Source organism: Brassica napus, chromosome C1, assembly GCF_020379485.1.
Source record: "Brassica napus cultivar Da-Ae chromosome C1, Da-Ae, whole genome shotgun sequence".
In the NCBI taxonomy this organism is placed as follows: Eukaryota; Viridiplantae; Streptophyta; class Magnoliopsida; order Brassicales; family Brassicaceae; genus Brassica; species Brassica napus.
This window is the reverse complement of record NC_063444.1, coordinates 32,601,424-32,745,602: the sequence shown is the minus strand read 5'-3', so window position 1 is coordinate 32,745,602 and position 144,179 is coordinate 32,601,424. Positions and strand designations below refer to the sequence as shown.

Here is a 144,179-nt window from a genome sequence, read left to right as displayed (position 1 = left end):
GGTAATAGAGGTTCAGAAAATGTTTAGTTCAATTGAATATACAAAGTGCCATTTTTGGTGAAGTTGGTATGCTAGCCTATCAAACACACTTAGGCAAAAATGACAATTCGGTAAGCCAGCAAATTGTATAAAGTGACATAAGGCTTGTTGTAATCCAAGGGTGTAGGAGATGGATTACATCCCTCCACAAGGCCCATCGAATAACAGGCCCTAGCCCGGCAAGCTTGACTAGTTTAGTCGGCTAAAGCGGCTAAAGGTGTCAGCTCGATCCCAGAGCACTTTTAGCCGATCAGCTAAGCCGACTAAATACGCTCGGCTTATAGAGAACAGTACCAAGGCCCGCATACTCGGCCTTTAACGACAGGGCCCAAAGGACGACACGATTAGGGCATCACGGACGGTTACACTATAAGAGAGGATGAGGAGACAACGAAGGGAAGGACTTTTGGACAACACACACAGAGGCGGCTAGATCTAGGGTTTTCCAATCATCTCTTTGATCCTGTTGCTTAAACCTTTGATCTTGTCTCCTTATTTCCCGTCAATCTTGTAACCTCTTGTTTGATTCTAAAAAAAGCGTCTTTAGTCACCCCATTCCTACGTTCATTATTCTAATCAACCGAATCCTGTACAAACAATTGGCGCCCACCGTGGGGCCGACTAAAGTAACGTTCTAGATCTCCATGGTTCAAAACGACGCCACCTTCGGCGCTCCAGGCGGCGAACCAACCCCCACGCCAGAAGCCGCGCCTCCCATAACCACAGATTTCATGAGCTCTATCACGGCTCGACTTGCTCAACAAGACGAAGTCCAAAAGACGACCAACGACCAGTTAGCTGCTCTGGTCGCGGCCCTCACAGCTCCCGACGGCCAAACAAGCCGTCCACAGCAGATACGCCGTCGCCTCTTTAACACAAACCCGACGGCGACCGGAGGCGAACATCTCTCAGACGACTCCGAGCCTAACGAAACCCTTCTCGCCGACCAGCCCCCGGTAGGTCCTGATCTGGCAACCATACGCGAGCTCGCTGAGCTCAAACTCCAGATGACGACGGATTTGGTCCTGATTGGAGAACTGAGTTTATCGACTACCTCTCGAAGGGAGAACTCCCAAACGACAAATGGGAAGCTCGCCGACTAAAAACACGCATCGCCCATTACGTCGTTCTTGACGATGAACTACACCGCTGGACCGCGAGTAAAGTACTCCTAAAATGCATTCATGGCGACGAGACAGCAAGGGTTATGGCAGAGACGCACGAAGGCGCTGGCGGAAATCATTCGGGCGGACGTGCATTAGCAATCAAAGTAAGGAGCTTGGGCTTCTTCTGGCCAACAATGAACGCAGATTGTGAGTCTTACGCGAGAAGCTGCGACAAGTGCCAACGGCACGCACCTAGTATCCATTGTCCAACCGAAATGTTGCGAACAACCACCGCTCCATACCCGTTCATGCGATGGGCAATGGACATCATTGGACCACTTCCCTGTTCCCGCCAAAGACGCTTCATCCTCGTCCTCACCGACTACTTTACCAAATGGATCAAAGCTGAAGCATATGCTCAAGTCACGGACAAAGAAGTCCGCCGTTTCGTCTGGAAAAATATTATCTGCCGCCACGGTTTACCTTATGAGATCGTTACCGATAACGGATCGCAGTTCATGTCAGGCAACTTCAAGGAGTTCTGCGGCAAATGGAACATTCGACTAAGCCCCTCCACTCCTCGTTACCCGCAAGGTAATGGCCAGGCAGAATCCTCCAATAAACTCATCATCGATGGCATTAAAAAGCGCCTGGATCTGAAAAAGGGTCACTGGGCCGACGAGCTCGATGGGGTCCTATGGAGCCATCGCACAACGCCGCGAGGATCAACTAAATCGACACCTTTCTCCCTCGCCTACGGTGTAGAAGCCATGTCTCCCGCTGAAGTCAACGTTTCAAGCCTCCGACGCTCCAAGATGCCTCAATACGTCGAACTCAACAAGGAAATGCTACTCGACGCCCTTGATGAGATAGAAGAACGACGAGATCAAGCTCTGCTGCGCATCCAGAACTATCAACACCAGATCAAGAGTTACTACAACAAAAAGGTCCGTGCCCGACCTCTGGAACTCGGTGACCTCGTCATGCGCAAGGTGTTTGAAAACACTAAGGAGCTAAACGCCGGTAAACTCGGCACCAGGTGGGAGGGACCTTATAAAATCATCAAAGTCGTCAAACCCGGAGTATACCGACTCCAAACCTCACGTGGCGAAGAAGTTCCCCGATCATGGAACTCGATGCACCTAAGACGTTTCTACTCGTAGGTGTATAAAAAAAAAAAACCAAGTAGATGCACCCCATGGTCACTTTTACTCGACCGAGTAAATGCACCACTCACGGCCACTTTTACTCGGGAAAAACGAACCACGAATGGCTTGATCCTCAACCGAGGTACGTAGGCAGCCTTAAACAGGTCCAGCTGTAACAAAATCAAAGTCAAAATCTTGTTCTTTGTCTCAACTTCTACTGAGTGGATGCCTGTTATCAAACCCAACGGCTCCCGTGTCTCCAGCAGGAGACACGCGGACACTATCGTTCAATTTCCTGGCTATGTCCTGATCAGACACTTAGCCTGAGGACCCAACAGTCGCTAGTCACCTATGCCCAAGGAGCATTGACCGACTAAACGGAGTGAATCTTTAACCTTTCCTCGACTAAACGCGTAATGGACTAGATACCCAATTACTCGATTGTCATTGAGGAAACGGACAAAAGAACCTTCCACTCTTAGACCCAGTCCCTTGTCCTCGATATAGAACGATGCGCCTAAACGTCGTCTCGATCGAAATGCGACAAGAGCTGAACATATCCCCTAGCGGTTCGTTTCCTTATCTATTTGCAAAAGCCAAAGGTCGGGAATCTATTGTTTCTAAGCGAACACATCGCGAGACACTAAAGATTCTGACATTTACTTTAACAAAGTTTGCAAGTACAGGTGAGAAACACAACCCACAAATTTAAAGATCGCTTAAAACAGCGACTTGCCAAAAAAAAAATATATATGTCTAATCATACAACAACAGGGTCTATCAAGACCACAACAGATAAGAACATAAGTGACACGTCAAAGAACAGAATCTTGATCGTCAGGACCCTTGGTAGCGGCAGCAGTTGGGTCCTCCGCCCGAGTAGGAATAGAAGCAAGAGAGTCTACAACGGGACGTGGAGGAACATCTGTATCCCCAGCTTCGTAGATCGTCTCCTCCTCAGCAGGACGTGGCAGCGACGCCTCCTCGATCCCATCGTTATCCTCCTCCCCATCCTCTCGTCCTTCGGAGGAAGAATCCGAGACGAGCACAGGATCCTCGACACCCACGTTCTTGGTCTCTCCCTCTCGAACCAGAGTGTCGCCTATCTCGAGGCCGTCCTTTCCAGGAAATCCCTTCAAATTCTCGTCCTCTGGGTGCTCATCAAAACCGCTTTCCACCGGGGACTTGACAAGCTCGGTGGGGACAGACGTGACATCAACAAGTGGCTCCTGTGACGGCTCCTCAACAACTTCGAGCGAGGTAACGAGCCGAGAAGCCGTCTCTGGCCCGATCAAATTTACGTTCGACCCATAGGGATCGAATGACGTTCTGAACCTGTCCTCGGCGAAACGAGAAGGAAGGACCAACGGAGAAAGAGTAAGGCACTGTCGGACAGCGGCTCTACTCGGAGTTTCATAACCTCCGCCTCGTAAAGTTTCTCCTGCTCAGCGAAGGCATCGATCATTTCTTGGGGGATCTCCGTCCCACTCGCCTTTATAACCTCGAGGCACTTCTTCGTTCCCGAAGCTTGACCATACAGGTTCTTCGCCTTCTCAAAAGCCTCCAGACGAGTAAAATGGTTGCGCACGCGATCAAAACGGCGACTTGCCTTCTCAGCCATAGCAGCCTCGACTCTTTCCCTCTCACGAGTAACCTCCAAACCCCGGGAGTCCCTCAGGCGTTGCCTCTCTCTCTGATTAGTTTGTCTACCGCGGCATCTCTCTCTTCGACTAGCTCGGTCTTCTCCTTCTCCAGGTTCGCAGCCGTTTGCTCCAAATGACTTTTCTCTCGAACGAGCTCTTTCCTCGCCGCGCTGGAAGACTTAAGCTTGCCCTCCAGTTCTTCGAACTTTACTCGAAGAATCTCTTTCTCCTCTGCGGCCTTCTCGTTGGCCTTCTTATGCTCCGCCCTTACTCTCTCAATGACCTTCAACCGCGTCTGGGCGAGCTTCTCCGAAGATCCCAACTGGATCATCTTCTGTTTCAAAGCACTGTCGTATTTCTCAACGAGAAAGTTCATACTCCCGTCACTCTGCAAAAACGACAAACACAGACCACGTGAGACGAGTAAACCCGACGAATCGAATAAAGAGATAAAGTATGAAGGGTAGCGCAGTTACCCGAGCTCTCGAAGAAGCAGCGTCTATGTATTCATTCCTAAAGTAAAGGTCGTCCAACTGTGGCATCTCCTTCGTCCCACCACGAATTTGGTGCGTCAGCTCCGCGCACCTAAGAGGATTAAGGATTAGGGGGGTCATCTCGTTGTAGGAAAACTTGACCCGATCGGGGAACTCGATCTTCTTCCTCCTCGCAGTAGAACCCTCTGAACGAGACCCTTTCCTCGCAGACGGATCGGGAATAGATCTCTCACCCGTAACAGGATCACTGCCCCGCTCTGAGACCTCTCTCTCCTCGGGAGGGGTTTCAAGAGAAACGTCTTCTCCCGCGACAACTTCGATGAGGCCCGTCTCCGCATCAGAAGGACGCGGCTCTGCCTCAACGGACTTCTTTTTCTTCTTCTTTCTGGGACGATCTTCAGGCGCCGCTTCGGAACGGTCAGACTCGACAGAACCCCTTGTAACGCCTTCTCGTCCTACAGCCGGCGCATCGCCGCGATCAATGGAGGAAGTAGCCCCCTCGTAAAGTCTCTTCCTTCCTCTCTCTCCCTTCCTTGCTTCCAAACCCTCGGAGGTTTCGTCGAGGGAAGCGATCTCTTCAAGAGGAAGCTCTTCGGTTGCTTTCCTCCTGGCTTTCTTGCTCTTCTTCTTCTTTTTAGGAGTTGAGGCAGGAGGCTCCGCCCCAACGTCTTTGTCGACTAAACCAGGAGTTCCTTCCTTGGAAGCTCGGCCTGCGTCAGAACTGGTCGCCCCTTGCACATCGGCAGTAATCGACTTCTTCGAAAGCAATTGCAGTTTCCCCTTCAACAGTGCACTCAAATCCGGTACCCCGTCCATCTTCCTAGCTTCGTCCAGAATTTTCTGCTGTTTCCGAGTAAAAAGAGACAGACGCGACTTACGGGGTCCGAGCACGACAGGAAGCCTTGATTCCCAATCAGCTGTAAAAAAAAAAAAAAGAGAAGAGAGACTTAGTTGTTGATAGAACTTCTCGGAGAAAGACCGATGAACTCACCTCTAGCAATCCTAGCTTCTTGGCATCTTATCCACTCTCGACTAAGATCAGGCCAACGAAGATGACTATGAGCCGCGATCGCCTGAGCACTCTCAAAGAATTTCTCAGGGTATGCGATCGTATTCGGGTGACGAACTGCAACAACAAGAAACACGCCGTTAGGATACTCGAAAAAAGCACGATGGCAACAAACACTATCTACCAAGCGTTTTATTCCACAGAACGCGGTAGTCGTCCCCAGGTGGCTCTGCGAAGGCATGCTCGTCAGATTTGACGTAAAAATATGAGCGCTGCCAGTCCTTCGTCTTGTTCGGGTGCCCTGACAAGACGTTGTAGCTCGAGCGCATCTTCACTGAGAATATCCCATGTGGCTCCGCCTTCGTAAAAGTCAAATCTTCGAATACTCTCACACTCATCGAAACGTCTATCTCCGCTGCCATCACCATTAGCATAACCGCGATGCGCAGCGACCCGTTAAGCAACTGACAAATGGCGATGTCCCGACGAAATGCGTACGACGTGATCAGTCGGGGAATTGGAAACCAGAGCTTCGTATGGTCTCCAAAATAAGACTCATAGACGCACTGATAGCCAATCGGAGGCGACCAAGGACGCTGTCCCCTGGAAGGAATGATGTATGTAACGCCGGCACCTCCACTTCGCCTCAATAAATCCTTCACCGTCTTGTGGGAGGAGCAAGAATCGAAGACATTCCCCCACGACTGAGCCCGCGGGTCATGAAGCAATTCGGACGGGAGTGGTCCGAGTTCTTCGAAGATCCCACCAGGATGGTAGATCGTGGGTCGGCAGTCTATCTGGTCGAAAGGAATCTCCCGACTAGCTCGTCTCAAAGACCTTGAGGCTTGGCTAGACGCTTCAAAGCCGCTACCGCCCACGTCACTGCTCCCGACTTCAACGCGATCCCCGCGTTCGTCACGGATCATCTTATGAGCATCAGAGACCAAAAGGCGTTGAGATAGGGTCATATTGTCTAAATCCCGAAGAGCGTCCCGATGAATCAAGTCGAAATCATCCAGCGGGCTGTCAGCTACCCGCTCATCTCTGGTCGGACTCGGAGAATCTGCGACGCCCTTCCTTTTTTCTTCTCGCGACAAACGACCTCTCAGAGGCATGATCCTGGATTTAGGGGACGACTACAATCGCCAGACGATACCGACAAGCCTGTGTGAGGAGAAACGTACCTAGAGAGAGAATGTAAAAGTAGAGAGAAGGGAGAGAAAGCGGAATACCTGAGCTTGCAGAGAAGAATGACGAAAGCGAAAGGGAGGAACCTATTTATAGCAAAAACATGGGCACATCCTCCGAAGCGCAATCATTAGGTCTACAGAAACCTAAATGGGCCTCAAAGGCTGCCTAAATACCCAAAGGCTTACTCGCGACGGTTCGGTTTCTCGTTCAAACCGATCTCTAATCAAGATGCCAGACCGAAATTAATCCCCGATTTCGGTCTAAACCGGTCCTCTAACGTAAACCGATGAGATAAGCTTGAGCCCTTATATCGGAGTAATTCGCCTACCGAGTAAAACGTGCCTCCGTGACAAAAACCTGGGCGAGCAAAGCAGATCGTGAAGAAGTACTACTCTAAGCGACTAGAAACGTCAATAAAGCGGCATGCGACTAAACACGCTAGGACCTGATATACGAACGAACCTAACCCACAAATTCACTGAGACCGCTACGCCGCTCACAAGTGAACTGGGGGGGGAGGGCGACTTATTGTAGGAGATGGATTACATCCTTCCACAAGGCCCATCGAATAACAGGCCCTAGCCCGGCAAGCTTGACTAGTTTAGTCGGCTTAAGCGGCTAAAGGTGTCGGCTCGATCCAAGAGCACTTTTAGCCGATCAGCTAAGCCGACTAAATACGCTCGGCTTATAGAGAACAGTACCAAGGCTCGCATACTCGGCCTTTAACGACAGGGCCCAAAGAACGACACGATTAGGGAATCACGGACGGTTACACTATAAGAGAGGATGAGGAGACAACGAAGGGAAGGACTTTTGGACAACACACACAGAGGCGGCTAGATCTAGGGTTTTCCAATCATCTCTTTGATCCTGTTGCTTAAACCTTTGATCTTGTCTCCTTATTTCCGGTCAATCTTGTAACCTCTTGTTTGATTCTAATAAAAGCGTCTTTAGTCACCCCATTCCTACGTTCATTATTCTAATCAACCGAATCCTGTACAAACAAAGGGTCAAAATTAACCTCTTCACTCGCAGGTTTGCCGTTATACGTTGTATGCCTTGTGTATTGCCGTTATACGTTGTATGCCTTGTGTATTGTCATATAATGTGATCATGACTGTGGTCAACTCTCCACCTGCAGAATTATGAAATTAATGATGTTCTGGACAGAGTCGTGGTGGTTGAATGAGATATGTGAAGGATCAAAACACAAAGAAACAGACCAGGGAGGTGAGTGTTGGTTTAGCCAAAGCTAATAGTTGGTCATTGTTCTAGAACCTAAACATATCTTCTGGTATTTGATTGACGGAATCGTATAACAGAACAAACGCTCTAAGATCGTTGATTCGGATGGCGAGGGGGGGGGGGGGGGGCCTTAACGGGCTTTTCTCTTTGGAAAAGCTCTGCATGAAGAGCAACCGTCAAATAAGTACGGTATGGTAAGGTTATCAGTTGAAATCGGAAAACAAAGACAGTGTACACTCCCCGGAGTTACCATTGCATCGATGAAGAACATGACGACGCCCATGAGGTATCCTCCTTTCTTTACATTAGGCCCAAAAACAGGAGCTGTCGAACCTCCACGGGATTTGCACAACGGCCGGCTTTCAAGTCAGTGAGAAGAAGGCGTGTGGTGGCCATCGAAGATATATGGGCTTCAAAAAATAGTTTCAAGTGAATTTATAGGATCTGTGGTTTTCATCAGAGCATACGCCGGTATTTATAGGTGTAGCTTTAGTACGTTACCATGGAAGAGAGGAAGGTCATCAATGCGAAGGAGTGGAGGTAGCGCCAGTAAATGTGATCATTATAGGGTTGATTGAATGAAACGGTGTTTTGATTGTAAGCCTAATATAGAGGAACAGTCGCGGTGGCCGTGGCTACAATATTCCGACCATCGAGCTGCGTTTGGCCGTTTAAGAAAGATATAGTTTAATATTTCGACTGATTGGCTTATCTCTTGCAATCTCAACGAAGGGGGCCAAGTATACTGTCAGCTTATTTTAATTTATTGTGTTTAGTCTCAGAATAATTGAGCAGCCTACTCGAAACAAAATTATAAACAATCCATAAAACTTAAATAGAATGGTGCCACGTGTTGTATTTTCCCGCTGCTTTGATGCTGAGGTGGATGATTGTGGAGATACTATTGTCTACTTTATTATTATAGAAAAATAAAACTAGATCTTTTTTACCAAAACCATAAAAATAGAACTTTTTCACCTAGACAAATTTCCACCAAAAATGAGTCGATCAATCTTACTAGACTAATACAATATACGAATAGGAAGTAGAATGAAAGAAACGGTACACCAAAAAATTAACAAGTTTTCTCGCCAAAAAAATATTTCATATCAAAACTGTAGTATCTTATTTCACAGGAAACCACAAAATTGAATCTTTGCACAAAACCGCAAAATGATACTTTTCGGCAAAACCACAACATATATATTTTCTTCCAAAATCACAAAATCTTGTTTCCACTATACCATAAAATCATGTTTTCTTGTCAATATCGTAAAAGCATTTTTTTCCGTTAAAACAAGTTTTTTCCGCCAAAAGCCATAGGATAATATTTTCCAGCCAGAATCTAAAAGGCGCCAAAACCACAATATTGAAAATACAAAAAGATATTGAGATTCTATGTTTCACGTGAATTATTTAAAATATATGAAATGGTAACTTGGATACCCGCAAACAAGTAAACCACAATTTTGAAAATAAAAAAAGATATTGAGATTCTAAGTTTCACGTGGTGTATTGTTTTAGGGTTTTTTTGCAAATTGAACTTACAATAGGCTGGATTTTTTGTGGACTATGATGGTAATTTTACTGTATGTATATTAACAATTTCGTTGGAAAGAGGACCTAGTCTCCATAAAATGATTGGCGATAGCGACGGCGACTCTGGTTCTAAGGAAATCGCGAAAGAGAAAGGAGATGGGGGGCTATTGGAGATTACAGATCTCGGTGTTTCTCAGAGGAAAGAGGTGGGAAGAGGAGGATCTCCTGTTCGGAGAAGTGAAGCGGTTGATATCGGACTCAAAAAGGTCGCGTACTCTGCTGCGCTGGTGGACGGGAATTTAGGGTTGGATCTACAACCCGATTTTGTTGTTAAGGAGGGAGTCGCAGAGGTTTCGATTCCGGAGGAGGTGTTTGCAGATGTTGAGCCTTTTTAAAGGTGTTTTGTCGCTGGATACTTTATGAATGATGCTCCACATATTAGATCGATCCACGCAACAGTAAACATGATTTGGAACCTTCCTGGGAAGAAATCTAAAATTGATGTCCAGTTCATCGGGAAGATGACAGTACTCTTCAGAATTGAGGATGCGGCGGTAAGAAACAGAATCCTTAACAGGAAGTTCTGGCATATCTCTGAAGTTCCATTGATGCTGGGTGAGTGGACTCCGGAAACGACTCAGTCTCCTCCTGATCTCTCTGCTATGCCTCTATGGGTTGATTTACTGAATGTTCCTGGATACCTATATTCGAAGGAAGGCCTCAAGTTTCTTGCCAGAACCTCTGGTAAATTCATTAAGCTTCACCCAAACACTGAGCGCTGCATTCGCATGGATGTCGCTAGAGTTTTGGTGGAAGTTGACCTAACCAAGCCGTTACCAAACAAGATCAGTTTCCAGAATAGGGATGGCCTCCCTGTCTTGGTACCGATCAGCTACCCGTGGGTTCCCCCTCGGTGTCTTACTTGTTAGAAATGGGGTCATTCTGCTACGGACTGTAAAGTGCAGAGGCCACTTCCTCATGTTCAGCCTCCGACCGAAGACGCGACTACATGCTGTGAAACTGACATAGTAGAACTGGAAGGTTTTTCTTCTAAAGATAATGTGGAGAGGTCTAGTTCTGCGATTGTAACTAAGCTTCTCACAGAACTGGAGTCACTTTCAGGAAGGGAGAACTTGTCTAGTAAGCCCCCCCCCCCCCCGGTAGAGGATGTGGATCAGTTGAGCAGTGAACAGCAGGTATAGGAAATTAAGGAGAAGGAATGGGATTTAGTGACACTGAAGAATGGGGGCATGGCGTCACCTGGGAAGGTTGTCAAGGCGGTTGAGGGTTACACCTCATCGAATGGGTTCCAAATACTGCAGGACCTGAGAGAGGAAAGTGAGATTAATGAGGATGATGTTGACGACGAGGCTGATGATGAGGTTGAGGGTGGAGTTGGTGCTGTTGTTGAAGCGGAGGATGCTGGTGCTCGGGGAATAGTAGATCAGGTTGTTGGCAACACTACTGTCACCGCATCTCTAACTGAGGTAGTGGAGACAAAAGACTTGATAATCCCTCCGAAGCATTCTTCTTCTACCAGAGGTCGAGGCAGAGGATCAAAGCGTCTGATAGTGAGCTCAAGGGGCTTGGTACATGCTGTGGTACATCAACAGAAGGTGCAGAACTCAAGCAAAAAAGCTTCCTCGAGGAAGCACTGATGTCGTCGTTCTTTGCTTGGAACATGCATGGGTTCAATAAACCACACAAACAAAGGGCAGTTAGGTATTGGGTTAAAGCTGCTAAATTATCTATTGGATGTTTGACTGAGACTAAAGTGAAGGAAGAAAATTTTCAAAAGGTGTTTGATGCGACGTTCCCGGGATGGAGTTGCGTGCATAACTACCCAAATCATAGACTGGGACGTATTTGGGTATGCTGGTCGGATGAGGTTGAGGTGTGTCATGTGTCCACTAGTATGCAGATGATCACAGTGTGAGTGAAGTATAAGGCTTCGGGAGATACTTTTCTCTGCTCATTTGTATATGCTTCTAATTATGCAAATGAGAGAAGGGAACTATGGAGGGAAATGGAGGTGATAGGCTCATCAGTGGGAAATAATCCTTGGATTATACAAGGGGATTTCAACGTTGCTTTATCAACACAAGAACACTCCTGTGCCACAGCTTCTAGAATGGATATGAATGCGATCAGGGAGTTCCAAGATGTGGTGGAGAAGTGTGACATGATGGATTTAGCGCAAGTGGGGCCTCTTTTACTTGGTCAAATTGTCAGGACGACAATCCTATTAGTAAAAATCTTGATCGGGTGATGATAAACAGTGTATGGATAAATGAATTTTCCCATTCTTTCGTTACTTTTGAGTATGGGGGATTTTCTGACCACATGCGGATGCACACACAGCTGCGAGATGTTCCCCCGGTTAATATGAAGCCTTTTAAGTTTTTTAATCATCTCATTGGCCATCCTAAGTTTCTTGAGGTGGTCGAACGGGCCTGGAATGAATCACCACCTCTTTTCCACTCCCCGTCGGCGCTTGGTATGTTTCAGGAGAAGTTGAAGGCCCTGAAATTTGATATGAGAGGACTAAACAAAGATCTCTATGGGGACTTACCAGGACGTGTGAAGCTGGTATATGAATTGCTTTGTGCTAGACAAACTGAAGCTATGCAGAATCCGTAAACATCAACTTTTGAAGCTGCTTCTGACGCTTGGGAACACTGGCATCACATATCTGGGATTGAGGAGCAGTTTTTCTATCAAAAGTCGCGAGTGCAGTGGCTTGGACTCGGGGACAGGAACTCCATATTTTTCTACAAGGTCACACAAAATCGAAATGTCAGAAACACGATAAGGAGGATTGTCACTGGGGATGGTCTGATCCTCACTGCTCCAGCAGATATCAAGATGGGGGCCGCAGCTCATTTTGAGTCCTTCCTAAATGGCTCTACTCCTCCAGGGCAGCATGTTTCTCAAGAAGAAATCAGTGAGCTTATTGATTATCGCTGCCCAGTAGAGATGGTGGCGATGTTGCAAGCTCCGGTCCAGGCTGCGGAAATAAAAGAGATCCTCTTCTCAATGCCAGCGAACAAGGCTCCTAGGCCAGACGGTTATCCTATGGAGTTTTATAAGGCAGCTTGGTCAGTTGTAGGAAGAGATTTTGTTACGGCTGTGCAATCATTTTTCATCTTCGGTTTCATGCCTCGTAGCATTAATGCAACTCTGCTCTCTTTGGTCCCCAAGACTACTGATGCAGAGAAAATGACTGATTTCAGGCCTATTGCGTGTTGCAATGTCATTTACAAAGTGGTTTCAAATTTAATTGCTAGGCGACTCAAGGCTACACTCCCTGAGTCTATTGAATTAAATCAGTGTGCTTTTGTTGAGGGCAGGTTTCTCCTGGAAAATATCCTACTAGCCACTGAGCTTGTCAAAGACTACCACAAGAGCTCGGTACCTCCAGATCAGCCATCAAATTGGACATCTCAAAGGCATTTGACACTATCAGTTGGGAGTTTATTGAGAAGACTTTGAGAGCAATGGGCTATCCAGATCTGTTTATTACTTGGATTATGAGATGTATTGATACTGCAGCGTTTTTGGTCTCTCTCAATGGGGAGTTAACAGGGTTTTTCTCCAGTAGCAGAGGTATACGGCAAGGGTGCTCGCTGTCTCCGTATATCTATGTTATTGTCAGCAACGTTCTCTCAAAGCTCCTAAACAAAGCGACCACGGATGGTCTTATTGGCCCTCATCCTCACTGCAAAGAGATTAACCTGTCGCACCTGAGTTTTACGGATGATATAGTTGTCTTTACCAATGGATCCCTGGAGTTTCTCAAGAACACACTCGAGGTGTTTGATAAGTTTGCAAGTATGTCGGGGCTTGCTATCAATGTAGCAAAGTCAACTGTGTTTGCTGCGGGTTGAGGGAAACAAGCACTTGAAGCTGCAGCGGGGGTCTCCGGTCTCTCCATCTCTGCGCTACCCATCAAGTATCTTGGATTTCCCCTCACCACGAAGCTTATGAATAAAACTGACTATGAGCCCCTGATCACAAAAATCAGGAAGAGGTTCCTATCTTGGACGAGTAAGGCTCTTTCTTACGCAGGTTGCAGCTCATAAAATCAGTAACCGCGAGCATCACTAACTTCTGGTGCGCCGCTTTCTGTCTCCCTCAAGCTTGTATGGATGAGATAGAAAGTATGTGCTCTGCTTTCTTATGGAGCGGCTCCCCGAACAACACGTCCATGGCGAAGGTTGCGTGGGCTGAAGTTTGCTGTCCTTTTAAAAAAGGTGGTCTGGGGCTGCGCCGTGTTCAGGAAGTAGGTACCGTTTTTGTTTTGAAACTTATATGGAGGCTCTCTGCTCACTCCTATTCGCTCTGGGGAACGTGGGTGAGACAATATCTGCTGCGAGGTGAGACTTTATGGGATGTGAAGGACACAGGTTTGGGTTCTTGGGTCTGGCGTAAAATCCTCAAGTTCCGTACTCTCGCGAAGCAGTTCCTGTGTATGGACATCAAGAATAGCCAAACAGCGAAGTTCTGGACTGATGTGTGGCTCCCTGCAGGGAGACTGATTGACCTTGCTGGTGAGATTGGAACCCAAAAGTTAGGCATTCCGAGAAATGCGAGAATTTGTGATGTTTTGGATGGGGAGGTTTGGAATCTAAGGGCATCTCGCGATCAGCACATACAGCAGCTGATGCAGGTAATTCGCCAGTTTCCTTTATCGCTGACTGTAAATGTCCCTGATGGAGTCATGTGGAGGAACGGCCCTGGCGACTATGGGGATAGTTCATCGCTTCTAGTACTTGGCAACAGATCAGACAGAGTAGAGATGAAGTTCAGTGGAGCATGATTGTCTGGTTCTCCCAAGGGGTACCTCGTTTCTCTTTCATCACTTGGCTAGCTCTCCGTGATAGGCTCTCAACACGCCATCGAATGCGCAGATGGGGTCAATCGCACGTTTGTATATTATGTGGTGAGCCAGATGAGACGAGAGATCATCTATATTTTTCTTGTCTGTATACTTACACACTGTGGTTGCAAGTTGTGGGGAATCTCTTCGGTGCTGAGCCTGATCCGTACTGGGGCATCACTATATCGCGGCTGATCACAGGAACATATGATCGTCTTACTTTCATATTGTTGAAACTTGTTTTGCAAGTAACCATATACTACATCTAGAGGGAAAGAAATTATAGGAGACACAGCAACTCTGTTAAGACTGTGGACCAGCTTGGCTGTATCATAGACAAGACAATGAATAGCCGGATAATGTTGACCAAATATTATCAGAAACCAAAGCTGCAGGGTCTGATGTGCCGCTGATTTGAAGCTCACATGCCTTAATTCTTTACAGATTAATACACTAGTTTGAAGTCTTGAGTCTTATTCTTTGTACATATACATTCTTTTGCTCTGATCAATAAATTAAACATTTCATCAAAAAAAATTTTTTTACTGTATGTTAACTCTATTAGTAAGCAACAAAATTTCGTTACATATTTTATTTGTTCATTGATATTAGAGAAATTGCACTAGATAACGTAAAGAACTTAGTTTATTAAGGATATGGAAAAGAGCTACAAAATCACTGTGCATTTTTCTAAATCCCGAACTTAGCCCTTTAGCTAAACCTGGGTTTACAAAGAACACGACAAATATTTCATTTGCCTTCGCTCGGCCGTCCTATTTCAGTAAGCAATCAGCCTCCACCGCCGTCGTCAGTTGTAAGCATTCGTCTCCACCGCCGTGTTCATGCCTTTACTTTCGTGTTGCTGCCCCCACCTCCACTATCGTGTTCTTGTAAGCCTTTGCCTCCGCTGCGTCATCACCGTGTCCCCATAAGTCTCCACTTCCACCACAGTGTTCTTGAAAATCATATCAAGTGATGGCTATTTTACTATAAGACAGACATGGAATCGAATTTCTCGAGTCATATTTTTCCCCCAAAGGTGATTTCGGATTCACTTACAAAATTATTAACTTCTCCGACCGTTTTCTCCGGATCAAGATAATGAGTTTGCATGTGGATTCTATATCTAATGGAGAAGGTTGGACTAGTATTGCCGATTGGCTCGTCATTTCAAGAAGACAAGAGGAGAAAATGAAGCTCTCGGACAAAAGAGAAGTCCCTCTAACCTAGTGATAAGAATTTTGGTTTTGTGTGCTTCAAGATCTATGGTTTTAGAGTTTTGAACCTGGGTGTTCAACTCCTAAACTTTCACAAAAATTATTTTCGGTAAGTATTATTTTCATTTAGAAGTTCCATTGATCTAGACTGTACATTTATATATGAAATCTCTATAAGATTGTTACTCCGACACAAGAATCAACAAATTGGATAGAAAAGTAATTACACACCCTTCACACTATTAAATTTGCAAATATTTTCAAATTCTGCATAGATAGCTAATTACCTATGTTTCTATGTATATAGAGCTAAATTGCTGTTGATATTATTAGAAAAGGACTTTAGAAGTCTAATTATTATTTTATGAGGCCTGGAAAATTATTATTTGATATATTTTTATTTAAACTTCAAATTTTCTGGAGCTTAGAAAATAAATCTTAAATAGAATACAATTTTTTGGTTAAAATTCTATGTTTATTTTGGTTCAAATATGATTCAAATTTCGATTAAAAAGACTAAAAATGACTAAGGTTTAAAGTAGTATTATGGTTTAGTATTATACAAAAATATATTATGTTATATCTGGTTAATGAGTAATATAAAATTTATTAATGGTTTCTTTTGTCAACCTATTTCGTTTTAGTTTTCTTCTTTTTTTTCCTCCCAGCTCGAGATTTCACTAGCTTCTTTGAAGGCGTTGATAAAAAAAAAAAAAAACAACTTGGTCCAAATATGTATAGTTGCTACAATGGGCCAATGAACCATGAAGCCCATTAAAAGATCCATAGTCTGTCTTCATCTCCTCCATTCCTCTCAAGCTCGACAGTCTATTACGACGGGGGAAAATGGCGTTGCGACATTTGAGCCGACCGAGAGACATCGTAAAGAGATCGACGAAGAAGTACCTCGAGGAACCTCTATACCACCGTCTCTTCAAGAACGGTGGATCAGAGGTGAGTGTCCGTCAGCAGCTGAATCAATTCCTAAAGGGCACTAAGCACGTCTTCAAATGGGAAGTCGGAGATACCATCAAGAAGCTCCGAAGCCGCGGCCTCTATTACCCAGCTCTCAAGGTATCGCATTTTCGAACAAGTTTAGGTTTAGGGTTTAAGTGTTCATTACGAACAAGTTAGTCACTGGTACTGAAGCGGATAAAGATTCTCTTGAACTAGGTGATTTTTTATTGTGAGATTCAAATGTAGAGTCTTTTTGGGTTTTTGCAGCTATCTGAAGTTATGGAACATAGAGGTTTGAACAAGACGGTGAGTGATCAAGCAATCCATCTCGATCTCGTCGCCAAAGCTCGTGGAATCGCTGCTGGGGAGACTTACTTCGTCAATCTTCCGGAAACATCTAAAACCGAGCTCACCTATGCGTCTCTTTTGAACTGCTACTGCAAGGAGTTGATGACTGAGAAAGCAGAAGGTCTTCTCAACAAGATGAAAGAGCTCAACATTACTGTTAGCTCCATGTCCTATAACAGCCTCATGACTCTTTACACAAAGACAGGACAGGCCGAGAGGGTTCCGGGGATGGTTCAAGAAATGAAGGCTGAGAATGTCATGCCTGATTCTTACACGCACAATGTCTGGATGAGGGCACTGGCTGCTACTGATGATGTTTCTGGTGTCGAGAGAGTCATTGAGGAGTTGAACAGAGATGGTAGAGTTGCTCCAGATTGGACTACATACAGCAATATGGCGTCTATATACGTTGATGCGAGACTGTCTGAGAAGGCTGAGAAGGCACTTCAAGAACTTGAGATGAAAAACACGGACAGGGATTTTAAGGCGTATCAGTTTCTTATTACATTGTATGGACGACTTGGGAAACTGACTGAGGTTTATAGGATTTGGCGTTCGTTGAGGCTGGCTATGCCGAAAACCTCAAATGTAGCTTATTTGAACATGATACAAGTGCTGGTGAACTTGAAAGATGTAACTGGTGCGGAGACACTGTTCAAGGAATGGCAAGCTAACTGTACTACTTATGACATCAGGGTTGTGAATGTGATGATTGGAGCTTATGCAAAAGAAGTTCTCATTGAAAAAGCAAAAGAGCTCAAGGAGAAAGCTCCGAGAAGAGGAGGAAAGCCGAATGCTAAAACGTGGGAGATCTTCATGGATTACTATGTTAAGAGTTGTGATACGGCTCACGCACTTGAGTGTATATCTAAGGCAGTTTCCATAGGCAAAGGAGATGGTGGTAAGTGGTTACCATCACAGGAAGCAATCAGTAGTTTAATGATCCAGTTCGAGGAAAAGAAAGATGTTAATGGAGCTGAGAATTTGTTGGAGATTTTAAAGAAGGGAACTGATGATAGTATAGGTGCAGAGATCTTTGAATCATTGGTAAGAACGTATGCAGCAGCAGGAAAGAGTCATCCTGCTATGCGCCAGCGTCTGAAGATGGAAAAGGTTGAGGTTAATGAAGCGACGCAGAAGCTTCTTGATGAATTATGTCACGAAGAGTGAGTAAAGGTCTCTGTTCATCTCTCTTCTCCTTCATATTTTTCCCTTCAGGGAGGGTACTTGCATTCTGACAGCTCTGTTTCTTTAATAAGAATAGGCTCTTTTTATATGATAGCGAATACGCAAATCAATCTTATGGGTCTGTTTTACATTCACATACGACCGTTTGTTTCATGTGTTTTCTGTGAATTGTTTCGAGCCTAGCTTCCATTTACAGTTAGAGACAACAAAACTCTCTCTCTTTCTCTCTTTTCTATCCTAAAGTTAGTAATAAGATATAAAGTTTAGTTCTTTAAACTTAATAATTAACATTATCTCTACACATGGCACTTAAAATTTTGAAATGGTGACATGTTTGAAATATATCATAGGTAATAAGATAAACTAGAGTTGACCGGCTTTGCACGCACGGGTATTTATTTTTAAGTTTTTGTACATTTATATTCATTTTTCATCATTAGTGTTATATATTTTAGATTTGTCACCATATAACTAATTGTATTCAAAAGACCTAGACTGTATCGGGTAATAAAATTATTTTTGGTACAAATATCCGAACCCGTTTCAAATACATTAGTTATTTAGATATTTAGATATTTTTATGTTCCTACACATTAGAATAAAAATCATTCAGACCCGGATGACCCAACTCGAACCCCACACATAAATTTATAATATACAAGCGGAGCCTATTTTCAAAACCCAAAAAAAATGATCCCGAAAGAAACAACTTGTACCTGAATGAATACTTGAATGTCCATATCGAACGGATTCTGTAAATAAATTAAAAAAAAACTCTTTCTATATATTTGGCTAAAATAAAGGAAATAAAAAGATTTTTTTTATTTAGTAAAATAGTTATACAAAGTAAAACATTAAGTGACAAGAAATGTAATACGTTTTAATTATTTTGATTTAAATTATTATTTTGTTCACATAAACTATGACTTTGAATTATGTGTTTCGTTACGTAACTTTTCACCGACTGGAACTAACATAAATTTTTTTTAGTAAAACAGATTAAATCAAACTATTAACCATATGCAAAATCTGGTTATTTTACATTTTTGATTTTTATAATTTGCACAAATTTAGGGTATGAATAGTGATCAATGAGCTAGATATGATTTTTATAATTTGCACAAATCATAAAACAAACCATAACCAAAACTATTACACATGGAGCTAGATATCATTTCTCAACATAGATAAGATTGAAATCCATTTGACATCATCTATTTGTACCACTTTGGGCAGAAGACTTTCTGAAGACTTCGTGGGAAGTCGTTAGCATAAAATAAATTAGAAGACTTTCCATTAAGTCTTCCGAGAGTCTTCTGAGAGTATTCCTAGAAGTCTTCTAAAGTCTGATTCAGATCTGAAAAATCTGCATATTCAAAAACATTCAAATGGCTTCAAAACAGAGAAAACTTAAAAAAATATTTTTTTATGCTTAAATAATAAACAAAACAATCACGTTTGGTTGAACCTATAACTTTTTAGAATGTAATATATAAAACACAAAAAATATATATCAAAAAATTGTACCACTTTGGACGGAAGACTTCCCGAAGACTTCGTGGAAAGTCTTCTATTATAAAATGCATTAGAAAACTTTCCAAGAAATCTTCCGAGAAGTCTTCTGAGAAGTCTTTCAAAGTCTGTCTAGATCTGAAAAACCTGCAAATTCAAAAACATTCAAATAGCTTCAAAATACAGACAAACTTCAAAAATATAATTTTTATGTTTAAATAATAAACAAAACAGTAACATTAGGTTGAATCTATAGCTTTTTAGAATCTAATATGTAAAACACACAAAAATACATATCCAAAATTTATAGATCTAGTTTGAATGAGTGAAAGATGAGAACCATATAATGAAAAACCTACAAAAAGAAGATAAATTAATGAGAAGACATAAGAAAAAAAATGAAAAATAGATTTAAAGTTTGGTTTTTTGATGTTTAAAGAGATTAGAGAGAGGTTGGAGAGTTTTAGAGTAAGAAACATTACATTTTTCTTTGCAGCCATTTGAGAGGAAGAAAGAGAATGTATAAATTTTCTTTATATATGGAAACAAAAATTCCAATTAAGTTAAATATTTTCGATACATAAGACTTTTTGGAAAGTCTTCTAAGAGCCTAAAATCAAATAACTAACTAAATAGCAAAAAAAAAAACACTTCATTAAACTTAAAATCAAAATTTAAAATGTTTAATATACACAAAACTAAACACATATATGCCAAATTTAATTGTTTTCTTTTAAGTTAAGATTTTCAAATCTAACCGTAAGAAAATTAACAATACTATAACATATGTTATCAAACCCTAAACCAAAAACTATCATGACTCAATCTACATTCACTCATATATGTTAAAAATAATCCAATTTTAGTAAAATTAAATTTATACCATTTAGAAATGTTTATATTTACATGATTTAGATTTTTCTTCCTATCAAAATATATTTTATAAATTACTTTTAATATCTAATACATGAAAAGACTTCTGGAAAACTTTGTTTTTGACGGAAAACATAAATTCTATTAAATTTTATATGGAAAACCTACATTCTACAAAAATTCAGGTGGGAATATGTTAGAAGACTTCTTGGGAAGTCTTGTAGAAATCTTTCACATCCAACCCTAATCAAATAACTAACTAAATAGCAAATTCATTAAACTTAAAATCATCTTATAAAAAGTGTTTCATATACACAAAACTAAACACATGTAAGTAAAACATTTTGAGTTAAGATTCCAAAATCTAACCCTAAATACAAACAATACTATAATATATACAATACTTTAACATATCTTACCAAACCCTAAACCAAAGTCTTCTGGGAGTCCTCCACACCCTATAATCAAATAGGTAAACAAAAAACATTTCCTTAAACTTAAAAGAAATTTAGAAAATGCTTAAACCAAATTATTAGATAGTCACTAAACACGTATATGTCAAATTAAAAAAAAAATCAAAAGATAATATTTCAAATCTAACCATAAAAGCACAACAATACTATAACATATGTTACCAAATCATAAACCAAAGGCTATCATGATTTGATCTTCATTCACTCATCTATGTTAAAAATAATTCAATTTTAGGAAAATTAAATTTTCATAATTTAGAAATGTTTATTAATACATAATTTTGATTTTTTTCCTTTTCAAAATATTTTTTATAAAATTTATTAATTACTTTTAAGATCTAATACATGAGAAAACTTCTCCCAGAAGACTTCTAGAAGACTTCGATTTAGGCGAAAAACCTAAATAATTCTAAAATTTTGGCGGAAACTCTAAATTCTACTAAAATTTAGACAAGATATGTCCGAAGCAAAAAACACTTCTTTAAACTTAAAAGATACTTAGAAAATGTTTAAATCTAGTTATTAGTCACTAAACACGTAGATGTCAAATTAAAAAAAAAGATAAGATTTCAAAATCTAACCCTAAAAATACTAACAATACTACAACATTTGTTACCAAACCCTAAACCAAAGACTATCATGACTCAACATTCACTCAACTATGTTGAAAATAATTCAATTTTAGTAAAACTAAATTTACATCATTTAAAAATGTTTATTATTACATGATATCATTTTTTTCCCCATCAAAATATTTTTTTTAAAAAAAATTTAAATTATATTTAAGATCTACCGAACAAGAAGAGAAGACTTACAAAGAATAATGGTAAAACTCAATACATGTTATTCTCACGCAGAGGGTTATAATGGTAAAACTCAATACATGTTATTTGTTTGGTCTTAAAGATGTTGTTGTAATTTCACAAGCCTTTTGAATTATTTTTGAATTTGATTGAATTTGAGGTGTTTTTTTGTATTCAAAATCAATTTTGAGTCATTTTTGACAATTTTTCTAAAAAATCTGTGCAACGGCACTGTTCCATATTTAGTGAGAATATAATTAACATAGATCTAAAGATTTCAAGCAATAATTACAAATTTTGTTCACTTTTGAACTTTATTTTAGTTTGGTATATATATAAATTTTATGTATAAGATTTTTGTTGTTCAATATAAATATATAATACAATGTCTAATATTTTTATTTAAAATATATAAGTAAGTGATTCATCCGCCGCGCTGTCGCACCTATCTAAACAAATTCCACATTTATCTGAACAAATGAATTTGTACAATATAATTGAATTATGAAAGTTAGGTTAATATTTTCTTTTCATCTCTTTATTATACTTATAAATTTGGGGTTTATTATTTACATTTATTAAATTTACACAGTAAGAGTTTAAGTTGATTATTGTATTATGTTAATTAGGATTTTGATTTGGATTTAACGCTTCAGATGGACTATATATTACTCGTGTTTCCGTTACACAGGATTGTTCATCATTCCTTTTTGTTTTCTATAGTTAGAAATCATATTTACCATTTCCATTAATTTACTCACTTAATATAGCAATTATTGACATTTACTTTGGTAAATCCGGTCATATGTCCGTCTAAATTCGGTCTGTTTCTTTTTCAGTGTCTTCTGTTCACTTTAGTTATATTATGTTTTTTTTTAATATGTCTTATGTTAATTTCACATTTTCAAGGAAAATCAATGGAGTTATCGCAAGTACCTTTCTAAAGTCTGCATTAAGCCTGAGCATTTTAACAAAATCTGAAAACCGAACTGAATGCAAAAAAAAAAAAAAACGAAACCAAATCAGAATCGTTATAAAGATACCTGTATGGAGACTAAGAGCTAGGTATATTAAGGTTTGGGTACAATTCTTGAACCAAAATTGGTATTAAGATACGAAAACATCCGAATTAGTTTAGTCTATGAATTTTTACATATATTAAGGTAATTTAGAAATTTTGTATTTTTTTGTTATTTTGAATACTTTTTTGTTAGTTTAAATATATTAACTATTTTAATTAGATTTTTGAATAGTTTATATATTTTGAGTATTTTTCAGTTTCGTTAGTTTTAAAAGATTTTTAGGAGTTCAAACATAGTTTATAACCCGATCTGAATTGAACCCGGAAGGAAGCGGACAAATCTGATCTAAAAATTAGTAAAACTCGAATGAGACTTATGAGCATACTACCAAAAATTAGAATCAACCAAACCGAACCCAAACGGGACACCGAATACCTACGCCTTGTCTGCACTCATGTGTCCATCTTATATTGTATTGTGCTTCTGTCTCTTTTTCAATTTCGGTGTAGATACCTTTGTACATGCTTTCATCCGAGTAACATGGCAGGCATACTTCTGGGGGCAGTAGTCCAGCTGGAAATTTCTTCCAAGTGAGCGGAAAGATAAGTGGTAGCAAACTTTCATTGTAAGTCTTTCCTTTCCCTTTCCTTTTCATTTTCTAAGTAATGAAATAATCATCATAACTAACTACTAATGTATTTTCTTATTTGACTTATAAGCATACTACCGAAAAACCAAATTTGAAGGCTCCTATATATGCCCAAGAAGAGATATAGTTTGATAGGTAGACCTTTGCCAAAAACAAAGTTCAAATCTCTGCACGCTGCACATAGAGCTTGAAGTGATCGACGGATAATCGGCTGAAACTAGTGCTGGTCATAGCTCAAATCATAATCTATCTATTAACCCCTTAAGCATATACTGTATACAATGATGTCTATTTAAAATATGCTGGAAACTATCATCGAACATTTCAATCGCTCATATATGCCCTATCAAAATAATCTATGGTATAAATCCGAATTTGTTTAATTTGCATGCAATATTTCCTTTAATTTTGGTTATTTACCTAAACCCTATTTACCTAGGATAGGCCATCATTCTCTTGTTATAAGTACAAAACGTTTGTGTCTCAAAATAAATAATAGATAATTTTTTATTAATAATAGATAAATAATAGATAAAACCTTGATAAATAGGTTCTTCTAACTAAATTATCATTATTTGGCAAGTCTAAGTTTGAGTTTTTGTCCAAATGGTTTACACGATAGATCGTAACTGATGATCGATTCACATTCTAGCATTAATCGGAAGGTACTCCAAACTCGGGTCAAACAGTGTGGTAGCCAGTCCACTTTATAGCACTAAATGTGTTTTTCCTGAAACCAACCGGATCAGCTGATATGGTTTATCAAAAAAACAAAAGGTTCTTCTAAACCTGAAATGACCCTAACAAAAAAGAGTTTTTGAGACCATAAAGCAAGAATTCATTTTGGGTATCTAGTTATATAAAGAAGAACTTGAATCCCTCCTAGACTATACACGTTGACAGCAACGTCATTAATTCGCACGCCGACAAGCCGACACGTGTCCCAGTTAAGTGAAACCTAGCACTTCATTAAACTATTTGTTACATGGGTTTTTATTTGACATGGACCTTCTTTTTGTTCGATTATGCCAATCCATCAAGGTGTTTTTCCAATTGGAAAGGCGGCGTTGAACGTCTTAGGGTTTCTTTTTGCTTCGTCTCCCCCATTCGAGAATGAGACAGAAACAAAATTCTAAGAGATATTTCAGCTTCTTATTGTTAATTTATACCAGTTACAGATTCTCCATCTTAAATTCCTTCTTAAATCATCACTCACGATCAACCTTGAATGCGAGCTTCTTCATGCAAGGCGGTGGGATCTCGATTATAAAAAGGTAAGTTTTTTCTATGAAAACCATCTTCTCATTCCCTCTAAACAAGACAATAGACTTATATCCAGAAAATGGCTAACCAGCGATCTTTCTTGGTTGCAAGTTGTGAGCTTTCAAGTGTTGGATAATTCCAATTAACTTGAGGAGCAAGTTAACTCATTAAAGTGAAGTTTGATGGGTTAAGGAAAAAGGAAAACATATCGAGCTTAGGAATGTTTCCATATTATTATTAGGAAAAGATGTAGCTTCGCCCTTAGGAAAAGATGTAGCTTCTTCCTATATAAACAGTTCTCATGGAGAGATGTTCCATCAAGAGAAACACATTGAAAGGTTTAGTTTTGAGAGAGTTTCTAAATCTAATAGGAAGAGAAGTTCTTATAATCTTTGTGTTTGTGCAACTTTTAATTGGTATCAGAGCTCCAGGTTTCGAAGGTCGTTTACAAGAGGAGTTGTAACTTCGATCAAAACATGGGAGACGATTCTCAAGCACGTGATAAAGGTCTTGAGATGAAGAAGGACATACGATGTCCGATGCTAACATCGACCAACTACACCGTATGGTCGATGCGAATGAAAGTGATGCTTCGTTTATACGAAGTTTGGGATACGATTGATCCAGGGAGTAACGATGCAAAGAAAAACAATATGGCGATTGCTCTAATCTTTCAATCAGTCCCGAAGGCGCTAATACTTCAGATTAGAGAACATGATACATCGAAGAAGATTTGGGAAGCTATCAAATCCCGTAACCTAGGTGCTGATCGCGTGAGAGAAGCAAGGTTACAAACTTTGATGTCTGAGTTCGACAAACTGAAGATGACAGACACAGACACGGTGGATGACTACGCAGGAAAACTTTCAGGCTTAGCATCGAGAGCAGCCGCATTAGGAGAGATAATGGAAGCATCAAAGCTGGTAAAGAAGTTTCTGAAGGGACTTCCAAGAACGAAGTTCATTCACATCCTAGCTTCGTTAGAACAAGTGTTGGATCTAAATTCAACAGGATTCGAAGACATTGTTGGGAGATTGAAGGCTTTCGAAGAACGCATCAAAGAAGAAACCCAAGATGAAGATCAATCGAAGCTAATGTTTGTAAAGAATGATGCACAAGGTCGTGGAAGCCATAGCAACTCGCGAGGAAGAGGCAGAGGTAGAGGTTATGGTGGAAGAGGAAGAGGACGAGGAAGGTCTAATGGTTCTGATGGTCATAACAAAGGAGGAGAAGCTTCGGACAAGACCAAGAAGGACTACTCTAAGGTTAGATGTTGGCGATGCGACAAGATGGGGCACTTCGTGTCACATTGTCCTACACGACCAAGAGAAGAAGCTAACCTAACGGAAACACAAGAAGCAGATGCATTATATATGCATGAAGTAGTATTCCTCAACGAAGAGAGAGTGTTTCCTAAGAGGTTTGATGAATGCGATGGAAATACGAGTATATGGTACCTTGACAATGGTGCAAGTAACCATATGACAGGCAAGAGAGAGTTCTTCTCAAACCTAGATGAGAGCATCAAAGGCAAAGTCAAATTCGGTGATGGATCAAACGTCGAGATTGTTGGGAAAGGTTCGATCACGTTCATCGGAAAAACAGGGGAGAGAAGAGCACTCAAAGATATCTACTACATCCCAAGTCTTAAACACAATATCATAAGTCTTGGACAAGCAACCGAGATGGGTTGTGAGGTTAATATGAAAGAAGACTTACTGATGCTGAAAGATCCCCGTGGAAAGCTATTAGTACAAGTCGCAAGGCAACCAAACCGATTGTACAAGACGCCAATGGAGGTTGAATATCCGAAGTGTCTTCAAATACAAGAAACTGATGTTACATGGACGTGGCATGCACGGCTAGGACATGTGAACTTTGGAGTCATGAAGAATATGGTAGACAAAGAGATGGTAGTAGGGATGCCTCAGGTGATACACGAGAAAGATGTGTGCAGCGCCTGCTTAGTTGGGAAGCAAACTCGGAAGTCTTTCCCGCCTAAAGCAAAGTATCGAGCATCACACGCATTGGAGTTGGTACATGGTGACTTGTGCGGTCCGATATCACCATCAACACCAGCAAACAATAGATATGTATTTGTCTTAATTGATGATTACTCAAGATATATGTGGACGATGCTGCTAAGAGAGAAGAGTGAAGCGTTCGATCGGTTCAAAAAGTTCAAGGAGTACATGGAGAATCAAACGAAGCTACAACTCAAGACTTTTCGCACCGATAGAGGAGGAGAGTTCACATCTTCTGAGTTCATTCGTTTTTGTGAAGAAAACGGTGTAACTAGACATCTCACCGCACCGTATACACCGCAACAAAAGGGTGTGGTTGAGAGAAGAAATAGAACACTAATGGAGATGACTAGAAGTTTGATGAAAGCTATGAAGATACCTAATCAGCTATGGGGAGAAGCAGTACGTCATTCAACGTATCTCATAAACCGCATTGCTACAAAGGATTTGGAAGACAAGACTCCATACGAAAGCTTGTATGTTAAGAAACCGTACATTGAGCATCTAAGGGTTTTTGGATGTGTAGCTTTTTCAAAAATCAACAGTCCTCATCTCAAGAAGCTGGATGATCGATCAAGGATGGTGATCAACCTAGGCACAGAGCCCGGCTCAAAAGCTTACAGACTCTATGATCCGGTCGCGAAGAAGATAGTTGTTAGTAGAGATGTAATCTTTGACGAGAAGAAAAGTTGGGATTGGTCCACACTATCAACAAACGTAGACGAAGAACCAGGATCATTCAAGCTTCCTCATATTGATGTTACAGAAGAAGGAGATGGTGATGAGCATCAAGATCACCAACACCACGAAGAGCAAAACAATAATGAAGAAGAAGAAGCTGTAGACGCAGATGAACAAGAGCAAGTAGTAGAGAACAACGATGCAAACCAAGACCTGCATGTAACATCAAGATATGGTCGTAACATCAAAAAACCAAAGCGGTTCGATGATTACATCCTACTCGCTGAAGTTGAAAGTGGCAGACTCTTGCTCACCATCGATGGTGAACAAGAAATTTACATCGAAGCTGCAGTAATACAAGCTTGGATCGATGCAATGAAGGCAGAGATCGAATCTATCATCAAAAACAAAACCTGGAAGCTCGTCAAGAAGCCGGCAGGTGTGAAACCGATAGGTTTGAAGTGGATCTATAAGACCAAGAGGAATGCAGATGGAACGGTGATCAAATACAAAGCAAGGCTAGTTGCAAAAGGTTATGTGCAACAACAAGGCATAGACTTCGACGAAGTATTTGCACCAGTTGCTCGGATAGAAACCATACGACTACTCTTGGCGTTAGCAGCAACTAATGGATGGGAGATCCATCACTTAGATGTGAAAACTGCGTTCCTGAATGGAGACTTAAATGAGGATGTATACGTTACTCAACAAGAAGGCTTTGTGGAGAAAGGAAAGGAGGATCATGTGTACAAACTTAGAAAAGCACTATACGGTTTGCGTCAAGCTCCGAGAGCTTGGAACATCAAACTCGATCGTGTTCTCAAGGAGATGGAGTTCACGAAGTGCACCAAGGAACCTGCGGTATATCAAAAGAAACAGAAGGGGGAGCTTCTGATCATAGCTATATACGTTGATGACTTGTTTGTAACAGGGACTTCACTCAACGTTATCAAGCAATTCAAAGATGATATGTCAAGAAGATTTGAGATGTCAGACCTCGGGAAGCTTACATACTATCTTGGTATAGAAGTAACGCAAGGAGCTGATGGCATTCACATCAAACAAGAAGGATACTCGCAAGGTATACTTGTCAAGACGAAGATGGAGTCATGTAACTATACTCATGTTCCGATGCACACGAGTTTGAAAGTATCAAAGGCAGAGGAGGAGCCTGAGATTGATGCAACATCGTATCGAAGCATCATAGGATGCTTAAGGTATCTTCTTCATACACGACCGGACTTGGCGTTTTCGGTTGGTGTATTAAGCAGATATATGCAGAGTCCAAGTGAGAGTCATGGAGAAGCAGTGAAGCATCTAATACGATACATAAAGGGCACTACAGAGTATGGTCTCTTCTTCAAACGGGATGGAACAACGGAGATTACAGGTTACAGTGACAGCAGCCATAACATAGACGTTGATGATGGAAGAAGCACTACAGGGTTTATGTTCTACCTAGGAACATCTCCGATCACGTGGACATCGTGCAAGCAACCCACAGTGGCACTCTCTTCATGTGAGGCGGAGTTCATGGCAGCTACGGAAGCTGCAAAACAAGCAATTTGGTTAAAGGAGTTGATGGTCGAGATCATGAACAAAGAAGACAAGAAGGTCGTGTTGAAGATTGACAACAAGTCAGCGATAGCCCTCACCAAGAACCCGGTGTTTCACGGTAGAAGCAAACACATACTCTCGAAGTACCATTTCATTCGAGAATGTGTGGAGTTCGACTTTATCGAAGTGAAGCACGTACCTGGAGTGGAGCAGAAGGCAGACATACTCACTAAGCCATTGGCAAGGATCAAGTTCGAAGCAATGCGCAAGTTCATCGGAGTTCAGAAGATCAACATACCTAAGATTCAAGTTGGAATTTAGGGGGAGAATGTTGGATAATTCCAATTAACTTGAGGAGCAAGTTAACTCATTAAAGTGAAGTTTGATGGGTTAAGGAAAAAGGAAAACATATCGAGCTTAGGAATGTTTCCATATTATTATTAGGAAAAGATGTAGCTTCGCCCTTAGGAAAAGATGTAGCTTCTTCCTATATAAACAGTTCTCATGGAGAGATGTTCTATCAAGAGAAACACATTGAAAGGTTTAGTTTTGAGAGAGTTTCTAAATCTAATAGGAAGAGAAGTTCTTATAATCTTTGTGTTTGTGCAACTTTATCAAGTATCTTGTGGATTGACTTTTTCCTTTACGTGGGATTTGTGAACATTAGCTACTGAGGATCTTGGTAAGTTGGATAGGAAGATTAAGTTGACTGAATCCATTCTCGAAAGCATACCCTGCACATTCATATTGTTTATTGATATTCATGTGAACATGCGACTGATTGTTTTTTTTTTTTTTTTGAACAAAAGCTTTGCAAGAAAGTTTAAAGCTTTGTCTGTGACCTTGCCACACTTATGTAAGCTGTATAACTGATTTCTTTAACTCCGATGTTATTTTATACTTTTCTTCTCTTCGTTTTTGTTCTCTGTTTCTTTTTGTGTGAATCTAATTGATAAAAATGTTCCTCTTGGACATGTAGATTGGTTTTCTGACTGGTGCTTGAAGCCTTGAAGATTTACCTCTGGTATATTGATTTCTCTTTATGAAAAAATTAATCTTCTAAAAGGATGAGAGCAGGTAGCTAAATTCTTTAGCTTTTGAATATTTTTAGATGTTGAATCTTTTACTGGTTTCTGCTTTGTAGCTCTCAAGCTGTTTTGATGGTCGTTACATGTTTTTGGATCTTGCAGTTGTCAATTTTCAGAAAATGATCATGCTGTTGGAAGCTCGATAGAGAGCTGGAAGATGCAGAGCAAAAGGTCACAAAATTAGGAAGAACGATAACAACGTGTGTGAGTGAGTTGTCTATGATACAAGAACCGGCAACTAATGGGGGAAATAAGCTATGAGTTGATAACATCAATGCTGACAGAGGTTTTCCTGAGACAGATTATCCTGGTAACGATATTCCTGGAGCTGGAGCTGTGACAACAAAGCTCTCTTAAGGTGTGACCAGGGACATTTTGTATACCAAGCTTATACGGAGAATCACATCATCCATGGCACTACCAATAGGTCCATAAATACAAAGCACCCGGTTGTGGTCAGTGGTTCAGACACGGAAGAGACTTCTAGGTTATTTAATTTTTGTGAGATGATCTACCCGGGAAGACATCATGCCGTATCATTTTATTAGAACAACACAAATTTTCTTTTGCTGCCTTTTTGTTTGAATTCGCTTTTGACCATTACCTTATGTGCATGTTCTCCCAACATATCAACGATATTTTTTAATTGTATAGAGATCTTTACTTTTGTGGTATTATCAAATTCTTTTGTTAGTTGCCAAACAACCTCTTCTTCTTTTTTTATTCGAACTGAAATTGACTTAGAAGGTAATCTACTCGGTCTCTAATGGAAGCCATTTATAAACATCAAAACCTTTTTTTATAAAGAAAACAGAAACAACTCCAATGGCTTTGGATAAGGGTTTAATAAACACCAATTTTTTTTTAAAAAAAATTGATAAACACCAATTTCATATACTAAGAAGATAAAATAAGTTAGAAACCTTTTTGTATTCAAGAAAAAAAAGAAGGAATAAACCTATTTAATATCAGATTAAGTTACTGCTTGACGAATTTAATAAAAAAACATATGCATTTTGTTTTTGAAATGATGAAAGCTTTGAGAGCTACTGCCTCCCCTAAATCACTATGAAGATATTTCTCTATCCAAGATAATCATGTTTTGAGATGGACGCACATTCTGAGATCAACTATAAAATCCATTCACAAATATAACACCCACAATGAGATAGCTACAATTATCTTTTATTCGTCAAAAACAAAATATGCCACCCGACAAAAAAAGAAAAATATCTTACCAAAAGAGAAAATATTTAAATACATTTTACATTTGATAAAAATAATTTTCACATATATATATATATATATATTTCATCCATGAATAATCCTGTTAGGTTCAGTATAAAATGGACTTTTAAAAAATCAGTCCAATATAAAATCTATTACCGAATAATATGACTGGTAGAACTAGAAACGACTTCCAAATTCTTCTATGCACGAATATTTCTTTCTAAAGTCTCTGAGTCACCTAGAGAGACTTTTTTTTTGACACATCTTACACTTCAAAATCTGATCGTACGAATTTGAGATTTTTTGCAAAAAAAATCAAGAATCAAAAATAAAATAAAAAGAAAGATTTGTACTTGGAAAAAAAAAGACAATCTTTTAAAGTCGGCACATGCTGAGTCTCCAATGTCTGTGAATAATACTGAAAGATAATTTAAGACGGTAACAGACGATCGGTTCACCCCCTGGCATTAGTCGGAAGGTATTCCAAACTCTAGATCATGCAGTGTAGTAGCCAGTCCAGTCTGTAGCACTAAGTGTGTTCCTCCCGAGACCGACCGGATCACCCGATAGGATTTATCAAAAAAAAAAGTATAAGAAACAAAAAAAATTAGATTTACATTAAGGTTACAACTTACAACAACTATTGGTTGAATGTTTCTTTGCTAAAAATAATCGAGATGACAAGTCATTAGAAGTTAAATTTGAACGAAATTTAAAACAATAAATTTTAATAATTAATTACGTTTTTGATTTCTTAATTAAATAGTCAAATAGACAAATTATCATGTTAAAAATATAAAAATTAATTTTATATTTAGTTCAAAATGAATTATATATTTTAACTTTTTGTATATTTGTTTACCCGCCGTAGGACGGGTTTTGCCCTAGTTGATAATAAAAGAGGAATGGGTTACTTATCTATGAATTCCAGAAGAAATAAGTGAATCAAAGTGCAGATTATTTGGTTTTTTTAAGATAGACTTGATTATAGAATTAATGGATGATCAGCTAGATGGTAACAAGAGGTGTAAAGGAAATTTTTAGTTAAGATATAGCATTAGCACTTACAACATATGACATGTATAGTTTTCTATTATCTTTGGAGATTTGTGAAAAGTTAACTAGTGGCATTACACGTTTCTCGTGGAACTCAAATCCAAGGCGAAGTGGAAGAAACTTTGTAGTCCAAAAGATGAAGGCAGCAATGGATTCAGATTAATTCATGAATTTAATCTAGCTTTACTAGAAAATCAATTGTCGAGATTGATACAATTTCCATATTCTTTTCCTGCAAGAGTTCTCCGTGGAAAGTATCATTGACTATGCTTGCCTTTGCGGACAGCATAACATGAATCTCTTTTCTATGTCTGGACGAGTTTGATGGCATGAAAAACACAATTGTCTCTAGGCATTATACAGAAGCTGCATTCGGGTTACCATGTACGAGTTTGGGAAGATCTATGGATCCCTACGATATCTGTTAGGCCAACTCGACCAGCGGTACCTATGGTTCATCCAAGAATGAATTTGTTCATGGTTCACTAAAAGAGTGGAATGTCGACATGTTAGAAAACTTGGTGGCTCACGAAGATATACCACTTATTCGGAGTTTGTCCATTAGTCAATCCAATAGAGATAACAAATATAGTTGGAGTTATACCAAAAATGGTATGTACACAGTTAAATCAGGGTATTGGATCACACAAAATATTCTTTGTTAGACACTTGATTTAATGGTAATCAATGCTCCATAAAAAATGTGTCATCTAATTTGACAGATGGTATCATGATATTTATTCGTTACAAGGAATTTAATATGCCGTCATATGTGATATGATAATCATTACTTGAGATGTGGAGAACCTGACGAATCGGTTAACATGCGATCTTTGAATGCCCACCATCCATACAAACTTGGCCCTCGGTATCCGAACATTTTTCCAATATCAAGTGTCTACTCAAATTTGGATTATTTGTTCCGGAGGAAGACTCAAATAGTATATATGGGGTTAGACAAAGACCCATATTTTTGGATTATTTGGTATTTCTAGAAAGCCCAAAATAATAAAATGTTCAGAGGAATAAAAGGTGATCCGCTGGAGCTAATTAGATATGCCCAACGTAAATGTTATGCATGGTTTGATGGTAACTCAGGGGCTTCAGAAAATGCACAGCAACTACACCAGATACATAATGCACAAGTTTATATGCTTGCAGAGTACTTATTTAGTAGATGGATTATGGAATTTAGAATCAAAATATAGTGAGTATGATTGGATATGGCTAGAAGAATTTGGAAAACAACAACTCCTTAAGGTTCTGAAACAAAGAGAGACGATTATCACCTAAGTTGCATGCAGAAATTATATTCTCTTATTGGTACATGGAGAATATGCTTTAACATTAAAATTTGTTCATCGGATTTTAATCCTAATGTTTGTTCCTTATGTCTTTTCCCACTTTTTTGCGGCTTAAGTAACCTGTAACAACTATCATTTTCATTAATGAATACTTATTACATTTTAGCAGAAAAAAAGAAAGAATATGCTTTAACACACATCATGCCAGCACTATAGAACATACCGCAAGGATATCATTTCAATAATTCAAGATCTATCGTTTTGGCCAAGATTTTTAACAGAACTAGTAGAGTTATCACTAATTCGAGAAAGATTCTAGGACTTCAAGATCATGCACGTACCAAAAGCATATAACCAGATATCAGACATGTTAGCTAATATTGCTTGAGCTTTTTATAGGAATCTAATTTTTATCAATTATTATATTATGGTCAGGACTCTCGTACCACTTCAAGCTGGAATAATCGAATAACCTTTTGATGTCACAAAAGGAAAACCTCGAGTGACCCTAACTTTTCTTTTTTAACACATTCTAAACCTCTATCAGTTATCGTTAAAACAACTTAATTCATATACTGATCTTTGATCATTTTTCACTCACATCATTGCCAGGTCTGATTATTGCACTTTAAATATCCCACTGGAGAATTCTAATCAATGTTTGGAATGAAAATCATTTGATAAGTGGAATTACCTTATCAAGTAGTCTTATATAGATGTATAACAAATGTTTTTTATTCCAACTTATGTGCTTGTTTAATTTTTTTCGAGGTCTAAATTTTTTACATTCCAAAACTATAAGCAGAACCTCTATAAATGTGGAAGCACTGTGGCCTAGTGGTCAAGGTTTAAAGGCTTCTACACCCAGGTCTGAGGTTCAAACCTCAGACAACGCAATTTCTACAGGAAGCGGTCAGAGTTTCAATTCCCGGAAAAAGTGAATTTTGCAGAAAAATTAGAGAAAATGCTTACAAGAGATCTTCAGCATGGCGCAAGGAGTACCGTCAGGAATGAATCTCATAGAGCTACTCAGGGTGATGCAGTCAGACGTGAATCCTCATAAGACAGGTAAAATTGTCGGCTGTAATATCGTCTATGTAATGTTTCTCATAATTTGTAATAGCATAATTAACCAGACAAAAAAAAACCTCTATAAATTAATACTCGATAAATTAATAATCTCTATAAATTAATAAATTTTTTTGGTCCCAACTTGGCCCGGTTAAAAATTTGATACAAATCGATAAAATAATAAGATAATATTTTTTTTAAAAAATTATATGTAAATATATGGTCCCATTAAAATCATAAATTAATAATTTATATATATACATATTTTATATAAGTAAGAACCTATTACTATATTTTTTGTTTTATATTCTCAATGGAATTATTTTTATATTTTCTTAACCTTTAATACATTTTTGATGAGATTTAGTAATATTATATCTAAAACCACATTTAAGTTCTATGCAATATATATTGTATACACCAAATAATATAATAAAATTAATATAACTGTCAAATTTTATAAAATAACAATTAATATCTATACACTAAAATCAAATATATATATTTTATTTTATAATAAATATATCTTTAAATAAAAAATCTAAACAAGTAAACTTTTGTAAATTAATATCTCTATAAATTAATAAAATTTCAAAGTCTCAATATTATTAATTTATAGAGATTCTTATGTAAAAAGAGGCTGAAAATCAAAAGAAGAATGCTGATACAGAAATCATCATGACATCAGATTTTGGAATATAGTTTTTGTTAAAATTTTATAATTTATATTCTCTTAAAATCCATAAACTTTAGAAACGAAATAATACAATTCAGTGTACAATTGAAAATCCTAAAGAGACTCCAATTTGTGTTTGTCCTCTTTGCTTTTTACTAGCAAAACATTGAAACCAAGGTAGAAATAGCGTGGTGGCGACCACTGCTTTATCTTTCATTACATGCTGGTCAATTTTCGACGATTTTGTAATTTATTACTGATGCAGTGACGCTCGAATTTCTAACAGATTTTGTAACATATTGCTGAAAATTCATCGATAGTTTTTGTTTTATACTCATTTTAAGTTATTTTCGATGGATTGGCTGTCTTGACCGACTCACACGATGAGATAAGACATACAACCGTTTTAGAAACCAACAAGTATCTTTCCCATTTAAATAACTAAACTAGATTCTAATTCGTACGTACATGTAAGGTTTTTTATTTAATTTATAATATAGTTTTATAAAAATATATATGAATTGCTGATACTGTTTAAACTTTATTGTTATACGTTGTTGACAAACTTATTTTTTTCATGAGTTTTAAACGGCTAGATGTTATATTTAATTTAATTTTATGGTTATAATATGTTTTGTTAAAAAAGTTTTAAATTATTTTAACAAAATTCTAGAATAAAAGTATTAAGTTATAATTTCATTTTATTTTTATTTATTACATTTAATTTTTCAACGAAGATTAAGTTTTTTATTTTATTTTTCCATAGTTTGATTTTTAACTATTTTTTGTTTACTATTTCATAAATCATTCACTGTACTTGTACAGTTTCACCCAATGTTCTAAAAATCGTTAGCTGGTGGTTAGGCGCCTCATAGAGAATTATTCTTTAGGCGAACGTCTGGGCCAATTTTTTGAACGCCTAAATCAATTTTATAATAAATTAGTTTGAAAAAATTGTTTCGTTCAAACCCGATTCACGTTCGCCTAGACCTATTTTTAGAACATTGGTTTCACCTAACTTTGTTTAGATTTTGCTAATTATATGTATATTTAAACGCTAATTCATAATGTCATTTAATTTTTAATTTTATTGTAACCGACTTTTCAAAACATAAATGACAAAAATAAAAAATTGTAAAAATGCCTGAAATATACCAAAGCTAGTATAAATAAAGTGAAGTTGTTATTTTTATAGTTTCAGTATTATTTATTAAATTTCAGTTAATAATTGATAAATAATATTGACTATGCATGTCGTTGATTGGTTTTTGGTTTTAGATTTTATATGCTATGTATCATGCTTATAGAGTTTACTCTTATTTAGTTTCAATATTTATATTTGTATCAAACATTCTTCATATTTTATCGATTTTACTAAGTTAGAATTTTATTTTTGATATGAAATATTTAGTTTCAATAAGAAAATGTTATTTTATTATCGTATGTTTTTTATTAAATATATGTTTATCATATGAATTTTACTTTTTCGACAAAAACTTGAACCAATTTGCGAAATGTTAGATTGATCCTCCAACTAAATTGTGTGAGTAAAACTTTAAATGATTTCTCACATGTCCTTGTAAACCAATGAAAATAAATATTAAGATGTACTAACTGCTTTTTTACTTTCCAAACTTTTTTTCTCAAAACCGATTTATTTTCTTTTCTTTAGTTTTTACAAAAAATAATTATTGCAACAATTAAGTTGTCCTATAGAGAGGTGAAGTGGTAAATAAAGTTAAAGATTCCTTTAGTTGAAGCAGTTTTTGGGAATTGTCTTAATTTCATGTATTTTCTATAAATATATTAATATTTTCATATTAGTTAAACAATTTGAAATTTAAATTTAAATAAATATATATACTCATATTAGTTAGATTTAAAAATTGTATGGAATGAAAAGCAGGATCAATTTTAGTTAGACCGTTATAACTTTTTCAATAATCCAAAAATCAGTCGATAAATTTTTTTATTTTAATAGAATATAGATTCTAAACTAATTATGAAACAATAATAACCTTTGACCTATCATTAATAAATCAACTATAAAAACATCATGAAAACATGATTTTATATAATGTAATGATACAAATATGTCTTGTATTCCCCCAAAATCATGCATTTATATATAATAACACATTGCAATTCTTTTAGAATTGTTAGTATATGTGTTATGTACAAAGTAAGAAGCAAAAAAACTGTGGGATAATATATAAGCATATTATATATAATCGTTCATAGAAAGTTTCTAAAGATTGTATATAACTAAACAATATTAAACATAACTTCATATAAGCCATGAATATTTTAATTAGTTGAACGTTGAAAATGGGTCAAAATGTAATATGCTTAAATGGACTAATTTTTACATAACCAAATTATAAGGGTACATATAGGGCTGGGTAAAAAAAACGAATCCGAAGAACATACACTACAAGAAAATTGAGATATTGTGACTAAATTTTGATACTAATAATATGAGTAGCAAATCTGTGACATTGGTGATACGATATTGCAACTAAAACTTTATGTCACAAATTAGTAGATGTTTTGTCACAATATTGTGACTGTTTAAATTGTAACCAACTTTTGTCACAATTAGTTACAGTGTTGTGACAAAAAAAACAGTTGCAACAAACTGTGACAATATTGAGACATAATATATCGTCACATAATTGTTACGATTTTTTGATGAATGGAATAGTCTCAATTTATGAAATATTATGACTAAATTTATTAATTCTATTTTTAAGTTTATTAACATATATATATACATATATTATATTTTCCTTACAAAAAAACAGAACACGTTTTGTTAACATTTTTCATAATTAATTATATCGATTGTATATTTTTAATGTATCAATAACTAAACTAATTAAAATGTATGTCAAAAAGAAAAATTGATATACTAACTATTTTTGTTTATTTGTAAAATGAATATCACATAAATAAATTTATAAATAAATCAAGAGACTTAGTAAATTTATGGCTGTAGAAAAAAATTATACTTTAATCTTTAAAGCCCAATTAAAATCCATTATCCCATAAACCCTAAAACGAGAGGCACGTGTGTATATATTTGCGTATGCACTTTCATTCACACTAAAAAAAAGGAGAAAAGGCTGCAGCCGTTTACGAGAGAAAAAAAAAAGAGAAAGTGCATGTCGTTGGGGTTAAAGAGAAAGAGGGAGTTGATCCCCACTGATACATCATCTGCTACGTTGTGGTGGTGTGTTTTCCTCGCAGACGGGACCTAAGGAGAGAAACGGAGAATCTTTGTCGAAGGAGAGAAAAGATAAAATTTTGACTTGAGCAATAAGATGAAGGTTAATTAACAGAGAGCACGACGGACCTGGTGATGAAGGAAAAAAGAAGACACTTTGAATATAAGTTTGTTTTAAGAGATTCTGGTCAGATCTGAGAAATTTTTTACCATATTTTTGCGCAATAATTATCAGAAGATCATCAGAAGCTGGAAGCTGAATGCACTTTTGATATACCCCACGGCATCAACAATGTTTATCTTTACCTTAATTTATTTTTATTTTTTCATTTTTTGTATATTTTAGTTACACCCAAAAATAATAATTAATGAATAGCTAGATGAGTGGTTGTAAAAACATATATGTTTGTAACGATATATAGTTTGATAATATATTAGTGAAAGATTGTGACAACTTTGAAATGGCAAATCTTAACTAATAAAAATTGATTATTTAGTGATAGTGCAATGAAAATTTGTTACTACAAAATAGTCTTATATGAGACAGATTTGTGATGGTTTTTTAGTCTTTATTTGTGACAGTGTAAGACTAAACATTTGTTGTAATAAGCCACCGAATTAAGACGTTATGAGAGTCACATAATATGACAATTTTGTGACATACTTTTTAGTTGGTAACTGTAACAGATTTGTTACATTTGTATAACGTTGCTATTTGTGACTTAAGGCCTGACTGGTTCAAACGCAGCGGTTGCGGTTGTGGTTACGGAAATTTGCGGATGCGGGTGGTTGCGGTTTCTAGCGGTTTTAAGAGATTTGTATGACTGGTTCTGCGGTTAGAAATTGGTGCATTTGCGGGATACTTATGACTGGTTAACTACCAAATACAGAAGCGGTTAAATAATAAATTAACAATATTTACATTTTATATAATTAATTATAAAAATATCAAAAATCATAATATTATAATAAATGTGAAAATCATATTTAGAAAGTTATAGTTTTAAATTTTAAAAAATTATAGAAAATAATTTAATTTTAAAATTTTATAAAATTAATTAAAATATAATAGATATATTTTAGTATTTTTATAATTCCAATTTAAATTTTTTATTGAATATTTTTATTTCTGTATTTATATGGTTTTTGAAAAAAAGAAAAAAAATTATCTTCCCGCAACCGCCCGCAACCGCAAACGCTAGCTGGAACTAGCTTTTGATTTTAAGAGGTTCGGATCAGTTTGAAGCGATTTGTAGCGGTTTGTATGATTGTTTCGAAACGCTGTCAACCGCTATCAACCGCAAAAGCTGCGTTTGCGGGTGGTAGCGGGAAAACCAGTCATGCCCTTAATGGTTACCAATAAATATGTCACAAACACGGTGACATTTTTGTTACTAAAATTCATTTGTGACGTGCCTATTGTAACCGTTCTCAAATCATCACAATTAAGTCACAATGTTAATATTGTTACAGAATATCTTCTATTGTGACTAAAATTTTGGTCTGAATTTAGCAATTTTCTGGTAGTGATAACCGAACCCGTTCCGAAAAAATAGAACTGAATCCGAATGGGTTCAAAATTTTGGTATCCAGAGAACCGAAACCGAACTCGACCTGAACCGAAATAATTCGGGTACCCGAATGTATCTGAAATAGATTTATATGTCTAAATATATTAATTATTTTAGATTTAAAGTATATTAAAAACATCAAAAATATATAAGATACTTTTAAGTTGTCTAAAATACTTAAAAATATATACAAATAGTCAAAAGTAAATGTCAAAAATAGCTAAAATATACTCAAAACACCAAAAATACTTGAAATATCTATTGATTCTCTATTAAAATATTCAAACCAAACCAATTTATATATTAAGTTTATGTATTTTAACATATGCTATTCAAATTTATATGTAATATAATATTTTATTTATAGATTTTGAGAAATTTAAAGTATATAATGAATTTTAAAATTTTAAAAATCATTTAAAGGAGTTATCCGAACCCGAACCTAAATTTAGAAATACCCGAATGGGGCTGAAATCTTTAAACCCGAAAACCCGAAACCCGAAACCCGAATAGACCCGAACCGAACCCGAATGGATACCCGAACGTCCACCCCTAGGTATGTACATGTATCAATAATGAAATATAAATTAAGTTCAAAAAGTGAAATTAAAGCGTTTGGTTGTTAAAGCTCCCTTGGTTCAGTGGTTTAACTAAGGGTTCATTAATGATTCTATACTAGGAGGTTTGGGTTTTGATCCCCAGAAAAGGGCGGAAATATGCAAATTAAATGAAAAATGATTTCTAGACCCAGAAACAAATCCTACGAAACTTTGCATCTGAGTACGCAACTAATCCATCAATATGGCAAGGGTAAGTGGCCAAAGAGAATCAAACCTTGGGCGAAAGCTTCAGCCGGAAACTTTTTACCACTAGGCCAAGACCACTTGGTTTAAATTATGAATTTTTTTTTTGTTTAACCTGGGAGTATCCCGGATCTATGGAAGAGCTCAGACTAATTCTTAAGTGGAGATGTAGCCTATAAATAAACTCTATCTCCGAGTATTCAAATGGACAATAAGTAATGGATCTATATCTGCATGATCATATATGGAACTAATAATTTCGCACCAAAGGAAAATCGATTCCTAGCATGTCAACTCTTCTTCTAATGGAAACCTTTAGACCATCGCAATGTAATATATATATCTTACAATGATCATGTGCACAAATATTGAAAATTTAATTCTGGACAATGTATACAATATCAAAAGTAACACTTCTCGTTATTCCAATAGTAAATTAAGGTCCAACAATTATGTAAATCAATAATTGTAACATATTTATATTCTTTATTAATTTCTTTTACAGACTATTCAAACAAGCGAAAAAGTACTTAGCAGTATTTTTATAAACAAATTAATTTAAATTTAAAATTTTCATTAAGAGTCATAAAATATTAAATCCTTTTATAAAACAGTCATTTCTTTAATTATTATAATGCTAGGTCATGTGATTTTTATTTTTATTTTTTTTGAGAAAAAGTCCATCACTACAAAAAAACATAAGTTTTACGAGGACGGTTTTCCTCGTGAGTTCGTCGTAAAAGAGGATTTACGAGGAATTAGCAAGGAAACACGTTTTGTCGTTACTCGTTCGTCGTAACACATATTTCCTCGCCAATTCGTCGTAAATTAGCGAGAAAAATATTTCGTCGTAAAGACGAAGTAATCATTTCGTCGTAAAGACCACGTAAATATTCCACGTAAGGAGGTCGCTAGATTTCCTCGTAAATACCTCTTAACATGTTCCTCGTAAACTACACGTAAATATCTCGAAAGATTTTCCTCGTAAAGTACACGTAACAACCATGAGAGTATTTCCTCGTAAAGTACTCGTTTATCTTTCCTCGTAGTATCCCCGAAAATGTTTCCTCGTAAAATACTCGTTTACTTTTTCTCGTCATTTTCTAGTAAAGTTTTCACGCAAATAGGTCGTAAAATAGCTACGAATTTACTTCGTTATTTTATTTTACAGAATTTAAAAATATAATTAGGATTATTTAATTTATTAATAAAATTAAAATTTTACAAAAAAAATCAATACCAAAATATTTTATATATAAATAAGTTTTGAATTTATAATTCAACAACCGAAAAAAAAAACTAAGAGTCGTTCATCGCCCGGTAGAATTCATCACTCCTCCTCTCTGCATCCGCCTCGGGATGTGTGTCGGATGATGACTCGCCTGGAATGGGATTTTGTCGCCGCAAGTTCCTCAACAAGGACTCCCATTCCGGATTTGTGGCCGCTACAACGTCCAAGAATCCCTCGAGTCCACCCATACGAGCTGTGAACGCAGATCGCGTCGAGTCCATCTCATTACGCATCCGAGCGGACTCTCTACGCAGCTGCTCAGACTCTCTACACAGCGCAGTGACTTCGTCTTGCCGTGTCTGAGCATCAGACGATGTCGCTCTCGGAACATCATTGACGGAACCAATCCCCAACGTACGTCCCTTTTTCTTAGGGACTACCTTAAAAACAAAAAAAATAAATATTGTTAGTAAAAATTTAAAGTTAAATGAAATGAATAATAAAAAAAATTAAAATTTTTAAAAATTTACCTCCTCGTAAATCTTATCCACTTCATGTGTGGATAAGGCGACGGGTAATCCGTCGGTGGACTGCTAGGTCAGCTGGGTCTGGCGGTCGTCAACCTGAGCAACCAAGTCGTTGAAGATTTGCTCAGACTTGCCATCTAGAAATTGGCCCGCCTTATTGTTGTGGGTCCTTTCGTAAAGTTGCATAAGAGACGGGAGTTGTCCCGTCTCTTTGGCCTAAAAATATTTAAGAAAGTTAGAATATACATATATATATATATATTAAAAATTTAATTAAATAAAATATTTAATTACCATTTCCAAACGGACACCGGCGTGAGGTTTTTTGCCCGTAGAGTGAAGCATCGACCCGTGGCCGTGCTCAGCTACCGTGTTACGGGAGGCAGAGCAAGACTGGGCGATTCTGATGGACTCAGGATCCCACCAATAACGGATGAGGCCATCCCACACATCCGTGGTGAGCTCAGCGGGTTTTCCACGCACATATCCCTTCACGATCCAGTCACCCTTCCAGTTGAAAACCGTGTCCAACAAGCGAACTTTCGCCTTCGCGTAAAACTGTTTCCTCACCCTCTCAGTGACCCCCATGGACCAATGATATTTTTGCTGCAAAAAAAAATTAAATTAATAATTAGTTTAAAAATATATATATAAATCATGAAAAAATAAAAGTACATGTAATTAATTAAAAGTAACTTACAACGTAAATTTTGAACCACGTCTTTCTGACGTAGATCGGCGTCTTTCTCCAGTTCGGATGTGGCATGGAGAAGTAACCTTTAATCGTGTCCGTTACGTCTGATGCAAGACAATTGTCAACCCCAAACCTGAAAAAAAACAAATTTAAAGTATAAATTATTTATTAATGTTATAAACGAATTGAAAAAGAATTGAAAAAAAAATTAAAATACCACAGAGTTCCGTCCGGTCGGTCGGGGTCTATGACTGGTAAACCTTCTCTGCCTGGCTGACGGAGAAGGTCCTCAACAGTGTACTGCGAGTAAGGAGCACTCGGAGGCACCATCAAATCGATATGAATCACGGCGGGCATCGGAGGAGCCATCGGAGGAGGCACAGGAGGAGGCATCGTCGGAGGAGGCATCGTCGGAGGAGCCATCGGAAGAGGCACATGAGGTTCACTAGAAGAAGGCGACCGAGAGACTCTCTGAGAAGACTAAGTCTCGGGGACAGTCTCCGGACACGAAGAACCGGAAGCTGAAGAAGAACCGGGAGCTGAAGAAGATGGGTCTAAACGACTACCAGGATCACCGAACATCTCTCTGTAATGGGGAGTAAGTCTGTTCTTTCGAATCGCCTGGAAAAAAAAACTTTAATTTTTAAAATTAACATCAACAGTAATTAACAAATTCTATAAACCTATCTAAATTCTCTACACTAACCACCTAATCAACACTAATTAACATAAAATTCGTAAACCTATCTAAATTCCAACACTAACCACCTAATCTATCCTAAACTAATCAAATTAGAGAGGAATTAGAGAGACTTACCATTGCTACGAAATATAGAGGAAGTGAGAGGAATTTGAGACGAAATAAAGAGTGAGCGCTCGGGAGTATATATAAGAGACTACATGTCCTCGTAATTTCCTCGTAAAGTTACAAGGAATTACAAAGGCCCACGTTTTACAATACGAGGAAATTGCGAGGCTCGCGTTTTACTATTCGAGGAAATAGTGAGACCCGCGTTTTCAGATTACTAGGTCTTTACGACGATTCTGCATTACGTGGAATTAACGAGTCTTCCCTTTACGAGGAATTAGAGAGGCCCACTTTTCTATAAATACCCACAAGTTTCCTTCTCAAATCACACACAAACTCACAAATCACACACAAACTCACAAATCACACACTATCACAAATCACACCCTATCTCAAATTAGAAAGATTTGAAAAAAAAAAAGAGAGGAGAAGAAAGATATTGGAACACATGTGGGCTAGACTTACGTAGGTCTCGCCACATGTGATTCCAATATCCTTCTTCTCTTCTTTTTTTTTCTAGTTTTTATTCTACGAGGAATTAGCAAGGCCCGCGTTTTCCGATTATGAGGTATTTACGACGATTTCCTCTTACGTGAAATTACCGAGCACCGCGTTCTTTATTTTTTTATTTCGTCGTTATTTCCTCGTTAATATACGAGTTGTTTACGACGATTTCTGCTTACGTGGAATTAACGAGTCCCGCGTTCTTTATTTTTAGGATTCGTCGTAAGTTCCTCGTTAGCATACGAGGAAATAACGAGGATTATGTTTAAATCCCTAAAATCCGAAACTCAAAACCCCAAACCCCATCTTCCTTATCTTCTACTTCATATATTCCAAACCCCAAACCCATCTTCCCTTTAACCTCAATCTATTCTTTAACCTCAATCTATTCTTTCCATTCCAAACCCCAAATTCTAAAAACACAATTCCTTAACTTATAATCTCAATATATCTAATTTCTAAAACAAACACCCATTACCGTACAGAAAATCAAATACATCAATCGGATACATCGACATTCTCGTCATCACTAGAAACATCATCATTTTCATTAAACTCGTCTTCAACAGCTTCGTTTGTGGCATCGTCGGTAAGATCTTCATACTCGTGATTATACGGATCAATGAGAAGGATGTCATCAATTTCTTGTTCAGGTTCATCGACTTCATTTATCTATTCTTCTTGCAATGGTGGTTCTTCTCCACTGATGATTCGTCCTCGAGGTGTAACTTTGATCACGGCTAACCAATTTACACCCGAATCTCTCATCCGAGGGTATGGAAGGAAGCTAACTTGGTCTGCTTGTGAAGCTAAGATGAAAGGCTCGAATTTGTTGTACTTTCATCCACCGTTGACATCAACTACACCGAATTTGTTAAACCGACACCTCTGTTGACGACGGGGTCGAACCATTCACATTTGAAGAGGGCGCATTTCAGCTTCAATATCCCTGGGAATTCGACTTCAATAATCTCCGTCAAGATCCCGTAGAAATCTGTTTCCCCTTTCACACATATTCCATAGTTACTGGTTGCCCGCTGTCTACCATACTCATATGTGTGAAAAATATAGCCTCGTGTGAAATACATCTGTGATGTGGTGACCTTTACAAGTGGAGATTGAATTACTTCGTGTAACCACTTAGGATAATTTGTATCGTCGTCATAATCAACCTGCAAAAATAAAGAGAACGTTGAAATACAGATCATGTATGAAAAAGAGTTTGAGTTAATACATGATTCTACAACCACTTAATAAAGTGTTGATCTTTCTTTTTGTCTACGTCACTTGTGGATATACCTGGAAATGTTTCTTCGACTTTAGAAACAAAGAGGCTGTAAAATCACATTTTATATTAATTAATCTTTCGCAATTATATACTTATATGTGTTTAGAAGTGTCCATATATGTTACCTTTCAAAATAACGCATCAATGGATCCTCGCAATTGAGTAGAATATAGGTGTGTGCACTATGAGTGTCTTGTTCACTCGACCACCAAACCTCTTTTGATTTCCCACCGAGTCGCCCAATCTGGCTAAAGATGTCTGGAACACCAGCAACTGCATATGTTGGCGCAACACCACCATCATCATATCTTCTTGGAGTTCTTCTCCGGGTACGTACTTTTGACGCAAAGTAGTACGATGTGAAATGAGAAACTTCTTCCGTCAAACTTTCAGCAATTATAGAACCTTTAACTTTAGCGAGGTTCTTTGCTTTTCCCTTCAAATATTTCATGGCTTGCTCATACTGATACATCCATCCGTAATGTACAGGTCCACGAAGCAATGCCTCATATGGGAGGTGGACAGCTAGATACTCCATGACGTCAAAAAATCCTGAAGGAAATATCTTCTCCAAGTTGCACAATAAGATGAGAATGTTCTCCTGAAGCTGTTCTACAACTTCTTCTTTAAGAGTGCGTGTGCTCAGATCCCTGAAAAATGCTCCAATGCCTATTTTATATTCCAAAAATAATTAAACACATTATTAGTCATATATTATTGCAAACTAAACCATTATAAAATTACTGCGTTATAATATACTACCTGCAAGTGCTTCATGTACGTTTGTTGGAAGTAGCTCCGCAAATGCAAAGGGCAATAATCGTTGCATAAAGACATGACAATCATGACTCTTCATCCCGGAGAACTTTTGACCCTTTTCAACACATCTAGAGAGATTTGAAACATACCCATCGGGGAACTTCACTTCTGATGCCACCCACTTGAACAACACTGACTTTTTTCTGAAGACAATCTGAATATCGGAACGGGAACTTGTCCATTGCTTTTTATATGTAACTCACTTCTTGAGCAAATATCCGGCAAGTCCAACCTCGATTTTATGTTGTCTTTTGTCTTCCCTGGGACATTCAATATTATATTCATGATGTTCTCAAAGAAATTCTTCTCTATATGCATCACATCGAGGTTGTGGCGCAGAAGAAGATCCTTCAAATATGGCAACTCCCAAAATATACTCTTCTTGTGCCAGTTGTGATGAACACCGTAAGAATCAGACATATTACGAGGGACATGCCAATTACCACCACTACGAACTATTTCGTTAGCTCCGTAGTAGTCGATTTGCGCTTCAATTTGTTCTCCAGTTAGATATGGAGGAGGAGTGTCTCTCACAACCCTTTTGTGCCTAAACAAATTTTTGTTTCTTCGGTATGGATGGCCAATGGGAAGAAATCGACGGTGACAATCGAACCAACTTGTCTTCCTACCATTCTTCAGTTGAAGCGCATATGTCGTTCCATTACAATATGGACAAGCTAATCTCCTATGTGTAGTCCATCCAGACAACATCCCATAGGCAGGAAAGTCACTTATGGTCCACAAAAGCATCGCTCGCATCTTAAAATTCGTCTTTGTTGAGCAGTCATACGTCCTCACCCCTGTTGACCACAAATCCTTCAACTCTTTTATCAGTGGTTGTAGGAAAACATCCAGAGACCTTTTTGGATGGTTCGGACCAGGTATTAATATGGTCAAGAATAGCAACTCCTGTTGCATGCACAGCTCCAGTGGCAGGTTGTATGGCGTAAGAAAGACTGGACACAATGAATATTGTCTCTCTGACATTTCGATTGGACTAAATCCATCTGTGCATAATCCGAGATACACATTCCGACTATTGCTAGCAAAATCTGGATGTACTTTGTTAAAATATTTCCAGGCTCTTACATCTGATGGATGAGTCATCTCACCATCCGTCTGAGTATGCTCAACATGCTATCTCATCTTTCCAGCAGTCTGCTCTGATTGGTACAATCTTTTCAATCTGTCTGTAATTGGTAGGTACCACATCCTTTGGTACGGTACCTTATTACGTCCCCGTCCTTGCGGCTTGAATCGTGGCTTCTTGCAGAATCGACATTCTTATAACTTTTCATCATCTCCCCAGTAGATCATGCAGTTGTAGATGCAAACATCTATCATCTTCGAAGGCAACCGAAGACTATAAACCAGTTTCTGAATCACATAATAAGAATCAGCAGACACATTGTCTTCCGACAAATACTCTTTAAACAAGTCTGCCCATTCATTCATGCAACTTTCAGGTAGATTGTGATCAGTTTTAATATTCATCATTCTAGCAGCCAACGACAATTTAGAGAGACCTTCTCTACAACCACTGTAAAGTGGCTGATTCGCCGCGTTTAACATTTCATAAAACTTTTTTGCATCTATATTAGGTTCTTCATCTTCATCATGAGCTACGAATGCATCAGCTACCATATCATGAACCCTATCATAATCTACCATCTCAATGGTAACTATGTTCATTATGCAAATGATGATCAACCGGTTCTTCCTGGAAATTGCTATTACTACTACTAGCTTCATTCTGATCATAATTATAACCTTCCCCATGTTGAAACCAAATATAGTAATTTGGCGTGAAACCTCTATTTATTAAATGGTTCCAAACATTTTCACGGTTTGCCAATTTCGAATTGTTGCATTTCCGACAAAGATAGAACATCTTACCACTTTCTTGGGCGAGCGGTGTCGAATCTGCTTGATGCATAAATGTCTCCAGTCCCGCAAGGTATTCTTTCGTCACTCTCCCGTTAGCATCTCTATGCATATACATCCACTTCCGCAACTCGAAAATATTCCCGGAGCCCGCCATTTTTTTTCTTTCAAGTTTTTGTTTTTTGGTGTGTTTAAAATGATGTTAAAACGTCCATATTTATAGGAAACTTTCGAATCTGGTAAGTGTAATTTTCTTAGGAATTTACGACGAAAATTAGTTAGGTGGCCGAAAAAAAAATGTGTTACAACAATAATTTCCTCGCTAAGTACACGTAATTATTTCCTCGTAAAGAACACGCTAATTTTACGTCTAATTTACGAGGAAAGCGTATTTCCTCGTAAAAGCCACGTCACTTTACACCGACTTTACGACGAAACGGTTTCGTCGTTAATTTACGAGGAAATAACGTTGATTTTACTTTTCCACGTAATTTCCTCGTAAACTCGACGTAATTTTACGAGGATTACTTTTCCTCGTTAATTTTCGTCGTTAAGCTTGTGTTTTTTTGGTAGTGCGTGTGATTATTTTTGACCACTATTGTCATTATTTATGTATTTAAATGCTAATCAGAGTTTAGAAAGCACAACTTTTGATAATGGGAGTCACCTTATCTAGTTATCTTTAGATGTATATTTTCAAAAGTATATTTATTATATTGTCAATGATTATTCCAACTAGTGTGTTTAATATAGTTTTCTTGGAGAGGTCCGTAATTTAAAATTATAAAAAGATGTTGGAAAATCAAACGGTGAGTACTGATATGAAATCATCAATGACGTCAAAATATATAAATTTTTATTCCTTTTATCAAATAAATAACAACTAAGAAAATAAAACAAACAAAATGTACAGTTCAAAAAACCTAATAAGACTTTTCTTTGACTAATAATTAAGAAACTCCGAAACACACTTAACCAGCCCATAGCAATGCCACACCCACTCCACGTACAGTCTCCACTCCTATAAATACCACTTTAATCTGCTTCTGAATCCACCAAAACATTTTTCTTCAAATCTTTTCCTCTTTGATTACACAATGGCTGAAGCTTGCGGAGTACGGAGGATGAAACTCGGGAGCCAAGGCCTTGAGGTTTCAGCTCAGGGACTTGGCTGCATGGGTCTCTCTGCCTTCTACGGCGCTCCAACACCTGAGACTAACGCCGTCGCTCTTCTCCGACATGCCATTAAAGCCGGCGTCACATTCCTAGACACTTCAGACATATACGGCCCTGAGACTAACGAGCTGCTCCTGGGCAAGGTAAACAAAACTCTTCGTTTTGTACTTGGTATTAGGTTTTGAAGCTATGAGTTAGGGATTATGGTTCGTGCCAATCATTAAGGTATATACACTTTTTTCAGGCTTTGAAAGATGGGTTGAGGGAGAAAGTGGAACTGGCAACAAAGTTTGGTATCATTGCTTCTGAAGATGGAAAATTTGGTTTTAGGGCAGATCCAGAGTACGTGAGGTCTGCTTGCGAGGCAAGCTTAAGGCGTCTTGGTGTTACATCCATTGATCTTTATTACCAGCATAGGATTGATACCACTGTGCCCATCGAAGTCACGGTAGCAACGGCTTCTTGGTTTCAATTTTATTCCAAACTTGTGTTCAAAGTTATAGCTTATTCATGGAGAAAAAAGGGCTCTTTTTCTCTTTGTGATATTGGTTTAACTAATGGTTTGATGAAACTATTTGACAAAGATGGGAGAGTTAAAGAAGCTAGTGGAAGAAGGTAAAATAAAATACATCGGTTTGTCTGAAGCCTCTGCCTCAACTATCAGAAGAGCACATGCGGTTCACCCGATAACTGCTGTGCAGATAGAATGGTCCCTATGGTCAAGAGACGTGGAAGAAGATATCATTCCTACCTGCAGGTGTGTGAGGAATCAGAATCAGAATCAAACATAACTCTTTCTCTTTGTTTACATGTTTTTTCTTTATTCATATCTCAACTCTTGTAGGGAACTTGGGATTGGAATTGTAGCTTATAGCCCTTTAGGAAGAGGCTTCTTGGCAGCAGGACCTAAGCTTGCTGAGAATTTGGAGGACGATGATTATCGAAAGGCAAGTAACAATAAGGATTCAGTTCTCTGTTCCATCTCGTTTTAGCATATTTGAAGATTTAGAGTCATCTTAGTATGTTCTGTCTGTTGCTATTTTTTAATTTGCTCACAGGGTCTACCGAGATTCCAAGAGGAGAATCTAAACCACAACAAGATTCTTTATGAGAAGGTTCAGGCGATGGCGACAAAGAAAGGCTGCACTCCTGCACAACTTGCTCTTGCATGGGTTCACCACCAGGGAGATGATGTCTGTCCCATTCCAGGAACCTCCAAGATTGAAAACTTGAACCAGAACATAGGAGCTTTATCTGTGAAGCTTACTCCTGAAGAGATGGCTGAGCTGGAAGCCATCGCCCGACCGGATTTTGTGAAAGGAGAACGATACGACAGCAACATGGCTACTTACAAGGACTCGGAGACTCCACTACTGTCTTCTTGGAAAGCAGCATAAACCGCATCTTTGGACTGCAGTTTATGATCGGTTTGAGGGGTAAATGGGATGAAGGCGTTGGACGAATGCCGTTTTATTGTGCTTTTGGTTGTGTGTGTGTGTGTGTTTGAATAAGTTTAGTTTAATGGATGGGTCTGCGAGTTTGCAATAAGAAAAATTCAATGCCTAAGAAAGAACAAGTTTATGTAATGTTTGAGGTTTCCTGTCTTGCAATTTAATAATTTGATCAAGAATATTTTGGTCGTTGACCAATGTCACTGTTTTTCTTTTTCTTTTTTTTTATCGCCCAATGTCACTGTTTTTCATCTTATACATCTCATTAAAATTAATTATATATATATATATATTTTTTTTTTTTTTTTTGGCTCAAAAATATATTTGGGTTTTCGGTTACCCAAACATTAATTTATGACTTCAAATGAACACTTGATTTCATGAACTTTGTGAATTTAAGCAGTTTGCACTATTAAAGATTTGCACAAAAATGGTAATTAAGAGGATGCTAACATAAACAACTTAAAATTATGAAATATTCACTAACTATTGAGATTTTTGTTATTAGTTTCATTTTTTAATTATTTTTTATTAAAATATATCAAAATAAAGAATTTTCTATTTTAAATATTTATTTAAAAATAATAAGGGTATCATTATACCAAGATACTTTCTTGAATTTCTGAGTTGATACTTTTTCTGGCACAAATATAAATCAATAATTTTTCCAAAATATTGGATTTAAATATTAAAAAATATATTTTAGTAACTATAACACTAATAAATAATTCAAACAAAGATATATTTTTTTTCATTTTCTGAAAGTAAGAATTCTATAATTTTCATTTATATTCTAAAATATTTAGTTAACATATCATTAACTGAGTATTAAGTATTTATTTAATATTCTCAAACTAACTATTTTAGAATATAAATGAAAATGATATAAATATTATTTTGAAGAAAATAAAGAAAAAAATATTTTAAATTATTTAATACGTATTTATAAAGTGTTATAGTTACTAAATAAATTATTTTAAAAGTTAGCATCTAATATTTTGTTAGAAACTAATGCCGATTCATATTTTTGTCAAAAAAAAATCAATTTTATAGCTATTTCATGTGGATATGACTAAAAGAATATGGTCAACAAACATTTATGATTAAAATAGTTTATCAACAAAAATTGAATGTCTTTTTGTTTTTTCTGATAAAGTTATATAATGGTTTATTCGAATCAAATCTAAAATTGATAATTTAAATGACATTTTTTCCAGATGAACAAATGAAAGTTTCTTCTTACATTGATAGTGTTTCCTTTAGTCAAACGGTTACCGAAGTTTAAGTGGCATGTTTACATATAAAAACTGATATTATGTGGCAATACAGTTTGTTAATCTCGTGGAGTTGGGTTATTACACGTGGCACATTATGTAATCATGATCTGGAAGACAAACTAAACATCAAGTATAAAAGAACCATCAATGTTTACACGTGGCACATGATGTAATCATGATCTGGAAGACAAACTAAACATCAAGTATAAAAGCACCATTAATACAGATGCTTGATTTGAGTGCTTGTTGGTGGAGCCCACCATAAAAGAAGAAAATGGAGTGTTAAAAACATGAGATTTGGCATCGATGCTTGAGCTGTTTCGCGGACCTCACTGACACGTAGTAGTCCGCGATTAGTTCGTTTTTAATTTTTTTTTTTAAATAAAAAAAAAGACTAAAAAAGAAAAAAAAAAAAATTAAGCACCCTCCTTGGGGTTGGTAGGGTTAATGGTTCTCTACCACGTGAGCATTCTCGAAAAGTCTTAAAGACTACAGTTTTGCTTTTTCTTTATACAGTCAGATGTACAAAACTGAAAAGTCTTGAAAGCCTACACTTTTGTTTTGTCCTCTTTGCTTTTTAACTTCGAACCTACAGTCTGGCGCCTATCCACTTCTATAAAATTCCATTGGCTTCTCCTTATGCTAAAAAAAAAAAAAATCCTTTTTTGTGTTGAAACACATTTTCATTGAATCATTTTGCTTAGTCCTCGAAAGGTTCATTCATCAATGGCGGAAGAAGCTTACAAAGTTCCTAGGATGAAGCTGGGGAGCCAAGGCCTTGAGGTTTCAGCTCAGGGACTTGGTGTCATGGGTCTCTCTGCTTTCTACGGTGCTCCAACACCTAAAACAAAGGCCGTCGCTCTTCTTCGCCACACCATTAACTCTGGAATCACATTCTTAGACACCTCCGACTTCTATGGCCCCGAGATAAACGAGCTGCTCCTGGGAAAGGTAAAGAAACAAGTGATTTGATTTAGAGTTTAGGGTTTAAGCTTCACTACAGGAAAACAGTAAGGATACAAGGGAAAAAATCGTCGGAATTTCGTCGGACTAACGTTATTCCGACGACATACCAACGAAACAAGTCCTCAAAAATAATTCCTCGGAATTTCTTCTTTCCTCGGAAATCCCTCGGAATTTTCCGACGGAATTCCGAGGAAACAAATTTCCGAGGAAATTTCGAGGATCACTAGTTTGTCGGAAATCTCCTCGGAATATACTGAGGGAGAACTTCGTCGGGATATTTCTTCGGAAGCTCATCGATCGATGCGTTTTTGGACATATATCCATCGATCGATCGGAATATACCGAGGGAAATCTTCCTCGGTATATTCTGAGGAACCGGTCCCTCGGTATATTCCGAGGAAAGGTGTCCCTCGGTATATTCCGAGGAAGATGTCCCTCGGTATATTCTGAACGTTTTTTTATAAACAGATCGATCGATGGATTTATGTCCAAAAACGCATCGATCGATCGAGTAAAAAATATAATTAATTTCCTCGGAATGTAAAAAATATTAATTTTTTTAAAAAAATAAAATTTTTGAAATTTAAATTCGAAAATATAAAATTAAAATTAAAATTGAAATCATATTAATTAATATTCAAAGTTTCGCAAATAAAAATAAAACATTCCGAGTTTTTGGAAAAAAAAAAAACTACTGGTCTGGCACGTCCGGGAACACCTCGTTCGAGTACATCCTCTGCATCATCTTCATCATTTGCTGGTTCAGCCTCCTCTGCGCCTCATAGCCCGCCTGTTGAGCCGCCATCTGGGTCTCCAACAAAGATATGCGATCATCCTTGTCCTTCAACTGAGCCGTAAGTACTTCTGGATCAACAAAGGGCGGTGGTGCATAAGAAGGAGGAACCGACCGGGTGCGACGACCCAAACCGACCAAACGTCCCTTCTTCTTTGGAACCGACTGAATAGAAAATAGCCAAATTTACAAATTTAAACCAAGAAATAAATGAATTGAACTTTAAAAAAAAAAAGAACTTACGGATTCAACGATTTCGTTGATTCGAAACCGGGACAAGTTGGTCGAAGCCGTCGAAGCGTCATCCTCGGTTTGAAGCTGAGACACTTCGTCTACCACCTGAGTTTGGACCAGGTCGACCACGTCCCTCACAAGACCATCATCAATCTGGCCGGTCTTCTTGTTGGTATATGCCCTCCTCGTTAGGGCGAGATCATCAACCGGCTCGCCATCATTTTCTTCCGCCTTGAAAAAAACATAAATTAAAAAAACATTTGAAATTAGAAGAAATGCACAATAAATTAAAATTCTGAAACTCAAATAATTGAAGAAAAAGCGGTTGAACTTACCATGCGATCTCCCAGAGTGGCAATAGATTGAGCACCCAAGTTATGCTTGTAGATGCCCTTCCCTTTACGGTCGCTCCTGCGGTTGGTGGAGTTGATGGAAGAAGTTTCTTTCGTCTCTTCCTTATCCCAATGCGCACACAACTCCTTCCAGACCGTGACGTTCATCGACTTTGGGACCTTTTAATAAAAAAAAAAGAAAATAGTTTAATAAATTAAAAAATAGTTTAATAAATTAAAAAAATTGTTTAATAAATTAAATCGAACCTTATTGATTTCCCACTTCTTCTTCCACTCGTGGATCTGCTTCCCATAGTTGTCCATAACTTTATGGACGAAGTGGTGATAGATAAAGAGCGTCTCATCGGAATTCCAGTTGAACTCTTGCTGAAAAAAAAACACAATTAGTAGAAAATTTATATTAAAGATTAAAAATATAAGTAAAAAATTAAAATACTTACCGCAAACTGACGAAACCACAGAACCTGCTTGTCGGTAGGGAAGTGAGTGAAAGTCGGATGTCCCCTGTCGAGGGCCGAGTATATCATACGGTTGATCCATGCGCTGATCCCGTTCCCGGATCGGTTGAACCTAATAAAAAGAACAAACGGTTAATAATGAATCCAAATTTAAAGAAAAAAAATGTTTAATTACCATGTTTGACCCCGTCCATGTGGATACGGAGTGAGATACGGAAGATGGTCACGATCGGGCTGTTGAACCAACTCCGCAACACTCATCACTCCCGGAGGACCCGGAGGAGCAGGAGCGGATGCAGCAGCGGGAGCGAGAGGAGCAGGAGCGGATGCAGCAGAGGGAGATGTATGGTTGGAGCTGTGGGGCGAAGGGGAATCCTGAAAATGGCTGGAATCCCGAGACTGGCTCCACGTACCACCACGACCACGACGCTGTCGAGGCCGGGTCTGATCATCATGAGACCTGTAAATTAAAAAAATATATTTAATAAATACAGAAATATATAAATTAATTTTTTTCAAAAAAAAAATCCCAAATAATTTAATCACAAAAAAAGATTTATAGATATTAAATATATTTAATAAATATATAAAAATAGTTCTAATAAACAAAAAGTATTTTTAATAAATAAAAAATAGTTTAATAATTACAAAAAATAGTTTTAATAATATATATATATATATTAAAAATATTTTTAAATCCCAAATAATAGTTTTTAATCACAAAAAAGTTTTATAGATATTAAAAATGTTTTGTAAAGTCCAAAAAATCGAATTTATATACAAAAAAGATTTTGTAAAAAAATCGAATTTATATAGAAAAATCGTTTTGTAAAATACAAAAATCGATTTTATATACAAAAATCGATTATATAAATACAAAAAAAATAAAAAAATTATAAAAAAATTCTAAATCAATTCAACAAAACAAATTATTCAACCAAATCGCAATTCTAAACCTATTATACAACCAAATCACAATCCTAACCAATCACCCTAACAAAAATCTATCAAAACTACACAAAAACCTAATAAATAGAGCATAAGAGAGTGGGATAGGGTCCTTACATGATTTGTGTAAGAGAAAGAGGAGATCGCCGGAGATATCGTCGGATTTCTGGGGGAAATCGCCGGAGAGAAGAGAGGAGTCGCGCAGAGAAAGAAGAGAGAAATGGGGAAGAAGAAGGGGCTCGTGGTTATAAAACCTAGGGTCCGACGGACATTATCCGTCGGAATTCCGTCGGAATTCTAATTTCAATTTTCGCGAAATATTTGCCCGGTAAAATGAAAGTATTCCGAGGAAATTCCGACGGATAGTAAAATATCCGTCGGAATTTCCTCGAAATATTCCGAGGAAATACTGAGGAACTAGTGTTTGGGGTTTCAAAACATCAATTTTTTTTGCCGTATTTCATTTTTTATACAATTGTAATGCATACAATTGAGGATTGTTTGTATAAATGAGCATAAACCATGAAATAACAAATTTCAAAACTAATTGAAAGTATTCCCTTTACCGTTCATTAAAAGGTATAACTGTTTCTCTTATGTTGTGGGATTTCGTTCATACAATCGGAAAAATGTTAATTATACGGTAAGGAACAAATTTTTGACTTCATAATGAACGTAAGACACTTAATAAGGGTTATATAGGTGTTATTCAAACCGCAAAACGTTGTTTTCGGTTTAAAAACCCTATTTCCTCGGAATTTCCTCCGAGGGAATTCTGAGGAAACCCTCTTCTTCCTCGGAATTCCGTCGGAATATTCCGAGGAAATTCCGAGGAACTAGTGTTTGGGGTTTCAATACGTCAATTTTTTTTATAAACGGATCGATCGATGTATATATATCCAAAAATGCATCGATCGATCACTAAGATGGACCAAAGCGTAACAATGTGATCGATCGATTAGATTATCCCATCGATCGATCGAGAATCTCAAGCGTTCCTCGGAATGTCCTCAGAAAATCTCGTACGTTTTTTTATAAACGGATCGATCGATGTATATATATCTAAAAACGCATCGATCGATCACTAAGATGGACCAAAGCGTAACAATGTGATCAATCGATTTGACTATCCCATCGATCGATCGAGAATCTCAAACTTTCCTCGGAATGTCCTTGGAAAATCTCGTACGTTTTTTTATAAACGGATCGATCGATGTATATATATCCAAAAATGCATCGATCGATCACTAAGATGGACCAAAGCGTAACAATGTGATCGATCGATTTGACTATCCCATCGACCGTCTGGAAATTCCACATCGTTTGAAATCCAATCAAAGAACGCATCTTTTCCCTCTGCATCAAGTCGGTATATGGGAAAAGGAGCCCTACCATTCTCATCAACATGAAGTTCTGAACGAGCACATATATCGACTAAATCCAGTCTTGACTTCAAATTATCCTTTGTTTTACCTTGAACATTAAGGATCGTGTTCATGAGATTGTCAAAAAAGTTCTTCTCAATATGCATGACATCTAAATTATGCCTTAGCAGATGATCCTCCCAGTATGGCAGATCCCAGAAAATATTTTTTTTGTGCCAGTTATGTAGTTCTCCAACAGCATCTACTGGAAAACGCTCATGTCCACAGACGTCTGGCGTCCTTTCTGCACCAAAATCTCTTAGTTGTATCTTCAAATCTTTCCCACAAATTTTCGGAGGTGGACTGTCAAACACCCTCTTGTTCTTCGTAAACAAATTCCTACTCCTACGATATGGATGATCAGGTGGTAGGAATCTCCTGTGACAGTCAAACCAACACGTTTTCCTTCCGTGTTTTAGTTGGAAAACATCAGTGTTATCTTGACAATATGGACATGATAGCCTTCCATGCGTTGTCCATCCAGACAACATACCATATGCTGGAAAATCACTTATTGTCCACATTAGTACTGCCCGCATTTGAAAGTTTTCTTTACACGAAACATCGTATGTTTCAGCACCTTGAGCCCATAGTTCTTGCAACTCATATATTAGTGGCTGAAGAAACACATCAAGTGATCTCTTAGGGTGCTCTAGTCCGGGAACGAGAATCGAGAGAAACAAAAACTCTCGTCGCAAGCACAAGTTTGGGGGTAGGTTGTATGGTGTAAGAATGACGGGCCATAGAGAATACTGTCTTCCACTCTTGCCAAACGGACTGATACCATCAGTACATAATCCAAGGTAGACATTTCTTCTCTCATACGCAAAGTCGGGATACTTTGATTGGAAATGCTTCCACGCTTTTGCATCTGAAGGATGTCTGATCTCACCATCTGTTGAGTGCTCCGCATGCCATCTCATTGGTTGCGCTGTACGTTCAGACAGATACAACCTCTGCAACCTTTCCGTCAAAGGTAAATACCACATCCTTTTATATGGCACTGGAACTCTTCCACTCGTATCTTTATAACGAGGCTTTCCACAAAATTTGCATGTAACCCGCTGTTCATCCGCCCTCCAATAAATCATGCAGTTGTCGCTGCATACATCTATTACCTGATACGATAAACCAAGACCAGGTACGAGTTTCTGAACCTCGTAGTATGAACCAGGAGCTACATTATCCTCGGGTAGAATACCTTTTACAAAATCAGCAATCGCATCCACACAGTCTTCAGCCAAATTATAATCTGTTTTAATGCCCATCAATCTTGTAGCAGATGATAAAGCTGAATGACCATCTCTGCAACTTTCGTACAATGGTTGCTTTCCAGCATCCAACATATCATAAAATCTCCTAGCTTGTGCATTGGGTAAATCTTCCCCTCTAAAATGATCATTTACCATCTGCTCAGTACCTACACCATAATCTACATCTATTCTAATTGGTTCTTCTAATCTAACCGCTGGCTGAGGTTCGCTAGTACTACCATGTTCATAATCAGTTTCCCCATGATGATACCAAATTTTATAACTTCGTGTAAACCCACTCAAATATAGATGAGTCCAAACATCCCACTCTTTAATAACCTTTCTATTTTTACAATTAGAGCAAGGACATCTTAACATACCTGTTTTTGCTTCCGGTTGTCGGTGAACTAACCCCATGAATTCGGTTATACCTCGTTGGTATTCTTCCGTAAGCAATCTCGTGTTCGGATCCAAATGAGGTCGATCGATCCAAGAACGAAAATAATTTGAAGAAGACATATTTTTTATGAATCAAATTCGTGTGTAAATAGAGTAAGAGGGAGGATGAAGATATGGAGTGAATGAAGAGGAAGAGGAGTGCTTGTATTTATAGTTTAAATCCTGCTGACAGACCGAGGAAATTCCGACGGAATTCCGACGGAAAAGGCTAGTTCGTTGGAATTTCCTCGGAATTTTGTAAAATCCCCCAACGGCTATAATATTTCCTCAGAATTCATCGGTTTTTTCCGAGGAACACATTTTTCCTCGGAGTTTCCTCGGAATATTCCGACGGATTGATATTTCCTCGGAATTCCGTCGGTATATTCCGAGGAAATTCCGAGGAAACCCAATTTTGTGTTTCCTCGGAATTCCTCGGGATATTCCGAGGATTTCATTTTCCGTCGGAATGTCCGTCAGAATACCGTTGTTTTCTTGTAGTGCTTCATGCCAATCATCAGAGCTGTTTGTATTTTTTTTCCCTTGATAGGCTTTGAAAGATGGGTTGAGGGAGAAAGTGGAATTAGCGACAAAGTTTGGGCTCGTTACTTCTGAAGATGGAAAGTTAGGTTTTAGGGGAGATCCAAACTATGTGAGGTCTGCTTGTGAGGCAAGTTTAAGGCGTCTTGGTGTTACCTGCATTGATCTTTATTACCAGCATCGGATTGATACCACTGTCCCCATCGAAGTCACGGTAATTACTTCTTGGTTTCAGTTTTTTTCCAAACTTGTGTCTTAAGTTACTGATAAATCTCATAGAATGTGATGAGTAATAAGTATTAAGGGCAAAACTTGGAGTCTGAGACATGCTTGTGATGATTGTACCGTGTACATGAGGAAACTAATATTCTGTTTCTTGTGCTGATTTTTGTTGCACTTCTTTATATACATATTTTTGTTGCTCTTTTATTTGTTGAACTTATGATTTATATGTACTTTTAAAGATGGGAGAACTGAAGAAGCTAGTGGAAGAAGGTAAAATAAAATACATCGGTTTGTCTGAAGCCTCTGCCTCAACTATCAGAAGAGCACATGCAGTACACCCGATAACCGCTCTGCAAATAGAATGGTCCTTATCGTCAAGAGACGTTGAAGAATATATCATTCCCACCTGCAGGTGTGTGAGGAACCAGAAGCAGCTATAGCAGTCGTCTTTGTTTACATGTTGAAGTCATATCTCATCTCTTTTATGTCTAGGGAACTTGGGATTGGAATTGTAGCTTATAGTCCTCTAGGAAGGGGTTTCTTGGCATCAGGAACCAAACTTGTTGAGAATCTTGAGCAAGGTGATCCTCGAAAGGCAAGTACACGATTGATTCACTACTCTGTTCCATCTTGTTTCAATATTTGACTTAGTATGTTCTGTTTGTTGATATTTGCTGTGTTGACAGAGTCTACCGAGATTCAAAGAGGAGAATCTAGAGCACAATAAGATCTTCTCCTTGGTGGTGAACCCACGCAAGAGCTAGTCTGTCCCATTCCAGGAACCACCAAAATCGAAAACCTCAATCAGAACATTGGAGCTTTATCCGTGAAACTCACTCCTGGTGACATGGCTGAGCTTGAGGCCATTGCTAGACCGGATTTCGTGAAAGGGGAACGATATTGGGACATAATAACTACTTACGACCACGCTGAAACTCCACCATTGTCTTCTTGGAAACAAGTATAATTGCTGAACCACAGAGAAAGTCCCCAGCTTTGAGACCCAAAAGTAGTTTTTATATCACATGTAATTAGGGTTACTCATAGGTATATAGGGTTTTCAAGGATCCGACCATGTTCCAATGGGTTTTGCATGTTACGGGTGTTGGATGTGGACTTTTTTGTTTACTTCAAGCACAAGAAAGTTTTCCCTCTCTAAAACTTTTTTTTTTTTACTTTAGTGAGATCCTTGAGTTATCAGATGAACAGCTAATAATTTTCAGTGTCAAACAAGGTTTAGGTATTTAAAAGTGATGATAAAAGCCAAGGAATTACATATGAAATCGAGAATCAACGAAAGAAGATAAGTTCGCAACTTTTAAGCCAAAAGGCATTGTCAATGGCCAGAACCAAAGCATGATCAACCCCTTACATGTAGGCAGCGCAAGATATCCACCCAGTTCGTAGATTCATCTGCGTTGCAACCACCCATTACATATATTTTCCCATCCAAAATATCCACCATGGGATTTTCTCGAGCCACCTTCATGCTAGGGGCTTTTCTCCAGGTGTGAGTGCCCTCCTCACGGATCAATATGGGGGATGACGTAGGTGGAATATTGTAATGTCTGACTGCGTAGTGTTTGGAGCCAACCATACCTATTTTTAGTTTTGGTACATACGACGAAGAGGGTATACCTACCAACAAAGTGTTTCCTGTGGACTTGTTGTAACTGTATTCTTCCATGTCATTGGTTAGTACCTGATCAGATCCAAAGGCTGAACCAGGAGGGAAGACGACAACCGGGCAACTATAAGCAGACCTAAACGACGTGTTCACGTGTTTTCAAGTGAGATCGCGCACGGGAGAGCCCATTGGAGACGATGAGAGCGTGGAATCTCTTGGAGACTAGGGAGAGTTTCGGGTAGTACGATTTCGACATTAGGGCTAAGCAGCTCAAGATGATGTCATCTGGAAGCAACGAAAACGACGCTTGTTCCTCCACATCGGAGTTTAATGTGGTCATCATTAGAGTAGAGATGGTTTGTAAACTAGGGTGGGTGGCAAAATCTAGCAAATTTCTAAGAGACTATGTTGTTTCTATTGATATAACTAATGGGTATATATATTATGTAAATAGGAAATTATAATCTTTTTCTTTTCCTTGTTCTTCTGTTTTTTTTTTTTTTTTTTTTTTGCGAAAATTTCATAAAATACTCTAAAGAAGGTGTATTGAACTAAGTATTTTAGAGAGTTTTGGGATTTTCTCAAAATCCCATGTTATTGAACTGATGATTTTATATTTTTTTTTCAAATCAAGTGTTATTGAATGTGGAGTTTATGTGAAATTATTTAAAATCACTTGTAATCTCATGATTCAATTAACAAGTTGTAAAACTTAAATCAAATCTAATGTTATTCAAAGTTGAACAATATTTAAAAAGAGAAACTTGAAAATGGATTTTAAGATCCTTTGTATCACTTTTTAGTTAAAAATTGTCTCCATAGAATACCACGTCTATAGGTGGTATTTGCAAAAACCTAATAAATTTTTTTGAGAAACAAACATACATAAACATTTTCATTGGCTTTTTCAATAGAATTACCACTTCAAATTAACTAAAGTTTCATTGATTTCTTGAGGTTCCAATGATTAATTGACATGGAGAATATTGTAATTGAGTTTCCATCAATGATGGTGTGAGAAAAAACAGAAATAAAAATTACAGTGCTTCAAAGATTTATAATCGTCATCCTTATGTCAATGAGCTTTACAATCAAGTAAGAGATGTAAAAGTCTCAGGGTCAACTCTGAGGGATATGATCAACCTATGAATTTGGTTATCATGAAAATAATATCACAATTCAAAATTGTTACGGATATGCTGAAAATCTGGGCATAAATGACTAAGAGAAACATATCCGTGTCTCATCCTATAAAAACTTAAGGAATAAATTATTGGAGATATTTTTGGACGTCATGAGAACATTAACAGAGATGTTGCAACAGCTGTTTCTTTTACTGCAACCATCGAGGGAAAGATGTGTGCTGTGTTAGACGATTTTTCATCATCACTATTGGATTTAGGATTAGTTTAATAGATTAGCTTGCTGTTAGTGGTTATTGGATCTTAAGACTTGATTCATTTTATGTGGGATGGGCTTTAACATGTAAATTTGTTCTGTTATCTTTTATTAAGACAGTGGTTATCTTACAAGAAAATGATCTTCAAGCTAGATACAAGTCAAGCAATCTCTAGCATAAACACATTATTCATGCCTCTCATGATCACAATCACAGCTTTAGAACAAGTACAGTCCACTTTGGGATGGGAATTTTATAGAGCTTACTCTGAACACAAGACTTCAATGTTTTGGTGGCGTTGCAAATGACAAGTTTTTGGACATTTGACAGAATAGATAGTAAGATACTTGCTGACTTTGGTTACATCAACGAAATATTGCAATTGAATGTATAATAGTTTTGTAAGAAGATGAAGAGTAGAGAAAAAAAAAACTTGGAGAGCCTTTTTCTTCAAAAGTTACGATGTCGAAAGCAAAATATCGGAGTTACAAAAATGATGAACTTAAAGGGAATCAATTATCTTGTTGTATATACATATGTCAAATCACCTAAATCACTCCGATATTTAGAAATACATTCTACTAGAACCATCAGTATTTACGTTTCTTTCTGTTGAATTTCATTAAAATCACCCACACTTCCTCCAAACCCATTTAAATATAAAATCATCCCAAGTCTTCTAAAATACTCGGTCCAATACAGCCCCTAACTAAATTTTGTTGATAATCTTAATATGAGAAATTACTTAAAAATACTTTACTTGTTTTTCTAAATTTGAAGAGTACATTTTAATTTTATTTTATTGAAATCTAACTCTTTTTTTATGTGATAAACCAAAGTTGTCCTGATTTTTATATGTGATAAAACAATTTTGTCCAGATTTAAATTTTATATTATATTTTAATAAATAAAATTCAATCTATATTAGTAAAACTGAAGTACATTTTGGTACTATTTGAAAATATGTATAAAAGTATAAATAAGAATTGTTTGGAAACATAGATAACAATATAAAAGAAGTATAAAAGAAGTATAGTGTAGTTTTACTAATTTCATTAATATAATTATATTAATTGTCTTTCTACATTTTACCCAGTTTAACAATTTCATTAATTATACCTTTAACAATACATCACATCATAAATTATATTACCTTAATAATAATAGTGCAGATATTTATTAGTTAATCAACATTAACTATGTGCCTATTATAAAATCAGAAATGTAAAATAATTGGGTTTTGCATATGGTTAAACGTTCGGTTTAGTTTGTTTTACTAAAGAAAAATTTTAGTTTTAGTTTCAATCGGTGGAAAATTACGTAGCCAAAAACATAATTCAAAAACATGTTTTGTGAATAATATAATAACTGAAATCAAAACAATAAAAATGTATTACATTTATTGTCAATTAATTTTTAACTCCATATAATTATTTTACTATATATAAAACTCTTTCTATTGCACTTAATTTAGCCAAACACACAGAAATTGTCATTTTTATTAGTTTATAAAATCAGTTAGGCATGAACATTGGCTAACCATTTAGGTACGGTTGTTCTTTTCGGGTATCGTTATTTTTTTTTGTTTTGGAATTAGGCATGCTTTAATATTATAAATTTATGTGTGGATTTTTAACAGTTTTTTATTAGTTTATAATTTTTATATATGTTATATTGTGAATTTTAAAAACAAAAATAAATTACTAAAACTGTTAAAAATCTCACATTGAAAATTTTGTAAGTAATGACTTAATTGTTTTTGTTATAGCAAAATACAAATGTTCAGAAATCTGTATGAGTAGAGAGTTTTATTTTATATATATTCATATTAAAATATATCTATGTAACATGTATATATATTCAGTTTTAAGATTTTAGAAACACTAGAGCTTATTACGCGCTACGCGCGAATTGTCTGCTTATATTTTTATGCTATATATAGTTTTGATCGGTAAACTATTTTATTATATTATTGTATTTACTCTCCAAGTATAATTTGTCAAAACCTTTTTTAAAAATTATCTCTCTAAATTGTCATCCAGCGTTATAAAATATTACAAAATATTTTAAAAAGTGAAGAAAAAAATAAACAAAACTTCAGTAGGTTTCATATGCGATAACTTTCTTAGTCAATATATCAACACAAATATTAATTTACCTTTACTTATGAAAAAAATTGAACCAAAGTGAAAATAGTTTTCCAACGTGAAATAGTATATCATCATAAGTATTTGTTGGGTTGGATTATGATATATACACACACACATATATATATATATATATATATATTAAAAAATATTTTTTTCTTTATATATATGAAGAAAATTTAATTAAAATGCATATTATGATGTCAAATTAAACCATTTAACTAAATAAATTATAATATATCATAGTTTTTAAAAACAATAATATATCTTGCTTTTTCTTGTATATTATTTTTCACAGAAATGACCATTAGGTAGATGTAACAATTAGAAGTCGGATTTGCTTTAACTTTCATATTTGCAAAGAGAATATGATACAATGGTTTTGAGCTTCCGCATGTGTAAATGATCTTACAAAGATTTATGTATTAAAGATACTTTATTTTACTTTTTAATACTGACATATAGTTAAACAGATTCATTGTGGGAACCGAAATTCGCACTGTCGATTTACGTTTAAATTAGGAAACTAGGAAAACCCTAATTTCCCAGAGGTCCCGGATCTCTGCGAGAGCCAACGGCAAGTGACCAAATATATGCGGAAATCGTGAAAAGATAACAAACGAATTTAGAGAAAACGGTAGATCTTATTTCGAGTCCGCGTAAGAGCGTTGCGATCTTTACAAGAGATCATAAAAGCTTTGGCCGCAAAGGCTGTCAGCGAGTAACCTAGTTCTAGTGGCCTAAAAGCTCAAACCTAGTTGAGTCGCAGCTCGATAACAAAAGACGAAAAAAATACAGAAAAAGCTTTTGATTGATTTCGGACTGAACCATATGAAAGGCTGCCTACGTACCCCTTTCGAGGATCAAGCCGAACGTAGTTCAAGAGTGAACCAAGAGATCGAACTGCTTGTGCGCATTCGTCTAGTAATCGGGTGCCAGTCATGGAAACAGAGCATGTCGAGAATAATGCCTCAGAGTTTCTAAGTGCCGAGAGTTCTCCGTCTAAAAAGTCTCTCTCATGCCTCTCGCCTAGGACTACTTATATACTCGCTCCTAGGTCGGTTTACGCTTTTCCCCTTCTGCCCTTAAGCCGTCATAGCCTAAAAATGGAGATATTCCGTTTTCCCGATCTTTCTAATTATCTTCGAATACTTCATATTTATCCGCGGAAACTTGACATTTATCTTTTCTTGCGAACCAAGCATAAACCGTCCTACGGTTTATGGGCTTTTGGTTAAGACATTGTAAGTGGGTTTCGAGTCACGTCCTAGGTCTCTTTGGGCCGTTGTTTGACTTGAAACGTTTATTACGGCTTCTTTTGATAAAAACGAACTTTCCGCGGTTTTTATCGTAAAGTTCGATTGATGACTTCAAATGACGAGAAACATGAAATGGGTTGGCTACGGTCTTCGGGAGATCGCATTAAGAAAGCACGGTCGCTACATAGCGGCCGAGTCGTGTGTGTGCTCGGTCGTTACGTACCGACCAAGCCGTGTACGTGCTCGGTCGCTACGTAGCGACCGAGCACGCTACGTAGCGACCGAACATGCTACGTTGCAACTGAGCATGCAACGTAGCGATCGAACACGCTACGTAGCGACCGAGCACGCTACGTAGGGACCGAGCACTCTTCGTAGCGACCGAGCACGCTACGTAGCGACCGAGCACGCTACGTAGCGACCGAGCACGCTACGTAGCGACCGAGCACGCTACGTAGCGACCGAGCACGCTACGTAGCGACCGAGCACGCTACGTAGCGACCGAGCACGCTACGTAGCGACCGAGCACGCTACGTAGCGACCGAGCACGCTACGTAGCGACCGAGCTTTGGTGAGAGCTCGGTCGCTACGTAGCGACCAGCTTTTGCGCTGGTTGCTACGCGGCAACCTTGTTCGCGTCTTTCTCCGATTTTTCGTGAATGTGTTTTCTCCGCAAGATTCTTCATAAAAATAGATCTTTTTCTAAGATTTATTTTTCGTAAAAACGTTCATGCTGATCTTTACGGACTTTCAGACATTGATTCCGTCGTGACCGATTTTGACCCCAACATTCATAATCTGAAATTTCTCTATTATATTATTAATATTGAGGGTAGTTGAAACTATATATTATATTTAGTTTAATATTTTTTATTTCAAACGAATAATAGTATACTTCTCACTAACTTGAATTAGTCAACGATTATGATTAAAATCAAGAAATATTTTTGGTAGATGTTGGAAGCAAACGTGATGGTCCAAAAGCGGCCAGCAAAGGAGTTGGCAACAAAGGATCTGAGGAGAGAGGAGTGAGGAGTGAGAGTCGAAGTGAACTATTAGTTAGAGAGCTATAAGTTCAAAACGAACTGATACCGAGGATGAACGGCATAGTAATCAAATCCTCCCTTTGGCCGACTTCGTTTCCCATGAAGCCGTTTCTGTTCTTCACTGATCATGCTCTCTACACCTTAAGTTGTCGAATATTTGAGCAAAGCAAAGCTCATTTTTGACTTCCTTGAAAAAATGGTGACATCAAGCTTCCACGTGGCAGGATAGTGTCCGTCCGGAACCCCTTCAGTAGCCTGCAAGAAATATGGAATATGTATTACAAATTAATAAAGCCAGGAAATGGAGAATCCCAATATATGAAGACGGATGAGGGCCATGAGGCTACCTCTAAATATTTGATGAGTTTTTTTGAGTGATGCCCCAGACTTCCAGCATATATAACTTACCCTCCTTGTTTCATCAACAGAAGTTGCATACTTGCATTAATACAAAGATGATTTGTCAAATGTATTCTAGTTTCGGGACTCAAAAGTAGAGTATTCCATGGGAAAACCTCATCAACGGATTTGAAAATGTGATGCCCTAAGAATAACAATGGCAGCAGCCCTTGCATACCAGATGTAGGCTCGTCCATGAAGATTAAAGAAAGGGCTACTAATTCAACTGAAATAGTAAGCCTTTTCCTCTGTTCTGGCAAACGACCATTAACTCGAGGGAATGCCAAGTATAGAGTTTTTAAGAGGTTTAAGCTCCACTAACTCCATTACTTTTTCAACAAACATCTATCATTCACATAAAATGGCAAAAGAGGTTACAACTTTTATAACATCTCGCGAGTAGTTATGAGAACAAAATTAATTTTTCAGCTTAGTAATAGTACTTACCTCTCGTTTTTGGCATCTATATCAACATCTTTGCCACCTGTTATAATGGCATTCAAGGAACAACTCACAATAAGGAAATTCGCTCTGGTCTTGATCAGCTTCGGGATCAAGATTAAATTCGGTTTCTTCACCAGCCATCTTCATCACAACAAAGTCCCCTCTCTCTATCACTCCCCATAAGCCAGTCTGCTATATTAAACCCTTGAATCAGATTCTCCTCTCAAGCTATTCTTCATATTTCCCTAGCCATTGCTTTAGCCTCCACTTCTTTTCATGGACGACAATATCTCCTCCCTTACCCATGCTGCATACGGCAATAGCTGCCTCTTCTTCTTGACCTTATACTCCTCATGAAAGGCTTTGTCAGCTTCCATGGCAAAAGCATGGAAAGTTTTATTCTGCTTTCGGTACTCTTTTTTGTACCAACATCATGTATATGTATCTTTAGAGGCTCCTATTTAATCAGAGGCTCAACATCCCGGATCAAGTTTCTTTTGTAACATGGGATCCAAGACTTGCCACTGGAATCAACACAATAATTCTTGGGGACCTTCAACCTCCAAAGTACCTCTGAATTAAAAATTATCTCATATGAGGCATCGACGAATCAAAACCATCTTTATCACACATATTCACCAATCTGCAAGAATTAAAAAAAAAATCAAGAATGAACTGAACTGTATGTAATATCGGTAGTAGATGAAAGGTTGAGTGGAAATACAGAGTAACAGAATTTTCGAGACCAAAAGCCAGATCATGATAATCATTTGAGCATATGAAATGGAAAATGGAGAATGAAAAAACTGGTTCTAGTTACTGAACTCTCAAAGGATCAAAATCTCCACAGTAAATGAAATATGTAAGTCGAATTAAGCCATGTAATCTTGTGCATGCCCAATTTTTTGTTCAACTAATTTGGTATGCATAAATTTAACTATGTGAAGACTTGCCGTGAACTTATGCGTTTACGTAGACATTAAACTTGGTAATGACGTAACTATACTCATCACAATTAATAGGAGAAGAGAAAGTGGTTTCTCTGAAAATAAAAATAATCAGAAAAATAGTTAAAGAGAAGAACATTGCATATGTATATATTCAAACCAGAACCATTGTGCTAAATATGGGGCTATTTCTCACATTAACGTTTGGTTCTGTTCATTGAGATACTTCCTTGCACCTGTGACTTTCCATATCCCAGGTCCAGTAGTCACATATAGTGGATCTGTTTTGAACAATTCAAAATTCACAACCAGACATAAAACATATTTCATATAAAGCACTACTAAAATGATAAGCAATACCTTTGGCTTGACAACATTCTCAAACTGTCGAGCACGTAACCATTGGGTGTTATGGCCAAAATCTCAACATTAAACGAAGAAAACTATAGCGGTGGATACGACGGAGGGAGTCGTGTCTTGGATCAAATATGCAAGCACACAGAAGTCTCTCAGATTAAGGATATGTACCCTTAGTGGCAGACGACGTCACCGGATCCAAGATGTGAGCTTCTCCGTCACGTCAGTGTAACGATGGAGAACCGGAGGCAAGGATTTTGTCCAGTGGTAGAAGCTGGAAAGATCTACAGACTCGAATGAGTTTATATCGGAGGAGAAACAAATGTAATTGAAACGATCTCTCGTAAAAACATAATTAAATGAAAAGTGGGGGTCGACATTAATACATCTTAGAAGCAAATTGCAGAGAAATGAATTTTCCGATGGGAGTGCAAGAGGCGTCGTTGAACGATCTATGGTTGGAGTGAGAGACGTGGCATATTGGAGCCTTCTAATTGGTTGATTTAATTTGGTGAGGTGGATAGGCTGAGAGGGCTTCATATTCCCCTTTTAGTATTGTAAGATGTATCATATTTAAATTGATAAAAACTAAAATAGTTTTATAATTTTAATTTGATCAATAATTAAAATACCTTTTACTTATTATTTAGAAAAATCCAAAAAGAAAATTATTTAACAAATATTTTATAAAATTTCTCACTTTTTGTAAGGAGCATATTATTACATAATGTTAATGTTTTAAGAATCATCTTACCCTGCTTGTGAATAAAATAATAAAAATGTATTACATTTATTGTCACTTAATTTTTCACTCCATATAATTATTCTACTAAATAAAAAACTCTTTCTATTTCACTTAATTTAGCCAAACACATAGAAATAATCATTTTTATTAGTTTATAAAATCAGTTAGGCATGAACATTGGCTATCCATTTAGGTACGGATTGTTCCTCTCGGGTATCGTTTTATTTTTGTTTTGAAATTAGGCCCCTTTGAATATTATAAATTTATGTGTAGGTTTTGAATTGGATCTTTCTCGGTCTGGATGAGTTCGTTTCTGATGTATAGGAACCTAAGAATATCTAAGTAACAAATGTATCTGAAACGGGTTCAGATATTTGTACCAAAAATAACCTTATTATCCTATTCGGTCCAAGTCCTTTGAATACATTTAGTTATATTACGATACATCGAAAATATATAGTACTAATTATGGAAAACAAATACCAATGTATAAGAATGTAAGAACCAATATCCGTGCGGATGCGCGGATCAATCTCTAGTGACTATTATTTTGACAAAATTTTAAAGCTTTATTCATAAAAAAACCTACGGTTCACTAAATCTTTTCAAACCAATCGATATAACCAACAATTAGGTAATAATCTTCGCTTTGCGCGGAATGTGATTATTAGTTTCGTTCTTTTTTAATAAGGAGACATTAATCTGTTTAATCTGGATATCGGTTCGGTTTTTAATCTCCAAAAATATAACTATCATTTTAAATCAATATTTATTTGGTTTGTTCGGTTAAAATGTTTGATGTTTTTAGTTTTTTTTTTCCTGTGATAATCAAAAATTATTATTATTTGTTTGTTTTCATGTTATGAATCTTAGATAGTCGTGATGTCGAACCAATGGTTTCATATTATAGTTTCTAAACGGATAATAGTTAAAACACTACAAGAAAACGTGTCCATAACAACGAAGATTTACGACGAAAATATTTCGTCGTAAATTTACATGGTGTTTACAACTCAGTTATGAGGAATCCAACTTTCGTCGTAAACGCCATGTAAATTTACGACGAATAATTTTCGTCGTAAAATCCATGTAAGTTTACGACGAAAGTACGTGGAATGAGAAATACGTCATAATCATTACATCGACATTACAACGAAACATGTTACCGTTATATTTAGGTGAAAACGTGTATTCAATGTGCTTTAACTTACCTAATTTAGTCGTAAAGTCGTTGTAAATATTATGTTAAATCCATGTAAAATCCATGTAAAACATTCATTGTAAAATCGTTGTTATATTTCAACTACCCAACTCGAAAATTTCTCTATATATATGTCATTTCCCACAACTTTCTTCCTCACAACACACAAACGGAAAAAAAAATCCGAAAAAAAATCCAAAAAAAAAAGATTTCAAAAAAAAATCTAAGAAAAAAATGGCCGGTGGCGGTAGTATTTACGAGATACGGAGTTGGATGTATTTGCAAAAAGATTCCTACGGGAGGGTGACGAACACATTTCTGAGCGGGCTAGAGACATTCATACACCAGGCGGGCTGCACACCGATCATGCAGGAAAGCGGTAAGATGTTCTGCCCCTGTCGGAAATGCAAGAATTCAAAATTTGCACGTAGTGAAACTGTATGGAAGCATTTAGTAACAGAGGATTTACACCACAATCCTACATTTGGTATCAACATGGAGAGGGTTATGGGGGAAATGAAGCTAGTAGTAGTAATAATAATTTTGAGGATGGTCATCATAGTGAAGAACCGAATCATTTGCATAATGAATATAATTATCATCAAGATCAGGAGCAGATGGTAGATCATGATAGGGTTCAAGATATGATTAGTGATGCATTTTTAGAAACAACTACAACAATAGCTGATGGAACTGGAAATGTAGAAGAACCTAATTTGGATGCAAAAAGGTTTTATGAAATGCTAGATGCTGCAAATCAACCAATCTACACTGGTTGTAGAGAAGTTCTCTCTAAATTGTCTCTAGCAGCTAGGATGATAAATATTAAAACGGATCATAATTTACCTGAGAATTGCATGGATGCATGGACGGATTTGTTTAAAGAGTATTTGCCAGAAGACAACGTGTCTGCTGAATCTTATTATGAGATTCAGAAATTGGTTTATAGTCTTGGGTTGCCTTCGGAGATGATTGATGTTTGCATCGACAACTGCATGATCTACTGGAAAGAAGATGACAAGTTAGAAGAGTGTCGATTCTGCAAAAAACCACGATTCAAACCGCAAGGCCGTGGGAGGAATAAGGTACCGTACCAAAGGATGTGGTACCTACCAATTACAGACAGATTGAAAAGATTATATCAATCTGAGAGGACTGCTGCGCCGATGAGGTGGCATGCGGAACATGTCCAGAGAGATGGTGAGGTTGCACATCCATCAGACGCAAGAGTGTGAAAACATTTCAACAAGGTACACGAAGATTTTGCTACAAATATTCGGAATGTCTATCTTGGGTTTTGCACCGATGGATTTAGTCCATTTGGAATGTCTGGTAGACAATATTCTTTGTGGCCAGTCATTCTTACGCCGTACAATTTACCGCCGGATATGTGCATGGAACAAGAATTTCTATTTTTGACCATATTAATCCATGGGCCGAAGCATCCAAAACAGTCTCTTGATGTTTTTCTTGAACCGTTGATAGAAGAGCTAAAGCAATTGTGGTCAGAAGGAGTGAGGACGTACGATTGTTCTTTGAAAAAACAATTTTACGATGCGAGCAGTTCTGCTGTGGACGATAAGTGATTTCCCTGCGTATGGGATGTTGTCTGGCTGGACAACACATGGAAGATTATCTTGTCCATATTGTCTTGGATCGACAGATGCTTTTCAACTGAAGAATGGTAGGAAGAGTTGTTGGTTTGATTGTCATCGTCGATTTCTTCCACTTGCCCATCCGTACAGAAGAAATAAGACATTGTTTCGGCACAAAAAAATTGCCAGAGACGGTCCTCCTCCATATCTCACCGGCCAGCAAATCGAATACGGAGCTCAGGAAACAGTTAAAGTTGGAGGAAATTGGCATGTTCCTGGAAATATGCCTGATGGGTACGGTGTCTCTCACAATTGGCATAAGAAGAGTATATTTTGGGAGCTACCCTATTGGAAGGATCTTCTCTTACGCCACAATCTGGATGTCATGCATATTGAGAAGAACCTTTTTGAGAACATCATGAATACATTACTTAACGTCCCTGGGAAGAAAAAAGATAACAAAAAGTCAAGGATGGACTTACCTGATATTTCCTCAAGAAGTGAGTTACATATCAAGAGCAATGGAAATGTTCCTGTTCCCATCTTCCGGTTGTCATCAGAAGCCAAAACAACCTTGTTTGACTGGGTTGCATTAGAAGTTAAGTTTCCCGATGGTTATGTTTCAAATCTGTCAAGATGTGTTGAACGAGGTCAAAAGTTCTCCAGAATGAAGAGTCATGATTGTCATGTGTTTATGCAACGACTACTTCCATTTGCTTTTGCCGAGCTCCTTCCAGCAAATGTCCATGAAGCACTTGCAGGTAATTATAATTTTATAATATATATACATATGTTATGAAATGTTATTAATTTGATTACTTTTGCAATATACAGCCATCGGCACATTTTTCAGAGATCTTAGCACACGTACATTCAAGGAAAAAGTTATCGAACAACTTCATCATAACATTCCGATCATATTGTGCAACCTGGAGAAGATATTTCCTCCTTCATTTTTTGACGTCATGGAGCTTCTAGTTGTCCACCTACCGTATGAAGCATTGCTTCGTGGACCTGTTCACAACGGATGGATGTATCCGTATGAGCGACAGATGAAACATTTGAAGGGGAAAGCAAGAAATCTTGCAGAGGTGGAAGGTTCAATAGTTACGGGGAGTTTGACAGCTGAAACATTTAACTTCACATCATACTACTTTGCTCCAACTGTTCGTACGAGAAAAAGAGTTCCTAGAAGATATGATGATGGTGGAGTACCGACATCATATCCAATTGATGGTGTTCCAGACATTTTCTGCGAAATTGCACGGTTTGGTGGTAAAACGAAAGAAGTATGGTGGTCATGTGAAGAGGATAAACATAGTGCCCACACTTATATTCTGCTCAACTGCGAGGATGCAGTGACCCGCTACTTTGAAAGGTAAATATTTTTGTGAATGTTAATTATATGAATTGAAGTTAATTATGTATGACTTGATTATTTGTTTAATTTCCAGCATGTTTGTATCTCAAGTTGAAGAAGCAATACCAGGAATATCTGCAACTGATGTGGACACACGTAAAGATAAGCACTTTGTCAAGTGGTTAAAATCACAGGTACGTAATATATCTCATACATTGATTAATCAAGTAAGTGTTTTGATACTTCAATATTAATTAAGAATATTTGCTTTTTGTAGGTTGATTATGACGATCCTTATTATCCCGTATGGTTTCACGAATTGATTCAAGGTCCAGTTGCAAAGGTCACCACATCACCTATGTATTTCACATGAGGATTTACCTTTCACACATACGAGTATGGGAGACATCGGGCAACGAGTAACTACGGAATATGTGTGAAAGGTGAAACGGACTTTTACGGGATCTTGCAGGAGATTATTGAAGTGGAGTTTCCGGGGTTATTGAAGCTAAAATGCGTCCTCTTCAAATGTGAATGGTTCGATCCTGTTGTGAACCGAGAGATTCGGTATAACAAATTTGGTGTTGTGGATGTCAATTTTGGGAGAAGATACAACAAATTTGAGCCTTTCATTTTAGCTTCACAAACCGAGCAATTTAGCTTCCTTCCTTATCCTCGGCTTCGAACTTCCGGGATAAACTGGTTAGCTGCTATCAAAATTACACCTCGTGGACGCATTGTCGCTGGAGAAGAACCGCCCTTGCAAGAAGCTGACGCTATCAATGAAGTTGAGGTACCAGAACAACCAACTGATGAAATCCTTTTGATCGACCCGCAAAACTTTCAATATGAAGACATTCCCGAAGATGCCACAGATGAAGCACGTGAAGACGAGTTCGAGAGAAGCGACGATGATGATTGTAATGATAGTGATGAGAACGAAAACGATTTAGAGTGATGTAATATTGATGAGAACGAAAACGATTTAGAGTGATGTAATATATGTAACAAATGTTGTATTTCTCTATTGTAATGTATGTTTAAAGAAATATTGTTTTTTAACCATCTTAATGTATGTGTAACAAATGTTGTTTTATATAATATGTATTTCTTTAGTTTTTAAAAAATTATTTGGAGTTTTAGGGTTTTAGAGTTTAAGTTGGAGAAAGAGCAAGAAGTAGTAGAGAAGAGATATGATGTTAGATGATATGTGACTTTGGGGTTTAGGGATTTCATTCTCAGTGTTTAGGGTTAAGCGTTGTAAAATCGTCGTAAATGGTTATCTATCCCACGTAATTTCATCGTAAATGGAAAAACGTGGGCCTGGTAACTTCGTCGTAAACGCGGGCCTGGTAAATTCGTCGTAAACCGACGTTTCGACGTAATTTCATTGTAAATCAAAAAACGCGGGCCTGGTAACTTCGTCGTAAATGAAAAAACGCGGGCCTGGTAACTTCGTCGTAATATTACGTCGCGTTTACGACGAATCCTTTTCTATATATTGAGACGCCGAGACGAGGCTTCCTCGTTCATTCCTCCCAAACTCCTCTCCTCTCCCTCTAAGGTACACTCTCTTTCCTCCTTTTTTTTCTAAGTTAGTTTAGGTTATTAATTAGTTAGGTAATTAGTTTAGGTGATTAGTTAGATAATTAGTTTAGGTGATTAGTTAGATGACGGAATACTATAGTTTAGGTGATTAGTTAGGTAACGGAATAATTTTTTAATTATGTCGTCATAATTGATTAAATTTATTTAAATTTTTTTTAGATGGCTCCTAGAAGGAAACCAGCAGCATTTATGCCCAGTTGTTTGGCGATGGTTCCGGTACATCTTCTTCCGGTCCATCGTCTTCCGATGCAGTTCCAGACTCTTAGACTTCTCAGAGAGTTTTTTCGAGTCCTCCTCTTCCACCGTAGATGCCTCCACCTCCTCCTCCAGCGGTTGCACCTCAGCCTGTCCCAGAAGGTGCAGTTCATCCGGATTTGCGTGTGCCTTCATATGCTCCCTTCGCGAGATATACGGTGGAGGATTTGCTTGCCCAGCCTGGACAGGAGGGTTTGAATGTTCTAGACCCCGACAGACCCCGAGGAACTTATTGGTAAGTTATTAATTTTTATTACATTAAAATTTAAATTATTTTTATTTTCTAACGGTTAAATGTTTTTTTTTCAGGTTTGGGGCTAACAACTGTGTTAGCCGGAGCGTTTCGGCGACGATTAAGGGTTACTACGACGGGGCATATCCGAACTGGAGCAAGACACCAAATCACGTTAAGAACACGTGGTTTAAATGTTTTGCGGTAAGATTTTTAAATTTAATTAAATTTTCATTTTTAAATATATATATATTTTTAATATTTATTATTAATTGTAATTTTTTCAAAATTTTTATGTTTCAGCAAAAGTGGCTTTGGTCTTTGGGAATCACCGAGAGGGTGAAGGCGGAATTCGTTGCAAAGGCAAAGATCCGCCTCTGCAACACAGTCTCTGATTGGAAGGACAAGTGGGAGATCTACGGGTATGAGTGAAAGCCCACTGAGCTCACGACGGATGTGTGGGATGGCCTCATCGTCTATTGGGAGCACCCCTCTTCGATCAAAAAGACCAATTCGTGCTCGGCTTCTCGAAGGACGAAGGATAAAGATGGTCATTTGCCCATGCTTCACAGAACCGGACAAAAACCTCATGCAGGAGTCCGTCTAGAAGCTATAAGTTTTGTTTTAAATATATATTTTAAAATATTCAATTATTATAATTTTTAATTTTTAATTTAATTTTTTTTTTGTAGTTCGAGAAGACGGGAGTCTTACCATCTCTGTCTGACCTATTCAAGATGACTCACGCCACATCCGACGGAGTTTTTGTGAATCCTGCATCTGAGAAACTCTTCCAAACAATGGCTGGTCGGATTGAAGAACGGGAGACGCAACTAACCTAGGAGTCTCCCGATGGATTACCAGTCACATTGTCCACCGAAGAGGTCGACAGAATCTTCGAAGAAGTACAACTTAAAATTTTTTTTTACATTATTTTAAATATTTTAACATAATTAACTATATTAATATATGTTTTGATTTTATATGTGGCTCCTAAAAAGAAGGGATGGATAGTCGGTATAGGCTCTGTTAACGAAGTTGCAAGGGCAACTTCGTCATACACTTCGAGACGGGATGAAGAGACTGCTCAGATGAAAGCTCGAATGGATAGCCAGCAGGTTCGTTTAGCCTCTCTTGAGGATTTGCTAGACGTGATGGCCGTGGGAAACCCGGTTATGCAGAGAATGTTGAGTGAGAGACGAGCCGCTCTTGGAATGCCAGTACGAGATCCCCAAGAGTCCGATCCAACCCGTCAACAGCCGAGCAACCCCACCAACTACTTCGAGAATATGTAGTTTTTTTATATTTCTGTTTGTATTATGAATTTTTAAATATTATTGTATGACTTTTTAAATGACTTTTTAAAATATGTTTTTCAATTTCATATTTCATTTTAAAATTTAAATTATTTAAATTCTGAATATTAAATATAAATTAAAATTTATTATATACTAATTAATAATAATATAATAAGAAACGGTGTAAACTCCTCGTAAACATTACATGAAGTTTACATCGAATGTTTACGAGTGATTAACATCGAAAGATTTACGAGGGTTTTACATCGAAAGATTTACGAGGGTTTTACATCGAAATGTTTACGAGTGATTTACAACGAAAGTATTTACGTGTGCTTTACATCGAAATAATTACTTGTACTTTACGACGAAATCTTACGTGTCGTTTACGACGAATTATTTCACTGCGCTTTACGACGAATATATTTCGTCGTAAACGAAACCTCCGTTACGACGGACATTTAACAACGAAACGTCTTTCGACGTTAATTCGTTGTAACACCCCGTTTACGACGAATTTACAACGAATATTGCCCTAGTAAAAAATATGTTTTCTTGTAGTGAAAAAGAAAAGGAAATTATTAAGACAAATTATTTTACTACAATTTGGTCGATAGTGAAAGAAGCATTAAGAAAAAGAATATTTTAACTTCCAAAAAAATTAGATATTTCAGTTGTGGTAAATACTTAGTTATCGTCAATGTGCACATGTATGTGTATGTAAAAGTATATAAAGATGGTTGATAAATATATAAAGATACTGTTAATTAATATTAAATGACATTTTTTCAAAATAATACATGAAAAATAAAATTCTTAAAATGAAATTATGTAAAAACAAAAATATTGTAAAATTTATATAAACTATAATATATAATTTATATATAATTCTTTAAATATATGTGTATATATGCATATAACGGATCAAATTGGATACCCGTTCCTATAAATATTGATATTTGTGATTTGCTTTTTTTTTTTACGAATATTGCATTTTAGTATTTGATTTGCTTCGTAGAGTAATGGATATCTGGATTTTTCGGGTTTGAATCAAAACGGATAACGAATCGAATCAAAATTTATGAATAATTTTTCCAACTCTATTCGTAAACACAAAAAATAACGTAAAGAAGAACCATGCATGTGAGTTTTATATTAAAAAAACGTAAATTACATAGTGTGAACATACATTATAACCTCTTTAAGTTAATACTCTATAAATTAATATACACTAAAAATCTCTATAAAATAATATAATTTTATAGTCCCAAATTGAGTTTTTGGTTCAATTAGTATATCGATAAATTAATATCTCTATAAATTAATAAAAAAAATTATAGTTTTGGTGTAGTCCCAACATTATTAATTTATAGAGGTTTCACTGTATTTATGTATAGTTTGGTTGAGAAACTCTCTACATGTGACATGTGTCCATTTTAGTGTGAACGCATTTATTACAATGCTTCTACACGTGACATGTGTCCATTTTAGTGTGAACATATTTATTACAATGCTTCTACATGTGACATGTGATCAGTTTAGTGTGAACGCATTTATTACAATGTTTCTCCTTTAATATATAGGGGATTTGATTAGTGTGGTTTATCTAATACTCTCTTTGTTTCTGAAAAATGTCATTTTAACCTTTTTGTTATACAAAAAGTATCATTTTAGAATTTTAATGCAACTTTCAGCTTAATATTAATTATATATGCATTGATTTTATGAATATTTTATTTATTTAAAATATTATTGATTGAATGGGTATAATTAATAAAAACTTGAATGTATTTCAAACATTTTTTTTTATAAGTGTGAAATATGTTAAAGTGACACTTTTTGTGAAACAGACGGAGTACTATATATCATAACATAACATGTGGGCTATGATCCATGTTCGGAACTACGCTAGGCGCTAGTCGGGCGGTAACCCCGGGCCTAGCGAATTACCAAAAAATAGGAGTGTACTCGAGGATTACGCGGGGCCTAGTTTTAAATATAATTTAATATATTTCATTAATTTTAAACATGATGATACAAGTTCTTAGACATAATTATATAATTTTTTTATATTATTTTAAACAATCTCTTTTTGATTCGTAAATGGTGGGTTTGGTACGGAAAAAAATTCTAAATGTAGTATATATGTGTTTATTCTGGGTTTGATAGCTAATTATAATTATTTAGTAATGAATAATTACACAAAATCTGTCAATAATGAGTACAAAATAATCAACCGTGTTTTAACTTACAAAGACGGAAAAAAAAAACTTAGGCGTTCAACGCCGGATTAGGCGGTCAACGCAAAAATTAGGCGGTTTCACGCGGGTCAACGCCTGGCTACACCTATTTGGGCATAATCGCCACGGTCAACCTCTGAACAGCGCCTAGGCGGCCGCGTTTTCGAACAGCGGCTATGATTATGAAGCGCTAGTACGTCTATTGACACATATTGTAGATGTTTCGGGGATGGCTTGAAAACGTCTTGGGTATGTTTCTGTGCAGTTTGATTTCAAATTGGTGTCCCTTGATATTTTTATAAAACATCATCAGGTGATATGGCATCATGTAAAATGTAGAAACGAAACACAATATCTGATCCTAAAGGATAAGATGATGACATGCCTTGAAAATCATACGTTTGGCTACTTTTGAATAGAGGGAAAGAGAGAGGTAAGCATCAGGTGGATACAGAACTTAGTTCATATATGGCTCGTAATATGATAGAACTAATAGATTGGGTTCTAAGAAATTAAGATTAGAGACAAATGATATTCCCCTTGTGTCACGATTCTTTTTCGAGCTTATTCCCTGAAGGATTTTTTTCTTTCTGACTAGTTTATTTAAGGTTTATTCTGATATGCCACATTTCCTGATCTTTATGAAAGCAGCTTGCACCTTTTTAAGGTATATAGATTTCATCATATTTTCTTGGTGCATTATACATTAATCACGTAGCTTAATGTTCTCTGTTTCTTTCTTTAGAGAACTTTAGGAAGAGGCTTCTTTTCATCAGGTCCCAAACTTGTTGAGAAGCTAGACAATAATGACTTCAGAAAGGCAACTACTACTGATTGTCCTTATATATAAGATATTAAGATGTGAGTTAATTGACTCTATATTTGCTCAATTCTGTTTCTGGTTGCACTCTTCCAAGATTTCAACAGGAAAAAGACCACAACAGCAACGTTTGTGCAATGTCGGAGAAGAAAGGACACACTCCTGCTCAATTTGCCCGATTGCTTATGCTTTAAGGATGGAAAGTTGGTGTAGATATTGAGAAGGAACTCAAGAATCATGAAGTTGAATTTAGAGTAATTGGTTTGACTGCCCTTATGGCGAGTCTTCAAGATTGCAAGTAGCAAACCAAGATGGCTTTAATTTTAAACCAAAGCAAACCAAAAACTGAAGTATATTTAATTTGAGTAACTAAATATACTAATAATATAAAGATTTACCATATTTAACCATCTATCATAATAACTAAACATAATTTAATACATTTTACTTCAAAATGAATACAAAAAACACAATTTACAAAAAAATAAAACAAAAACATAACTTTTCTACACTATCATCAAATTCGAAAAAGTATCTGTAGTAATTGTATTAAGTTTGAAGATAATAATTTAAAACTATTAGATTACTTTTTCTACATCTTTTATCATGATTTTTTACATTTAAATTGTAAGAATTTAATGATTAAGTGATTAGATTATTTCTTTAATTTTTATAAATTATACTTTCTTAAACGAATTAGAACAGAACTAAAAATTAATTTGACTTAACTAAACTGATAATAGACCAAACCAGACCGAACTAAACCAAATTCAATTCGGTTGGCTTTGGTTGAAGTTTTCTTAGAATCAAATAAACAAAACCGAAATGAATCTATACCAAACCCGAATTCAAACCCAAATGTCACCCCTAGTTTTGGAGATAAATTTCCATTGAGGTGGTGTGTGGCTTATGTCAGCCCAGCTGAGAATCCGACAAACCAAATTGCATTTTTTCTTTAACAATCGAAAAACGTGTTTTTTTTGTCTTTCGTCATCATTATACCATTTACCAACCCAACTCTAACAACATTTCCTCGCTTTTCAAAACTCTACCGAAGAGGGAGTCAGGGAGAGATATATCCATGACAGAAGCTAGCGGAGTGAAGAGGATGAAGCCTGGAAGCCAAGGTTTTGAGGTATTGTTGGGCCAAACCAGACACTGACGCCATCTCTCTTCTTCATCACGTAATCGACTCCGGAGTTACTTTCTTAGATACCTCCGACATTTATGGTCCTGAGACCAACGAGTTGCTCCTCGGCAAGGTTAGCTTTTGAAATTTCCCATCCTTATTTTGCTACTTCTCTAAAAAATGATTTTCAATTGTTGAGATATCTGAATTATGTCAGGCTCTGAAGAATGGGTTGAGGGAGAAAGTAGAGCTCGCCACCAAATTTGGAATCAGTAATGCAGAGGGAAAGCTAGAGATAAATTAAAGGGAGATCCTTTCTATGTTAGGGCTGCTTGTGAAGCAAGTTTGAAGCGGCTTGATGTGAGTTACATTGATCTCTATTATCAGCATCGGGTCGATACTCGTGTCCCTATCAAAATCACTGTAAGTTTTCTTACTCTCAGTGAGAGTTTGACATCGCTGGCTCTGGATGTGTTCAGAATTTAGGACGATGCTATCTGCTTAGTTATTAAGAACAGCAGTGTCTTGTCTGAAGTGATCTTTGACTGAGGCCCTGTTCGTTTGCTCACCTCCATCTGGGTGAAGATGCAAATCTGACAAGAATCTTCTCATCTACCATTTATGGTTGCTTCTTAGCTCTAATTGGTTTGGAAATCCTTCACCTTTTGCTGAAGTTAGTAACTTCTTTTCTTTGTTAAATATTAAGATGGGAGAACTGAAGAAGCTTGTAGAAGAAGGTAAAATAATGTACATTGGTTTATCTGAAGCCTCCGCCTCAACCATCAGAAGAGCACATGCTGTTCATCCGATAACTTCAGTGCAGTTAGAATGGTATTTGTGGTCGAGAGACGTGGAAGAAGCTATCATCCCGACCTGCAGGTAAGGCAGTTGATGCATATTTTCTCCTCCTTTCGTGGTGTGCAATATCCATCGATCGTCTTCTCTTTCCTTCTTCAGAGAACTTGGGATCGGGATTGTTGCTTACAGTCCTCTGGGACGAGGTTTCTTAGCATATGGACCCAAGCTTGTTGAGAAGCTGGACAATAATGACTATAGAAAGGTAAATAGAAAGAGTATTTATCAAACTTTTAAGTAAGCCCTGAATGTATTATTTGATTGTATTTCTACTCAATTATGTTTCTTATTGGCAGACTCTACCAAGATTCCAACAGAAAAACTTGGACCATAACAAGATTTTGTATGAGAAAGTTTGTGCAATGTCAGAGAAGAAAGGGTGCACTCCTGGACAACTAGCTCTCGCGTGGGTTCACCACCAGGGAGATGATGTTTTCCCAATCCCAGGAACCACAAAAATTGAAAATCTCAATCAGAACTTTAAAGCTTTATCAGTGAAACTCATTCCAGAAGAGATGTATGAACTTGGGACCATTAGCCAGCCAGAATAATTGTGTAATTCAAAATTTTATGGTAGTTTGGTTCAGAGAAAAAGACAAAAATAGCACTAAATCAAGTTTTTGTTCTCAAACTAGCACTCAAGATCAAAAGTCACAAAAATAGCACTTAATGTTTTATCAAAAGTCACAAACTTAGGGTTTAGAGTTAAAGGGTGGGGTTTAGGATTTAGGGTTTAGGGTTTAGGGTTTAGAGTTTAGGGTTTAGGGTTTAGATTTTAGGGTTTACGGTTTAGGGTTTAGGGTTTAGGGTTTAGAGTTTAGGGTTTAGAGTTTAGGGTTTATGGTTTATGGTTTATGGTTTAGGGTTTAGGGTTTAGAGTTTAGGGTTTAGGGTTTAGAGTTGAGAAATGAGGTTTTGGGGATAAGATTTCAAATTTTGAAAAATAAAAAAATTAAAATTTTCAAAGGATAAACTTAGAAAGGTGCTATTTTGGTCATTTTAGTTTTTGAGTGCTATTTTTGTGATATAAACTTAGAAATGTGCTATTTTGGAGATTTGCCCTTTGGTTTATAAATAGTATTTTTAAAATATTTACTAATTTAAAACCTATTATAATTAATATTTTAGATATATAAACTGTATTTCAGACATTTGGGTACCGTTTGGTTATGGTGCAATCTTGATCAGCCTCAACTTCAAAGATTTGAAGAACAATTATGAACCAACTAGGGGACTTATATTGTTACATGCACAATATAAAGGGTTGTTTGGAAGGTTTAGTGGTCTGATCCGAGAGATAGTAGAAAGACACAAGACAAGGCTACTCTTGGTACGGCCTTTGCTGAACTTTGACAGACCTTGGATTAGCATGGACGACAGGAGATCTACCAAAAGAGACTTCCAACTAGCAAGCAACACATGGAGACTGGACGACGATGGAGTTTGCACAAGAGGTCATCGGAGAAGAGTGTTAAATGGACTAAGGCGGGTCTCTTCATGTGCGACCTGGACCATAATGACAACATGAACAAGTTGGGTTTAGGGTTTAGAGTTGAGAAATGAGGTTTTGGGGATAAGATTTCAAATTTTGAAAAATAAAAAAATTAAAATTTTCAAAGGATAAACTTAGAAATGTGCTATTTTGGTCATTTTAGTTTTTGAGTGCTATTTTGTGATATAAACTTAGAAATGTGCTATTTTGGAGATTTGCCATTTGGTTTATAAATAGTATTTTTAAAATATTTACTAATTTAAAACCTATTATAATTAATATTTTAGATATATAAACTGTATTTCAGACATTTGGATACCGTTTGGTTATGGTGCAATCTTGATCAGCCTCAACTTCAAAGATTTGAAGAACAATTATGAACCAACTAGGGGACTTATATTGTTACATGCACAATATAAAGGGTTGTTTGGAAGGTTTAGTGGTCTGATCCGAGAGATAGTAGAAAGACACAAGACAAGGCTACTCTTGGTACGGCCTTTGCTGAACTTTGACAGACCTTGGATTAGCATGGATGACAGGAGATCAACCAAAAGAGACTTCCAACTAGCAAGCAACACATGGAGACTAGACGACGATGGAGTTTGCACAAGAGATCATCGGAGAAGAGTGTTAAATGGACTAAGGCGGGTCTCTTCATGTGCGACCTGGACCATAATGACAACATGAACAAGTTGGGTTTGATCATGGACGAGCCCAAGAAAGCATTGCAAAACAGGGACATTGCTGGTCCATAAAACTGAAGGATCAACTACCATGGTGTTAGAAATAGTGATTAGTCATCAAAAGATAGATTTCTTTGTCTTGATATCCTTGTCAGATCAACAAGGTTTTAACGGGAAAACGCAATTTCTCGGTTTTTGCGGGAAAACACAATTTCTCAGTTTTGGCGGAAAAACACAATTTCTCGGTTTTGGCGGGAAAACACAAATTCTCGGTTTTGGCGGAAAAACGCAATTTTTCAGTTTTGGCGGAAAAACGCTATTTCTCGGTTTTGGCGGGAAAACGTAACTTCTCGGTTTTGGCGGGAAAACACAATTTTTCAGTTTTGGCGGAAAAACGCAATTTCTCGATTTTAACGGGAAAACACAATTTCTCGGTTTGGCGGGAAACGCTATTTCCCGGTTTTAACAGGAAAACAAAATTTTTTGGTTTTAACGGGGAAACGTAACTTCTCGGATTTTGGTGGGAAAACGCAATTTCTTGGTTTTGGCGGGAAAACGTAACTTCTCGGATTTTCGCGGGAAAACGCAATTTCTCGGTTTTGGCGAGAAAACGTAATTTTTCGGTTTTGGCGTGAAAACACAATTTCTCGGTTGTGGCGGGAAAACGCAATTTCTCGGTTTTGGCGGGAAGAAGCAATTTCTCGGTTTTTAACGGGAAAACACAATTTCTCGGTTTTGACAGGAAAACATAGATTTATAGTTTTGACAAGAAAAAAAATACTTTTATAATTTTGGAAAGTAAGCATAATTTAATTTCAAAATTTTAGAAATAAAATCTAGACTAATAATTGAAAAATAATTATAAATATTATTGAGTGTCCATGGGCAAGACCATTTGTACATGGTCTCTATTGGTCTTGGATATTTTGTTTTGACCATTGTCCAATATGGACCACCCATTACTGCCCAAAACTGAAATGGTCCTACTGGTCAAGCCCAATTGGGCCCTGGACGGACTATTTGACAGCTCTACATATGTATCATAGGTGTTGTCTTGAGTCGGTTTATGACTCGTATATATAGCTTGTGCTGTAACACAAAAAATAATAATAATGAGATAACTCTCTTCTCAATTACATCTCTCTCTCGTTGTCTTCTTCCACCCACACCAAACATATACATAAATTATTATAATAATAGAATTAAATATACACATATACATAGGCATATGTTTCTTGAGCTATATTCACAACACGTTATCAGCACGAACGCTCTCCGACTATCAAGATAAGTTTTAAATTTATGTCTTTCAATACATTTAATTTATTTAAATTTTATTATTGTTTTGGAGTGAGAGGCTAGGCCTTCTCCGTCTATTTATCGGGATGATAGGCGCTGCCTTTCCCGACTAATCGTTATGGTAGGCTAAGCCTTCACGATCAGAGAACACGTGGTAGGCTTTGCCTCCGTGAATAAAAACAAAAGGTCAAAAATGGTAGACTAAGTCTCCTCGGACCTTGAAATAAGTAAAAGTCAAAATGGTTGACCATGACTCCTCGGACTTTGAAAAATGATCAATATGATAGTCTAAGACTCCTCGGATCATGTGGTAGGCTAAGCCTCCAATTTTATTTATTGCTCATTAATTTTCTGCAATTTAATTTATGCATTTATTTTATGCTTTTAATTTATGCATTTAAATTTCCGTCTTTATATATTATTATTCTATGAATACGATTATCATGTCAAATTTGACAAAGTTCAACATAAATGCCCTTGATATTATGAGAAATAATTACAAGACTTTGGCAGTGGGTACAAAAATGCACCTAAGAGAAAATGAGCTTTGAGAAATCATCGATAAGTTGAAACGATATCGGATGAGAAAAAGAAAAACCATGATATTTTACCCACTTAAATGATGGTTTATAAGATGAGGTGTATCATGAGAAAAGATTTAGAAGATCTTTGATTGTTAAATCCTCGAAAGAAAGGATTGGAGTTGATGTAAATCTTCCGAGTAAACTGAAAAAAAAATGAAATCATGACATTAAACCATCAAGTCGGTCCTACTAGAAAAGGACGAGGGTGTAGATGCGGTTGAAATCGCTATCGTGGTCGTGGAAGAGGACGAGGAAGAAGATTCCGTCCCTATGAGAATAATGAGAACTTCCACGAAAATGAAAGTGATCGGGTGATAAAAGGCAAATAGAAAAGGTTTGCTATAGATACGGCCAGAAAAAAAAATTGGCTACGTAGTTGTCGTACGCCAAATATTTAGCCGATTTATATCGAGAATCAAAATGAAAAAGAGAAGGAAGTATATTAAACTTCATCTCTTATGAGCCCGGACCATTTTTCATAGCTTGAATACTCATCTTGATGATTCAGATTTTCTAGTTGGTCCAGAAAATGAAAATAAAATATAGATGTGATATGAAAATTATCTTCCTGAATAAGATTGTGAGATTCAGGATGGAGATAAATATACCTGGCAGATATTGGGTCATCGTACATGACTACTAAAGGTAACAAATATTTCTCCTCTCTCAAAATAAATAAGTATAGTATCTAGTAATATAATTGTATCTAGAAGAGCTTATGATGAAAAGACATGCATAAGAAAAAGATGGCAAAATTATAAATGAATGGTAAACCTGAAATTTACTGATATATAGCCATCTCCAATAATGTTATCGACATTATTGTGAAATGTTGATGAAATGTTGAAAAACCATAAGTTTTTCACATATAGCATGTCAATAAAATAAAGGAAACCGTCATGGGTGCTGAATCATCAGTCAAGTTCACTATATGTGATTTCTTTAAGCAGACCCCAAATTAAGATCTCACTCTAAAGGATTTGAAACATAATTCATCTCAAATGGGAAAACTGACTATGTTATAGGTTCTAGAGTGAGATTCAGTACGAAATTTTAGACATGGAATGTCATCATCTCGAGGGGGAGAATTAAAGAATCCTAGTGAGTGGAACATTGAGAAATTATGTTCGCACTTGAAAAAGAACTTGATAAAGTAAATTCAAGTAAGATGATCCCCATAATCGGGTGTAAACATGCAGTTGTGCATGTAATAAAGACATATACAATCCAGAGGGATAAAGTATATGGATAATTAGAAATATGCTCGCAAGTCTGTTAGAAGGATATGATAAGCTGATGGAATGAGATGTGAAATGGATTACAATGAAAAGTAGGATAATCCATTTACAAAATGACTGCCAGACATTTTGATGAAATAATGATATCTCATATTCCAGCTGAAATGCTCCAATAAGAAAATAGTGTCCTAAAAAGATGATATATGAGTCTATTGCACGCTAGAGACATGTTAGACCATTTTGGTTCAAAAGAATCCTCGAAAAGGAGCAAATACATGAATAGAGGATGAATCTCATGATGAGACCGTTGATATGGTTAATATAATAGTCAGGTACATGAGTAAATCATCGATGATAAAGAGATCTCGATTAACCATATTAGTACGGGTAAAAAGATGGAACCAAAGAGAAAATAGATTGTCGACAATAAAATGAAAAAACGCTATATAAATAAGGATTATGAATCTACCTCTATGTATGAGGGTAGATTGAATTGATTGGCCATCAATTCGATATAAAGCTCGGTAGAAAAACGAGAGATTTTTGGATCAAAAGTCCAAGGTATATATTTCTCTAGAGAATGAAATGAAAGATGACCTTGAGGTATGAAAAACGGCTTGTTCCGAGGTCATTGGAGAAAATTTAAAATAGATGCAGCATATTGATATGTCTGGCAGGACACAAAAACGACTTGAGTTTTATCTTGATATTTTAGTAGTCCCTGGAGAATTGATGATGTTCTCGGGAATGTATAAAACTCTGGAAGAGTTAGAACAAGCCACATATATAAGGTATCTTGAACCAGTAACTGGTGATATATTTACGGCACGGTTTGCCGATTGCCATTTAAAGAGGATAAATTTCCAGCGTTAGGGGGAGGAATTAAAGAAATTCCTAAAGAGATTACATGGTGTACACAGTTGTTGTTACACTTTGGAAATTCAGGAAATTGTGCATTTGCATAATTTGGCAAACCAGTTACCAAATGTGTTCACAGATACGACATGATATATCCGTTGAAACTGTTCCATCAAGAGTTGATGTTCCTGAAGAACAAACTGATGGTAACAAAATGAATGAACCTTGGGTTCAGTTAAAGAGGGGGAGACTAGCGGGTTCTAAAGATAAAAATCCCCAAAAAAAATTGTTGAGCAAAGCAGAAAAGTTCGGAAAGAACCTAATATTGAAAGATGTCTAAAAGAAGACATAAGTGGAAACGTTCCAGAAGAACCTGATATTGAAAGATGTCTGAAAGAAGGCATAAGTGGAAAGGTTCCAGAAGAACCTAATACTGAAAATGTCTGAAAGAAGGCATAGATGAAAAGGTTCAAGAAGAACCAAATAAAGATATGGATCCATATGACGAGAAGGGAACAGAAAAGTATGAGATTTCCATCAACTACGCTCTGGATGAAAAGTAATAGATAAAGGATGTTGATGGAATGTTCTCCTTTTCTGTGTCCAAAGATATCGATCATGAAAATGATGATCCCGATCCAAGGTTCATTTTGGAATGTTAAAAGACATGATTGGGGGGAGTGGCAGAAGGCCATTCGAATTGAATTATTCTCCCTAAATAAAAGGAATGTCTTTGGACCTATAGTCATAACGCCTGAGAATATAAATCTTGTTAGGTATAAGTGGGTAGTCGTGAGAAAAGTAACACGATATAAAGCCTGATTAATTGCCCAAAGTTTTTCTCAGAGACCGGAAATTGATTTTGAGGAAACGTATATCCCGGTAATGGATGCAATTACGTTTAGATTTTTGATGAGCCTAACGGCGTCTAAAAATCTTGAAATGCATCTCATGGACGTTGTGACTGCATATTTATATGGATCGTTGGATAATGATATATATATGAAACTCCCCGAGGGAATGAAAATGCCAGAGGCATTGAAAGAAAAATCCAGGGAGATTTGTTCGGTCAAGTTACAACGATCACTTTACGGATTAAAGAAATCCGGACGAATGTGGTACAATCGCTTAAGTGAATATCTTTTGAGTAAAGGATATGTGAATAATGCGATATGTCCATGCGTTTTTATAAAAAAATCGTCATCTGGCTTTATGATCATTGTTGTATATGTAGATGACCTAAACATAATTGGAACTCAAAAGGAGGTTGATGATGCTCGAACTCATATGAAAGAGGAGTTTGAAATGAAAGATCTCGGAAAGACAAAGTTTTGTCTTGGGCTCCAGATAGAGCATCTCCGAGAAGGAATATTTGTGCATCAATCAAACTATACAAAAAAGTTATTGAAACGCTTTTATATGGACAAAGCAAGTCTTTTGAGTACTCCAATGGTAAATAGATCTCGATGTTAAAAGAGATGTTGTTTTAAAAGATCGTGGTAAGATCTTATATAAATAAGTACTTTGGAGATGCTAATGGTAATAAAGCATATGTGAGCTTGTATGTCTTGCGAGTTGTATTTGATTATACTTTTAGACACTAATGTCTTTGCAAGATACAGCTCATTTCCTATTTATGGAAATTAGAACGGCGTCGAGAACATATACGTTCTCTCCAAGGTACGTATTGATTTAGGATTGATTTATCCTAGAAACCCCGAGTTTGGTATGGTTTTGCAGATACATGATATTTATAAAGTCGAACACAAGCCGGCTATGTTTTTACAATTGGTGGAACCGCGATCTTTTGGTGGTCCCAAAAACAAACTCTGGTTGCGACATCTTCGAATCATGCAGAAACTATTGCGCTTCACGAAGCATGTTGAGACTATGTGTGGCTTCGGTCAATGAGTCACCACATACAAGAATCAAGCGGAATAGTTAACGAGAAAGAGTCAATGAAAGTATTTGAACAGAATTCGGCTTGTGTCGCTCAACTCAAAGAAGGCTACATCAAAAGCGACAAAACAAAGCATATCCCCCCGAGATTTTTTTTCTTACATAAGGGAACTCGAGAAAAATAAAGAGATGGACATCGAATATGTACGGTCATGCGAAAATCCGGCAGACTTGTTCACCAAAGCTCTTCCGACTACAACATTCCGAAAACACGTCTATGGTATCGGAATGCGGCATTTGTGTGACCTATGACGAGAAAGCTAGGTCCACTATTCTCAGGTGGAGATTACGGCAGTGTACTCTTTTTCCATCGTCATGGTTTTTTATCCTAATGGGTTTTTCCGCAACTAGGTTTTTAACGAGGCACTACGTATACAAGATGACTAATCAAGGGAAAGTGTTAGAAATAGTGATTAGTCATCAAAAGACACATGTCTTTATCTTGATATCCTTGTCAGATCAACACTTGTCTTACATATGTATCATAGGTGTTGTCTTGAGTCGGTATATGACTCGTATATATAGCTTGTGCTGTAACACAAAAAAAAAAAATAATGAGAACTCTCTTCTCAGCTACATCTCTCTCTCGTTGTCTTCTTCCACTCACACCAAACATATACATAAATAATTATAATAATAGATTTAAATATACACATATACATAGGCATATGTTTCTTGAGCTATATTCACAACACATGGCCCTTACTTGGTCAATTATTAATATTTAGTATATTAGGACTTTCTTATTTACGTAAACAGTAAACCTATTTGGATTAGGATTGGGAAATACAAACCAAATAGGATGAATTAGTATTTGGGTTTTCTAAAACCCTTCAGAATAGCTTTAGGTTTCTTAAACCAATTTGACATAGAGTTAAAGCCTCGTTTTTCTTAACCACTTTGTTTTAGGATTAGGGTTTCTACGTTTTATAACATTCAACCTTTAACCTTGAATAAACTTCTTCTTTTAATTTGGTGCAAACCAATTCGTTCCTTGAAGACTCTTGTCTCTTTGTTCACGTTGGTGAACAGTTTTATATCACTCTTAGGAAGAGTGATTTCATGTGATAGGAGAAGAGTGATTTCATGTTATTCATCCTGGACATTAAGTAGGGTTATCATGTGTTTTAGGAGCAGCAAATGCATTCCATAGCTCTTGAGCAAGTCCATCTTCATTACATATCAACCTCCACGCCCTTTCCAAGTGAGCTAGGGAAAGACAGCCATTCCATGATCTATCAGGTTCTCGCTTCAATTCTGGCTTGTTTTTTTGGTTCCAGAGATATAAAAACCGTTTGATTATTTGTAATATCGGTTCGGTTTCGTTTTTCTTTTAGTTTGGCTCCATATTGGTTTCAGTTTATATGTCCAAACCTAGTCAGCGAGATTGGGACAGTTCCTGTAGAGTAACCGATAGATCCAGTTCAAAACTCACCGTTAGTCAACCCGAAGAACATAGATTTAATGATGGATGATGATGAACAGAGAGATTTAGGGTTTTGAAGATAATATTTGTGTTTGGTTGATTAATCCAGTAAAAGGGAAAAGATGTACATATAAGTGTTTACTAAACCAAGGAACTAAACCAAAATGCATAAATGAAATTACTAAACTGATATTGCCTAGACCGGATTTATAGTTGATATTCCAGTCACAGAGATGAATGCGTTGCTTTCTTCCAGAGTAGATTATCATTACTGGAAACCCAAATCTGAGAATAAATTGTGTATAGAGTTCCCCAAGTGAACTTCAGTTTACATTGATTAAAAAAAATGTATGTTCTATGTTGGCAACTTTTAGTTGATGTCAGTTTTCTTTCAGATTTGAGGCACAAAACTGACCTCACGGTCAAATGGACTATAGGCACCATTGAAGAGAAGCCGTATCATTTGACAGCTAATCTGAGCATAAAGTATGAGATGCTTATAAAGATTGAAGACCAAAAACTTACAAAGATGTGTTCTTAATACAAACGTAAATAACTCTCATCTAAAACCTTACACAAACGGCTGATCTATACAACCAGCTCTACGACGGATATGTGCAACGAATTCATATCTTGGAAAGGTGTTTTGGTTAACCAGCTGTTAACCCTTTCCACGCAAAAATTAGCCGACAGCACAAATGGTTCTACCAGATAATATTCGTTCAATCTTGTGTTATCCGCAGGTGATAAACCATCTTCTTTAAGTCCAGGTCACATCTAACAACTGCCATTTCACCAGTTTTTTGTGCTTATTTCCTTTAGCATTGGTCAAAACCAAATCTCTCCCACCCCACCTCCCCCATCAGTTTCTTGGTTCCTGCTTCAGATGGATACTCGAAGGAATGATATAAGAGCTCGGCTGAGAGACAGGTAAAAATATTCTATTTTAACATCAAACGTTAAGTAAACTATTTAAGGGTCCTATCCACACCATCTGCAGAGTAAATGCAAGATTGCTTACCCGTCGTGTACTCGTCATTAACATGCTAACAAGATCATTGTTGATTGAAACAGGCAGTGGTGACATTCGGCTGCTGATACCAGCCATCTGCTTCATGCTGCAGCAATGATAAGTAAGAGTATAACAAATCAAGCTTTTATAAAGAGAAGAAGAGAGACGACAAAGGAAATGTATCATTAGTGATTCATCGTGCAAATAGATCCACATACTCATTCAAGATGGAACTGATGTTATTTCTTGCAAGATAAAACAGACTGATGTTATCCTGTGGCTGTATGCATAAAATAGAATATTAGGATGACCACTGCATGTGAAAAGTAGGATCAACAATTTTTTCTGCGCATACCAATGTTTCTCTACCAACTAGCATTAGGCTCAGATTACCTATTTACTGTTGCTAAAACAAAAAAAATATGCAAATCAAATACCTTGAACGCAGAAAGGTTTGAAGAAATTTGACTAAAAGCTTGAGCATTCTGCCGTAGAAGCTCCATAACTGCATCACTTGCACCTAAGAAAACAGGAGTTTGGAATAAATATGAAACCTGAAAATGTAACAGCTTTAGGATAATGTAACAAGGTTGATTTTTCATTCTAAGATGGCACAAGTAACTAAGAAGATGAGACAGTAATCAAGAGAGACAAGGAACTCTCTAACATCAACAAGATGAATCACAAATTTTCCAGTAAATTGCTCGAAATTCTAGACAAGATGCACCTTGTCATTCTGAAATAATACTTTTTTACGGTTATATCATTTGCAGGAAAGAGAGAAGAAGATAATAATGCCGACAATACTGTGAATCTATGACCCAAATAGTACTCACTAACCTTCAAAAGGCACGCGTGCACTCTGGCACATAGGGTTCATGACATATGTAGCATTTTGTTGTGGCACGGTGGAGAACATGTTCAGTTTTGGGGGTAAATCCACCGCCTTAATCAATTAAAAAAAGTCATTTGCAGCTAATAACCTCTTCTAAAGAAAAATATAACATAGGCCATCTACAATTATATATTTACTTGATTACAGAAGAAGATATACACTAGCTTTTGGTTAAGCAAACATACCTTTCTATAATTAACATTCGTGGCACTATGTTCTTCTCCTTTTCTTCGTTTTTGCTGTAAAAAAGGATACTATTCTTAGCCAAGACAATTTAAAGATTATAGATGTAAGTAGTTGAAAGATAAAATAATAGCAAACTAGCAGTTATTATAAAAGTTAAAAAAACAGTAATGTTGAAACTTTCTGTTTGAACGAGTCACAAAAACAAGCCTAGGAGGTAATATTTAGCATAAAAACTTGTTTAACTCATTTTCCCACTTTATTATATGAATCTAAAACACTACACTGTAAGGCATACTGCAGGTAGCACAAATAGTACCCTTAATTAATGGTTACATGTCAAAATCAATTTCAGAAAGTTCGGAAAGACCAAGGATTATCTAACATTACCCATAAAGTGAGCTTAGGGTCAAATAAAGTTCCAACATGACTCCAGAGCAAACAGAAAGCGAGATCTATCGTCAGCAATACATGTTATTTCTCTCCTTGCACAACCTCAACCATACTTTAGACAGACCTTTATGATATGGTAGGGTGTGTTTGACCAATAGAGAAACAGAACTTTTAGTCCTACCTTATAGCCAAAAATATATATAAGATCTTTTCCTGTAGGAATTTATATTTAACAAAGCATACATACACACAAAGTAGCATCACCATATTGGTTCCCTTATACTTAACATATGCCAACAGTTATAGAAATATCTCTCGGACCACTAATTTCATGACAGCCACATATCGTATAAGTTATAACTGCTGAATTTTTGGTTCTTTCAACTGACAAGTAAAAGGGCAATAACAAGAAGAATGCAAGCCGCTCACATAAACAGTTAATGATAAACTTAATGAAAAGGGAGTTACGAGGCTTACCGTCATCCATTTACACCTCATAGCTACATCCCGTACACTTTTATCTGGTAGAGTTGATGCGATCTTTACATACTTAGTAACCTGTGGTTCATCTTTAAACCTAAAAATAGCAAGAAAAAAAGGGTACAAAACTGACATCTCTATAAGAATCAGATTCAGATTTATGATACGAGATAACAGAATATGTGCTAAATTAAAGTTCAAGTGAGACGCAAAGTCAAGACCTTTTTCCTTTACTACATCTACTTCCTTAAACCGTCCAGCATAAGAAAGATTAAGAAGGAAAAGCGCAAAAGAAGAAGACATACTTTGCAAGACCTTTCTCCAATGTATACTGCTCTTCAAGAGACCAATCGACAGCTAAAGCAGCTTCATGTTTGAGTCCAACCGGAGAATTTACAGTAAGATGGAATCCAGAGGAAGCAGTCATGCTCGTGCTACTGCTCGGCACGCAGTAATTATCCATCGGAATCATTCCCGGAGAGCTTGAGCTAAGAACCAGACATGTTCGATTTAGGGTTTAGCCAATTCGCAATTACACCAGGACGCAAGCCAAAAAAGAAGAATTGATTAAAGACCAAGAGAAACCCACCTCGTATTTAGCCCCCCCCAAAAGAGAAAAGACGATGATTATGCCTCGCCGGAGCTTAAAATCGCCTCGATGCAAGACCCTAAACCCCCCCCCTAACGATCGGTGCTGCAGATAGAGATGAAATCGTCCACAAACCCAGATAGATCGCAAAGGGAGATAGAGCTGGAGATTTTGGAGAAGTGATTCGCGAGGAGCGTCAGCGAGATGCGAATTTTCGAATTGCAGAAGCCAGCGAAGAGAGAGAGAGAGAGAGAGAGAGAGAGAGGAGTAAAATGGTGGTTTTGTTTTTTGGAGCAGAAGCACTTTTTATTCTGAGTGTGGTTTTGCTTTTGGTTTTGTTTTGTCCACTCTTTGAGGAGAGAAGGTTTGGTTTATTCGTGAATAATTTTTTAATCTTAGCCAATTTGTGAATAACACAGTCACATACACTTTCGAACATTTTTTCCTCTTTATTTTACGACAACAAGCTATTTGAAAATCATAAAGTTGAGTATCCATTTTCTCAATGGAATATGACATTTTCTTTTTCTTTTTTTACACCATATATGCCATTTTTTGCTTTAAGATTTTTTACATGCATTACTTATTACTATCCATTTCTTTTATTCTTAACATACTATGAGTCTGTACTTTGATTTATAAAATCATTATTTTATTTTTAGAAAATAGAATCTGTAGTAGTTAGCATATACAATCAAAAACTTGTACAAAAACTTATCAGATATTAGTTGCAAAAAAAAAAAAATTATCAGATACGATTGATTGCTAGAGCTAAACTATGTATTGTATGCCAAATGTTCTCTTGTAACTTTCCTAACGTCGTCCATACCATCAGCCAATCTCTCAAAAATTACGTTATCTGCACCCTGTGGACAATTTCTCAAAAAAAAAAAAAAATATGTCTTTTATTAAATTTTAACTAATTAAGTACAAGTGTTTTTTTATGGTGATGATTCATCTTTAAAATAAATATTTAATAACAAAATAATAGAACAATAGAATATTATAACACAGTTGTTGAATAAAATTTGTGTTGAATAACCATAAAAAGTAATAAATTTAATTTTGTTTGATAAAGTTGTATTAGGCATGTTCTTTTCATAGCCGCCGGGAGCAGCGGTAGCGGTAAAAAAATAGCACGTCGACGGAAACAAAATGAGCGATCTTAAAAGAAAATTTAATTATCGTGGCTTGCCGGCGTTGCCGAGCGACTGTAAAAGGGGATGCGGCTGCCTCTTTTAATTCCAGCATCCCAAAGCATGACTAATCTAAAGCTTGAAATAACTGCTGCGTCCAAACTCTTGAAATCTTTTTTCAGATGCATGTTTTAAATTTGGACGCTGACGCTAGTAGCCGCGACTGTGTCCCGAACATGGCTATTGTTACTAGCTTTTTCTTTTGACACTTTTATATGTTTTTCGATCTCCGACACTTGTATATGTTGAATAATTGAAAACTACTAAAATTTGATTTTGTTAATACAGTTTTGTCATTACAAGTTATTTGTGTTTGGCATGTGTCTAAATTATAATGTCACATAAGTTTTGAAAGTGATCGACAACAATAAAAAGACAAAATGTTGGATCGACAACAATAAAAAGACAAAATGTTGTCTTGAAAGTGTCACATAGCTCCTTCGTAAGCTAGCTGTTCGAACTGTTGTCTTTCATCTGTGGAAGCAAAGGAACAATTTGATACATAATCAGATTTTGATCCCGCCTGCCTCAGTTTTCTATGGAATTGATAAGGAGCTGAGAAACCTATTGATACGTCCTAGATTCGGACAAGGATCACTCAACGAGATTTTGGATATGAACTCGACAAAGATGGGAGAACTGGGTGGTTTGAAAGGCGACACACAAGGTTGCGGAAAGACCTTATGATACTACCGGCTTCGATTCTGGTTTGGAATGTTACGTCAAGACCAACAAGGGAAGATATGTTTACTTGGAGAATCACTCGACAAGAAACAAAGACTGTTCTAAGCAAAGAACAAAGAGATAAACTCATAAACTTACACTACAAGAAAACACACCGAATTCCGACGGAGGTTCCGACGGACACCAAGGTCGTCGGAAATTTGTGGCGGAATACTGACAAATTTCCGACCAAATCCAAAAAAATTAAGTCGTCGGAATTCCGTCGGCCATTTCCGACGGAATTCCGACGAAATATGGTTCGTCGGAATTTTCCGACGACTTTTCGACGACATTCCGATAAAAAATGTAACCGTTGTAGTCGTCGGAAGTTCGTCGGTATATTCCGACGAAATTCCGACGACATTCCGATTAACAGCAAAGTCGTCGGAATTCCATCGGTATTTTCCGACGGAATTCCGACGAACCATGTGACCGTTGCCGACAAATACATATGACCGTTGTATAGCCGTTTGGGATTGGACAATTCCGACGGAATTCCGACGGACTTCTTTACATCCGTCGGAATTTCGTCGGAAAGTCGTCGGAGGTCCGTAAGCAATTTCCTATAAATACAACCCCTCCTCATTCAACTCATTCACACCTCATTCTCTCTTCATTCTCTTTAGTCATAACAATTCCGTGAAAATCATGTCTTCAGAAGTTTATTATCGTTCGTGGATGGATAAACCTCATTTGGATCCGAACACCAATTTGCTTACGGAAGAATACGTTCAAGGGATTGGAGAATTCATGAGGCTTGTTCAACAGCAACCGGATGCAAAAAGTGGTATGTTAAGATGTCCCTGCTCTTCTTGCAATAATAATAAGGTTATAAAAGAATTTGATGTTTGGACTCATTTGTATATGAAAGGGTTTTCACGTAATTATAAAGTTTGGTACCTTCATGGGGAAACTGGTTATGAATATGGTAGTACTAGCGAACCTCAGCCTGTTAGTGAACCTCAGCCTGATATTAGGTTAGAAGAATCTAGAACGGATATAGATTATGGTGTAGGTACTGAGCAGATGGTACATGATCATTATAGAGGGGAAGAACCAAACCCCGAGTCTAGGAGATTTTTTGACATGTTGGATGCAGGAAAACAACCTTTGTATCAAAATTGTAGAGATGGTCATTCAGTCTTATCATCTGCAACTAGATTAATGGGTATTAAGACAGACTATAATTTGGCTGAAGAATGTATGGATGCGATTACTGATTTTGTCAAAGGTATTCTACCTGAGGATAACCTTGCACCGGGTTCATACTACGAGGTTCAGAAACTTGTTGCAGGTCTTCAACTACCGTATGAAGTGATAGATGTATGTATTGACAACTGCATGATCTACTGGAGAGCGGATGAGACACGGAATGTATGCAAATTTTTTGGGAAACCTCGTTATCAGGAGACGAGGGGAAGAGTTCCGATCCCATTCAAAAGAATGTGGTATTTGCCTTTGACGGAAAGATTGAAGAGGTTGTATCAGTGTGAGCGCACAGCAAAAGCAATGAGATGGCATGCAGAGCATTCCACAAATGGTGAGATTAGACATCCTTCAGATGCAAAGGCTTGGAAACATTTCCAGTCAACATATCCAGAATTTGCGGAAGAGAGAAGAAATGTTTATCTTGGATTATCTACTGATGGTTTCAGCCCATTTGGAAAGCATGGAAGGCAGTATTCTCTATGGCCAGTTATTGTGACACCGTACAACTTACGGCCGAGCTTGTGCATGCGACGAGAGTTTTTGTTTCTCTCAATTCTAGTCCCCGGGCCAGATCATCCTAAAAGATCACTAGATGTGTTTCTTCAACCACTAATATATGAGTTGCAACAACTATGGGCGCATGGTTTTGAGACATACGATGTTTCGCGCAAAGAAAACTTTCAGATGCGGGCAGTACTTATGTGGACAATAAGTGACTTTCCAGCATATGGTATGTTATCTGGATGGACAACACATGGGAAGCTATCATGTCCATATTGTCAAGATGACACAGATGCTTTCCAACTAAAGAACGGAAGGAAAACGTGTTGGTTTGACTGTCACAGACGATTTCTACCACCTGATCATCCATACCGCAGGAGTAAGACTTCGTTTACGAAGAACAAGCAGGTGTTTGATGGTCCACCTGAGGAAGTTAGTGGGAAATATTTTTTGAAGCAGTTTAGGTATTTTGATGCAGAAAGGACGCCAGATGTAGGTGGACATGAAAACATTCGAGTCAATGCGGTTGGAGAGCTACATAACTGGCACAAAAAGAGTATTTTCTGGGATCTACCATATTGGGAGAGTCATCTATTGCGGCATAATTTAGATGTCATGCATATTGAGAAGAACTTCTTCGATAATCTGATGAACACAGTCCTTAACATCCAAGGTAAAACGAAGGATAATTTGAAGTCAAGGTTGGATTTAGTCGATATTTGTGATCGTTCTGAACTTCACGTTGATGAGAACGGTACGGCCCCTTTTCCCATTTATCGGCTAGATGGTGCTAGAAAAGAAGAGTTCTTTGATTGGATTACAGAGAAAGTGAAATTTCCTGACGGATATGCATCAAATTTGGGGAACTGCGTTGATAGAAGCGAAGGAAAGTTTACTGGCTTGAAGAGTCATGATTGTCATGTAATTATGCAGCGCCTCCTTCCGTTTGCCTTTTCAGCATTATTGCCACGTAATGTTCATGAAGCAATTGCAGGGATTAGTGTTTTTTTCCGTGACTTATGCAGCAGAGTATTGACTGAAGAGGGTATTAATAATTTGAAGACAAACGCACCAGTCAGCATGTGCAACCTTGAGAAGATATTTCCTCCATCATTCTTTGATGTAATGGAACATCTTGCTATTCATCTCGCAAGAGAATTGGAACTTGGTAGTCCTGTGCAGTACAGATGGATGTATATTTTTGAGCGTTATATGCATCATCTGAAGAAGATGGTCAAAAATCAAAGCAGGGCGGAAGGATCTATAGTGGCACAGGTGATCAATGAAGAAACTGCAATCTTTGCTGAAAATTATTTTCCACCAGAAGTGCAAACAAAACACCGAAGACCTGCTCGGCATGATGATAGAGGGGAGAGAGCAACATATCATGTTACTGTCCCAAGCATGTTCAAGGAAATAGGACGACTTAGTGGAAAATTCACGAAGCGGAGACTTACGGACACTGAGAACGCTCATTTGCAAACATATTTGCTCACCAACTGTGAAGATGTTCTACAATATGAGAGGTAAAAATATTTATTCATTTATTGTTAGATTAATATTCAATAAATTTATTTCATATTGATAATATTTTTGTATATAGTGTATATATGGCGGAGTTGCGTATGACTCACAGGCATGCAACAGAAGATGAGCTTCGACAACTTAGAGATAACGGATTTGCTGCGTGGCTTCGTAGTTATGTGAGTCATATATCCTATTACCCTATGCAAATGATTAGTTTAAATTTAATATATATAAACTAATTAATTTTGCAATCATATATGTTTTTTTTTATAGGTGAATGATGGTTTGGCCAGAGGTCTTGTGTTCGATGATTGGGTACGCGAATTTGTGCAGGGACCAAACTATGTGGTCAAATCATATCCTAAATTTTGTACGCGAGGATATGCATTCACAAGGAAAGGTCATTCTAAGACAACATATGATGCTGGTGTTTCATCTTCTTCTGGTGACGATGTCTACTACGGCAACATAAAAGAAATATTGGAAATCCAATTTCCTGGAATGGTTGGATTGCGTTGTGTAGTATTCTATTGTGATTGGTATGACACCACCCCAGATAGAGGAGTGAAGATTGATGCGTTTGGTGTTACATCAGTTCATTCGCGGCGGAAACTTCAATATTATGATCCCTTCATTCTTGGTTCGCAAGCTGATCAGGTATGTCAATATATTCATAATTTTTTACCAATATAATTAATTAATGTTATATATTGAACTAATACTTTGTATAATTGATATGTATAGGTGTGCTACATCAGTTACCCTCGGGTGACGTACAGAGACGATCCATGGGTTACTGTAACGCAAATCAACCCAAGAGGACGAGTGGATGGAACTTCTGATGATGATGAACCATTGCAACCAGAGTCTACCAGCAACGCCCAGGCAGTTGAAGATTTGGAAAATGTTCAACTCGTTGAGAATTTGACTGTGTTTGGACATGATGCTGTCGTACATTCAGAGCCGGAAGCCGAGGTTGGGGAGTTTGATGAAGATTCAGAAGATTCTGATTAGTTTTTTTTTTTTTTTTTTTTAATGGTCCGTCGGAAATCCCTCGCAATATACCGACGACATAGCGACGACAACGGGTTTCATTGAAAATTGGAAAGGTCGTCGGTATTTCGTCGGAAAATACCGACGGACACGTTCCGTCGGAATTTCAATTAGCCCGGGAGAACCAAACCGCTTGAAAATTTTCGCGAATCGGCATTTGGTATATTTTAAATATACCGACAGAATACCGACGAACCCGTGTCCGTCGGAATCCACGGAAATAAAAATCCTTCTCCTTTCTTCTTCGTTATCTCCGCGGCCTCTCTCTCTCTCAAAACTCTCCGGCGATTTCGGCGATTTCGGCGACTCTCCGGCGATTCCGGCCTCTCTTCACCGGCGAATCCTCTCCTCACCCTCCTATCTCTTCCCCAAACCCCAAATCATGTAAGAATCATCCCAAACCTTTTTTTTTTCAATTGTTTAGGGTTTTGGAAGTTGATCTCGGATTTTAGGTTGTTTGATTGAACATTTTAGGATTGAATGGATAGTTTAGGATATATAAGTTAGGATTGTTGTTTTAGTTTTTTTTGGAACATTTTTTGATTTTTAAAAACGTTTTTTGATTTTTTAAAACGTTTTTTTTTATTTTTAAAAACGTTTTTTGATTTTTAAAAACGTTTTTTGATTTTTAAAAACGTTTTTTTGAAAAAAATATAAATATTTAACACCATTTTTCTTCATTTATAAATTTTAACAACATTTTTCTATATTTATAAATTTTTTATAATTTTGTATACATATATATATATGTAAATCATGTATAGTAAAAATTTTAAAATTTTAAAATTTTTTATATTTTTTTTTAAGTTTCCACTAATAAATATTTAACAACATTTTTTTTTTAAAATATAAATATTTAACAACATTTTTCTTCATTTATAAATTTTTAACAACATTTTTCTATATTTATAAATTTTTTATAATTTTGTATACATATATATATATATATATATAAAAGGTTTAATAGTTTTTTTTAAAACGTTTATAAAACCTTTTGTAAATATATAAATGAAAATATGTTTGATGGGTTAATTTTTTTTTTTAGGGCCGAGGATGAAGCCCGCCCCGCAGCCCGTCTTCGACGTAGTTCGGTGAGCGGTTCCCGTGCATCGGTATCGTCTCATGACTCGGTTCCCGCATATATTCCCGCTCCAGCTCCCTCTGCCCCTCACGCTGCCCCTCACGCTGCTGCTCAACAGGATCCGGGGGTCATGCCGGTTCATCTATTGGTTCAACAACCAGGTCGAGAGCATCTCCCGTTTCTCCAACTCAACCCACGACGAGGCCATAGCACTTGGTTAGTATTTTTTTTTATTTGTACCGTTATATTTTTTGCTTTAATTAACTTGCTAACTTGTATTTTTTTTAAAGGTTCACCAAGTCGAAAAATGGCATTAGCCGGAGCATCAACCAGATGATGTACTCCATGCTCCGTTTTGGATATCCAAAGTGGAGTGTGATCCCTTCCGACGAACGAGAGTTGTGGTTTCGTCAGTTTGCGGTATAGTAACCCTTCATTTTTTTAAGTTTTTACATTTTTTTACATATATTTACTTATTAAATTGTGTTTGTTTTGTAGCAAGAGTTCAACTGGCACTCCGATCTTACGGAAACAGTCCGTAAGAAATTCAACGAAAAGGCCATGGACTCTTACACAAAGCAGATAAACGCGTGGAAGACAGTTTGGCAGAAGAACAAGAAGCCACGGTTCATCAACGGGGGGGGGGGTGTGGGAGCAGTTGATAGCTCATTGGGAGAGGGAAGACACTGCAGAGACGTCTTCTAGGAACTCCAGGAACCGGAAGAGCGATCGTGGCGGGAAAGGTATGTATGTGCACAACCTCGGCGCTTGCTCCATGTCTACTAAGGAGGATGAACTTGTAAGTTTTTTATTATTATTTATCTTTATATTTTTTAAATAAATATTTTATATATTTTTTGGCTAATAATGGCGGTTTTTTTAGATCGAAGCAAATGACGGTAATCCCGTTGATCGTCTCCAACTCATTAAGGTGGCTCACACTAACAAGACGACGGGTCAAATTCAGGACCCCGTGATCAGAGGTGTAGTTGATTTGGTGGAAGCTGAGATAGTTTCTCAATCTCAGCCTCTCTCTGATGACGGCGACTCCACGGGAGCTTCAACCAACCTGTCTCTATTGCAAATAAATGAGATGGTTGAAAAGGTAATTTTTTTTATTATATTTTTTTTATAATGTCGATTACTTACTTGTCCATATTTACTTACTTTAAATATTTTTGTAGGCGGTTCCTAAAAGGAAAGGAGGCCGTTTAGTTGGGTTGGCCCGTCGTGCTTCTTCGTATCCGGCATCTTCTTCGCAAGCTCCGTATGCCGATCCCATGATTCTCGAGGAGCTACATGACAAAGATGAACGGATTGGGGCATTGGAGGAGCAGAACACCACTATCCTTTCGGAGAATGCCACTATCCGTTCGGAGAATGCCACTATCCTTGCTGAGTTGACATCCCAGAAGAAGTTCAACACCGAGATTATGCAGAAGCTAGATCGTTTGATGTCTTCGAGTTCTTCTTAGTTTATTTCGGCTTTATAAAACTTTCGGAATGTTTTTTTTTTCTATTTCGGTTTGTATGAATTTTAAACTTTATGAATGTTTTTTTCCTATTTCGGTTTTTGTGAATTTAAATTTTATAATATTATTAGTTTTAAATTTCCAATTTTTTAAATTTATTAATATCAAAAAATATATAAAAATGCAAAATTAATTTGTTAAAAAAAAAGGGTATATACCGACGGACAACGGTCGTCGGAATATACCGACGGACATATATCCGTCGGAATTTACCGACAAACTCATTTCCGTCGGAATATACCGACGAACGTGGTTCGTCGGTATATTCCGACGACCGATGTCCGTCGGTAAATTCCGACGCCTACAGTTCGTCGGAATAAACCGAGGAACCACGTTCGTCGGAATTGTAGTTTTCCGATGAACTCTGGTCTCGTGTAGCCGCATCGTATTATCGTCGGAAGTTCGTCAGAATGACGTTTCTTGGTATTCGTCAGAAAGTCGTCGGAATTTCGTCAGAAATTCCGACGAATTTTTTTTTTCCGACGAAACGATACCGACGGACAGGTTCGTCGGAAATTCGTCGGAATAGACCGATTCCGACGAATTACCGACGATTTCGGCCATCAGAATCCCCCTGTTTTCTTGTAGTGTTAAGGGAAAAATCGATTCATTGATAATGAAGAAGAGATTACATATTTATAGTACTTTTGGTAAATGAAAGACATTAATAAAAACACTTAGGAAATAACAAAATTGACTGAGAATGTGGAAGGTCAGTCACGAAACTCTTCAGATTCAGATCTGGTCGATGTGACTCTTCGGCTGATGTCTAGATTCATTCGATCAAGTTGAAGTCGCTGCGGTAAGGAGCTGGACGAACGCGGGACGGTCTGGACAGTCCGTGGCCTGATCAAGCAGTGTACTGATGCGGCCTAACTCTTCAGATAGTTGGATGATTCGTGCCTTAGAGAAATCTGAATGATAGAAGTCCAAGAGGGAGTCGGACATGAGGATTAGTCCATTGGCTCGATCATTGGAACAGTCGGTTCGTGCCAAACGAACCAAGAGAGAGAAGTCTCGATCATTTTGGGAAATCTCACGATCCAATCAAGTCTGGCATGATCCAAGTCAAGTCTGGCATGATCCACGTCAAGTCTGACATGATCCATGTCAAGTCTGGCATGATCCAAGTCAAGTTTGGCTCGGCTGTTAACTTTGGCTTGTCGAGATGGTTGGGAAGGACGCGTACTGGTTTGGTCAGATCGGTCTTCAGGACGTGGACTTGGTCGAAGCTTCATTCCGGATGTAAGTGGGTCGAGGCGGTACACGGCTCGATCGTCTTGGACGGTACGGCTAGGAAGGCGAACCTCGGCTGAGCTGTCTTGAACGGTCTGATCTCCATTCTGGTACGGTTCCATGTGCTGATCCATGGACTGAGGCGCATCACTTATGCTAGAAGACTGAATAGGAATTTCCGCTCGTTTATGGCGATGTGGCTGAGATAGTTGTTTTTCTTTTGTAGGTTTAATTTTGTGATCCATTTTTTTTTCTTTTTGCCAAGATGGTTCAAACTTAAGATCTTCTTGTAAAATCTTTCTTTCGTTTATTTGATATTTATAGTTTAGCAAAAAAAATACAAAAAAAGGACTTCTTGTAAATGTGAAAGTTTGGTAAGTAGTGGTAAACATCGACGAGTCATGGCATTGAGATTGAATATTCACTTTTGATATAACCACTGTGATTTTTGCTTGCTCAAGCAACTTGGAGCGATGATTTAACATGGTATCTGGCTCATTAGTCGACTCAGAAACCGGTTCTTGAATTCTTGGAGCGACGTAGGCCCTTAGATTACTATATAAGTTATTCATTCGTCTTTTTCCAAAACTCTCACAACAATGCATTGCTGAACACAACAATACCACATCAAAACAGTATAAAACTTATCCCTAATTATTAAAATTTTGGTTTAAGTTCAATCTTAACCTTAAGATGCAAGATTACTAAGCCTCAGTTTCTCTTTTCACACTTCAAATGCAATCTCCATCACTAGATTTGGGTGTATAGTTCTAGACTTAAGTCACATACGAGAGTTCTTTTAAATGAGGTAAAGAAGCAAACATAAACAATACTATGTTCCACACGATTACACAAATCTGCATCTACATACTCTTCCTAATTGAAATCGTTAAATCAAAAGACTGCGTGTGCATCTACATACTTTTCCTAATTGAAATCGTTAAATCAAAACACTAGAGAAGAAGACTATTAATTATTGTTGTGACTTTTATGCCCTCTCATATTAAGAGTTGTTAAGAAACACTAAATCCAATCATTTGTTTGGTCAGCAATCTGGATCTAAGTCTAAACCCATCATTCTCTCTCCACTTGTAAACCAAAAGAAACCCAATTTCATCCTCTCTCTCTCTCTCTCAACGAAGATGATAGCCGTGATCGGATTGCTTCTGGGTTTTCTAGTTTCAGCATTGTTCTTAATCCAAGGAAAGCGAAGGTCATCCAATGGTGGTCAAGAGAAGAAGCAACAATCTAGTAATGATGACCCTAAAGATTTGAAGCCAAAAAGTTACAGCAAGAGTGAAGTCGCAGAGCACAACAAAAGAGACGATTTTTGGATCATAATCAAAGATAAAGTCTATGATGTCACTTCTTATGTTGAAGAACATCCTGGTGGTGACGCTATTCTAGATCATGCTGGTGATGATTCTACTGATGGGTTTTTCGGACCACAACACGCCACTCGTGTTTTCGACATGATTGAGGATTTCTACATCGGACAACTTCGGGAGTAAGATAAGAGATTGTTTTGTGTTTTTTTTTTGTCAAGTTTCCTCCTTTTATGTTATTTGTTCACGAAAAGATCTCAAATTTCAACTTCAGGGATTTAGCTGAGAGCCTGAGAGTGAGCTTTTGATCTGTGATCTGTTTCAAGTGTTCTATCTAAACCCATCAGTTTTGGTACATTGAGTAATAGAGACTCTTCAGAAAGCTTTTATGTGATGAGTCTATTGAGTTTGTTCTGGGAATCAACAAGAACATAACTATTTTAGTTCTAGAATTCAGTTCCATCCTATGAGAGAAAACAATTCTGATACATCCCCTAATCCCAAAAAGACAAGCATTGATATCCCTTTAATCGAATAAATAAACTAGCAACGTTCATATGAAGAAGATCGGCCTCCAGCTCGGCTAGGACGGTCATAAGGACATGATCTGCTTATATAGGCTCTTCCCTCATAACGCAATGGTCCCATGTCTCCATACCTATCACTTTCGTATCTGTTGTCCCTGTCATAGCCTCTCTCTCCCCTGCCATACTCATCCTCAAGATGATGATGGCATTGAGGCATCCCATACCTATCACTCACCAAACGGTCTCCTGGTCGACCATACCTGCTTCGGTTGGTTATGCATCAAAAGATCAGAACTTTCCTAAGCCAGTAACCTGTAGGAACTAACTAGACCAGAGAGAAGAAGAGTTACAAACCTCTCCACTGGATACAAGTCACGAGTTTCATACTTGTCTCTACCTTCAAAGCGGTCTCTGTAGCTACACCGTCCACCATCACGATGATCATCCATGTAGCGATCACGGTCACGGTCTCCATAACGATCTTGGTGTCCATCGTATTCTCCAACTCTAGAGTGCATTGCAGGTGGATCTCTGTAGCGACCTCTATCACCACCAGTTGATGATGGGCATTCTCGAGCCCAGTGACCGTGACCCCCACACTTAAAGCACTCATCTTCAGCAGCACCCCTTCCTTGTGATGAATAGCCTCCACTTACGAAGATCCTCTCCCCCACCAGCCTTCGGCTCAGCCTTATTCACCAAGATGACCCTATCACCCAACCCCCTCCCGTGCATGTGTTTGATTGCATCATCAGCTCCTCGGCGATCATTGAATGTAATGAAACCAAAACCACGTGGGCGACCAGTATCTTTCTCCACCATGATCTACAATGACACAAAAAGGACAATAGTATTAGTGTTACACAACCAAAAAAAAATGCACATGCTGGAATTGGCAAACAGAAGACAATCAGTAAGACTCAGAACATTCAATACACAATACTAACCTGAACAATATATTACTGATGTATACTAAGTTCCATAAAACCATGGAGATAAATATCCCAAAACATTTCCTTCACTGGAAGTCCTTAGAATCAAACAACAGAATGTCAAATTACATCCGCATACTTGTAGAGATACAAATCCACAGGGAGTGTTACAACATTGATCCCAACTTCTAGCCAAACCAAACTCTAAACCTTTGCATCTGGCAATGTTATCCATGATCACTTTCTCATTATCTTAATGTCACTACAACAAAACCTCAACAATCAGTTTTTTCAGTCTAATACCACTAAAAGAAAAAGGCTAATATGCTCTGATCAAGACCGACCATTATTGACCAGCAAAGTTATCATCTTGGAGATGCTTCCATGTGCCAAACAATTGTACTTGTTACAGAACAAGATTAAGTAGTCTCCACAGGATGTGATTATGTATCAAAACCATTGCAGTCCTGATCATAGTTTTCAACAAACATAAGATCAAAATCAAGTTAGGAGCAAAAACGGGTGTCTTCTTGCTAAGAAATCTGTACTAATTTATCCACTGACCCTTTCAACAAGTCAATAAACCTCATTTAGATACATGGTAGACATTCCACATATATGAACATCAAACCAGTTCTTACTAAAGCTCAGAGATATCATCCAAACTAAATCACAAGCTCCAACACGAGTCTCTGGAATTTCTCATCGGTCGTCAACCACTCAAGGAGGTATGACACAGCACAAGCAGAGAAGAAAGATTTTCGAGTTGTAGACCTGACACTCGATGATTTTTCTGTAGCGGTGAAAAGTATATTGAAGCTACTTCTCAGTGACATCCCAAGACAAGCCTCCCACGAAGATTCTGTTGTCAAGAATCCTCCCATCGCTTTCTCTATCTTTCATCTTTTTGCAACTCTCACTGAAGCAGAAGATACAATAAAATAGTTAGCCCACCGATTATAGAACTCAAAAACACCTTGAAGAAGTCAATCTTTTTCAGAAGAATCACTCTCGACAAAACAAGCCTAACTATTCTTAACTCACAAAAGTCGAGAACTTTCTGTGAGAACAAAGAATCAGCCCGAGAATCTTGATCAAAACCCAAGTAAAAGAATGAAACGATAGAGATTTTGCATTGGTAAACCCGAAATACTCACCGCTGAGTCAAAAGGTAACAAAAAATAATAATAATAATAATGAGCCTTAAATTACGAAAACACCCTTAGGAAAGCCTTTTAATTACAAGAATAACCTATAAAACCCTAACAAAGTGTCCCCTACCTTTCAGTCTCCAAGCTCTCTGCACCGTACAGAGTCTCTCCTCTTTCTTTTGACTCTGGTCCTTTCCGACAGATTTTCGATTTCTTGATTTAGGGAGCAGAAAAAAATGATAAAGAGGCGGTTTTACAAGCTTGAGCATGGTGATAAGGACAGTGGATCCGACTCCTCTTGCTTCTCTTCTGATTCCGATCCTGAATCTGAAGAAGAAGAGTCAGAGCAATCCCAATCCGAAGATGCCGTTGCAGAAGGTTCTGAAGACGATGATGATTCCGTCTCAGAGGGTGGAGAAGAAGAAGATGACTCCCCAGGTTTGCTTGCTTCTTTTCAATCGAACCATTAATTGAGAATGTTTAGAGAAGTTAGATAGTTAAAGGTGACAAACTTTGGTTTTAAATTACTGTTATAGCTGCTGATGTTGAAGACGATGATGAAGACTCTGATGGTGATGCCTATCGAGGGAGATATGAGAAGACGTCAATGGAATACGGTTTGGAAGAACCACTGGAAGAAGAGGAAGATAACTATATTCTGGGTTGTATGATTAAGTGCAAATCGGTTTACAAGTGCAGATATTGCCCAAACACCATTTGTTTGAACGAGAGGACTATGCAAGAACATGTTTCATCCAAGGTATAAAATTAGTTAGCTTTATTCATTCAAATTATTGGGTTTTCGGAATGAGTCTGAAGGATTAGGTGATAAGCATGAGGTTTGCTTTAGCTTTTATTCAGCTTCAATCTAAGTTTTATTTTGATTTAACTAATTTCAGAATCATGCTCGTTCTGAGAAATTAATGAAAGAAGCCAAGCTTGGAACTGATGATGAAGATGTTGATGATCCAGAGACCCCATCTCAGGTTTTCTTTTTGACATTCAAGAATATGCCAACAAGTTTCTTCTGATGAGTCCTAAACCAATAATACAAATTTATGTAGGAGAAGCAGATAAAAGGGAACAGAAGATCACAAAGAAAGGGTAAGAGATCTCAAAAACAAGGAAAGCTCAGAACCGAAGTGGATAACCCAGAGACGCCATCTCAGGTTTTGGCTTTTATTGAGAAAATGCAAAACAAGTGCTTTTGACTTCTTCAGATGAGTGCTAACCAAAACTCTTGACTGTAGGAGAAGCAGGTAAAGGGAAACAGAAAATCACGAAGACAGGGTATGATATCACAAAAACAGGAACAGGTAAGCGTAGCCGGGTCATTTACTCTAACCTTGTGACCATGCTTAGTCTATCAAAAGCCTCGCCGGTTTAATTTTTATATTTGAACATCCAGGGTTCGTCTATCACGGATGGAGAAAAAGCACATGCGACGGCTAAAACTAGAAAGAAAATGCGCCAAACTAAGGATTGAGACTAGTGTGTAGCTCCAGCAATATGAAAGGTTCATTCATATTCATCTTTTCTTGAAGGAAACATAGTTGGAGAGTGGGTTGGCTATGAGTCAGATCTTTTTACTTGCAAGTTTTGTCTACAAAATATGTTGCCTGTAACTGATATATGGTTTTGATTAATTGAGTTTTGATTATATACAGTTCTTGTGTTTCTGTTTTATGCAATTTGGATCTTGTCTAGACTTGGTGTTGTTATGTTCTTTTGAACCTCTCTTCCTATTCCCCGGTTAGGTCGTCTAACTTTTTCCAAGCAATCATGTGGGTAAACGGCTATTTCATATCCAGCATGCAGGATCAAAATATGTTTCATCTTGTCGTTCCATCAACTTTTCGACTGAAACCTTTCAGAACCGGTAAGATTTTGCAGAGACAATGCTCTGTTTTGTGGCATGAGAACCACTACATGGAATCTAACCCCGTCTCTAAAGTTAGGAATAATAGAGGAAACTAGTGACATGTACAATATATAGCCAAAGAAAAATGTAAATTCAAACATACATTTAACAGACTGGAGTTTGTAGCCATGTGTAGTTTATACTAATGCTGCCGCCATGTTGTTAAAGTGGGTTGTGAGATCCGGAAGTGTACATGTATGCTGTAAATGAGAAATAATAAAACGTGCCTATACACAAGAGGTTAGGAAACATAACTCAATAATTGCATGAAGCAAGAAGCCAAAAAATCAGATTACTTAAACTGAACACACAACACAAGTCTATGTTTTACTATAATATGACCATTGTAGTTTATTTGCTTCTCCTCTGCTTTTTACTCCAAACTTTGTGTCATTTTCTCTTTCCCTAGTCAGCAGTCAGCATTCGTCTCCCAACCTGCCCGAATATGTAGAATGTTTAAAGTTTAAAACACTGGAGACTCATAAAAAGACAAGAAACTTTACTATTTGTTTATTCCTTGGTCTCCATTATTGAATGATGTACACTTGTAAGTGCATGTATATGTCATAGGACCGGCCCGCCCTACGGGCGGAAAGTTAAAATAAAAACTATTTTATGTAAATTTATATTAATTTTATGAAATATTTTAAATCATTATAGATTGAAAACGATATTATAAATAATGGAAAAAATTGAGATCATATTGTTATTTTTAATAAATATTTATGGTTTGAATTAAAATGACAGCAGCCTTCATTATTCTTTATGTTAGAGAATACAAAATTAACAAAAATAATTCAGAATATGTAATAATATATAATTTATTTCAAGAAGATTCAAGCTTTAAATTTTTTTTTACATATTTACTTAAACATTTAAAGTATTAATCTTGTGTTGGTTGACAGACTCGAAGGCAATATCTTCTCAAATTATTCTTCTCAAACATTAATAACGGATATGTTTATTTTTAATGCATCTTGATTTTTTTTAATTTTTTTTTCAAATATGTTTAAGGTCATTGTATAATTTAATTTTATCATTTTTGTTATAGTTTTTTAATTAATAAAAATACAATTTCATTCTCATGTGAATCTAATTTTCGTTTATTTGGTAGTTGAAATCACATTATTAATGTCTATATGATGTGATTTTATTTTGGATTTAAAAACATTTTAGTATGTTTAATTTGTTATTATATATTTTAAAAAGAAAAAAAAAATATTTTAACTGAAAATTTGTATTTATAATTTTATATTGAAAACCTGAAACCAACACCAAATCAAAAATTATATTAGACTTGTTTTTTCTTAACTTTGAACCAAGCTAAGTAATTTAAATCAATTTATGATAGGATTAATAAGGGTAATATGATCTTGTGAAAGATTTGATCATATTCCCTATCCCTAATCTCACGTATTAAACATTTTTCCTGTTTTGACAAATACCTTGCATTAATTAACTTTTATATGTAATAGATACAATACTTAAGAGAATTATTTGTTTGTATCTCTTATCGAAATTAAAATTAATTTTTGATAGTAACAACAAAAATCAGAAGAATTATAACATGGCAAGCCTTTGAACAAAAAAACAAATAAATAACATGGCAAGCCCGTGCCAGCTTGTAACTTATATTTATGTTGCCATTTAATAAATACTTTTTCATCTTCATAGGCTTCTGTTGATAGCTCTCGATTTTCTGCATCTCTTAGAACTTCCGATTCTTCTTTCCTCTTTAATGGTAGAACTAAAATCTTAAATTTTCACATCTCTCACTAAAAAAACAATGAAGATTATGTCTTTCTCTCTCTGTAACAACCATTTTCTTCTTATCATTCTTTTCTTTTCACTTTAAACTTCACCATCAAAGTCTTTGTACAGAGGAATATATCATCTTATAAGCATTAAAAACGTTTTTTCTGAAAAGAATCTACCCCAAGACTGGTCTCCTAAGATGGCATGACTTGCAGAGATGATGATGTTTCTTCAATTGATCTCTAAGTTCCAAATCGATCAACATCGGATTCAATCGTGTGGAAATTTTTTGTGTTATTATGATTGTGAAGAATGAAATTGCATTTACGGATACAATCTAACCTATTTATAATTGCAAATTCACCGACTGGAGAAAAGAGGATGCAATGAATGTGAAAACATGGAAGAAGTGGGGGAGATGCAGTTAATTGGGAAGTTAATGAGAGTGATTGAATGCATATGAGATCCGTAACGTTCCAGGTTTTCTAAGGAAAATAAGTAGCTACGCGAACTTACACCGACGGCGGTTTCCACCATAGATTGCCCGGATTTCTAACTCCCGGATCCTCCATAGTCAGTTGGTTAAGAGGAACCCTAGACGGCGTTTCTTTGAGAAAGCGTAGGAGATAGTTGTCTGAACCGCTACACCTACTTAACTAATGCTCTATAGCCCTAATATATGACTTTGTATTAGAAGCCCACGACCTATCCTCTTAAGCCCAAATCAATTCTTAATATGAAAACCCAACAATAACATCATCGAAAGAGTAAAATGAAGTCTCGACACGTGTCATCACCTAAAGAGACTAATTAGTGACGTGGCATCACAGGAGAGATGCAAACATTTCTTTATATATATAGATATTGACACATATCTCCTCTAAATAAAACCATCGTTTTCTATTGTTTTATATCACTTAAAAGAAAAAAAAAAATTATTAAAAGATTACAACAACAACAACACTAAGAATTCGGTCTTTATAGTTATATGATTATGATTTTGTATAGATAACATCTTATATATTAAAACAGAAGTCACAACCTTGATTCATGTGTGATTTAAAAAAAAAAGGATCTAATGGACATATTCCTAGAAAATCATGTTTCATTTAATCTCTAATCTTATCATTTAAATTTTGGGTCTATCAGAATTTTTTATTGGACTATCAATAATTAGACTTAAACAATAGATAATACATTGGAATTATAGATAGTATAAATTAAATATATATAATTTAATGTTGTGATACTATACTTCCATATGTTAAATATTTGTCGATGTTAACTTTTAAAATTATAAAGATTTTTTTTTAAATAACAAAAATTATATTATCTAACAATGATTAATTTTTACTACCTTAAACCAATGAAAACAAATTTTAAACTATATAGTTTATTTTAAAAATTAAATAAAAATAAATTTTTAATTATTTACTCGATAATAGAAATCTATGAAGCGAAAAAATTAATTTTTTAAAAACTTTCTAAATTTGTGAAATGTTACAATATCTTTGAATATGACAATAAAACAATATTTTACTAATCTTTATATATATAGTTACGATTTTAATAATGAAATAATAATCTGAAAATATATATATAGAAAAAGATACAAATATATGTGAAAGTTTGAAACAATCTATTCATTGAAAAAAATATACCGTAAATTTATTATGTTTTAAAAATTGATAGACACATATATATTATAATATATATCAATTTAGAATTGAAAACAAAATATTTATATAAAAATAAATGAAAACAAAAATCTGCGCGGTTGCGCGAGTCGAGATCTAGTAATCATATTAAAACACAACTTAACAAAATTAGAATGATTATTACAAATTTATTAAAAAAGTATTCACACATATATCTTTATGATCATATCAAATTATGCTTTTGAGTACTACACAATTTTAATACATCTGATCATATTCTGAACGAAATCCGTTATGATATATTACGTTGGTTTCTTCTGTTACTATTATTTATTTTTTTCCTAAGAAAAATAATATTCGATGTTTTTAATAATAAATCAGAACACACCCTTCATTTCTATAGCGTAAAAATAAGTTTGTATCTCTTCGCATTCCCATATGTATAATTTAGTCTCAATGATATTAATCAGGCATTCTGCAGCCAAATCTTTTATCGCAGCATCCTTAACGTTGTGAGACGTACTCTGAGTAATGGTGAGTAAAACATATAGAAAAGATCCAGATTCTGGATCCAGAGAGTTGAGTAGCAGCAGAGTAGGGAGCCTGGGCATTGGCGGGAACACAGAAAGCGTCCACAATGACCCGACCATCTCCACCTCCGGTTAATATGCTTAAGCTTACATTTTTGGACTAATCAATTGACTATGAGTCTATCATGATCTATATAGCCTTCCTGATCATACGTTTTACAACAGGTGATAACTCAGGAATTGAATCTCGCTTATGTCGGCAAGCACAAATGCTACTCCGATCAGAAAAAACAACCCTTTCGTCGTTAGTAGGTTAGTTGTCCTCATATTGTAATCATAATTGGTTTATAGATGACCTCTTTCATTTAAGCAGAATGCGAGTTCGTGTATATAAACCGAATCTTAGTAATTAAATGATGTATGGTACTAAATATACAAACCAATTAAAGCTCAGACATTTTTATAAAAATCGTCTGAACCAAACATAGATTACCCAAAAGGAGGGAAACAAAAAACAAACTTGTTCAAAAAAATATTGATGCATTAGCATTGTTCAAAGAGGAAATACTGCGTCTAATGCTCTCACTATCTTAACCTATGCCATGCGTGTTTTCTTGGCCATTTTGTAAGCGGCTTGCGCTGGATGCTTCTTTGTGTCTGACACCACTTGGAGCTGCTCATGTAGTTGATGCTTCCTGAAAACTACTACCACCAATGTCCACCTTAGCAGGTACTGAGTTGGCACCAAGCATATATCATCTCCATTGTCATCGTTGCTCCCTGTTCAAACCAAATCACTTATAATTATTTACAAACTAAGGAATGAAGAATGAAATATACATGAAACTTACATCGTCAACAAAAGGCAGAGAGTGGCATACGGTCACCTTCGCTAAGGATGCTTGAGATTGTGAAAGCTTGATGATTCGCTGTGAAGTTGTAGGTACTAACCTTGACCTAGAACGTGTAGGTCTTGACTACTATGTGTGCAATAAAAGGGGGGACCTGAGTCTCCTCCGGGTTCACACCCTCTCCAGCCTAAGTGACCAGTGGTTGATTGCAAGTGTATGAGAACATAATCAGACCAAACGATGATATGAGATGGAATAGTCACGTACCAATAGATGACCAGTTTCATAGGTTATGATGTTATGTAGTTTTGTCATTATCCCATCGAACTAACAAATAGACCATCAGCAGTATCATCAGCAATGGTCATCTCCACACGATATCTAGAAGTCAGAAAACATGTATTAAGTGTCAAGGGTAACTACGTGTGTGTGGACATTCAGTGCAATGAATGGAAATAACATGCTATATAGATACATCTCGGACGACACCAACAACATTAGTATTGTTGCAGTGCACACTGAAAAGGCTGAGACAGTCCGTTGAAACTTCTTGGTACAGTTGGAGCAAGAAACGTAACACCATCTTTTTACATCTTGATACCGGTGACCTTTTTGGTGCAGATAAAGTCAATATCCTACATTCTTAGAATATCAGAATCACATACAGAGTTCAAAACATGCAATATTCTAACCTATTAAAATCATCTTTCACTATTGAGTAAATACATAAAACATGAATTTCCCTTGAATCACCTTTTGATTACACCACTCCCACTCGTTTTTATCAGTTTATAGACCATGAACTTGTCAATAGCAGTATGCTGAGTTGGATACTGCAAGAAACAACAACAAATAAACACATGAATGTGAGGAAAAAAAACAGCTTTAGGAACAAACTTGAAGCGTTAAACATAAATCAAGGTAACACTCACCTTTCCAATTAACGCTGGGCCAATGATCTAGTAAGTTGTTTAGTGAACTACGAATCCAGAAAAAATTACAATACGACTACAGATCTTGGAAAATTATGATACCTACAAAGTCAGGTCTGTTCATCTTCTGATTCATCACCTCTCTTCAGCCTAGGAAGAAACACATGCCTAACCGAACCGGATCCTCCACATCATCAATCGCCGCTGCAAGACACAACGCCACTATGATCTGTGCATTGGGAAGAGATCGCCGACACAGCCACAATGCAGACTGAGCGGATATAAGAGTCGGGATCACAGAGACGAACCATTGGTGCTACAGAACCACGCTTTGGTGTCAAAGAAGGAAGAAGAACGTAACTGGTCTTGACGATTTAAGCAAAACACGAACCCTAGATTTTGGTGGCTGCGACTTTGGAGAAGACGATGTATTGAGTTCGATTTGTTGAGTAAAACGTTAAAGCCCAAACACAACACGGGAACATGAAAATGAAACGGTGCGTTTGCTTACCTTGACACATGTCGCGATGAGAAGCGTCGACTTATCTATCTGGCATCCCATGTGGCACCACCAGGAGGGAGTAAACCCTCCTTTATATATAAAGATATGCAAATATAATAAAAGTATTCACGGATGCATTGTAAGAAAAAGGCAGAGTGAAGAGAGAAGTGAGATTCAAGCAACTTCTCTACTGCTAAAAACAGCTCAAGGAAGCATTGGCTTCACGTGACCATCTTACCTGTTACTGTCCGTGACCAACAACTTGGATAATACATGCCATTACTATTCCTGAGTTGCAAGCTTTCTTCTTCTAATTCGGTTTGATTCGATCATGGTCTCTTCTTCTTCTTGTTTCTATATGTTCTTCTTAGTAATGATTACTTTCTACATGGTTTCACCGGTGAGATCAAGCGACGTTGAAACTCTACTGAGTTTGAAATCATCCATTGATCCATCAAACTCAATTCCATGGCGAGGAACAGATCTTTGCAACTGGGAAGGTGTCAAAGAATGCATTAACGGAACAAGAGTCTCAAAGCTTGTTCTTGAGAATATGAACCTCACTGGCTCACTCGACGAGAAGAGAATGAACCAATTAGACCAGCTTAGAGTCCTTAGTTTCAAAGGCAACTCTCTCTCTGCCTCAGTCCCTAACCTCTCTGGTTTGGTCAACCTCAAGTCTCTTTTCCTCAACGACAACAACTTCTCCGGCGAGTTCCCTGAATCACTGACGTCTCTCCACCGACTCAAAACCATTGTCCTTGCCGGAAACAGGCTTTCCGGACAGATCCCAAGCTCGCTGCTCCATCTCTCACGCCTTTACACGCTTCACCTTCAGGACAATCTCTTCTCCGGCTCCGTTCCTCCTCTCAACCAAACAACTCTGAGATTCTTTAACGTCTCTAACAATCAGCTCTCTGGCCGAATCCCACTGACGCAAGCCCTGAAGCAGTTCAATGAGTCGTCTTTTACAGGAAACATAGCTCTATGCGGAGATCGGATTCAAAACTCCTCATGCACAAGAGTCTCTTCCAAACCTTCGGCAATTACAGCCATGCCTATAGCCAACAAAACAAAGCTAACTGGAATCATTGTCGGAAGCATCAGTGGGGGTATTGTGATACTTCTCCTAGCATTGCTTCTTCTGATACGAAGAAAGAAGCTAACCAAATCCAAGAGAGAAGAGTGCATAAGCAAAGCAGTGGGAGAGTCAGACAGAGCAACAGAAGGTGACAGGAGAAACAACAAAAGGTTCTCATGGGAGAAAGGAAGTGATGAAGAAGGATCATCAGTGGGGACTCTGGTTTTCTTGGGGAGAGGTGAACCAGACGTCACGGCGGTGAGATACAGCATGGATGATTTACTCAAAGCTTCAGCTGAAACGTTGGGAAGAGGAACGATAGGGAGCACTTACAAGGCGGTGATGGAGTCTGGTTTCATCGTGACTGTCAAGAGGCTTAAGGACGCAGCAGGGTTTACTCGGATGGAGGAGTTCAAGAGACACGTTGAGATCCTTGGGAGGCTCAAGCACCCTAACTTGGTGCCTCTCAGAGCCTACTTCCAAGCCAAAGAAGAATGCTTGCTCGTCTACGATTACTTCCCCAATGGAAGTCTCTTCTCTCTTATCCATGGTATGTATGTTTTCCACACACACACTCCTATCAGTTTTGGTTCTGTGTATGTAATCTATGTCTTGTCTATAGGAAGTAGAGTTTCTGGGAGTGGGAAGCCTCTTCACTGGACATCATGTCTTAAAATAGCTGAGGATTTGGCAATGGGTCTTGTCTACATTCATCAGAATCCGAGCTTAGTTCATGGGAACTTGAAATCATCCAATGTTCTGTTAGGTCCTGACTTTGAGTCCTGCCTCACGGACTACGGTCTGAGAGATCTCCATGATCCTCAAGACACAAGTGCTTCCTCTCTCTTCTACAAAGCTCCTGAGTGCAGAGACTCACGCAAGGCAACGACACAACCCTCTGATGTCTACAGCTTTGGGGTCCTCCTTCTAGAGCTTCTAACAGGTAAAACTTCATCATTCCATGAACACGGGTCTGATATCTCCAGATGGGTGCGCGTGGTGAGAGAGGCAGATACTGAATCCGGCGAGGAGCTGAATTCTTCTGAGGAGAAACTTGAAGCTCTTTTGAGCATTGCGACGGCTTGCGTGGCTATTCAGCCTGAAAAGCGGCCTGCGATGAGAGAGGTGTTGAAGATGGTGAAGGATGCAAGAGCCGAAGCAGTAGTGTTTTCATCTTACAGCAGTGATTATTCACCTGGGAGTGGTCGGATACGGTTCAGAGCTTGCCAAGGGAGGATCATATGAGCATATGAAGCAAAGTTTGTGCGCCTTCTCTCCATCGTTGAAAATAGAACTAGGGGTTCATGCAATCTGCTTCAGTCTTTTTCCTGCTTACCAAAAACAAAAGAAATGGAAGTATATGTATACATTCTATTGGATTTAAATTGCATGAATATTACACACTCTACAGTGTACCTTCACACCTCCGGATCCAAAAACAAAACATAATACTAAAATGGAGCATACTGCAGAACGTCCAAAAGGATCAATCTGCCAAGTGCCAACAGATTCTTGGAATCACATTATAATACAAGTACAATCACTGTTAACTTTCGTTCCCACAAAATGCAACATTATAGTCGAACCACAGCTTTAGTGTCTTTTGCATTTAACAAGAAAGCAAATGTGATTTAGGCTTAAGGCTGAAACCTAGTTACAAGACATACGAGCTTTCATAAACCAAAACATTTTGAAGGTTTGAGGTTCATATGACATGGGGTTTTTAAAAAAGGGGGCCTGTCAGACAACCGTGCGACCACTCCAGAGAGGTAAGACCAAGCCGGATAGCGATCCTCTACAGCGCGGAGAGTCAGAGAACATTCGTAGCCGTTAATCACACTAAGATCGCACGGCTATGATTCATCAACCAGGTTTAGGGGCCTGTCTCCTTAGAAATCAAGGATACAGAGGTACGAGCCTATAGAACAGTTCATGTTCAAGTAAGGTCGTGACAACTACCTTCTTCTCTTCGCTATATAAACAACACAGTTTCTCTCCGTGTGTTCCGATGTGGGAGGAATAAACAACTTCAGAGTTCAGACATACGAAGCTGTTTGAACGGGATTCAGTCGACTAAGATAAAAGAAGTTAGAAATAGGATGGCTAAAGACGTTTTATTTAGATTTGGTCTGAAGGGTTACAAGAGTCACAAGAAGATGAAAGAGCAACAAGATCGAAGAGTAACAAGATCAAAGAGATAGCCTAAAACCCTAGATCTAGCCGCTCAGTCTGTTCAATGGTCCAAAAGCCCCTTATCTTGTTGCTTCCCCTTCTCTTTTTATAGGACTCCTGCCCCCCTGATGCCCTAATTTCGTACCTCTTTGGACCTTGGTGCGAGGACCGAGTATACGGGCCTGGACAAGGCATCCTCCAAGCCGGGCACTTTTGGTCGACTTACTCGACCGGCTAGAAGTGCTCTAAGGCCAAGCCGATAGGTTTAGCCGCTGAGCCGACCAAATCGATCCGACTTGCTGGATTAGGGCCTGTTATTCGATGGGCCTTGTGGAGGGGTGTAATCCATCTCCTACAATAAGTCCCCCCCCCCCAGTTCACTTGTGAGCGGCATGGCGGTCTCAGTGAATTTGTGGGTCAGGTTTATTCGGATAACAGGTTCTAATACAAAGGACAACCCTTCCCGTTTAGTTATCGATGTGAGCGTTTCTAGTCGCATGACGTCCTGTGAGCGTTTCTAGTCGCATGACATCCTGTGAGCGTCTCTAGTCGCTTCGAGTAATGTTGAGTCGTTGATGCGCGCTTTCGCCTCTCAATCTTTACGATGAGATGCAGTTTACTTGGGCGATACATCGTTTTGGGTGAAAAGGCAGGGACCGGTTTTGTTGGTTAACCAGAGACCGGTTTAATCAGATATCAGGAATCGATGCCAGTTCGACGACCCGGTTGAAAACCGGTTTCAGCGAGAAGCCGAACCGTCGCGAGTAAGTTCTTGGGCATTCAGGCGGCCTTTGAGGCCCATTTGGGCCTTCATAGACCTAATAATTGCGCTCGGAAAGCGTGCCTTTGTCTTTGCTATAAATAGGTCTCTCTCCCTCGCTTCCGTCATTCCTTTCTGCAGATTCAGGTATCTATTTTCTCTCTCTTCTCTCTATTTTTTACTTTCTCTCTCTAGATAGGTTTCTCCTTGCATAGGCTCGTCGGTATCGTTTGGCGGTTATAGTCGCTGGAGCTTTGGGTGCGTTCATTTTGCTGAGAATGGCGTTAGTATCTTCTTCCATTCAGATGAAATTGTCAGATCGCGCGATAGCGTCCTGGACCGACGTAGTTGGGTTTTGGTATAAATCCTCTCGGAATTTAGAACGAACCCACAACGTGTTTCGCAGGGCGTCGATGGCGATACCGTCTGGAATTTCAATCCTCGAGACTACAACTTTGAACTTCTCCATGTAGTCGCGGAGGCTCTGGTCTTTGGTTTGGTTGAGATTCCACAAGCTAGAGGCGGTAGCGCTGCGCTTGGTGAACATAATGTAAGTCTTGAGAAAAGCTGCTGACAAGTCGCGGAAGCTTCCGATGGAGTTTTCTTCTAACTGAGAAAACCAGGTTAGGGCTTGCTCGTGGAGAGTTTCGACGAACAGTTGGCAGTAGCCTGCGTCCCTTTCTTCGTCGGGGAGTCGAGCCCGTGCCATCGCGATGTTGAAAGCCGTCATGTGTTCCACTGGGTCTCCGCCGGGTTTGTACTCGGGTAAGCGCAACTTCTCTATCTTTCCGAGTTGTACACTGGTAAGGGCGCTAGTAAAAGGAGTGCGTGATGTTGCAGCGAGGACGCTCTCGATTTACGGGGCCGCGCTGGTTACTTAATGGATCTTCTCGCTCATTTGTTGAAAGCTGAGTTTGAGCTCAGCGAGCTCGCGTATGGTCGCCAGATCAGAACCTACTGGGGGGTGGTCGGCGAGAAGGGTTTCGTTAGGCTCCGAGTCTTCTGAGATATGGTTGACTCCGGTCGCCGTTGGGTTGGTGTTAAAGAGGCGAAGGCGTATCTGCTGAGGACGGCTTGTTTGGCCATCGGGAGCTGTGAGGGCCGTGACCAAAGCAGCTAATTGGTCGTTGGTCGTCTTTTGAACTTCGTCTTGACGAGCAAGTCGAGCCATGATAGAGCTCATAAAATCTGCGGCGATGGGTGGCGCGGCTTCGGGCGTTGGGGTCGGTTCTCCGCCCGGAGCGCCGAAGGTGGCGTCGTCTTGAACCATGTAGATCTAGAACGTTACTTTAGTCAGCCCCACGGTGGGCGCCAATTGTTTGAACGGGATTCAGTCGACAAAGATGAAAGAAGTCAGAAATGGGATGGCTAAAGACGTTTTATTTAGATTTGGTCTGAATGGTTACAAGAGTCACAAGAAGATGAAAGAGCAACGAGATCGAAGAGTAACAAAATCAAAGAGATAGCCTAAAACCCTAGATCTAGCCGCTCAGTCTGTTCAATGGTCCAAAAGCCCATTCTCTTGTTGCTTCCCCTTCCCTTTTTATAGGACTCCTGCCCCCCTGATGCCCTAATTTCGTACCTCTTTGGGCCTTGGTGCGAGGGGCCGAGTATACGGACCTGGACAAGGTTCCCTCCAAGCCGGGCACTTTTGGTCGACTTACTCGACCGGCTAGATGTGCTCTAAGGCCAAGCCGATAGGTTTAGCCGCTGAGCCGATCAAATCGATCCGACTTGCTGGATTAAGGCCTGTTATTCGATGGGTCTTGTGGAGGGGTGTAATCCATCTCCTACATAAGCTCAAAACATCCATACGTCATCGTTTAGTTTATCTCAATGAACTGAAACAAAAAGGTTTCTTTCTCTCAATCACAATCGCAGTTGCGTACACTCTTTTGGATTTGGTTTGCTAAAAGATATGTTTGATCGGAAAGCTAGAGTCTTTGATTTCAGCTACGGATTTCTTAGAAACTGATTTGGCTGTTACTGGAAGAATACTTTTTCCAAAATGAAACCGAAACCGGTACAAAACCCGGTTGGTTACTCATGGTCGGTCGGTGGTCAGTCGGTTCTTTTCAGCCAACGTTAAAAGTTTCAGAAAGAAACCAAAATGGAGAAAAAATTGATACCAATTTTATCGGTTCAATTCTACGTAAGTCTCGTAGAAAACCCATTTAACCTAAACAAATTTCCAAGTTGGTGAAGATATTATGCAACAAGGGTGTCGAAACAATGATTCAACTTCTGATTTAAGTGGAGTGAAGGTGTTGAAAAAAAAGAAAAAAAGGTGTTGAAAAACAAATATGAGGTATGCATCTAAGGTGTTACAAAAAAAAAAAAAGAGGTATGCATTTAAGCTATCACTACAAGAAAACAGCGGTATTCTGACGGACATTCCGACGGAAAATAAAATCCTCGGAATATCCCGAGGAATTTCCGAGGAAATTCCGAGGAAATATTAATCCGTCAGAATATTCTTATGGAATACCGAGGAAAAATGTATTCCTCGAAAAAAATCGATGAATTCCGAGGATATATTATAGCCGTTAGAGAGCCGTTGGGGGATTTTAAAAATTCCGAGGAAATTCCGACGAACTAGCCGTTTCCGTCGGAATTCCGTCGGTATTTCCTCGGTCTGTCGGCAGAATTTCAACTATAAATATAAGCACCCCTCTTCCTCTTCATTCACTCCATATCTTCATCCTCCCTCTTACTCTCTTTACAAACGAATTTGATTCATAAAAAAACATATCTTCTTCAAATTATTTTCGTTCTTGGATCGATCGACCTCATTTGGATCCGAACACGAGATTGCTTACGGAAGAATACCAACGAGGTATAACCGAATTCATGGGGTTAGTTCACCGACAACCGGAAGCAAAAACAGGTATGTTAAGATGTCCTTGCTCTAATTGTAAAAATAGAAAGGTTATTAAAGAGTGGGATGTTTGGACTCATCTATATTTGAGTGGGTTTACACGAAGTTACAAAATTTGGTATCATCATGGGGAAACTGATTATGAACATGGTAGTACTAGCGAACCTCAGCCAGCGGTTAGATTAAAAGAACCAATTAGAACCGATGTAGATTATGGTGTAGGTACTGAAGAGATGGTAAATTATCATTTTAGAGGGGAAGATTTACCCAATGCACAAGCTAAGAGATTTTATGATATGTTGGATGCTGGAAAGCAACCATTGTACGAAGGTTGCAGAGATGGTCATTCAGCTTTATCATCTGCTACAAGATTGATGGGCATTAAAACAGATTATAATTTGATTGGTATTGAAAATTTGAAGACTAACATAGCCGTGATTCAGTGCAACCTTTAGAAGATATTTCCTCCCTTATTTTTTGATGTTATGGAGCATCTTGTTATTCACCTGGCAAGAGAATTGGAACTTGGTGGTCCTGTGCAGTATAGATGGATGTATCTGTATGAGCGGTATATGTTCCATTTGAAGAAGATGGTGAAAAATTTAAGTAGGGTGGAAGGTTCTATAGTCGCACAGATGATCAATGAAGAAACTTCAAACTTTGCCGAGTACTACTTTCCAGCAGAAGTTCAGACCAAAAACAGAAGACCTGCTCGGCATGATGATAGAGGCGAACGGGCAACATATCATGTTACGGTTCCAGACATTTCACAGACGTTGGACGACTTAGCGGAAAACCAAAGGACCGTCGACTTACTGAGCAGGAGCACAGTAATTTGCAAACAAATTTGCTCACCAACTGCGAAGATGTTCTTCAATATGAGAGGTAAATAAATTAGCTTACAAATTTTTATTTTAACAAGTTGAAATTTAAATCTTAATTAATAACATTATTGTCATCATATGTACAGGATTTTCATGGCAGAAAAGAGGTTCGAATATAGATACGCCACATAGGACGAACTAGAAGAAATGAAGCAGAGAGAATTTTCTGGATGAATGTTTACTTATGTGAGTGCTTTAAACAAATTAAAATATCATTTATCACATATTTATACTAATTAACATTTATTGATATAACATATATATGTGCTATTAATATAGGTGTCTGCTGGTTTGGCCAGAGGTGAAACATTTGACGATTGGATACGCGAGATGGTCGTTGGACCAAAATTTGTTGTGAAGTCATATCCGAGATTTTGTACTCGAGGATATGCATTCACAACTCAGAAGAGGAGACGTTCGAGTACGACTTATGATGCTGGTGTTTGTTCTACATCAGGAGATAATGTATACTACAGACACATACATGAGATTTTGGAAATCAAGTATTTGGGCATGGTTGGATTGCGCTGTACTGTTTTCTATTGTGATTGGCACGACAACACTCTAGATCGAGGTGTGAGAACAGATGCATTTGGTGTTACATCAGTAAATTCTAGGCGAAAGCTGCAATATTATGATCCTTTCATTCTTGCTTTTCAGACCGATCAGGTAATTAAATGTTAATTATTTAAAATGATTAATCATCATGTGTATTAATTTATAATTTTACTAATAATTTTTTAAATGTTACAGGTTTGTTATATCAAGTACCCCCGGGTAAGGAACAGAGATGATCCATGGGTTACTGTTACAAGACTCAACCCGAGAGGCTGAGTTCAGGGAAGTTCTGAGCTGGAAGACCCACTACAACCAAACACATCCGGCAACTTAAGTGCAGCAGAAGATTTAGCTGGAGTTGGCCTTGTAGTCGATTTAATCGACTTCGGAGAGGAAGCCGTCGTTCACGTAGAGGATGAACCAGTGATTGGAGTGTTTCACCAAGATCCAGATTCAGATTCATCTGGTGATGATGACTCGGAAACAGACTAGCATCGACTTTTTTTTTTATTATTGGAATATTCTGACGTAATTCCGAGGAAGATAAGGGTTTCCTCGGAATTCCCTCGGAATATTCCGAGGAAATTCCGAGGAAGTAGGGTTTTTAAACCGAAAACAACGTTTTGTGGTTTGAACAACACTTATATAACTCTTATTAAGTGTCTTAGACTGATTATGAAGTCAAAAATTTGTTCTTTACCCTATAATAAACATTTTTCCGATTATAAGAACGAAATCCCCACAACATAAGAGAAACACTTATACACTTTAATGAACGGTAAAGGGAATACTTACAATTCGTTTTGAAATTTTATTATTTCATGGTTTATGATCATCTATACAATGAGTAAAGTAAAAATGAGTAAAGTAAAAATTGAGTTTTCCACCAAATATGAAAACGAACATATATGTTCGTTTTCATATTTGGTGGAAAACTCATTTTTACTAAAGAAAACACGATTTTATGATTTTAATGCAAAAACGTGATTTTATTGTTTTGCAAGGAAGAGACAATATTACAGTGTTGGCAGGAAAATTTTATTTTACGGTTGAGCATGAAAAACGTGGTATTACGGTTTTCGTGGGAAAAATGTAATTTTTTATGGAAAATTTAGATTTTATGGTCTTGGCAGAAAACCTCAATTTTACTGTTTGGTTTTACAATTTTGGCAAGAAAACATGATTTTATAATTTTGATAGAAACCCATGATTTTCGGTCTCGGCAGGATATATAATTTTTGGTTTTAAATATATATATATAACTAATTAATATAAAATTAGGCATTTTATACTTATACTTGTACTGGCGTATATTTATTTTTTTGGATTTTAAGATGTTAATTTTGCATTCAAACTCTAAATTTTTGCATCTAAAATATCTAAATTTTCCATATGCAGCATTTGGATACATATGCAATATTGTCCAAACTAACATATATGAATATTTGCATCCAACATCAAATATGAACATAACTTTATTCAACTAGTTGAAAAAAGAAATGGAGATCACATGTATGTATTATATTTAGTTTTAAAATTATTAAATATTTTTTAAAATACTTGTTTTTTTTAACATTTTAAAATACTAGTTATAAATTAAACTACCATAAAAAATTGAATTACTCGGATATTTTTTTATCCAAAATATTTAAAATTATATGGATCATTCGAAAGTACTGAATTACCTAAATATTTAAATTTATATGAATTACCCGACATTTATCATAAAATATTATTTGAACCGAGTTTGGTCGGAAACAAGTAAAGAGACGAAACTCGTCGGTGGATTAGTTTCGAATGCGTTTTATTAGATCAGAAAAATGTTTGTTGGTTACAAATGATAAAACGAATGGTGAAACAAGCCGGTGCTTAGAGAGCTAGCTGGGAAAGTACAAGCTGACAAGAATACAAAGCAAATAAAACCTTAATTCTAGCCGCCAATTGTGTATGGTGATGTTTGGATCCCTTTCTTGTTGTCCATTCCACTCTTTATATAGATGGTCTGCATTTCTCTTTCCCCTAGGTCGCATTGTCCTAATGGGCTTTATCTTGTCGAGCTGAGTAACCAGGTCGTTATCTCGAGCCGCTGAGGTGGATGCTTTTAGTCGCTCTTTTTGGTCGGCTTAAAGTAATAACAAGCCAAGCTAATGCATCGTTTTCGAGGCTCGTAGAGCCGAGCTGATTTCTGGATTTGATGGGACAGACATGCTATCTGATGGGCTTTGTGGAGGAATGTAATCCGTCTCATACAAATATATAAAAATCTAATTTTAGAACTCAAAATGCCATATATCTACAACTCTTTCTGATTGGAGGAAACATGGACCCTCAGAAGAAATACTTTGATATGATTAAAAAAAAGATTGTGGAATCATTTTGAGCCGAGCGAGCCAAATAAACTCAAAGAACAACAAAACTTGATGCTTTAAGGTTTGGTAATAACTAATCAGTACCAGTCCACATAATCATGTTCCCATTTCATTTCGACCTGTGGTTAAAACGGTATTTGACTGCAGTGACGTTAAAATATATGATCAAGAGTGTACAAGGACCTGCAAGAAACTCCCAAAGTATGCTTAACATATCACAATGACAAAAAAACAACAAAAAGGTTACTTTAGCGAATCAAAAGAATTGACTCGGGTGAATTCTGTCTAGTCATATACTTATATGTCTTGCAACAATAACTTTAAAGCCATAGCTCAATGTGTTGTGAGAGTAGATAATCACCAAACTATCCTCAAAACTCAATACTCTGAAACTTAAGCGGTTCGATAAGTCTTTAAACTGCAAAGTTCACCGAAATTAAACAATCTACATCACTCTGATCCCATATAGTTTGAGCTTCGAAGGATACAGAGTCACGATAAGAACAAGCAAATATTGTAAAATGATTTTGATCTTCATTCTTCATTTTAGACTGTTCGATCCGATGGTAAATGGATTCTGGGTCGGTGAAGATAGGCAAAAACTGTTAAAGAAATAGAGGTGAAAATTTTTAAAATATGAGAGGGGTTTAAAATAAATAAAAAAAGAGGCCTGTCAGACAGCCATGCGACCACTCCGGAGAGATCAGACCAAGCCGGATAGCGGTCCTCTACAGCGCGGAGAATCCGAAGACAGTCTGTTTGATCGGAAAACGGTAATAAAAGGATGTGGGTTTAACAAAGACGTTTTATTATGGTCGGAGGAGACGTTCAATCGGTTACAAGAGATGTAAAGAGAATGCGACAGAAGAGAAGCCGGCAACTCGAAGAGCTACCGGAAAAGTACAAATAACGGCAAGATGAAGCAAAGGTGAAAACCCTAATCTAGCCGCCAAGTGTTAGTCAGATGATTTCGGATCCCCTTCTCGTTTCTGTTCCTTCCCCTTATATAGTCCTCTGATGTGTCGTTCTTGACCTAGCTTAAGTCGTCTTCGTGGGCCTTCCTTATTGGGCCGAGAGGCCCGCATCCATCCGAGCGGTCGCTGAGCCGGATGCCTCTTGGTCGGCGTCGCTCGACTCGAGATACTGTAGAGACAAGCCGAGTAACCAACCGAATTAAGCCGATTATTCGAGCCATCGCTTTCCTTGGTCTGGGCCAGGCCTTCTATTCTTTGGGCCTTGCGGGATGATTAAATCCATCCTCTACAGTAAGTCCCCCCAGTCCATCGGTGAGCGGAGAGTCGACAAGCTCATGATGGATTCTGGAACTCGAAGGTTCGAAAGAATAGTAGTCCTGTCGGGAGTTTGAAACGATGGGTTGACGAGTCGCGGGAAGGCTGCGGTAGTGCCTTCTCTCGGGGTCGTTGAGTCTCAGGCTCTCAGATTTTGATCGGCAAATCCCGGCTAATTCACCGGTTTAATCGATCTTAGGATAACCGTTTGGTTAATTAAGATAAGAAGCCGGAAAGTCGCGGGAGTCGATGGGGTTTTTTGGGGGAAATTCGAGGCCCGTTTAGGCCCATTTAGGTTTAATAATGACACCTCGAACCTTTCCTCTTTTTCCCTTCACGAGTGTCTCGGGGAGTTGAAACGCCGCGAGGGTCCGCTGGATATTTAGGGGGAATTTCGAGGCCCATTTAGGCCCGAATAGACCTAATGATGATGCCTCGAACTCCTCCCTCTCTTCTCCTTATAAATACGTGGATCCCCTTTCATTTCTTCAAGTTTCCTCCGCGATCAAAGGTACTTTCTCTCTCCTTCCTTTATCTCTCTAAGTGTTGTAACCTTCATTCGACGCGATCTCCACTATGTCATCGGTTCCGAGATTATCGAGGCAACAAAAAGGGAAATCGGTCGCGGCGACATCGACGCCGGCAAGGAATCCCGACGGAGGTCGTCTCGGGGATCTGGAATCTGCCCACCATGCGGCGATGATGGACACCGCCAATTTATCTCGTTCCCAAAGGCTTCTGGTCGCAGATGCTACGAGGCTTGCGAGGGAAGGGAATGAGAACGTCGCTGTTAGCGACGCGACGGATTGCGCGAGAGACGGGCAGAGCGGGGCGACGCCTGTCGACTCGGTTACTTTGAGAGCTCGCCCTATGGAGGGCGATCCTCCTGAGAATGACGATCCCGAAGCTGAGTTAGTCCCAACGACCTTCTATCCTGACGGGATTTTCGAGGAGCTTCCGAGGCTTCTACCCAACTTGCTTCGCCCTGCCTTCGTGGCTGGTCAAGACTGGGAGGGTGTAGAAGAGACTAAATCTACCCCGAGGAGCGTGAAGAAGGTTCTTCGATCCAAGGGCGCTACGGGCGTAACTTTCCTTATCCCCACGAAAGAGCAGAGACCTTGGTCTCCTCCGATCGGATATCAGACGGTATACGAGTCTTACTTCCAGGAGGACACTCGCTGTTGGTTCCCGATCCCGCGACTGATCACTGCGTACGCTAGGCGGCGAGACATCGCGATTAGCCAACTGTTGAACGGCTCGTTGCGACTGGCCGTCACCTTATCGATTTTAGCGGAGCAGATCGATATGCCGATGAGCGTCAGATCTTTCGAGGAGATGACCTCGATAACCGATATGAAGGACGGAACCTACTCGGTGAAAATGCGACCAAACTGTAATGTATGCGCCGGTCATCCGAACAAGACGCAGAATTGGCAGCGCTCTTACTTCTTTCTTAAATCCGACGTCTCGGCTTTCGAGGAGCCTCCTCAGGAGGACTATCGGGTTCTTTGGAATCGATCCTGTGGTAGAGTACCTTGTCGCGAACTACGTCTGACTTTGTTGTTCCTAATGAGATTCTCCTTTTCTTTTGTTCGCAGTTGGCCATCCTACGTCCCCCGTCTATCCCGAAGATTTCTTGAAGAGCGTTCAAGCCGTCGCTTTGCTTAGAATCTACCGTTGGTCTGAGATCACCGTCGAGAAGACCTACGAGCTTAAAGATCGGATTGCTCGAAGTGCGTTCTCTCGCCGTTTCTTGTATATATTTTTTTTTGGCCGTATGGCTTGCTTGTCGCGTGCTAACCTCTCTGCCTTGTGTTTTCAGGAGGGTGGAGGTCAGATCTTCCAACAGTTCTTCCTATTCGCGCGAAGAGGCTGGAAATTTTTCCGAGAGATATCCAGAAACAAGTCAACGAGGCAAAGAGAATGGGAACTCTTCCAGACTTGAGCGCGATGCTTGCCGTTCAACTAGGACTGACTAGCGGGGGCGGGCCCTCGACGGCTGTCCCTCGCGCTAGCGAGGTTCCTCCTTCCGGTGCTGCGACTGCGAAGAAAAGTAGGAAGAGGAAGAGGGGTGTCTCGGAAGCCGAGGAGAACGCCGAGGAGGCGAGCGGCGTCCCCCCTTCCGGTGATCTTCAGAAGAAGAAGAAGAAGAGGAAGAAGACCAAGAGGTCTGTTGAGGCTCAATCGGAGGGCCCCGAGGAGCCGACTGGTACTGAGGAGGAAGACGAAGAAACTCGGCCTGAAGAGGAGGTTTCTGAGGCCGAAGTCTCGAGAGAGCGAGATGATGCGAGGGAAGCAGATGGATCTGAGGCTTCCCTTAACGCCGCCATCCCGGACGGTTCCGACGAAGATAGTGGTGAGTCGCCGCTTTTGGTGAGAAGGCACAACGACGAGATCGACGATGACGTGCGATCTCCTGTTCTGACGCTTCCTAGCGAGGAGACTCCGGCTATCACTGGGGCGGGGGCCGTTCAGACCGGCACGTCTCCTCGCGGCTCTGCTATCTTGAGGAGGGCTCCCGGGATTAACTTTCCGGATAAGGTCTCTTTCCACTACGAGGGGCCGGCCCCTCTGGCGTACGTTCCCGAGAAGTGCGGGGAGCTTCTTCGTCAGCTTAGAGGGAGGGCAAAATCCCTTCCTGCCGTGAGGGACCTCATCTTCGGGGATGAATACGAGGAGGCTGCGAGGGCAAAGCTGCTGGTAAACACTTCGACCTCTTCCCCTTCTTGTTGCATTACTTGTTGTCTCTTTCTCTTTCTCTTATGATTTTTATCTTCTTGTTCGTCTAGGGAGACGGCGCGATGAACGTCGTGATTGATAAGTACGACACTGCCCTGAAAGGAGTCTCGACTGAACTTGAGCTGGCCAAGAAGGAACACGCGGAGAAGGAGGAAGCTTCTGCTCGTCAGCTGAGTACATCAAAGGCTAACGTCGAGAGGCTCAACGGGATGGTCACTCGTGCGATGGCTCGAAGGGACGAACTCAAGGCCGACTTGGTGGCATCTCGCGGGATTATCCATGAACTCGAGCAGAAGAACGCTGAGCTCGAGGGCGAGAAAGCTTCGCTCGCTGCATCTCATGAAAGAGAGATGAAGCGCCTTAGAGATTCCAGGATCTTGGAAGTGACAAAGGAACGAGGAAGGGTTGAGGCCGAGATGTCTGCAAAGGCTAACCGTCGCTTCGCCAGGATTCGCTCCCGAGAGGAACGTCGAAGCCTTTACGACAAGGCTCGGTTGCTTCATAGCCAAGCTTTTGGGACCAGAAAATGCCTCGAAGCCTTGAAGAGGGCTGGGAGCGACATCCTGCAAGCCACGATCGATCTTTTCGCGGAGCAAGAGAAAAAATACGAGCAGGAGGCCGAGGAGCTCGAGGTTGGTGAGATACCCGAGGTGGATCTCACGCTTTCTCCTCTTATATTGGATTCCCAGTTTGTGGATGCTCGTATTTTGGCGAGTCTTGATCCCTACGGGTCCAATGTCGGTCTGATCGACCCAGAGACCGCAGCAAATCTTGTTACTCCGCCCTCTGATCCAATCGACGGGCGCCGCGACGAGCCGACGCCTTTTGTAGAGGGTTCTTCGGCTGCGTTTGAGGGGGAGACGCCTAATCGGGGGACCAATGCTGCTGAAGACGGTGGTCCTGTCCTCGTGCTCTCGGATACTTCGGCTGAAGGGTCTCGTCGAGGTAATGAGGAGGTTGCTCGCGAGTCGAGTGTCAGGGCTTCGGAGCTTTCTGCCCTCAACGATCGTGAGAGCGACCGAGAGGATTAGCGTCTCTTGTATGTTGTTTTCTTTTGAGTCTTATATGACTCATTGTTGTAGTTTTTTTTTTGAACCTTTGCCCTCGAGGCTTTTGTTTTGCTGTTTTCTCGCTATCTCGAACTCTTTTGGTGATTTGGACTGATTTACTTTAGATTTGTCTATCAAAATCGTGACTTCTCAAGATTTGAAGTGACTCTGCTTGTTCGGTGTAAATGTTGTTCGAGATGTCGAATCATTATAATTTTAAACTTGTTATGACTTTGTCTCGATTGACCTCTTTGAGTCGCGACCGTTTGCCATTTTGAGTTTAAATTGTTAATTAAGAGTTTTCGACTTTGACGGTTCCGAGTCGATCCCAATGTAATTTTCAAGCGTTTGGTTGGCCAGACCTTACTTAGTTAATTATAGGATGAATCGGAGTCATTGTCTCGGCCGTGTTGGTTTAGGTCGCAACGCGGTCGATCCCGTGAATACATGTCTGATCAGGACGTATTCAATCGTGGGATGCGAGTGCCGATACGTTTGTTCGAGGAGCCGGGGCGTGCTCGAGTAGGCATCGCTTAAGTGATCGTCTGCTTCGGAGATCGATTCCTCGGGGAGGTTTTTTATATATTTTTTTTATTTCGGCTGGACCCTTTTTCTTTGGGCTGCCTACGTATCCCTTTGCGGGAATCAAGCCATTCGTAGTTCTTAGATTGCGAGTGAAAGTGGCCTTTGTGGCGCATTCACTCGATTTTTTTTTTTTTTTTTTTTTTTTTTTTTTTTTTTGGGGTAAAAGCGGCCTTTATGGCGCTTTTACTCGATTAGTAGATTGCGAGTGAAAGTGGCCTTTGTGGCGCATTCACTCGGGTTTGTGTTTCCAGGCTAAGGGTGGAAAAGGCGGAGATGTTTGGAGTTCCAGGCTCTCGGTACTGCTTCGCCTGTCGAAGTCTCGAGGCGGTATACTCCTGGTTTGATGACTTCGACTATCTTGTATGGTCCCTCCCAGTTGGCTCCGAGCTTGCCGGCCTTCCACTCCTTAGTGTTTTCGAAGACCTTTCTTAAGACGAGGTTGCCCATTTCGAGAGGGCGCGACTTGACCTTTTTGTTGTAATAGCTCTCGATTTGATGCTGGTAATTCTGGATGCGGAGTAGCGCTTGGTCGCGCTTTTCCTCGATATCGTCGAGTGCATCTAGGAGCATGTCGCGGTTGATTTCAGCGTTCTGTGGCATTCGCGACCGGCGTAGGCTCGTCACGTTCACTTCTGCGGGAGCCATCGCCTCGATGCCGTAGGCCATTGAGAAGGGCGTAGTTTTCGTCGCTCCGCGAGGAGTGGTTCTATGGGACCACAGGACACCATCTAGTTCGTCTGCCCAGCATCCTTTCTTTAAGTCGAGTCGTTTCTTCAGACCGTCGATGATGGTCTTGTTCGTCGATTCGGCTTGACCATTACTTTGCGGGTTTCTCGGCGTCGACATGTTGAGTCGTATGCGCCATCTGTCGCAGAAGCCCTTGAAGTGATGCGAGATGAATTGCGAACCATTGTCCGTGATTATCTCGTATGGGAGCCCGTGTCGGCAGATTATGTTCTTCCAGACGAAGTGTTGTACCTCCTTGTCGGTTATGCTGGCATAGGCTTCGGCTTCAACCCATTTGGTGAAGTAGTCAGTGAGGACCAGGATGAACTTCTTTTGTCGAGATGCCGGCATTGGACCAATGATGTCCATTCCCCATCTCATAAATGGATATGGAGCAGTCAAGGTGTGGAGAAACTCCGTTGGGCTGTGTATGGTTTTGGCGTGGCGCTGGCACTTATCGCACTTGCGCGCGTATGTCTCGCAATCGGCATTCATGGTTGGCCAGTAGAATCCGAGGTTTTTAACTTTTAGTGCGAGAGCTCGCCCGCCCGAGTGGTTGCCTGCTGCTCCTTTTGACCTGGTCGTGTAACTTGCTTCCCAGAGCGGCGAGGGCGTCGGCACAAACATTTTCTCCGCGAGGAACCTTCGTGAGTTCGAAGAACTCGAAGTCTCGCGTGAGGTCTTGGACGAGTTTGAGGTAGGCGTCCATCCTGTCGTTGCGGACGTCGTAATCACCGAGGTACTGGCTTACGACGAGTTGAGAATCGCAGTAAGCGCTGATTCGCTTTGCTTTCACCGCCTTGGCGAGACGGAGCCCCGCGACGAGGGATTCGTACTCAGCTTCGTTGTTTGATGCCGCGAAGCCGAAGCTGAACGACTGCCGGATTAGTTCTCCTGTTGGTGATTGCAATTGCACTCCTGCTCCTGATCCTTTACTCGTGGATGACCCGTCGACGTGGAGGATCCAGTTTACGTTTGGTAGGATGAGGTCTTGTTCCAGCTCTGGCGTCAATTCGATCAAGAAGTCGGCAAGGACTTGTGACTTTGCTGCTGTTCGATTTTTGTAAACGATATCATGTTCGCTTAGCTCCATCGCCCATTTGGTCAACCGTCCCGATTGGTTGGTATTCTGCAGAACCGTTCTGAGTGGTTGGTTGGACAGTACTTCGATCGTGTGCGACTGGAAGTAGGGTCGCAATTTTCTTGCCGAGGTGACGACGGCCAGGGCCATTTTTTCTAGTGTTGGATATCTCGTCTCGGGCTCTGTCATTCTTTTACTTGTGTAAAAGATTGGTTTTTGTTCTCCCCTGTCTTCTCGAATTAATACGCTGCTGACGGCGGAGGATGTAACGGCGATGTAGAGAGACAGTGTGTCGCCGGCTTCTGGCTTTGATAGAACGGGTGGGGTCGTGAGATAATGCTTGAGTTGATTGAACGCCTCCTCGCATTTTTCATCCCAGAGGAACCTTTTGTTTCCCCTTAGTAGCTCGTAGAAGGGAAGACACTTGTCGGTCGATCGCGAGATGAACCTGTTGAGAGCTGCGATGCGTCCCGTTAGTCGCTGCACTTCGCGGCTGTTTTTCGGGCCTGGAAGGTCGAGAATCGCTGAGATCTGCTTGGGGTTGGCTTCTATTCCTCGCTGAGTAACGATGTAGCCGAGGAATTCTCCGGAAGTGACACCGAAGGTACATTTGGCCGGGTTGAGCTTCATCCCATAGTCGTTCAAGATCTTGAAGCAGTCGCGCAAGTTATTGAGGTGGTCGTCGGCCTTGAGTGATTTGACTAGCATATCGTCGATATACACTTCCATGGTATTGCCAAGTTGGTCAGCGAACATTCGATTAACGAGTCGCTGGTAGGTCGCACCGGCGTTCTTTAGCCCGAAGGGCATCACCTTGTAGCAATAGGTCCCTCTGTCGGTGATGAATGCCGTCTTCTCGCGATCGTCGGGATGCATCAGGATCTGGTTGTAGCCTGAGAAAGCGTCCATGAAGGTTAAGAGTTCGTTGCCAGCGGTTGACTCGACGAGACGATCGATGTGAGGGAGTGGGTAACTATCCTTTGGGCACGCCTTGTTGAGGTCCGTGAAATCGACGCATATGCGCCATTTGCCGTTCTTCTTCTTGACGACGACCGGGTTGGCTAACCACTCGGGGTATCGGACTTCTGTAATAAAACCCGCGTCGAGGAGCCTGTCGACTTCGTCGTTCACTGCTTTAGATCTTTCCGGACCGAGTTTGCGTCGCTTCTGTCGGATGGGTTTGAACGTGGGGTCGACGTGCAGTTCATGGGATGTAACTGCGGGGTCGATCCCCTTCATGTCGGAGGTCTTCCAGGCGAACGTTGAAGCGTTGTCTTTGATGAAAGAGATGATCTTTGAACATAAGTCGTCGGACAGGTATACGCCCACTCGGATGATTTTTGTTAGGTCGGATTCATCAATTGCGACTTCTCGAACTTCCTCTTTCTGGGGGTATATCTTGTGGAGTGGTTTGCTGACGGAGTTGACGAGGGAAGCCTGTTGCTGCATCTTTACAGTTGCAATCAGCAGTTCTCTCGCGGCTTGTTGATCTCCCCGTATCGTCTGTGTTTTTCCGTCTTTGCCGGGAAACTTGACGCATTGATGGTACGTCGAGGGAACGGCTTTCATGGAATGCAACCATGGTGTTCCGAGGATGGCATTGTATGGTGCTTTGGCTCGGATGACGGAGAACTTGACGGTACGGGTTATACCACCTGCGTATACTGGGAGACGAATTGTTCCGATCATTTGCTCCGAGGCTCCGTTGAAGCCGGTGAGTGTGCGAGAGGAAGGCTTCATATCTCTTAAATCGACTCCCATTTTATCGAGGGTATCCACATGCCGAAAAAGTGATCTGGTGATCATTTTCGACTGGAAGTGGCCACTTCTTGGAAGTGGTGGCTTGTCGCTTATAGTCTTTGACGGCTCGAACTGAATCGCCGCAAGGAGGCGATCCTCCCATTATGACGCTAATGTTTGGCGTGCGGGTAGCTCGCAATGATTCGAGTTGCTTCCTTAAATCGTCGGTTGTGTTCTCGAACTGAGGAGCTTCCGCGGGCTTTTTCTTTTTTGACTCGAGACGTCGTCGCAGATCGGACTTCTTCGAACGGTTTAGTTGGATTCGCAGGTCATCGGCCTTTGAATTGAGCTGGTCGCGAAGGTCGCCGTCTTCACCTATTCTCCTGGCGCTAAATTTTGAGATGGTTGTGCGGAGGTCGGCGCTTCCCACGTGTTCGTTTGTAGCGCTCTTTCGCTTCAATAGTGCGCGCAGGTCTTTATCTGTTGTCGGGGAAGTGAGAGATTGCTCGACTTTGCTGTTCAGTTTGTCGCGTAAATCTGATTGCATTGTCGAGGAGTCGTCGTCAGAAGAGTCACAAGGGCGAGAGAGTATGACTTCCACTCGTCGCCGGCGACGCGGATGTTCGTCTTCTGATGAGTCGTTGGCGGGGCCGACGTTGTTGACAGTAGTGCGCTCAGGGCTCGCTCTTTCCTCGCTAGGGGCCGTGTTCTGCTGAGACTTCTGTGCCTTCTTCTCCTTGTTCTTACTCCAACTTTTGGTGTTTTTCGGTGTCGTTGGAGAGGTGGGCATTTGAATTGTCCCGTTGGTAATTCCGTCGAAAAATTGCCCGATGAGGACTTTGCACTCTTTCGTATCATGGGAATCCCTTTTGTGGTAGAGGCACCATTTCTTTGGCTCCTCAGAGTTTGAACTCGCTGGTTCGGACGACTTTGTTTGCTTCGAGGCGGAGTCTCGATCCCAGTGGTTCCAGGCTTTCTCTCGAGTGACGGCTGCTGTCTTTGGCGATTCCTCGTCGTCGACCGAGCTAACGTAGCCTCGCTTCTGAGTGGTGTTTCCACCGGAGGAGTGCTGGCGGGGCTCAGGGCGGGTGTCGTTTGTTCGGGCGGGTCGCTGTTTCGCTGCTGCTTCTTTTGCAAACTTTGCTCTTGTGTCTTCTTCCATGCGGATGAAGTTGTTTGAGCGAGCGATGGCGTCAGACACAGATTTCGTCGGGTATCGGTAGAGATCCTGACGGAATGTGGAGTCAACGTGCAAGGTATTCATCAGAGACTCGACAGCGATAGGATCAGGAATATCAACTTTCGAGACGATAGCCTTGAACTTTTCCATGAAGTCGCGGAGGCTTTGGCCGCTGGTATGAGTGAGGTTCCACAGGTCGGACACGGTCGTTTCTTGGTTGGTGAACATGATATAATTCTTCAGGAAGGCCGTCGAGAGGTCGTGGAAACAATCGACGGAGTTTTCTCTGAGGCCTGTGAACCAAGTAAGGGCCGGTCCCTCTAGGGTTTCGACAAAGAGTTGGCAAAAGCCGGCGTCTTTGTCTTCGTCGGTCAGATTTGCGCGTCGCATCGCTATGTTGAAGGACGTAACATGAGTAGAAGGGTCGGAGAGACCCTTGAAGGTTGGAAGACGAAGTTTCTCCATCTTCTGGAGCCGTACGCCGGTGACCCTTTGCGTGAAGGGTGTGCGAAGAGATTCCGCGAGTACGTGCTCGATTTGGGGCGCCGAGGTCGTCACCTGGTGGATCTTTGAGTTGATGTCGAGGACCGACTGTTTCAACGCGGCTAGCTCGCTTGCGGTGTCTGCGTTGATGTCGTTACCGGCGCTCTGGTTGCTGTTACCGATGCTCTGGTAATTGTTATCCCGCGCAGGTGCTATGTTGGTGGTTCGTTCAGTGGCGAACAGGTGTCGACGGTACTGCGCCGTTGAAGCTTCGGCGTTTGCAGCGATAGGGGCGAGTATTTTTGCTATCGCTGTGATTTGGTCGACCGCCGCCTTCTGCGCCGCTTCTTGCAGGGCGAGGCGTGCCAGGATGGTTTCCATGGACGCAGGAGGGGGTAGCGGAGTTACTGGTGTAGGCGTAGGTGTTACCTCGGGAGCCGGCATCACCTCGAGGGCTTCGCGCTCCTCGCCAGACGAAGAACTGTCGTTGCTGACAACCATAGTACTAACGTTACTTTGCTAAAAAGGCCCCACGGTGGGCGCCAACTGTTTGATCGGAAAACGGTAATAAAAGGATGTGGGTTTAACAAAGACGTTTTATTATGGTCGGAGGAGACGTTCAATCGGTTACAAGAGATGTAAAGAGAATGCGACAGAAGAGAAGCCGGCAACTCGAAGAGCTACCGGAAAAGTACAAATAACGGCAAGATGAAGCAAAGGTGAAAACCCTAATCTAGCCGCCAAGTGTTAGTCAGATGATTTCGGATCCCCTTCTCGTTTCTGTTCCTTCCCCTTATATAGTCCTCTGATGTGTCGTTCTTGACCTAGCTTAAGTCGTCTTCGTGGGCCTTCCTTATTGGGCCGAGAGGCCCGCATCCATCCGAGCGGTCGCTGAGCCGGATGCCTCTTGGTCGGCGTCGCTCGACTCGAGATACTGTAGAGACAAGCCGAGTAACCAACCGAATTAAGCCGATTATTCGAGCCATCGCTTTCCTTGGTCTGGGCCAGGCCTTCTATTCTTTGGGCCTTGCGGGATGATTAAATCCATCCTCTACACAGTCCTAACCGTTAATCACACTCAGATCGCACGGGTATGATTCATCAACCAGGTTTTGGGGGCCTGTCTCCTTAGAAATCAAGGATACAGAGGTACGAGCCTATAGAACAGATCCTGTTCAAGTAAGGTCGTGACCTCTCTCTTCTTCTCTTCGCTATATAAACATTACGGCTTGCTTGTAAACCAGCGATGTGGGAGGAAATAAATAACTTCACATATCCAATACTCCGCCGTATTTAAACTCAACGCATTAATGCCTTATACGTCATCCTTTAGTTTTTATCTTAATGTATTGCAAGCCGTTTTCTCTTTTCAGCCGTGCTTCGTAAATCCATCACATGAGATAGGTAAGGTTGGTTCTTCTGCGTCTTCGTTTCACTTCTCTCAATCGAACTAAAGGGAAAAAAGGGTGATGTACGTTCTTACTCAGGTGAAAGTGTTCATAATGTGTGAATTTAACAGAGAACCTGGCGAAACACTAGTTGATTGTGAAATGATTGATCTAATTTAATGGGTTTCTATGTGGATGATTGAGGTGGAGGATGCTTTTAGGAAGCACTTCCCTCTTCCATCTCTAGACTATCTCAATCTCCCTGACCTCCTGGGAAAGCTAGAGACACCGTTGTAAATAACTTAATGTATAGGACTTGTTGGTTTAGACAAGTTTGTCCTGTTATGCCATGACAGGCTTGATCAAATCATGTTCATGGAGAGTACAATTTCTCTCAAACCTGTAAAAACTTATCGTATTAAATATAATCAGTATTTCTCTTTAATCTCTGTTCTACAAGTTTGATACAGTAAAACGTATCATCTAGTTACTCGGCTTCTTATAGCCAACGTTCAATTCAGAAAGAAACCAAATTGGAGCAAGAAATTTATATCGTTCTGAATTTAACGGTTCAATTCTACATAAGCTCGTAGAAAACCGAAACAAAGTTTCAATTTGGTGAACCTAGTTAGACTCAAACGAACTGATGCAACATGAACATTTCAATGTTCTTAGTATTGAAATCAAGGAGAAGATTTGATGCAAAACCCAAAACCGAACTAAACCGGAACCATGCCAGTAGAGAACTAAAGTACTAAACCAATCAATCTTCTTTCAGGAGAGGTTAGCGATAACACGTTCACATTTATCTTCCAATATCTTGACAGCTTCAGTGAAGAGAACATCCGGAGGCAATGATCCAGTAGACTCAATCTTAACTGAAACAAACATACACAAACTCAATCACATTTTTCTTTCAGACAGATCATGAAATGAAGAGCATTTTTTTTTTGCTTACATATAAAATGGTTCTTGACACGTCGAAGAGACACATTCTCTATCCATTCTTTTTCTTCTACTCCTTTGTTTACTTCCTCTCCATAATTTTGCCTCACGCATTGCCTACACAACGTGCAATCACGTGGCCGTGCTACTGTTGCCCTCTTCCTACCTGTGTTCCATTTCCGCAAAGTCAGTTAGGATAATCCAACAGCAGAGAGTGAGAGATAGTGGTTGCAGCCAAAGTCATCATCCTCTCCTATTGTTTAAAGGAAGGATTTTACTTTTACCATTGCCCATGTCTTCAATGTCAAAAACATTCTCCGGGCAGGCTTTTACTAGTCGTTCAGCATCTTCATCCTCAACTTCCCCTAGTAGAATAACCTACAAGATATTACCAAACAAGAATCATTACAAGAAAAGACTAGGATCAGGAGGCAAGACTGAATGAAGCTGAAGTTATAAATTTGTCACCTCAGGAAGCATTCGATACCAAGCCGTGGCTACCGGTGACCACTTTGCATGTGTTTTACCAATGCCCTTAACCGCATGAGCCTCCAGCTCAATCTCCTACATAAAGTTTTACAAGTGTTTGATTCATCTCTCATTGCAAGTAAATTCCTAAAGATATATAAAACAGTACCTGACCAGGGCCGAGCTTTGCGATCAGTATGTCAGGATAGCTCGGAGTGATAGGATTATCAGCGAATTCCGGGAAGGACTCTTTTTGGCTGCGGCTGAAGGAAGTGTAAGTTTTTGGCTTTGAGTTCGAATCTCCTGATTCTTTAACCAACGCACTTCCATTAGGTAACCAAATCAACTGCTCCGTCAAAACTACAAGAAAAGATTCATGAGAAGCTACCAATTATGAACCTTTCTGATAGAAAACAATATTACCTTTCTTACGTCCTTCACCTTTTGCACATTTCGCATGGAGTTTGAAGACAATGGTGTTCTTTTCATTTGGCTGGTCGTTCTCTACGGACACAGAGATAAAGTAATTAAACAAATATAATTGCTTACAAATAAAGAATCAAATGCCACATAATGTCTGTCGTACCAGATAAGTACTCGAAGAGCTTGGGGTCTGCAGCAATAGGAACAAGACCCATCCTCTGAGCAAGAACTTCATCTTGAACAATAGATGTGTTGTTTGCTATAAACACTTTTTCAAAAGCCATCGTAGGAAGCTGCAGCAAGAACAAAAGGAAACACCTTAAAAACAAAAAAAAGACTAAAGAATCAAAGATCCAGAGAGGTTAATTTTGACAGAGAGACCTCAGCTAGAAGGATCCTTCTGAAGGCATTGGCGATTGCTGCATCTATACCGATCATATCAAATGTCAATTCCATGCCATCTTTTGAAATTTCAATGACATCAACTTTGAAATTCTCAGAGAAGTTTTCAAGTTTCACACTGTTGTCCACTCCCACGGCGTTATAGGCACCCGAGTAACTGACACTCGCCGTCTACGGGAACACGCACACAAAGATTAAAGAGAGACCAAACCCAACTCAATGAAAGAAAAAAGCAAAGCTTTTTGAAAGTAAAGTAAAAAGAGAGAGAGAGACATGAATAGGAGCGTCGTTTTTACAGAGGACACGAGTTCGCTGGAGTTGCAGATGCGGAGGAAGTCCGGTAGGGATGTCGGGGTGATCCATTATGTTGAAATTCTTGGCGAATATCTTGTCTTCTTCGCTCACTATCCTCTTTTCTCCTTTGGTAGTCATCTGTTCTGAGAGTGTGCAATTCCGAAGTTTTAGGGTTTCAATGAGGAGTGGGAGATGAATTTGCGGCTTCTAGATGCCTTCTTCTAGTCTGAGTTCTGACCAATCTCTTGTTTTTTATAATTCTTCGGCTCTTCTTTATTTGTTTTCCCGTTTCTCACCAACAACAAAAAAAACA

General features: G+C 38.5%; 7 protein-coding genes, 3 long non-coding RNA genes, 1 other non-coding gene and 4 pseudogenes across 15 annotated transcripts in view; 8 read left to right on the top strand and 7 right to left on the bottom strand.

The window, feature by feature from the left end:
- Positions 1 to 16,314: 16,314 nt before the first annotated feature.
- LOC106430362 (pentatricopeptide repeat-containing protein At1g60770) lies at positions 16,315 to 18,171 on the top strand. The gene is made up of 2 exons (XM_013871147.3): positions 16,315 to 16,584; positions 16,735 to 18,171. Exons 1-2 carry the CDS (start codon positions 16,357 to 16,359, stop codon positions 17,983 to 17,985), a joined length of 1,479 nt encoding a protein of 492 aa, XP_013726601.2. The 5' UTR covers positions 16,315 to 16,356; the 3' UTR covers positions 17,986 to 18,171.
- A 31,507-nt stretch (positions 18,172 to 49,678) lies between these two features.
- On the top strand, positions 49,679 to 51,470 carry LOC106449800 (probable aldo-keto reductase 6). Its single transcript, XM_013891498.3, has 5 exons — positions 49,679 to 49,959; positions 50,061 to 50,264; positions 50,401 to 50,573; positions 50,661 to 50,763; positions 50,875 to 51,470. Exons 1-5 carry the CDS (start codon positions 49,738 to 49,740, stop codon positions 51,211 to 51,213), a joined length of 1,041 nt encoding a protein of 346 aa, XP_013746952.2. The 5' UTR covers positions 49,679 to 49,737; the 3' UTR covers positions 51,214 to 51,470.
- Positions 51,471 to 51,835: 365 nt separating this feature from the next.
- LOC106435014 lies at positions 51,836 to 61,356 on the top strand (annotated as a pseudogene).
- A 20,412-nt stretch (positions 61,357 to 81,768) lies between these two features.
- On the top strand, positions 81,769 to 83,715 carry LOC106435015 (annotated as a pseudogene).
- Positions 83,716 to 86,181: 2,466 nt separating this feature from the next.
- Positions 86,182 to 93,344, top strand: LOC111202343. Its single transcript, XR_002655315.2, has 2 exons — positions 86,182 to 92,494; positions 93,074 to 93,344. It is a non-coding gene; the product is annotated as an uncharacterized LOC111202343 (long non-coding RNA).
- Positions 93,155 to 96,743, bottom strand: LOC106435013. Of its 2 annotated transcripts, none has more exons than XM_022695084.2 (9): positions 96,231 to 96,743; positions 95,947 to 96,129; positions 95,639 to 95,738; positions 94,771 to 94,824; positions 94,531 to 94,636; positions 94,128 to 94,210; positions 93,909 to 93,970; positions 93,700 to 93,796; positions 93,155 to 93,555 (listed from the first exon to the last, which is right to left on the bottom strand). In XM_022695084.2, exons 2-9 carry the CDS (start codon positions 96,111 to 96,113, stop codon positions 93,541 to 93,543), a joined length of 684 nt encoding a protein of 227 aa, XP_022550805.1. In that variant the 5' UTR covers positions 96,114 to 96,129; positions 96,231 to 96,743; the 3' UTR covers positions 93,155 to 93,540. The 2 variants fall into 2 exon arrangements, with proteins under 2 accessions (XP_022550805.1, XP_013731324.1); XM_013875870.3 differs by having other exon boundaries at positions 93,155 to 93,597; positions 96,231 to 96,715.
- A 10,574-nt stretch (positions 96,744 to 107,317) lies between these two features.
- On the top strand, positions 107,318 to 108,010 carry LOC106435012 (cytochrome B5-like protein). The gene has a single exon (XM_013875869.3). It carries the CDS (start codon positions 107,431 to 107,433, stop codon positions 107,797 to 107,799), a length of 369 nt encoding a protein of 122 aa, XP_013731323.1. The 5' UTR covers positions 107,318 to 107,430; the 3' UTR covers positions 107,800 to 108,010.
- Positions 107,994 to 110,189, bottom strand: LOC106435011 (annotated as a pseudogene).
- Positions 110,190 to 112,324: 2,135 nt separating this feature from the next.
- LOC111202342 lies at positions 112,325 to 114,944 on the bottom strand. Its single transcript, XR_007318683.1, has 2 exons — positions 114,416 to 114,944; positions 112,325 to 112,579 (listed from the first exon to the last, which is right to left on the bottom strand). It is a non-coding gene; the product is annotated as an uncharacterized LOC111202342 (long non-coding RNA).
- A 1,530-nt stretch (positions 114,945 to 116,474) lies between these two features.
- Positions 116,475 to 118,324, bottom strand: LOC106435022. Of its 4 annotated transcripts, none has more exons than XR_001286875.3 (6): positions 117,871 to 118,324; positions 117,692 to 117,771; positions 117,414 to 117,573; positions 117,206 to 117,319; positions 116,939 to 117,125; positions 116,475 to 116,867 (listed from the first exon to the last, which is right to left on the bottom strand). It is a non-coding gene; the product is annotated as an uncharacterized LOC106435022 (long non-coding RNA). The 4 variants fall into 4 exon arrangements; XR_001286878.3 differs by having other exon boundaries at positions 117,206 to 117,573; positions 117,871 to 118,074; positions 118,179 to 118,324; XR_001286874.3 differs by having other exon boundaries at positions 117,206 to 117,573.
- A 160-nt stretch (positions 118,325 to 118,484) lies between these two features.
- LOC106435021 (inactive leucine-rich repeat receptor-like serine/threonine-protein kinase At1g60630) lies at positions 118,485 to 120,856 on the top strand. Its single transcript, XM_013875874.3, has 2 exons — positions 118,485 to 120,003; positions 120,076 to 120,856. Exons 1-2 carry the CDS (start codon positions 118,704 to 118,706, stop codon positions 120,696 to 120,698), a joined length of 1,923 nt encoding a protein of 640 aa, XP_013731328.1. The 5' UTR covers positions 118,485 to 118,703; the 3' UTR covers positions 120,699 to 120,856.
- Positions 120,857 to 121,187: 331 nt separating this feature from the next.
- LOC125581207 lies at positions 121,188 to 121,403 on the bottom strand. Its single transcript, XR_007318914.1, has one exon. It is a non-coding gene; the product is annotated as a small nucleolar RNA U3 (small nucleolar RNA).
- A 10,873-nt stretch (positions 121,404 to 132,276) lies between these two features.
- Positions 132,277 to 134,256, top strand: LOC125580967 (meiosis-specific protein ASY2-like). The gene is made up of 2 exons (XM_048746298.1): positions 132,277 to 133,063; positions 133,153 to 134,256. Exons 1-2 carry the CDS (start codon positions 132,287 to 132,289, stop codon positions 134,131 to 134,133), a joined length of 1,758 nt encoding a protein of 585 aa, XP_048602255.1. The 5' UTR covers positions 132,277 to 132,286; the 3' UTR covers positions 134,134 to 134,256.
- Positions 134,257 to 140,942: 6,686 nt separating this feature from the next.
- LOC125581209 lies at positions 140,943 to 141,135 on the bottom strand (annotated as a pseudogene).
- Positions 141,136 to 141,867: 732 nt separating this feature from the next.
- Positions 141,868 to 144,179, bottom strand: part of LOC106435010 (DNA-directed RNA polymerases I and III subunit rpac1) — a 2,433-nt gene continuing 121 nt past the window's right edge. The window contains exons 1-9 of the mRNA XM_013875868.3: positions 143,846 to 144,179; positions 143,552 to 143,743; positions 143,334 to 143,463; positions 143,171 to 143,251; positions 142,917 to 143,107; positions 142,748 to 142,843; positions 142,564 to 142,657; positions 142,293 to 142,445; positions 141,868 to 142,212 (exon numbers count right to left, since the gene is read on the bottom strand). The exon at positions 143,846 to 144,179 is cut by the window's right edge and continues 121 nt beyond it. Coding sequence (XP_013731322.1) covers positions 142,109 to 142,212; positions 142,293 to 142,445; positions 142,564 to 142,657; positions 142,748 to 142,843; positions 142,917 to 143,107; positions 143,171 to 143,251; positions 143,334 to 143,463; positions 143,552 to 143,743; positions 143,846 to 144,004 — 1,200 coding nt within the window. The 5' untranslated portion in view covers positions 144,005 to 144,179 and the 3' untranslated portion in view covers positions 141,868 to 142,108. The remainder of the gene's footprint in view (positions 142,213 to 142,292; positions 142,446 to 142,563; positions 142,658 to 142,747; positions 142,844 to 142,916; positions 143,108 to 143,170; positions 143,252 to 143,333; positions 143,464 to 143,551; positions 143,744 to 143,845) is intronic.

Coding starts and splice junctions, on each gene's coding strand:
- LOC125580967 (XM_048746298.1), top strand. CDS start 132,287: ATGGGAACTCTTCCAGACTTGAGCGCGATGCTTGCCGTTCAACTAGGA. Junction 133,064..133,152: donor CTGCGAGGGCAAAGCTGCTG/GTAAACACTTCG, acceptor TTGTTCGTCTAG/GGAGACGGCGCGATGAACGT.
- LOC106430362 (XM_013871147.3), top strand. CDS start 16,357: ATGGCGTTGCGACATTTGAGCCGACCGAGAGACATCGTAAAGAGATCG. Junction 16,585..16,734: donor TCTATTACCCAGCTCTCAAG/GTATCGCATTTT, acceptor GGGTTTTTGCAG/CTATCTGAAGTTATGGAACA.
- LOC106449800 (XM_013891498.3), top strand. CDS start 49,738: ATGGCTGAAGCTTGCGGAGTACGGAGGATGAAACTCGGGAGCCAAGGC. Junction 50,265..50,400: donor CTGTGCCCATCGAAGTCACG/GTAGCAACGGCT, acceptor TATTTGACAAAG/ATGGGAGAGTTAAAGAAGCT. Junction 50,764..50,874: donor AGGACGATGATTATCGAAAG/GCAAGTAACAAT, acceptor ATTTGCTCACAG/GGTCTACCGAGATTCCAAGA.
- LOC106435021 (XM_013875874.3), top strand. CDS start 118,704: ATGGTCTCTTCTTCTTCTTGTTTCTATATGTTCTTCTTAGTAATGATT. Junction 120,004..120,075: donor TCTCTTCTCTCTTATCCATG/GTATGTATGTTT, acceptor TCTTGTCTATAG/GAAGTAGAGTTTCTGGGAGT.
- LOC106435013 (XM_013875870.3), bottom strand. CDS start 96,113: ATGATTCCGATGGATAATTACTGCGTGCCGAGCAGTAGCACGAGCATG. Junction 95,739..95,946: donor TTGGAGAAAGGTCTTGCAAA/GTATGTCTTCTT, acceptor TGCTATTTTTAG/GTTTAAAGATGAACCACAGG. Junction 94,211..94,530: donor TGCACGCGTGCCTTTTGAAG/GTTAGTGAGTAC, acceptor CTGTTTTCTTAG/GTGCAAGTGATGCAGTTATG.
- LOC106435012 (XM_013875869.3), top strand. CDS start 107,431: ATGATAGCCGTGATCGGATTGCTTCTGGGTTTTCTAGTTTCAGCATTG.